We start from the raw sequence: 136,690 nt of genomic DNA, 5'->3' as shown, positions 1-136,690 counted from the left end.
TATTTAAAAAAACCACTATTAATTACTTATTTTTGTCTATGTAACGTATAATTCCCTGCTAAAACTATTGATTTCCTGTAGTTTTCATTCTTGTCAAAACACAGACTCCTGGAGGGTGAGCTATGAGCCATGAACATCCAAAAAACAACTTACTTTCAATATTTTACGTGAATCCAACTTGAAGCAATTAGATTAAGAATTACAGACAAAATTTTCTCCTTTCTTAACCAAATTTACAGTGTACAGTTAATGATATAATTCTACAACCATTTGAACAAGAATTATCTAAAATAAATTTGTCATGTTACAGAAAGAATTATGATACAATTATGGGCTCAGCAATTTCAGTTCGTCTGCACAATGCGAAGAGGTTTTACAATCCTTTATGAACCATCAGCTCTTTAGCCAGCTTCACTTCTTGCCATTCAACGGCCTAGCATTTATGAATGTCACTAGCTTGGTCAACTAGATTCACATTTTCATGAATGTCACAACCATTAGGTTCGACCATTTTAATGTTGTAGGAGTATGTTGGCCCCTATTCTTATAGGATCTATTCTATTCTTTATACATAGTTTTTATTGTTAATTAATGGACGGTTAGAACTTAGGTTTGTCACTATGATGTTATGTCCTAATTCTGGGAAAAGCTTTGCCCTTTGTTTTCTGCTACTCGACTTTCATTTTATAAAACTATTGTTTTTAGTCTACTATTTTTAATTGGAATTTGGAGCTTCAAGGGGTTAAATCCTGTCTTTGCTCTACTTTGTTTATGATTAACTTCATAGGGAGAACTCTGGTTATGGATTAATGTTACAACTCCACTCTTTAGCATAGATTAATTGTGCATTTCATTGCAAGGGAAAAGAGAATTGGAAGATGTCATGTTTATGGATGGCCCATCCTTCTATTCAGATATAAGTTTGTTTGTTTAGTACTCAATTTATTGTCATTACTTTCATGGCATGCTGAAATAGGGAAAAATGCTCACTTTTGACAAATAAATATCAACCTTTTGTTTTACAGGTTTGTGAGGTATGGTTTCTCTGAATGTTCAATTTCATCAGTACCAAAGAAGATGACGTAGCGGAAGACTAAGGTAACTAATCAAAGAGCAGGAAGAATAAGGTAACTAATCAAATAGCAGCGTCTTTGATTCTGCAAAGAGAAAAGTCTTCGTCTTCTACCCCAAAAAGATAAAACAAACCTGCATGCTAAAAGAAAGATAAAACTCCGTAGAGTATTTGAGAGAAAATTCTCTCATTTTATAACAATTCAACTGAGTGAGTTTTACATAATAAGCAAGCCTATTTATAGAAGAAAAATACTTGTAGAGAAAGTAATCATAATCCTAATAGTAATAGTAAACCTTTTTCTTGTAACAATAGTAAACCTTATTCTAGTAGTAAAAGTAAATCTAATCATAATAAGGAAACGAAATAAATAAAGCAAATCTAATCCTAGTAAGGAAAGAAAATAAAGTCATAATCATAAAAGGAAAGAAATAAGGCTTCTAGGGACCGCACATCAAAGGGACCTTCTAGAAATCTTCTAGGAACTTGCTAGGAATTCACGTGCTACATCAGTCTCCCCTTCTTGAAAAGAACTCGCCCTCGAGTTAGATTCCGACTCCTCTTGTGGAAAATATTCAAAAATGTCTGCCACGTTGAATGTTGGAGATATTGCCAAGTCCTTGGAAAGATCAACAACACATGCATTATCGTTAATCATTTTAAGTATTTTGCATGGACCGTATTTCTTATTCCTCAGCTTTCCAGAAACACCAGTCGGTAGTCGCCCCTTACGTAGATACACCATCACAAGATCTCCTTCTTGAAAAATCTTTGATCGCCGACCCTTCTCTGCTACCGTCTTGTACTTATCATAAGATTTTTCTAGATGCTGACGAACTCCCTCTTGGATAGCTTTCACTCGTTTTGCTAAATGCTTCGCTGCCACACTTGCTCCAAGTAACTTAGGTAAAGCTGCAAGATTTACTGCATGTCTCACAGTTCTCCCATAGACGACTTCGAACAGTGCCTTCCCAGTAGATCAATTCACCATGTTGTTGTAGGCAAACTCAGCCTGAGCTAAAGCCAGGTCCCGCTGCTTTGGTTTGTCGCCTGCAATATAACGAAGTAAATTACCTAGAGTTAGATTAACAATTTCTATCTGTCTGTCCATCTGCGGATGACTCGTGCTACTGAAGTTCAATACTGTATCGAACCGTCTCCATAGTGTTTGCCAAAAGTGAGACGAGAACTTGGTATCTCGATCGAAAGTGATAGACTTTGGGACTCCATGCAATCGAACCACCTCTCAAAAAAATAGATTGGCCACTTGAACAGCATCAGATGTTCTCTTGCAAGAAATAAAGTGAGCCATTTTGGAAAATCTATCAACAATTACCATTATAGAATCTGCTCCTCGTTGGGTTCTCTGGAGACCCAATACAAAATTCATAGATACATCTTCCCACGGTGCTTCCGGTATAAGTAGAGGCATGTATAATCTCGTATTTTGGGTTTGCCCCATGGCGACTTGACAAGTTTGACATTGTCATTACCTACTTCTTTCTTCAGTTGCAGCCAGTAATACCGCTCCTCCCCCAAAGCAATAGTCTTGTCTCTTCGTAGATGACCACCCAAACCTCCAGCATGTAATTCTCGGATTATTTGTTCCCGTAAGGAAGTCCTCGTAATGCACAACCGATTCCCACGAAATAAATACCCCTCCTGAATGTGTATCTCGGAAACTGGTTGCCCCGCCTTGCAATGCTTCCAGGTCTCACCAAAATCTTCATCTTCCTCATATAACTCCTTTAGGCACTCGAATCCAGTCACTTCAGCTTTCATGGTGATTAGCAGGGTAGCTCAGTGGCTTAAAGCATCAGCTACACGATTCAATTTTCCCGACTTATGCTTGAGAGAAAAAAGTGAACCGTTGGATATAAGAAACCCACCGAGCATGCATCCAATTCAGATTCTTTTGACCATTGATGAATTTTAATGGTTGATGGTCGGTATAGAATACAAACTCTCGTTGGATCAAGTAGCGCTCCCACACCTTAAGGGCTCTTAAGACAGCATAAAGCTCCAACTTATATGTTGACCACTTTTGTCTTGCTTCTCCGAGCTTTTCACTAAAAAATTTCACAGGCTTCCCTTCTTGAGATAATATAGCTCATATCCCCACGATTGATGCATCACACTCAACTTTAAACAGCTTGTCAAAGTCGGGCAAGGCAAGTACAGGTGCCGTGCATATTTTTTCTTTAACGATTGAGAAACTTCGCTTAGCTTCGTCACCCCAGTTGAATTTTATTTTCTTCATACACTCGGTGATTGGTGCTACAATATTGCTAAAATTCCGAACGAACCTTCTATAGAAAGTTGCTAACCCATGGAAACTTCTTACTTCTCCCACTGTCTTGGGCGTAGGTCATTCTCTGATGGCTCTCACATTCTCTTCATCCACTCTGATTCCATTGGCATTGACCACAAATCCGAGGAAGGCTAATTGATCCATCATGAAGCTACACTTCTTTAAGTTGATAAACAACTTATTTTCACAAAGGACCTCAAATACTTTCCTCACGTGATCCATGTGATTCACCGGGTTGCAACTATAGATAAGAATATCATCAAAATAGACAACGACAAAATTTCTGATAAAAGGTTTCAGTACCTGATTCATGAGTCACTTGAAAGTGATTGGTTCATTTGAAAGACCGAAAGGCATCACCATCCGCTCGCAAAGCCTCTCTTTAGTCTTGAACGCAGTTTTTCATTCATTTGTCGGTCGTATACGGATTTGGTGATATACACTCTTCAAGTCAATCCTCGAAAAAATCTTAGCCCCAGATAGCATATCAAACATGTCACTTATTCAGGGAATAGGAAATCGATACTTGATTGTGATCTTTTTTATTACTCGGCTATCCACGCACATTGCCAACTTCCATCTTTCTTTGGTACAAGTAGTGTTGGTACTACGCATGGACTTATCTCTCACAAGTGTCCCTTCTGAATTAACCCCTCTACCTCCTCTTGCAAAATAGCATTCTCCTTTAGGCTCATTCGATAATGTGACAAGTTCGGAAGACTTGCTCCTAACACTAAGTCAATATAGTGCTGGATATCTCTCATGGGTGGCAGTCCTTCGAGCATCTCTTTAGGCATGATGTCTTGGAATTCTTCTAACATCGATTGCATTATCTTGGGAACTTCTTGTGAGATGGAACACGGAGTTCCCTCGGTCACCAAAGCTACGATGTCTTAGGCTTCCTTAATTTCTTCTATAAATTCTGAACCAGTGGATAGGAGGACCGGCTCACCCTTGGAATGAATGGAATTTTCGACTTCTTGTAAGGGTCGAAATATTATCTTCCGACCATCCTGAAAAATAATGTAAACGTTAGCCCTTCCTTGTTATTGAACATCCACATCAAACTGCTAAGGTCTTCCCAAGATTAAGTGGCATGCGTCCATCTCCATTACATCATATAAAATAGAATTTGAGTAATGCTTACCGATTGAGTATGTGAAACGACACCTCTCGGTTACTAATGTCTCGGTTCCTCGTTTGATCCATCCGATCTTGTATGGGGCTGGGTGCTTCTCAATTTTCAAACCCAACTTCGATACCATCTCCTTAGACATTACATTCTCTTCACTACCACCATCAATAATTACATCACATACCCTTTGGTTGACTGTACAGCGAGTACGAAAAATCTTGTGCCTTTGAGATTGATCCTCTTGCCTTGAGGTCAAGAGTAAACATTGAATTACTAAGGATTGGGAAAGTGAGATTCCCTCATCAGCGTTAGCCAACTCCTCTTCCTTATACTCAAGTGTATCATCATCTCCATGTTGGGATCCTTCTTCTTTCACATAAAATTGTAATTGATAAAATATGCAGAGTCAATTTGTTTAATATATATAATAAAAATTGCATTATCTTTTTCTTTCGTATTTCCTTTTACTACGTACGCATAACCTTAGTTGTAAATATATGTATATGTTTCACATCCTATACCATAAAATGTGTACGTACAAGCACATCTAAAGCAAAAAAAATAATCATAAGACATCAATAAATCATAGAAATCACTTCATTATTCATATGTCATGAGTGTCACATCTTTAAAATGCAATGCAAAGTCTAAGGATGGTTTACACTACCTATACCATCAACTACATGTGAACCATCAACTTCTTGTCCTTCTTTTCTACTTCCAGCATTCACACTTCTGCCTTCTAATTCCTCCACAGATACAGATGCCCTCACAGGGAATAGCCCATCATTGTCCTGTCAACAGAGTTCCAAAGCGCAAGAGAATAAGATCATCGAACACATAATATATTTTGAAAATAATGTCACATATTCTTTGCTTACTTATTGTCGAACTCACTAAATAAGAGCAACAGAATTGTGAATCAAAATTGAGAGAAAGAAAAGACAACACATTTCAACGATCAGCAAGTCCTGTTTTACCTATTCTCCAATCTGTTTGAAAGTAATAGAAAAACACACGAGTCCAAACCAAAAAGAACCTTTTTTTTTTCCTTTTATCGATACATTACACTTGCACGCATTATGTGCTTAATGGTGGTCCTCCGATTATTGCAAGTTTCAGACAATTTAGAAATAGGTCACAAACATGCTATCAAAAACAGTAATCAATCAAGTTGCACTGGCTTTCCCTTTTGGCCTTAGCAAATGAAGCTTTTCATTCACATATTATGGCAGTCAAAGGATAATCGACGCTCTAATTGCTTATACCTTGGTGTGATCTTGAACAGCAGCCACTCCTGACCTCTGAGTATTACTTAAGACACGATGAACACTAGGTCCATTAGCCTTGCTCTTTGAACTTCCCACTTTCTTCATTCCTTGCACAGGGCTTCTCAGCGGTCCAGACACCTTCTTAAAAATCTCCCGGAGAAAAATTAAGTGAAGCATTTTACAAATGATAATCGAATGTAATAAAAACAACAATATATTAACACACATCCAATCTATTAATATACCAAGTAGTGAAAAGCAAAAACAAATAGAGAACGTAGGTGATTTTTGTGGAAACTATACACTATCAACTCAGACAACATTAGAGCAGAACAGAAGCTTATTTCCCCTACTAGTGATGCTAGTGCTGCCAATTTACTTTAAAGTGAATTTTCAATAGTTTGGGATGATAAAAAGTAAAATAATAAAATTACGTTACAAAAAGATAGTGGCCATGAGAGAGTTAAATTGGAAAGAAATAGAGTTTTTTTTTTTTTTTTTTTTTTGCGCCTAAGGATGCCTTTGCCCTGGTGACCCAGGAGGGGTTTGACATAAAATTGTATGATTTAATGCACGTTTTCTAGGCATGCAATGATCCTTTAATTAACATAAAATCCATTTCTCAACATGGCATTTGTTTCTCAAACAACAAAATATCCTAAACTGTGATCCAATAAAGGAATACGAAAATCCGACAAAATATCATAATCCTCTACCAAAATATAACAAAATACCCAGTAACTGTTCCATTCCATTAACTGTTCCCATCTCACAACCAAATCTGCAACAAGGCAATCTGCCATCTACTGTCTCCAAATTCTCATGCTAAATACACAATAATTCTCACAGCTCAAAAACCTCATAACAAGGTATAAATAAATAAATAAAGTTGTCATAAATTCAAGATATGCCAAAACATTCTAGAAAGACTCTGTGAATACTACGGCTTAGGATGCATTTGGTGGTGGCTGAAGTGGGGCTGCTGCTACCTCGTCAACAGTTTGAGTTTCCGCTGATGCATTGGATGCTTCATTTTTTTTCCTTTGCAGGGGCAGGTCCAGTTCTTTGCTCTTTTTCTCATTGCTCGTAATTACTCTCCTTATCTTGCCAATAAATTCAGTAATCTTGTTTTGCTCAAGTTGTTCCACCCCATTCATTGAAGTTATGACGGTAACTTCCATGTTCGCTCTCTCAATTTCACAAACCTAAATATAAAACACAAACAATTAGAAATGCTATGGTTCCAAAGATTAAAAAAAAAAAAATCTTATATTTAACACTCTTATGCCAATATACTTAAGAATGGGCTATAAGTGAAAGGTGGCAGCCACTCGAGAAATAAAAAATCTCATATTTAACACTCTTACCTCAATCAATGCACGGATTGCAAGCCTCACCAGTCCGTCCTTATAGTCCTCACTTCCAATATCTTTTGATAAATAGTACTCTTTATGGGCGCTAAGGAATTTATTCCTATCTTGAAATCCCTTCCCAATTGCCCAAGTGTTGCACTCTCGGACTCTCCTGCCGGTATCTACTGCGAACAACTTTGGTTCCGTAGTGTAGGGATCAATCCCGACAATTATAGCCCGTGAACACGGATGGGCTTCAGCAACTTTCCAAGCCACCAATTGTGGGCTAGTTGGAACTGGATACGGATGGCTATGTTTATAATTTTTGATTGCCTCTTGGACAGTATGTCCCACATCTCCTGCACAAGCGAGTCTAGCTCCTAGATGCTTGCGTAGAATTTTCGTTTTTAGGTTAGGAGCATCTCCCATGTCTTCAGGCTGGACTACAATATCTCCTGTATTGTTTAAATCAACTGTTTTGATAATGTTTGAAGCCAATCTGCAAAACATGATCAACAGAAAATATAAAAACAGCCACTATTTCTTGAGGTCCTCGAGAAAAGAAAAAAATAATCACAAAACATTAATTTTTCCATTAAATTATACACTTCCAACTTGTTTGTTTGAAACAATGTGAAACTTTTTTTTTATGACGAGGAACCCCTCCAAGGCAGGGCCACACACATTGTCAGGTAAACCTCAGACCCATGTAAAGCGCCCCCTCCACATGGATCGGGTAATACTCCAGTTTCGCCGGCAGGCTTGCCCCAAAGAATTGTTTGCACTCAAGGGGATTCGAACCTTAGACCTCATGGGAACCACCACAAAGACCAAGATCCTTATCTTGGTACCATTTATTGACAATCACGTTAATAGGAGAAAACCTTAACCCTAGCATGATTCTTTTTGTATTTTTTTTTTTATAAACCAATAATTCAAAAATAATTTATAGTTATAAATATTAAAGAACAAAAAAAAAAAAAAAAAAAAAATACTAGCAACGGCAAAACAGAGAGACGTACTTGTCTTCAGTCGAGACGGCAAGGACAACCATGTTGCTGCCCACAACTGCGACTGCTGAGTTTCTAGTCACAGCGGCGTCTACGTCTTCAACTTTGTCTACGTCTTCAACTTTGTCCACATCTTTATATTTTTTCAACACATGACATAATATACGATAATCTGCCTTCAATGCCATCTTCCACTCCCTTAGCGATGGGTCGTCAAACTGCTTGCATTCCTCGTCAATGTAATGAATCAAAGAGCGGTCCATTTTTTATTGAGCCTAGCTGCATGAATGAGATAAAACTATGAAAGAGCCTAAAAGAGTTTTGTGCACGGTTTACTATGAAATTAAATTTAATACTTCTCTACTTTTATTTTAAATAAGTAAACATTCATTTTTATGAGAGATATAAAAAGAGGGGATCATCACTATCATTAGTGATGCAGACAAACAAAGGGAGAAAACAAGGCCCACAAATAGCACATAGAGATATAAAAAGAACCGGAAATCCAAACTTTTTGGAACCCACTGTCTCCAACCTCTATTTAATCCCATCAGTGGCCGATCTGAACTCATCTATTTCCAACCCATCTATGATCTATCTCCAATTCCGAAACAATTAATCAGAGAGAGACAGATGCTAAACATTGACCAAATGTTTTTCCAAGTAATCAAAAATACACCTCTCCTTCATCTGAAAGTCTTACAGCCTAGCTTCCAAACAACAAATCTACAAATTAATGGATACAGAACCATACAACATATAAATGAAAGTGAAGGAGAACAAAATAAGAGAACAAATCTACCATTTATCTGAAAGTGAAGGATACAATACGTTTAAATCTGATGTTATCACTATGGTAATGACCCCATTTATTTGTGGTGAACCCAAAGACAGACTAAAGGCGGTTCTCAACAAAATCTAGATACAGAAAAGAATGGAGTAAGGACAACAAACTAAATCACGTCCACACAAACAAAAACGCAATCCATGGCCTATCGCTTACCGTCAATTACTCGTGACCGGCGTGACGCTTGAGGAAGAAAATGGCGGTGACCGGCGTGACTCGTGAGGAAGACGATGGGATCTGGATCCTCTCCAGTTGATGTTGAACGGAAAGCACCGTGCGATCACAGCTCATGAACCACCGTACGCCGCAAGCCCACAAGCACTGAACATCTTCGAGCCCACCGCCACTGTACACAGTCGAAGAACCACCACCGCCGACGAAGGGTAAGCTCTCTCTCTCTCTCTCTCTCTCTCTCTCTCTCTATTTTTCCTTTTTGGATTTTCTCTGGTAGTGCGGGCCAGACTAATTGTTCTATACATGCGCCATTACTCCGTCCCTCTTCCGTCTTTTTTCCACGTGTCATTCTTTTCTTGAAAGAAAAAAAAAAAAAAAAAAAAAAAAACCAATTACATGGATCAATTTAATAATTTTCCCGCATGCTACCATTTCATTTTTGCTTGAAATACTTGTATTGTGGCCGGTATTATAAACTTTTAGTTTCAGAAATTGTTGCCAACTTTTACGGACAGAGTATGCCTAATGTCATAATCGCTTGTCCTTTTGTTTTTACGAGAAAGAGTATGTCTAATGATTTTCTTCTTGTTACTATTCTCTCTGATTTTGTTGTTATTATTACATGAACTCGGTCTTAATTAAGAGAGTTTTAACAAATAGAACTAAAAGAGTGGTGCAAGAAAGGCGGTAATTGGCTTTCCATTTCAGTAATAACCAGAATTAGCATTTAATAATTTCAAGGGGTATAGAGAGGCGCTTGAATTTTTTGAGATATCTACAAAGCTTTAGGAGAAAGAAACAGCCTACTAATTTTTTCACTGTGATTCATGACAAAAGGCATTTAACTGTGGTTATGTGTTATTCCCTTGATTTGTAACGGAATTCTTCTAAATTCTAATTTATTGTTTGTTTATATTGCCTTTGTTTGGACACATAAATTCAAAAAATTTATGTTTTTCATCCTTTTGGTTCTCACAGCAGCTAGAGGGAGAATAATTGCATGGAAGAAGAGGCTTACGGCTGCTTGGCTTGTTGAGGCCTAACTGAACAAATTGGTAATTTTCACACTATATAAACTATGCTTTCTAAGTTTCTTTCATTTTTGTGGATATGATAATTTGTTGCTTAAAAATTTGGATGTCCTAGATATGGAATCATCTTAATTGACATATTGATCTTTTTGACTGTGATGATTGATCTTGATGTCCTGTGAATTCTTGGCTCATTTGTGGAAGGTATTAGATTTGATAGGAAAGACGTCAATCTTGTGGGCATTAGATGGTCGTCTCGCACACATGAAAGACAGCAGTGCCGTAATGGCTTTCTAAAGGGTCCCCTTAGTTGCTGCATGGAAGCAATGTTGGACCATTTCTTTCTCCCTGGCACATCCACTCAGCACCCCCCCCCCCCCCCAAAAAAAAAAAAAAAAACGTTCTAGGGCTTTATTATTTTCTTACAGAGTTGGTCACTAATTTAACTTTTTGAAATGCAGGTACCATCTGGCTGCATTTCAAAAACACCATTAGGTGTTTGAGACCATGAACCCTTATCCAACATTGTGTCTTTCTTGGTCAAAATTGGTAAATCATTTTTCTCCTTTCCCCGAATATGTTTAGTTGCATTAGCAGCATTATTTGTAACACCAATTACTTCACGTCGTGGATTCTTACAGCCATCATCACTCTGTACTGCAAATTGATCTCCACATTCATCACCAGAATGAGGCACTATATGATCGTCACTCTCACCAAAGTCATCCCACAAATTATCTTCAAGCTGCAACATCATGACCAAAATTTTAGCCACGATACTAGACACAATTCAGGAACTATGAGAAAATTTAAAACATATCCATCAGAATAAGAACCACAGAATTTAGATTTCTCCATTAGTAAATCATTGGTTAGATGCTCTGTTCTTGTTGTGCTGAAGAGTGGTGGACCTATCTGCATAACATTCACTTTAGGGTATAGTTGTACGGATTTGGAATGAATGTGGGTGGTTACACTGGGGCTGCTGGAGACTAAGTTTCTGATCTAATCATATATGGTAAACCAACTAATAACTCACGAGAGAAGCAAGAGTAACAAAGCATACTAGCAACAATATAAAGTACACAAAGTATAAATCACGAGAAGCAATTGGATGGTCTTTCCATTAAACTTGCATTTATGAATAACAAAACAAGAGGTATCTCACTCATCATTGAGGAAACACAATGAAAAAAAAATTCAGTGTATCACCCAATCAAATAAAATTCATGTCCTGGATTGTAATGTCTACCAGGTCATATATCCATTCCCTAAATTATTTTATGTTTTAGCTTTAGTAGTGAACTAGAGGCTTTCATATATCATTCTTAAACTCACGAGAGAAGCAAGAGTAACAAAGCATACTAGCAACAATATAAAGTATACAAAGTATAAATCACAAGAGAAGAAGAAGATAGATCCATGTCTTTTGAACAATGATCAACACACTAAAAGATAAAGTACATATTTTTATTCCTCTTATTTTTTCCTCTATCATACAGCTCATCCAAACATTCCTTTGATTCATAAGGTTTACAGTAATTATGTCAGCATGGAATATATAATTTTGAACTATCTGGCTTTTTATTTCCACTAAGCGTGCAATTCCCAAAATATCCTATCCCCATCATTTTCTCGAAGATAAACCAACAACAACAGCAGTTAATGAATATATATATAATAGTACCAATAGTAGTAAGATTATAATTGGCAATAACAATACAAACTGACGGAGTTAAAGTAATTGATGCAATACAAAGGCTGAGAGCCTGAGATGCCAAATTTGATGTAAGAGTTTCTGAACAACAACTTCTTTTAATTTAGGGTTTAAGAAGAGCTAGGATTGGGTTTTATGATGCTAAAGATGGGTAAAAGTTGGGAACAAGGTTTCTAACAGGGCAAGGCATAGGGCAGGGTTTGGATGTCAAACTAAAAGGAAACTCAAGAACCAAAAAAAGACAACAAAAAAACTATCACAACCACAAAACCAAGCACAATTCGGTTCACACATTTTGTCGAACACCCGACGAGCATCTTCAAGAACCCAAAAAAAAGACAACAAAAACAACAAAAATTTATCAATACAAAACCAAGCAGTGACCTGCCGTTGAGAGAGAGAGAGAGAAAAAACAAAACAAAACCCACAGTGGCCGACCGTGGAGAGAGAGAGAGAGATACCGTAGAGAGAGAATACGGTGGTTGGCTCGGCGCTCCCGGTCGGCGGTGGAACTGCTGTCGGTGGGTCCGCAACGAGATAAAAGGAAAGGTGAGAGAGGAACGAGCGAGAGAGAGAGAGAGAGAGACGTGGTCTGAGAGGGGAGGGCCGGACGGTGGTCTGAGAGGACCGGACGGTGTCGGCCGTTTGGTGGGGGAGCCGGAGTCGCCGGACGGTGGGGGAGGGCGGCCGTAGGTGGTCGGAGCCGGAAATGGGGAGAAATGGAGGGAAACTGAAAATTGGGGGGGGAAGCCGAAATGGGGGAGACGAAAGAAGGGAGTCGATCAGTTGTTTTCAACCTTTTTTTTTTTTTTTTCTTTTTTTTTTTTCTTTTTTTTTTTCTGGAAATGCTAACATCCTCCACTTATCCTCCCTTCATCACCCTCTTTTTCTTAAAAAATTAATTTTTATGTGTCATCAGAGACAACTTTTTAATAAAAATTAAATTTTTTATTATAAAAGGGTGATAAAAGAGGAATGAATGGAGGATGTGTAGAATGGCTCTTTTTTTAAAAAAAAAAAAAAAAGAAAAGACGAAAAAGAAAAAGCCACGTAAGAAACCGAACCGACGGAAGAGAGACGGGCGAAAGTCTAAGCCAACAATTTTAGATGAGGTTTTTTATATTTAATTTTATTTTTTATTTTTTATATTACATTTATAAATAAAATTTAATTTTTTTTGCTTTAAAGATATAACTTTATCATTTTGATAATAATAAATTTGTTAGAAATTCTTTTTTAGATTCAATTAATTTTTTTTTATTTTTTTTTTAATGTTTTTCATATTCCATGCATATTTTTAGGTAACATTTATAAAATAAAAATATTACACAAGAATACTTGAACCTAATTTATCAAAAATAACTTCATTTCATAACAAGATAATCTATCATAAAACATTCTGTTTATGAGTAATAACATACCTCTTTTACGGAGTTACCTCTTAATATTAATTTGCTAATTTAAGTTTTTATTAACAAAAATAATATAATATTAGTTTATAAAAACAAAAAATTAAGTGTAGCTATTAACGCAGCCACATATGATACTGAAACAAAAATACAATTTAATAAAAATAAAAATAAAAAACTCCTTTTTGAAATGATTGAATTCTTGCTAGCTGTGCCTGTATGCCTTATGTTTGGTTCAAATAAAATGTAGAATAATATTTTACTTTTTTCAAAAATAAATTATATTTTTAAAATTTTATCTTTCAAAGTCAAACCTCGTAATTCACACAATAAATTAAAGTAATATTCAAATTCAACACTCAAACGGACTTTCTTGCCAACTTTCTATTGTTTTCACTTTCCATCACTTTAGTCCACTTGACGCACGTCTTTGCACTGCTTGATGCTAGACTAGTACTGGAACATATATTCAAACTCAAACTCCAAAGGAGCACCTGCTTTCCTTATCTCTCTTTTTGTTCATCTTGTTTCTTCCTTTTACAAAAATGACGGCTTATAGTGTGGGAGATTTTTGAAAGGGGAGGCGGAGAGGCCCATTTTAGAGGGTTATTTTGGTAATTTAATGGAGAAATGTTAACTTGTGTGTTTGTGTTCTCTTATATATATATATATATATATATATATATATATATATATATATATATATATATATATATATATATATATATTTGTGTTCTCCGATTCTACCGATTGATTTTTTTCTATGTGAGAGTTATAGAGTCGTTTAATGGACAATTGTTTTATTTTTATTTTTACAAAATTATTGTGTTCCCAAGTAATAGTTGGTTTTTCTATGCGAGAGTTGTAGAGTCTGTAGATAAATAAATCACTTCTTTTTTTTTTGCAAAATCGTGTTTATGAGCCTTGACTATTGGTTTTCTAGAAATAAAGCACTTTTATTTTTGTTTTATTTTTTTTGACAATCGTCTGTGTATAATTGGGCCTTTTTTTTTTTTTTTTTGGTTCAACCCTTTCATCGCAAAAAAAAAATTGGGCCGTTTTGTATTTTTTTACTACCTTGTTCTTTTTTTATTTTTTATTTATACTAATATAAATCTTCTTATTGGGGCCTTCTTCCCTTGGGGCCTTAGGCGACCTCCTAAATAGCCTAAGGGTAGAGCCAGGCCTGGGCCCAATTCTGGCTTTTTCTTCCTTTTTCTTGTGTGTTTTTTTTTCTTTGCATTTTTCTTTTTGGGTTACTTCCTATTTTCCCTGTGCTTAGTCTAAATTGTTGTTTTTAACGGCAAAATGGAGCATCTAATATATTTTTCTGGAAAAAAGATTATCAAGTTTTAATGTTTTGTAATATAATATTTTTAGCGTTATTGAAACTCAGTTTAACCCATTTTAGCTTTAAATTTGTGTATTTGAAATGATTATTTGTTGGGTTGGGGTTGGGGTTGGTTTGGTGGATAGTTAATTTTTTTGCTTCCAGTTTTGAAGTGGAAACGATTTTCTTAATTTGTGTGTTTCTACTATACAAGAAGAATGCAACTTAAAATGAAACTAAATTATGGATATTATTTTCTGTTGTATTTTAAATTCTTGCAGGGATCTCAGGAATGAAGGAAGGAATTTGGTTGTTATGGGTTGATTTTTTTATTTTATTTTTTTATGATGGTGAATATTGTACCAATTTATTATTTATGTTAAGATGGTTTATTCCTTAAGGATTCTTTTGTACATGGGTTTTCGAGATTAAGCAATAAGCAGGGATCTTTTGGGCCAAGGTTAATTTAAAGAGAAATGATCCCTACACTCATTTCTCACAACAGCCCCACAACAATTTCATTTCTCCCTCCAACCGGATTTCACCCAAAACAAAAAGAAAACAAAACAAAACAAAAAATAATAATAAAATATTACCAGCCACGTCAGCTTGTTGTAGAGTTGTTGTGAGAAATGAGTGTAGGGATCATTTCTCTAATTTAAAATCTCTTGGCCTTTGTCAAAGGTTGGCAGTCTAGCCTCTTTTTTTTTTCTTTTTTTTTTTTGTAATAAATGCTTAGAGCATTCTTAGTGAAGTCGTCAAACAAATGAAATCACTAAAATCATATGATTTTGCTCAAAATCTCGTCTCCAACGAGCTTGTCACCTCTACAGTAAAATTGATGATTGTCAGAAACCCTAGTCTGAAAAGACAAGAGCAAAGTTAATCGTATGGTGTTATTTTGCATTTGTTAATTCCATTTTTCAGACCAAATTCACATGTTAGATTTCTTACATGGGTATGAAAACAGCAACCAAAAAAACCCGTTGATAATTGATCCTCTCAATGTATTAATGCGCAATTTTGTAAGATAAGTGGTTTTGTAGTCTTTTAAGATCTTCTAGCTCATGGGCCAACATAATCACACACTCACACACACGGATCTAGTAATACAATCATTTCAAACCAGCAAATCCAAAGCCAAGATTGTTATGAGTTAGTGCGAGATAGATCATCAACAACCTACCACACCACATGCACCAAACCAACCCCAACCCCAACCCAACAAATAATCATTTCAAATACATAAATCTAAAGCTAAAATGGGTTAAACTGAGTCTCAATAACGCTAAAAGTATGATATTACAAAACATTAAAACTTGGGAATCGTTTTTCCAGGAAAAATATATCAGATGCTCCATTTTGATGTTAAAAACAGCAATTTAGACTAAGCACAGAGAAAATAGGAAGTAACCCAAAAAGAAAAATGTAAAGAAAAAAAAAATGGAAGAAAAAGCCAAATCTGTGGCCACACTACCAGAAAAAATCCAAAAGGAAAAAGAGAGAGAGAGAGAGAGAGCTTAGTAGCTTACCCTTGGTCGGAAATATAAAAAATTGAAGAAAGTGGAAATATATGGAGTTGCAAATAGGGTGGGCAAAATATCCGACTATCACCAACCAACCTCCACCGAATCGACATCGACAACCTACCAACTCTACCGACTTATTTCAGTTCAATAGTCAGTATAGATTTTTATTTCGAAAGTAGATTCAATTCGGTAGTTGGTATATGTGTTTTTTTTTTGGTTAACCGAATCGAATCGACACTTTGGATAGAAACGAAGTCGCTTCGTTTGATCGTTTTGTTCTTCTTCTTTTTTTAATCAAAAAGATGTTTTATTAATAGACTTAACCGGCCGCCTTTTAAAAAACTTTATCGCTTTAACTGAAAATTTCGAAATTATAGGTTGTCGAAATGAAGTCGGTGAAATAATTGACTTTGTCAGTTTATCAAATCGAAAACTCACATAACTGAACCGACCGAACCGATATCTACCCCTAGTTACAAATATCTCCTTAAAGTTCAAAAGTAATTGAAAATTCCTTGTGATTTGAAAAAGTATAAATAGGCTTTTCAACTCAATTTTTGTTCCAATTTTGTACGGGGTTGAGTTTTTTTAGGGATGTTTTGGTCTTTTCTGCCTCTGATATTACTTTTTTACCCCTTTAAATCCTTTGACTTCAAAAAGAATATGGGCTTTTTCGTCTTTTAATTGTAAATTACAGTACTACCCTTTTGTTGTTAAAGCGGGGCCTTTTTATCTTTTCAATTTTTCCACTGCCTGCGCTTCGACCGTTTTGCCCTTGTTAGTTTTCATATGGATAAGATTTTGCCCTGGGCAAATCAATTTTTCCATCCTGTCTGACAGATTGAGGGGTACAGTCTGAACTTGGCTTTTCTTTCTAGTTCTTCATGTTATATTTGGTCATCATCTATGTTATGGGCATTAAAAACTATTAAACGGTATTCCCATGGCCCATGGGCACCATTTCTATAAGTTCTTATTTAAGTTTTGATATTCAAAGGTTAATATTTTCTTGTTTCACATTCTTTTTTTTTTTTTTTTATAAATGTATATATGTTATTATTTGCATAGGAGAAATATAAGGCGTATAATGCCTACAAAATGTAGTTGGGTATATTGAAACCACGACTTGATTTGATACTTGTAAACATGGTTCAGGCATGTGCTAACTTACATGATTTGGTAGATCTCTTGTAGTCATTTTTTTTGTACTTGAAGTATGTGTGACATGCTGTAGTGTAGTTAATGTTGGGTTAGGCTGTTGATGCTGGAAACATGGTTTAGAGATCCAGCATCTTGAGTAAAACTTACATGATTCGGCTGATCTCTCATAATCACTTTTTGTATTTGAATTTTGTTTAGATAAGCCCTATTTGACTAGGGGTTTATGCCATTGACGATGTATGGCTTGAATTATGTTGGTAGTGAAGACGTATGTTTGGGTTTGATTACCATGACCATGATTTTAGTATGAGAAATGCTATATACGACATTTTATCCCGCACCTATTTCACAATAGTAACGTGGTAGTTTTAAGCAACCTTTGGATTTTTTTTCTTAACAAGGATTAATTTAAGGGTTGGTTAGGATTGCCGCATTAGCATTGTGAGATAATTATAAAATAAAAATGTGATTTTTAGCGCTACTCTTTTAGTATTATGTAGTTGCTTTCAAAAGAGAAGTTACTTCGAATACAATAATTGCCACGTCAATTATTTCCCTTGGGCTATTTATGGGCGGACTTTGGTTGTTCTTTTTTGTGTATGTTCCCAATGTACTTAGAGGCGCCTTACGCTTTTTAATAAAATTTTCTTATAAAAAAAATTATTTCCCCTAGGCCATTGGTGGTCAAACAAATCTAGGGTAGCATTGAAACTTCTTCAATGCTAGAAAGAATATACATGTTCAAAAGAACTGACATTATTGATTTTTTTATTGGCATTTACAAATTATCATTTTTGTGGCCTCGGCAGCGATTCAATATTGTTAACAACTGACATTATTGATTTTATTTTTAATAGAATCTTTGTTTTGTATTCAATATGTTATTCGACAACGTTTCTATGAGACTGTCATCATGTCGAAGGATCACTCAGCAACATTAATTAACACAAAGAACCCAGCATTTACACCACAATATCAAACCCCAGAAATCAATTTACCCTTTAAAATACAAATTACACATTAAATATCAGAAAACCAACCTGAACAGAGCAAACCCCCCAAAAACAGGTTCAAGAAACCCACATCAAATACAGAGAACGGTATTAAACTAGCAAATCCAGAAGCTCAAAAAGCTAATTAGCATATACGTAACATCCCTTCTTCTTCTTTTTTCACACATTTCCAACGCCAACTGTGTTTGAAAAGAACAACATCCACCGCATCCATAGTGGAGAATTGAGATAGAAGCACAATAGGTAGTCTCCGATCTGAAAATGACATCTCCACGATAGATTCTGAAGTTTTTGGTTTAGGGATTAGCGGAGATGTTGCTGGAATTTCGGTTTGGCCTATATTTCCAGCTTGCACGGGTTCTGGAATTTGGATGTGGTTTGTGTCTTGAGCCGGATTTGTGGTTGGAATTATTTTTTGTTGTGTAGCTTCAGCCGGATCCGGTTCTGGAGTTATGATTTGTTTTGTATCTTCAATTGGATCTGGTATAGATTTTGGAGTGATTGTTTGTGTGGCTGCATCGTCTTCCTTTTCTTCATCTTCGTTCTTGAAGTTGTCGTGTTCTTCTACCTTCTCAAGAACCGAATATCTTGTGTGAAGAATTCGAACAAATTCGTCCCAAGTAGTCACACGTTTGCTCCATCTTATGTCTTGGAACCACTGTATCTCTCTAAGCTCATGCTCTGGAACTCTAGAGACCACTAGACAAAATCCATCAAATCCATTGTGCCTTTCACAGAGTCCATTGGCAAAGTGTACCTGCGTCGATCGGATCGGTTGCATCGCAGAAAAGAAAATTTCAAGATCAACAAAATCAGAACAATTTTCCTTGTAGATCTAGGGTTTTGATTCCACTTGTAGGGGTGTAAATCCGAGCCGGGTATAACCGGATCGGAACCGGATCCGGGCACTAACCGGGCCCGAAAAACCAGAAAACCGGTAACTGGGCAGGTACCTGGTTTTTTAAAACCGAGTACCCGGTCCTAGTCCCGGATTCTTGATTTCACAAGACCTGGTTATACCCGAGAACCTGGGACCGGGTCTTATACTTAATTAAATAAAAAAAAATAAAACAAAACCCCTTTTGCAGTTTTGCTTCGTTCCTGGCTCCCTGCACCATAAAATATTAAAAACTAAAAACCCTACCTTTCTTTTTTTTCTTTTGCGTAGTCCCTACGCCGCTCCACTGCTCCAGCCTCCAGCGCCAACTCCATTCTCCCCGGTTATCTTTAGCTTCCTTCTTTCTTTCATTTATCTTTCTTGTTTTCCTTTGTCCGACTGAGAAAGAGATTAGGAGTGACAGAGAGATTAAGACAGAGAGGAGATCGGGGAGGGAGATTGTGAACCCAAAAGGCAAAAGTGAGACTCGATCATCAACAGGTCGCCAGTTACCGGAGCAGATGACTCCGTGATGCCGGAGAAGACCCGTGACCCGTCGAACACGAGAAGAACCAAAGTAGACCCGATTCTTCAGTGGGTCAAGCCAATCGGTGATGAGTCGACTTCGGTGGAGCAAGGGTATGGGTTGTGACTTCCGGCGATTCATTCCGTGACCCGTTCAACACATTTTTTGGTGGATTTTCTGGGTAAATCCTCAAAATAGTAATCCTTGTAAAATAGTTGATTTGGTTTATTATTGTTGATTTATTTTGATAAAATCCCCTGTTTTTGCTTGGAGTAGCCGAATGGTCCAATGGAGTAATTGTGGTGTTTTGGTTCTCATGGATATGTTAGCCGTGTCTCCCAAACCATTTCCTGAACTAGTTGATCTTCACCACTTCCACCATTTTCTCCACTGTCAGGCTCAAGTCCACACCGTCAGGCGATTGGTTGTTTTTCATGGTCTTTTTCTTTTCTTTTTTGAAAAAAAAAACATTTACTGGTCCCCGGTTCCGATTCCGGTTACTGAAATTTAATAACCGGGGACCCCGGTTCCGGTTCCCGGTTTTGGCCAATAACCGAAAACCGGGACCGGATTTACACCCCTATCCACTTGTAACAAATTTATTATCTGTTTAGGAATTTAGGGTTTATATTTCAGAATTTGAAAAATTAAATGACTTCTAATTTAACAACTGTGTGTGAACAATGTGCAACAAAATATTAAATGTGTAAATTAAAGGAGACAAATATTTTGTTGACGAAGTGGAAACTCAATTAAGAGAAAAACCATTCCAAGGCAACCAAACCCAGGATATCCACTATTCAGAAGACAAGACTAGTTACAAAGTAGTAGCACTCACATACCCCTGATGCAGTGGTCGTACTATGCACTCTAATGTGTAGCCTAACACGAACGCCTACCAACCAGGTCTCCTACCTGAATGGGTCTTCAATGAAATCCTTTACCTTGGAGTCAACCCCTAAGATAAACTTGGGTTGAGAAATATATTATAATTATAATCAATCAAATCAATGATTTGATTGATTTATTTGTAGTAGATTTGATGGTAATCAAATCATATTGATTGATTACCATACTTATCTTCCCAAACCTCCTATAAATAGGACTTTATTGTATCTTGAAAACATCAAGAGAAATAAGAGTAAAATGTAGCCCTTTGGACTTTTATCCTGTGGACGTAAGTCATAGACCGAGCTACGTAAAATTTCGTCTCTATTTTATTTTGAGAGTAAGACTCATAGACTTTTACATGGTATCAGAGCAAGTTCCTTGGACGATGATGGGTATTTCCCTCCCGATATTGAACATGTGTTTGGCCAAATTAAAGTTGCCACAAGTGAAGGGGCGTGTTAAAAGTGTCTTACATCGCCAAGAGATACATGACCTAAGCACTTTATAAGCTACAGTATCCCCTCTTCTCTCAAGGCGTCTTTTGAGAGTAAGTAAGGCCCATAGACTTTTACATGTCACACCTCTAGTTATAGCATTCTAAAGAAATTACTATGGGAAAACTTCATTAATTCCTGATTTTCATCACTTTTGAAATATGGTACCTAAACTTTAAAAAGTTTCAATTTATGGTATTAATCTTTTAATTTTTTTTTTTTCAATTTCAACCATCCGCTAAAAATTTTCGTTAAATTCTATCAAAATTTTCAAAATGCCTATATGTTTTGTTTTTTAAAAAAATTATCAAAAATTCAAACATGAGTATTTTTGCAAATTTGTTAAATTTTTACTAACACCTAAATCCTTACAAAAAAAATTTCCTAAAAAAATGAGGGGTATTTTAGAAATTTTGTCAGGATTTAACAAAAAATTTTAATGGATGGTTGAAATTGAAAATTTTGAAAGATGGATACCCTAAATTGACACGTTTCAAAGTTTAGTACTTTATTTCAAAAGTGATAAAAAAAATTAGCGGTTATAAGTGAAGTTCTTCTAATTGTTATAAATTGAGAAAAAAATTACTGAAGATTTAATTGCAAAGATGATAATGGGTGAATTTTATTCTAGAAAAGAGCATCGTTAAGCATAATTCGAATGAGATGTTAAGGTTTTTTTTTTCTCTCTCTGATAAACAGATCATTTTTACCTCCTTTTTTGGCTTCTAGTTGTAAGTACAAGTGTAAAAGTCCAATAGGCCTTACTCATTTTTAAAAGACGCATTTAGAGAGGAGGAGTATCTATGACTTATAAAGTGCCTAGGTCAAGTATATCTAGGCGATGCAGGACACTTTAACACGCCCCCCCAGGTGTGGCGACTTTGGCCAAACACATGTTCAATCAATGAGAGGAAAATGCCCATCATCGCAAGGGACCCATTTTGATACCATGTAAAAGTTCAATGAGCCTTACTCACTCTCAAAAAACACCTTGAGAGAGGAGGGGTATCCATGACTTAAAAGTGTCTAAGTCAAGTATATCTAGCCGTTGTGGAACAGCATGATGAGTGTCAAATATTATATATTTGGACCCTTTAATTTGCATTTCTTAAGCCTTTAGCTTTGTTATTTTTTGATTTCTTGGTTAGTTTTGGTGTTTCTGTGTTTTGCAGGACTTTGAGACAAAATGCAGTATTTTCTGTGGGACTTGCAAAGAAATTGGAGAAGAAGTCGTTAGAGCCATTCAAAGCACGGGTGTTCGGGCTGACATGGCAACATCTTTGGAGAATCAAGTACCTGGAAGGCGCACAAGGGCTCAAGCACGATGTCGATCGATCGACCAAGATGGTCAATCGAGCGCATTATCGATCGATCAACCAAGATAGTTGATCGAGCGCATTGTCGCTCGAGCGACCAAAATAGTCAATCGAGCGACAATCAAGGTTGACGTGGTATGCACGAATTTCAATGCTCTAACGACTACTGGCAATTCTATTAGGGTTTTTTTTAGGGTTAGAAGTGGCATTTTGAAAATATGGCTATAAACCCTAGCATTCTTTTCTCCTATTAGGGTTTTGAGGGGTAGATGTGACATTTTGTAAATATTAAGTTTAACCTACTTTTCTGTTATAAATACTCTATGCTAGGCACCACTTAGATCATCATGTACATTGTACATACCAATTTCCTTCAGAGCACTTGTCTTAGCTCTTGTTTTTTCTTTTGTAAATTGTTACTTCGTTCAAATTTCTTTTAATTTAAAGTTATTTTATTTTTCATTCTTCATTATTTTCTTCGCTATTTTAATTCGTCGCTTTAATTTAATTTAAAGTTATTTAACTTTTCGCTCTTCTTATTTCTTCTTGCAATTTAATTTATTGTTGTCTTTTTATTTATCGTTATTTAGTTTCCGTTCTTCTTTCCTTTCTCATTATTTTAATTTATCGCTTTCTTTTTAAAGATATTTGTCCTTCTGTCCCTTCTTCGTTTTATCATTTTATGTTTTCATTTCAAGAGTACTTGGTGTTTTAGTCATGAGATGCTAAAATTCTCAACTAAGGTCGATGATAAAACCTCATCAATGATAACACCTATACTCTTAATTGTCATGATATTATTAGATTCAATGTTCTTATGTATATTCAAGTTCCATGTTGATTTATTGAATTATATTATTTAGATTGATAATTTTTATTGGATGTTTATTGTAATTCAACCGATGAATACATCGATTGATTTCTTTAAGATTGGGGTATCTATTGTGATTTCTGGATACAATAGATAATTTCGATTCTAAAGGGATAATCGTTGTGATTTGTTTGAGTTGAATTTTTCAAATATTTTCACTATTTGTTACTTAAAAATTTGAATATCGAGTTTCTTGAATTGAATTTATGAATAAAATACAAGAATAGAGTGTTTGATTTGATTTGGTGAATTTCAATACCTTAATGTTTTTCTTCTTTACATATTTTCTCTTTTTTCTTTTTCTTTATTTTTTTATTTTTTTATTTTGTTTCTTAGTCCTTAAAAGAAATAAAAAATCTTGACTCTAGGTTAAAATAAAGTTAAAATTTAAATAGAAATTAATTTTTCTTTCTTTACACACATTTTTCTGTGAATACGATTTTACATTTGTATGTATTATACTATACATATGATTCGTGCGCTTACGAGTATTATAATTCGCAACACTTTAACAAGTACATCATAATGGAGAAAATGGACAACGTAATTTTTGCTTTGGTTCATCAGTTGAAAGTAAGTAGATTTCTACCTGCATGTGTTTGAAAAACATGTACATAGATCAGAACAAGAACATCCTTTTCACAGTTATGCAGAAACTTTATTGGCACGTACCGTGCCTAGCTACCGATCGAATACAGACACGTATAGCCCACAAGAAGGTTTGACAAGCTTTTTCCCTCCCCCGGAGCGAAGCTACCTTCTGCTTTGGTTCATCAGTTGAAAGTAAGAAGATTTCTAGCTGTGTCTTAAAAACATATACATAGAGAACAAGAACATCCTTTTCACAGTTATGCAGACGTGCGTACCGAATATAGACACGTACGTATATCCCACAAGGTTTGACTAGCTTTTTTCCTCCCCCGGAGCTAACTTAAAGCTTCGTCGACATATACACGTACACAAGAATAATATAACACATATATCGATCCCCCGGCCCGTCCTTTGCACCATCCAAATTTGAATCAATAAAGCGAGTGGGATTCACCAAAAAAAATTTGTCGACATATAAGTTATAACTCTATAAAAATAATTATTATTGAGAGTGTAGCTCACGAAAAAGAATTTTGTTTAAAATTCTTATTTTAAGTTTCAAAATGTATTGAGCCCACATTGCCAATATTTATTCGTGGTTCGTTTATGATGACAAAACAACCAATTTCTAACGTAAACAAATCTTTAATATCTATCACGTTACTGTTTGTTATGAATTAGTATTAAAAATGGCGTGTAATTTAATTATTGAAGATTTAATTGTAAATATGATAATGGGTGAATTTTATTCTAAAAAAGACTATTGCTAAGCATAATTCAAATGAGATGTTAAGGTTTTTTTTTCTTTGGCCATGGGGTGGTTCGGCCACCCTCTTATTTTTTCTTTTTCTTTTTTCAATTTTTTTTTTGTTTTTAATATATATATTTGTTTTATTATTTTTAATTTTTTATTTAATTTTTAAAGATTTTTATTTTTTTTATATTGTGCCACGTGTTAACCCTCTAAGGTTGACACGAGACAAGATATTAAAATTTGAATGAAAAACTTAACAGAGATATCAAGTTGGTTTTTTTCTAAAACCTAGGTAACATCTGTAATAGAAATGAAAATTCATGTACTAAAAATGTATTTAACCCTTATTTTATAGAGAAACTAATGTGGGTGATTTTTAGAATTTTTTTTTTTTTAATATTTAGGAAAATGAATAATTGTCCTCAAGGGGTAGCTCAATCGGTTGGAGATTACGCCTTATCAAGCGGAGGTTACTAAAATCTCCCCTCCTCCTCGTGTGGACATGTAAAAAAAAAAAAAAAAAAGGAAAATGAACAACCTGTAGAGTATTTGCTACTAGTGCTCTAAGAGCATTCATGGTAGACTCACCAAACTAGTTGTTTGGCTTTTTGGTGAGCCAATTTGAAAAAAAAAAAAAAAAAAAAAAAAAAAAAAAAAAAAAAAAAACCTTTTAGCAGCCTCTTTACTTTAACCAGAATTTTTTGATGAGTGAAGAGTACTCATGAATTTCGATGAATACTATTCACTCATAAAATCTTTAAAATATTATAAACATTTGTCATTTCTCTCTCTTTTTTTTTTTTTCTTTCTTTTTTCTCATTTCTTTCAAACACCAATCAGCACGTACATCACCACTTTTTTCCTTTCTTTCTCTTATTTTCTTCTCCCAACTCTCACAAGTATTATATACCAATTTAATTAATCAAAGCATTATATCAACTAAATACTATCACTGTTAATAATATTTGAACTATTTATTAAAAATACAAAAAAAAAAATTAAAAAAATTTATATAACGTAGATTTTTGTTTTTCTAGAGAATACGATTAGAAAAAGAGAGATACAAAGAGATTGTGGGTAACGGTTATAAAAAATCTAAGAGTTTTATATCTCTATTTTTTAAATTTTTATCAAAACAAAAATATTAACAAATAACATAAACATATTAAAAAAAAATTAAATAGAGAAAAAATAAAAAAAAAAAATTTAAAAAGTATTATTTTAAATAAAATAATAATAATAAATAGTTAAAATAGTAAAACGATGTGCTTTAAAAAGGCAGCTCATTAGAATAAACAAAAATAATAATTATTTTTGATAAATTAAATTTGATGAGACGGTTAAAAATGCTCTTATAAGTTATAACCGAATGTCTCGAATGTTTATCCAAAAAGAAAGTGGAAAAACTGCCATGTAAAAAAAAATAAAAATAAAAAAATAGTGGAAAGACTGCCAGCAAAAAGAACAGAAAAGGAAAGGAAGTAAAGACTGGTCCGACAGCTTTGCTGCGCGCGGATTCTGAGAGATTTTGGGCTTTATTCTATACTGCGCGCGGATAATAGTTATGAACTCTTACTACTTTTATTTTTTTTAATTTTTTATTACACTTACAGTACTATGGCCAATAATGTATGTTTCAAGTCCGTAATCCAAGGTGAAAAGAAGTTGAGGCATTGAAAATCATTAGGATAAAACTAACAAAGTCGAATTAATCAAACTAAATTTTTTTTTTTTTAGACTTATTAGTTTCCAACAGGTATTTGACTCTTTGTCATTTGTGTAAACTCTAAAGCAAATTTTTCTAAAAAAAAAAAAAAAAAATTCAAGCTGCTTCAGATTTTTCTTTCCTCTTTACTAATTAACTATTTTTTTTTTTTTGAATTTTTTAATCAAACTCATCATTGCATGCAAACTGTAAAGTAAGTTATCTTTTTGTACGTTGCCATTCATTAATGCCGATGCGTACGGCTATACGAAGTTGAAAAGCAGGATTATACTAGGGGCGCCGTTTATGCTAGGCGCATTTTTCTTGTTAAGGGTGGATAGCAAAATGAAAAATACTGGAGATATTTAAATTTACACAAAAAAAAAAAAAAAAAAAAAAGTTTTCCAAAAGCATGAAACCGTATTAGAGGTTTCACATAAGCTTAATATTAAAATAAGTTAAAACAAAATTTTACTATATATACAAAAATATCTTTTTATTTCCTGTTGAACCCAACTCGCAGGAAAACCATCACACTGTCGGAAACTTTGCACACCGGCCGACCACGACTCCAATCCTGACCACCGAAAACCCAGCACCCTAGACAATCTTGAACTCGACCATGACCCCGATCACGCTTCTAGTGGAGGAAGAGCCAAATCCTAGCCAGTCGGTCGGGGAACGATCAGATCTCGACTAGCCGGGATCTAGTCGTTAGCCGGGATCTAGTCGTTCGTGGCTGGATGATGCCACTGGCCATGATGGGAGAAATCACGGAGCAAGCCGGAAACTCCAAACTAGATGTCCGGCCACAAAGCAAGGTGGTCTTGAAATAATGGTTTTTGCTAAAAGGGTATTTTTGTCTTTAAGTATGATGTCATATCAGTTTGTAAACTTCTCTTTGTAAAAATTTAAATACCCCTAGCATTTCTCCAGCAAAATGGTGAAGGCAATAAAAAATGCTAGGGGTACTTAAAGTTTTAGAAAGAAAAGTTTACAAATTGACATGGAGCCTTATTTGAGGCTCCATATCAGCTTAATATTAAAATAAGTTAAAACAAATTTTAGTACATGGAGACAAAAATACCCTTCCGTCTTTGGTTAAACCCTTGGCCGGCCGTTCTCCCCTCTCAACGGCCATTCGTCTCTCCCGGGGTCCAAGTTGCCGACATCTAGAAATCTGCCCAGATTCGGCCTTCTCGAACCCATATCCGGCCGAGAATCGATTGTCCATTCCCGTACCTAGTTCCCACCGAGCGTCGAGCGTCCCTTCCCGAACCCAGATCTGCCCAGAAACCCACCCTTGTCGCCGTTCCCTTGCTTCATCCTCGCCGGTAGTTCTTCGCTCTCGTCGCTGAATCTGGGTTCAACCGGATCTACTAGTCGAGCTTCCACTAGGTTGGTCCGGCCGAACACTGAAACCCACGCATCGACCGGATTTGCTATCTACCGGATCTCCCTCTCCTTCTCGACCATCTGGGTATCGACCAGGTCTTCTTGTTCAGCCATGACTGGAGGCTGGGATGTAGACTTCTGTTGGGGCGAGTGAAATGCATTTTTGTCTTTATATAAGACACTTCAGTTTGTGAAAGTCCTTTTGTAAAACTTTAAATATCACTGACATTTTTTTTTTTTAAAGGCAAATAACAAAAGTGGCTTATACCCCCTCCCCACATCCAATTTCTTATACAGTGGCGTAGCATTACTACGTCAGGTTTTTTTGGGGGCGACAAACACACCACTTTACTTACTTCTTTGCCATCTCCCTGCCCGCCCCCCCCCCCCCTCACTGTGCCCCAGAAGGATAGGCCTGTTTTAGCTCGTTTCCAAAGGTAAGCGGTTCAGTCTCTCTCTTTCTCTCAGTGCTCTAACATGGACGACTGCCGCATTAAAACCACAGGTCCACAGGCGCCTCCAACGCAAACGCCAGCGCCGGCTCCTTCGCCTTCGTCGTCATCTCTGCGTCGCAAGCACTTGATCTCCACGTCGGTGGTGGTTCCCGGGAAGCTCGCCCTCCTCTCCAGCACCAAAACCGGAGGCCACTTGTTGCTCTTGTCTGCAGACTGACTGTCTCGCTTGGGCGGCGGACCGTTTGGGAGGCGCCTCTGGTTTTAATACGGCAGGGTGGTGTGTTTGTGGCGAAAAAAAAAAAAAAGAAAAAAAAATTCTGACGAACGTCAGGCTAGGTTAACACTTAGTTGAACCAATGCGAAAATGATCTTTTTATTTAATATTGTTATTACTTTTTTTTCAGTTATAATCTTACTGCTCTTGTACTTTTTTATTTATTAGACTGACACTCTTACTTTCCTGCTTCCTTCTATAATACCCAAAGGTCCGAATGAAGACTGCCCAGCAAAAAGAAAGGGGGAATATCCGAATGAAGACTGCCAGTGCTCAGCCCTAGCCACAAGCATGAACTTGTGATCGCTCTATACCTCGCCCATTTTTTATTTATTAGACTGACACTCTTACTTCCCTCCTTCCTTCTATAATACCCAAAGGTCCTAAAGAAGACTGCCGTGCAAAAAGAAAGGGGGAATATCCGAATGAAGACTGCTAGTGCCCAGCAAAGAGAACAAAAAAGCTAGGAAAGCCCTAGCTACAAGCATGAACTGGCGATCGCTCTATACCTCGCCCATTTTCTTCTTCTCGATCTACAGTCCTCTCTCTTTCTAGATCTGCACCTTCTCCTCTGCCCTCTCTCTCTCTCTCTCTTGATCTGCACCTTCTCCACTGTCCTCTCTCTCTCTCTCCCTAGATCTGCACCTTCTCCACTGCCCTCTCTCTCTCTCTAGATCTGCACCTTCTCCACTGTCCTCTCTTCCTGCACGACACCGATTTTTCTTCTCCATTACTGAGCGACGTCACTGTGAGTTTAAGCAATAACGAAAATGCATCCAGTTTCTCGTTCTATGAAAGGTAAACTTTCTTTTCCTCCCTCGGTGTGACAAAACGTTATTAGGGCACTAACAAAAATGCATCCATGATGACCAGTTTTGTTATTGGAAATTTTTTGTGTCTATATACTGTACGTCTGGATTCCTTTTAGATAAGAAAAAAAAAATAGTATTTGAACCAACCTGGTTCAGGATTTGACATGGTTTGGCTTTCGTACTTTTTCATGAATACTGTGAGCAGCATGACCGATTTCGCTTCCATGTTTTAGCATCTGCAATTTATTCTTTGTCCTCATAATACAAGAAAATAGATCGATGTTATACAGTCTGCACCTCCATTTATAATCCATTTAACACCCGTGACCCAACGGATAGGAGGCTTCTAAACAACTTTTTATGGGGTAAGATAAAGTAGTATGTTGCATTTCTCATTTTGATAGGATGCACAACTTAATAACCCAACTAGGGCCTTGACTCTTTTCTAGAGGACATATATAAGACTCAAAAGTTGTTGGTATAATCCAAATTAGCGTTGGTGTTTTTTAAATACAGATCCCAAAAACATGATTAACAAAAAAAAAAAAATAAATAAAGTATAGAATCAGGTAGACAAAAATTAGTATAATTTGGAAAATTCAGATTAAAAGTAAAGTGGAATTCAAGTTAACTAAGAAATTAAAAGGTCTTTAAAATATATTCTTACATTCAGGAACTAAAATAGACAAACAAGACAAATCATATATTGATAGAACACATTCGCGATTTGTTGAATGGAATGGTGGTAAACAGTACTGCATAGTTCTGAGTCTTCTAAAGCATTGAGCCTTAGAACTTTCATTCCGTATGCTAATTGCTAAAAACATGATGTAGTGTTGTTTTGTCTGCTGGTTTTCCAGTGTGTAATGTTTGAGTTTCTAGCTTTGCTGTTGCAGACTTGCAGCTAGCTAGTTGTGTTTCATTTTGGAACTTTTGATTCCAGTGTTTTACTGGAGAGTTGTTTTGTGGTGTTTGGTTTGTAAGGCTTTAATTCATTAGGAAAAAAAAACATGATTCCATCAATATGTATATATATATATATATATATATATATATATATATATATAGATAGAAACACAAACAAGCATTTATAGGAACGGTATCCATCTGCCACCAACAAATCTAATTCAAATTATCATTGAATTCTTTGGAAGCATTATTTGATGGACATAAATTTCTTACAAACTGGTTTGTATGAAATTTCTTACAACCCACGTATAAAAAAGACAAAAATCCTTTAAACATGTGAAAAACATGTATTTTTTTTTATTAATGCTATTAGAAAAAATATGTAAGAAGTACATGCTATTTAAATAACACGTGTTTCTCATATGTAAAAAGACACATGTCAATCTTATACGTGGATTGTAAAATATTTCCTACAAACCGATTTTTTGAAAATTTATGTCTTTATTTGACGCACCTTAATTTGAACCTTCCATACACTTTTTTTTTTTTTTTCCTAATTAATGGCCGTCTTTGCATAAGTTGCCCTTTATTTCTGTTCTAAATTATGTTTATCATGTTTTAGTTTTAGTTTGGCCTTGCAACAATGATTTTCTGACCCTGCCATTGCCTCGGTGTGACAAAACATTGCTAGGGCATTAACAAAAATGCATCCACCATGACTTGTACGGATTTTGTTTTTGGAATTGTTTTTTTGTCTATACATATATTTTTTTCTCTTAGATTTTGAAATATTTTTAATTTAATGCAACATTATCTTATACAAAAATAAAAAAATAGACTATACATTATCTTATACAAAAATAAAAAAATAGACTATTTGATGATGGAGTTTTAGTTATATACTCAGTGATATATGCAATTTTAGTTAGGTAATTTGATGATCTCAATATACTATATATTCTTAATTAATTAATTAATAGTCGTTAATCTTAATTTGGTTGCTCAGGAAAAGCTGGGACCAGTTCCACTGCCGCTTCAGAAGATACTGTACGTAAAATATCTCATCAGACTATTATATATATATATATATTTGACCTTAAACTTGATCTTAAGATTTAAAATCTAATTAATTCATTTTCTTCTATTGCTTACAACCGTGCATGTAATATGTGAATTAAATACATGCAGCTGGAATATTCAAAAGTACTTGTAGCTTTGGAAGGCTTTTGGAAGAGCTGGCCCAGATATGATGAGGTGGCACGTGAAATTCGAGAAACTCTAGATAATTGTCCCCACAAAATGCCTGAAGTACTCAAGGAATTGATGTCAAAGGAAGATTCAGGATTAACATCGCTTATGGATGAGTACATGGCAAAACTTCCAAACAAACTGGTATATATATATATATGGTATTTCGCTTTATAGTTTTTTTTTTTTTTTTATTTTTATTTTTTATACATATTTTCTTTTTATTGTCTTTATATAATATTTAAGCTTTATCTCTTCCTAGGATCAGAAGTATGGGTACAACAAGGAAGAGGAAAAAAAGCTTTGGCAAGAAAATTTTCTAAAAGACGTCAAGGAGTATAGGCCCGATATTTATTCGTGGTTTGTATACGACGACAACACAACCAATGCCCAGCGTAAGCAAATCTTTATCTTCTATTGTGTTACCGTTCATTATGAATTAGAATTAGAAGAGAGGTGTGACTTGGTGTGGTCTTATATAGAAGAGATAATTAAAGAGTAAGAGTGTCAGTCTAATCACGACCATGATATTTCCTAGAGAATAGCTTTTAAATTTGGAAGACTAATTAAATTCACGTACCTACTCATATCTCACATATTATGTAGCTTCATTTGGATATATATGGCTTGTACTTGATATTAATTGACTATTATTGTTGAGAACGTATTATATATGTTTAACTTCATTTTATATTTTTAATGTGTGTCTGTCTGTGCATGCAGAACATCTTCCATTTTATTTATCTATTCTAACACTTGCAAATTAAAACAGAGTAATTAATAGTGAACCTCATCAAATGCATCTAGCTAGTAATCACTTGACAAATCTCAGAATCATAAATTGTAATTACTAGCTACTGTAAATATTTATCGTTATTTTAGTGATGAGAGTTCAGTGGTGCATGGTACGTAAGTGGAGTTTTTCCTTGTTTTATTGATTGTACGTATTGATTCCATTGTAACTTAATTTTGGAAGGGCTATTTTAAAATAATCGATAGATCAAACCAGCTAGGCTTTGGGAAATTCTCTTATAGATCTAAATATGGTTTCAATGTCTCTACTCTTTATCAAAACCAAAAAATTATTTAAAGGCGTACGCCCGCCCATCCGGAAAAGTGATAAGAGTATGAATTTTTTTTGTATATTATATATGATCGAGTATTTTCTAGTCTGATTTATTTAATTTGTTATCAATTGGGACTTACAAATCAAATGGCCGGAGCCAAAACTTTATATCTTACGTACTAAAATAACATCTTAATTTGGTTAAATTCCAAAATTTTGCCTACATATATATGGTCATTTGTTTTGGATGGTATCAATTATGAGTACTAAATTTGAATTATTGAGTTGCCTAAAACCTATATAAAAGTTTGGATTGCTTCACCCTCATCACCCACTTTTGAAGCTTTTTGAGCAGATCATGTGCTATTTCTTCTTCTTTTCTGCATTTATTTAATTTTGTTTTAGACCAGTACTGTTTGAGTCTGGGGAGTGAGGACTGAGAGTGGTGTGTCAGGAAATACTTGGGAACCGATGCATTTTGTTGTTTTCCAAATTTTTACTGCAATGCAGAAAGATTTGGTTTAATCATTAATTTGAAGCAATCTGGGGGGTTTATGCAAAGCTACTGAGCCAGAGACCTTTGCTTTAATGGCTCTTGGCTCTGTCCCTTGCACCAAATTTGCATGGACTGTGGAAAGCCTGCTAATCTGCTATCCTCAAAATAGGGTGGTGCAAGCTGGACCCCAGAGTCGTATCACTTCACATTCTTGACCTTTTACTTTCACAGCAACTACTATTGGAGAGTCCCTCAAAAAAAAAAAAAAAAAACTACTATTGGAGAGTTGTGGCACATGGAACATGTAGATACCAGATAGCAAGTATTATTCGAAAGTTGGTTTAACGGTTGCAAATCGTGTTATTCGAAACAAAAATAATAATAATTAATTAATTAATGATTTTGAGACGTCATTTATAAAAAGATGTAGTTAAATATTTAGTAAAATCATGGTTCGACTTTTAAAATCGTGCATTTTTAAAAATCCACGACTTGATTTCAAAATGTTAGATTTCTTCACGTTCTCAAACCAATTCCCGTTTGAGATGCTTTTTGTAAGTTTGATTAAAAAATACACCTTCACAAGATGAAACTCACTGCTTATTGTGTATGCGCATTCGGCCTTGCGATTCTCTCCATTTGTTTCGGTGTAAAATGGTTTCCGTCGTAAAATAATTTTAGGGAAGTCATTTTTCAGAAAAATATTTTCCGTCGAAATCATTTTTCTGTGTTTGGCGCGTACGGAAAATTACAAATATTTTTTATATTTTAATTTAATCATATTAATTTAAAAAAATTAAATTTTATTCACAAAATAAAAAATATTAATATAAAATAATATAAAAATATTTTTTTAAATTTGGCATATACAAATTCCGGCAAAAGTCACCGGAATCCGGCCATTTTCGCTGGATCCCGGCAAACTTTGCCGGAATCCGGCACAAAACGGCAGGATCCGGCGACATCTGCCGGATGTTGTCGGATTCCGGCTTAATTTGTCGAATTCCAGCATCGACCGGAGTCGGAATCTGACTTGTCGAAATTTGGCAATAGTCAACTGCTTGAACGTAAAGGTCGACTGCATTGTTTAAAAAAGAATCGACTGTATCTACCATCCACGGAAAATGATTTACGCTTTTAAAAAGCGTAAATCATTTTCCGAAATTTATTAAGCATTTTTTGTCAAACGGAAATTATTTTTCGGTTGACCATTATTTCCGCCCCTATCAAACACCGAAAAATATACGTACCTTTTGCCTGTTATAAATGCTTTTAGATGCTGAACTAAAACAACGCACGACATACTTATGCCTGGTGGACTCAGCTATACGTACCAAAGGTTTCTCTTTCAAATATTCCTTGTCTGAAAATTTATGTTATATCCAAGGATAAGTATGATCACAACCTAATCATATATCAAATGCCAAAGCTATATAGTGGCAAAGATTGTTCCATAAATGGCCATTCGGGGAGTGACTTGCCCCACGTTCTCTCATGGCAGTAGAACGTCCGAGTGGTGCGGAATAAATTGAAAGATGTGCTCTAAATTAATACTTTTTAAAGTTTGAGAATATAATTATTAAAGTAGTGAAAAATCAGAGATAGTAAGTGAAATTTTTCATAAAACAATTAGACAATATGTTTTCCATATTTTAGTGCTTGCAATTTTGTAATCTTATATTATGATTTGTCACATGTACGTTTTTGTTCAGCTAGCGTAGATCTTGATCAATTAATTAATCTAAGCCATGAGAAGCAATTAATTAAATGGAGGCCATTGATATGTCTTTATAATTTGCATTGTGGCTCTCCATATAATTCCATCTCTCGATCTCCTTGTCCCGAGAAAAATAAATAAATAAAATTGGCTCAGCTCGATCGGGACACTAGTGGATCAGTTTGAGCCAAGCTGAACATGGTTAGTGACTTAGTGTCCTAGCTAGCCAGACGAGTTTGAATAAACTTACTCAACAATTGTTCATTCGAAATATCACAGAACAGGGATGCACTAATGGGGAAGCATCTTTCAGTTCTCTTGCTGGGAAACTATTTGTGCTAGTGGGTGCTGGAGGTGCAGGAAGAGCCTTAGCATTTGGTGCCAAAAGTAGAGGAGCTCGGATGCTTATTTTTGACATTGATTTTGGTATATTAACCATAACTCTAAACTCCAGGATGCTAAACAAATAGTTTTTTTCTTCTATACTACTATGATTGTCATTTCTTCCGATGAGTAGCTCGATCAACTAGAAATCACGCCTCATAGAGTGGAGGTCATTAGTTCGAATCTCATTTATTTCTTTCATCTGCGTAACTGCAGCACAGTAATTGGTACCGAACAAGCTGATTGTGTATTGCTTCTGAACCCACTATCCTAATTCTTATCGTTTGTCCAAAAGACAGAGCAAAGTCTCTTGCTTGTGCTGTATCTGGTGAAGCTCGGCCTTTCGAAGATATAGTTAACTTCCAGCCAAATAAAGGAGCAATCCTTGCAAATGCAACACCTTTGGGAATGCATCCAAATACATATCGAGTTCCTGTATCTGAGGTCAATACTCTATCCCTTCTAGAACAAGTTGAACAACATCCCGGTTTTGGTTTTCGTCATAATTAAAATTAGGGTTAAATACCTTTTTGGTACCTGAGTTTTGCAAACTTTATTTTTTGGTACCTGAGTTTCAATTCGCATCACAGATGGTACCTCAATTTTGAGAAAAGACTGAATTGATACTTCAGTTAAGTTTTCCGTCAAAAACAAATTTCTTCCTCCTCCTTTTCTCGGTTTCTTTTCGCCTTATTTTTCTTTCTCTTTATTTTCCTTTCTCTGCAACTTGGGAGCTCTAATTGCTGTGTTCAGCCCTTCTCCTCCATGCACGCACCTGATCTTTGACTCTCTGCTCCTCCCCACGTTGGATCTCCATGGTTTGGTTACTTTTTGCTATGGTGATCTTCAAAAATGGTTGCAAATGGTTTTGTGGTCTCCTTTGGACACTGGGCTTGTGCCTTTCGCTGATGACTCTGATCATCCAACCTCTATCAATGCTTTTCTTGTTTTTGCGCTTCTCCTTCAGATGTGCTACGGTAGTAAACTCATAGCGGAGTTTCAAGACGCGTTGAGGGGCCGGTTGTGGTTCGTGTCCCTTCTATTGCCTTAAACCGCCATCTAGGATAGCCAATTTTGTTGGCATATGTGTTAAGAATTTATAGGTCATGTCATTTATTCGACACAAACCCTTTTATGTTATGCTTTACTGCACTAATATGGTTGTATTGGGGCTTATTGTTTGATTGTCCAGCCCTTTTATGTCTTCTTCTTCTTCTTCTTCTTCTTCTTTTTTTCTTTTTTCTTTTTTTTTTTTTGTGTGTGTAAATTCTCCTCCCCTTTTCTCCTGTTTGTTTGCTTAGGAAAAATAAAATAAAATTGGGAGGTTCTAAATGAGGGTTCTGTATGTTAAATCATGAAACATGGTCAAAAGTTTTCCTTGCACATAGCAAAGAATATATATATATATATATATATATATATATATATATATATATATATATATATATATATTCTCCTGCTCGCAGCTGCTCCTGCTCCTCCAACGCCAACGACTACTGATTGTGTCAGCCATTCCTTTATTATTGCTATTGATATATATAGTGGAATTCATTCCAGTCATTCCCTCCTACACCCTATAATTCATGTAATTAATAATTTGACTTCAGGGTTGTAACTCATTTACTTCCAACAATGGGATTTATTTCTTCTATTGGAATTGGAACTGAAATTCTTGGTTGCCTCAACTTCCTCATATATATATATACATATATAAGGCCCACATGATCACAACCAGGCGTGTGTATATATATATAGAGTGTGGAGATGTGCAATTGTATGAGCAATCTATTTTGCAATCTTTAACCTGCTTTGCCATGTAAAACATGGGCATACATTGTCGTCGAGAGATATAAATTCGTTCGGCAAGGACTCCATTTTGCGCATATTCAAACACTAAACTTAGAATTGAAGTCTCGAGACAGCATCCTAGCTACCAGCTTTAGAATATTTTTGTGAGCGCTAGCTAATCTTTGTAGAAATACCTATAGGCTATATCCATTAGAGCCGAGTCCTTGTCACATGAATTAACCACGATCATTATACATCTTAATGGAAAGTATTCGTCCTTCAAAAGAACCCTTGTACATTTGAATCCCCGAGTCTTCATGTAGAATACGGCAATGATCAAAGTTATTGGTTGCCAAGATGACCTGTTGATAAGAGAAGGTTCGGATGGGAATAGGCCGCCTGCCATTACATGAGGCAACCGGCTTCTCCAATACAAGCCCTCCATTCTCTAGAAATGCTCTCTTTCTCTTCCTATCTTTTCCGGCCATGATCTACAAGAGCAGCACCAATATTCAGCTTCTTCGGTAGTTGTCTCCCCGCTATATGCAGGGCTTGGAAGTGGCCAAACTTTAATCCCATTTCCCCTAGCCGTTCACAAAAGTAAAGCTTGATTTCGTCCAAAGTAAGCGAAGCCGCCTTTGTCAATGCCGTTTGTTAGCCATTATTTGGACTTTTCGGCGATTCATTGGGCAACAAAACATATTCTACGCTTAAGGTCTCTGTTTCCACTCTGCTCGTCTTATTAGACGCAACTTTCTCAATTCTCGCTGATTCGTAAAAGCTAGGACCCAAAACGCGACTTTCTCATGAATCTAAATTGAGCGATTGATTAGCGCTCATCAATTCAAAGAAATTGCTAACATCTGAATTCATAGCCCATTTAGTGCTGGGAATAGTATAGTTGAAGCCATACCCATCTTGCCCAGCACTTATGATCCAGCCCACATGCAGTAGAAAACCCCACATGTGCGTGGCCCAGCACACGTGCTCCATCAACCTATTTTTTGTTTTTCTATTTAAAGCACCCCACATAACTTTCCTATTCTTTCTCTAAATCTTTTTATTTTTTAAACTATTTCTTTGTTCTTTCATTTTTTCCTTCATCGCCAAGAGGTCATTGAGGGCACCAACGTACAAACATAACCAAATCATTTGAATAAATGACGAGATCAGAGGATATAATTAGCTCAATCAATTAATGTTCTGAAAACCGAAATACCATCATATATCATATTATCATATGATTCATACATAACTACACTACTTATTCCTGAAAATTTAGAGAGTTAGAGTGCATTTGTAATTGAGATTTCGTAAACAAAAAGTGCGATTTTAAATTAAATCGCAGAAAATGAACCGTTTGGGAATTACTTTTTTAAAAAATTATGATTTGAAAACACAAAAAAAAATTACTTTTTTGAATCGCAGGCAAAGAAGTACTTTTTTGAAAACACAGCATTTTAAAAGCTAGCATGCGATTTTAAATTCCAAATTCCGATTTTGCCAAACATTTAACTGTGTTTTTAAAAATCATTTTTTTCAAATCGCACATTTTAAAACCGTTATCTTTAAGTCGCACTTTTTGAAATCGCAAACCCAAACAGACCCTTTTTATTGAATTCAGTTAATATTTATTTTCCCTTTTTCATTTCTTCAGTATTTTCAACATCCAAACAAACTATGGAAAGTAAAAAAATAAAAGCTTCCAACTTCAAGATATTTAAAAATAAAAAAGACACAGATGGTTGAAAATTATAAAACAGAATCAACCCAAAACTATTGATAGCCAGATTCAATTCAGAATGATAATATATAGAGTGTACACAGAGATTTCAAGCAAAACGAGACTCAAAATCAAGCATATAATCAAGTACAAAAATACATAAAATTAACCCATAATCGATAATTGATGGGTTACCAAGGAACTTGGATGACAGACCATGTGAGAAAAGTAATCAAGCGACGAACCTCTCGATCCGCCTGGGTTTGTTTGTAACATCAACCATAGTCGGCCTTTTTTCCGGATCATAATCTACGCTTATGATGGCAAGCTGCAATACGGCTTGCAATTGCTGCTGCACGTTGGCTCCTCCTTCCTCTACCAGGATTGCGGGATCCATAATCTAATTCAAATTCATAGCACGATTTCTCAAGTAATCTAGTAAGTTCAAAAGATCTAATAAAACTCTACCGAAGCTAAAGACATAAGTTTTCTTCGTTACCTTGCTCATGGCGAAATAGATGGGGCATACGTACCCGATAGTGAACTCCTGTAGCTCAACTTTTACGTCAATTTCACCCTTGGGGATTGACATGGTCGAAAGTTAAAAATCACACAATTTGGGAACATCATGTCGGTCTTAGAAGATATTTCGCGATTTTATATGCCTATGGATAATGGGTTTAGAGAATGCAGTGTGGAGATATGCAATTGCATGAGCAATCTGCCTTGCAATCTTTAGCCTGCTTTGCCACGCCATAGGCTCATGATGTTGTGGTCGAGCTCCGTCGGAATCAAAGGCAAAAATTCGATCGCTAAGGGTTCCATTCTCAGCGAATTCATAGACCAATGTGGGAATTTGAATCTCGAGACAGCACCCAATCAGCTTTATAACATTCTTGTGAGCGCTCGCCTTTGCAAAAACAGCTATGTCGGTGAAGGCCATGTCCGGCACTGCAGCGTCTTCTTTATACTCCTTGATGAAAATAGTTCAGTCATCAAAAGAACCCTTACACCAATTATACAACATTTCATTGTTTACAAGAAGGCGAGGATCAAAGCCATTCGTTGCTCGGCTAAGCTCTTGATAGGAGAAGGTGCGGATTGGAATTGGCCTGCCATTACATGCTCCAACTAACTCGTCTAGTACTTTGCTTCCATTATCTAGAAACGCTCTTTTTCTCTCTCTTTTTTCCGTCATTCTTTACAAAAATCCTCGCTTTTTGACCTCCATCTCCCCACCACTGATTGAATTAATGTGCACGTAATTCATCGACACTAAGTGGGGCGTTCCTCATCATTGCTATTTGTCTTCTAGTAATAAAAGAGAGATAGAAAGGTGACTAGTTATTAAACTAGTTTGTCTTTCAGAAACAAACTTGCCACTGTGACAAATATTCTGAACATGTTTTTGGCTCTGTTTACGTTCAAGATGGGACCAATTTGGATCGCATAATAGAGGTAACTATCTATACAAAGACAAAAGGAATTGTTGTTGTGGTCCTGTGGACTGTGTTGCATTATCTTTTACGCTTTATCGTCGTGAATGAGCATAAACACGCTTATATGCATCCACACATAAACATATAAACATTTTCATTTAAATTGTGCTAACCCTTGCAGTCAGTTAAATCTTTTACCTCTTCATTTGGTAATATGAATCAGATTTCAGGTGCAATAGTCAAAGTGCAAGATCCTCGTCCTGGTGAAAGAGAAGGGAGGGTCGTTATTTCAGGGCCTTCATCCAATCTGCAGGGAAAACACCATATCATTAGTCTCATCTCATTTAATCATCAAGTGATTGACTGACAGCTAGGTTGTGTTGCTCGATCACTTTAGTTGTCCTTTAGGAGTAGCTGGTATCCGTGCATTAATTTCTCATACTTACATGCAGATTCTACTTGAAAGCTCTTATGGAAGAGAATCTGAGCAAAAAAGGAAATTAAGGGCGTCATTCACTCACCTCTCACAAATCAACTGAGAAAGAAAACTCCGGCCCGGAATTTTGTCGATCACCTACTGAGCTAGCGGAGCAAGGATAATTTCTTCCTTTTACGGTGGTGACTTCCACGTTAATAATAATCACAGTTAATACGAACCATGTAATTACGGGATTATGTCTCTCAATTTTCTTGTATAAATATCCTATCATGTAATCTACGTGATCAATCATCAAGAAAATATACAATTTGTATGAAGTTTTTCTTTCCTTGTTTACCTTCGTCGTTTTCTCTAGTTTTTAACTTGGTATTAGCTAGATACGTACAACTCTGAAGGTTCACTCTATTTCGAGAGTATTCTGTCCTACCTACTGCAAATAAAGAGTCCTGCCACCTTGGAGTGGTCGAGACCAACCCCTCCGAACATATTTGGGGTAACTGAACCAATCCTATTCATTTGGGGTGATTTCGATCGCTTTTATTTGACCAAAGAAGGTGGCTCGGCCACTCTCATTTCAATTTTATTTATTTTTTATTTTTTTATATATATTATAAGTTATATGTGTCATAATTTGATTGGTATTGACATGACATTAACGGTTTCCATACAAAATTAGACTGAAAGTTGTGTATAAAGCTCTACGTGTTAATTTTATTTTATTTTTGCATATGACGGTGAGTTCTCATAATATTTTTATATTTCATAGAACTTAATTGCAGATTAGTGTGACACGTAGATTGATTTTGAATTTTTTTATATTTATTTTATGAAAATTTTTACCTTAAAATCATATTATTATTATTTCTCCTTCCCCTACCCGAAACCACAAAACCGTAATATATATACCGTATACGACATTCAAAACAGTGCTCTTTCAGTTTCTTCCTCCCAGACGCGGATGCAACGCAGTCCGCACTCTATAGCCGTTTGTTTCCCCATGCTCTTGAATGGGTACACGGGCTCTTCTGTCCAAATCAATGTAAGCAGACTAAGCCAACTTAACCACCTCCACCTCAAAGCTTTTACGTGCTTTGGTCAAAACTCCTTTGGCGCCTCTTTCAACAGCACAGGCCTCACCGAGGCCTCACAGTCTTACTCATCTCTGATTCAAGTTATTCAACTATGTACGGAGGAGAGGTCCTCAACAGACGTGGGGAAAATCCAGACCCGCATAATCAAATCTGGTTTTTACCTAAATGTAGGCAATAAGCTTATGGATGCGTACGTTAAGTGCGGTAGTGTCGAGGATGCTCGTCAAGTATTCGATGAATTGCCTAATAAGCACATAGTTACGTGGAACTCAATGATTTCTTCTTACACTAGCCATTTAAAGGAGTAAAGATGCTATTGGGCTTTATGAGAGGATGGCTTTGGAGGGAGTTTTACCCGATGAGTACACGTTCTCCAGTGTCCTCAAGGCTTTTTCTGATCTGGGTCTTGTACTTGAAGGCCGGAGAGCTCATGGGTTGTCCGTGGTTTTGGGTTTGGAGGTTTTGAATGTGTTTGTTGGCAGTGCTCTTGTTGATATGTATGCTAAGTCTGGTAAATTGAGAGATGCAAGGCTTGTGATGGACCTCGTTGCGGAGAAAGACGTGGTTTTATTTACAGCTTTAATTGTTGGTTACAACCAGCACGGTGAAGAGGGTGAAGCTCTCCAGGTCTTTGGAAAAATGATCAATGAAGGAATTAAGGCTAATGAGTTTACTACTGCAAGCATCTTGATCAGTTGCGGGAATTTAAAGGATTCAAGAAATGGGAAGTTGGTTCATGGTCTAGCGATCAAATCCGGCTTCGAATCTGCTGTTGCCTCTTAGACTTCACTTCTTACTATGTATTCCAGATGTGGCTTGATAATTGATTCTTTAAAGGTTTTTAAACGCTTTTCTAATCCGAACCAGGTGACTTGGACATCTCTTATGGTGGGTCTCGCTCAAAAATAATGGCGGAGAGGGCATTGCTTTGACAAAATTCAGACAAATGATTCGCAGTTCAATAATCCCTAATTCTTTCACTTTATCTACTGCCCTTCAGGCATGCTCAAAGCTTGCAAAGCTTGAGGAAGGAAGACAAATCCATGACATAGCCACGAAATTAAATTTGGATAGAGATAAGTATGTAAGCGTCGCCCTCATTGACTTGAATGGTAAGTGTGGAAAGGAAATACAGAAATGGCAAGGTCTGTTTTTGATGCGTTGATTGAATTTGACGTGGTATCCGTTAATTCCATGATCTGTAGTAATGCCAAAAATGGTTTTGCATATGAAGCGCTTGAACTACTCAACACAATGAAGGATTTGGGACTTGAGCCCAATGACGTCACGTTTTTGAATGTTCAATTAGCGTGCAACAATTCTGGGTTAGTTGAAGAAGGCTGCCGAATCTTTGCCACCATCGGGGACAATGAAAATATTGAATTGTCCAGAGATCACTATGCTAGCATGGTCGATTTGCTGGGACGTTCTGGGAGACTTGAAGAGGCTGAAATGTTAATAGAACTCATAAAAGATCGATCCGGATGTGGTCCTATGGAGAATACTTTTAAATGGTTGTAAGATTCATGGAGCAGTGGACATGGCAGAAAGAGTTGTAAATAGAGCCCTGGAGTTTGCTCCAGAGGACGAGAGGACTCATGCCCTGCTGTCGAAGCATTATGCTTCCTGTGGAAATTGGAACCAGTTTATTGAGGTGAAAAGTGCAATGAAGGAGATGAAATTGAAGAAAATTTCTGCAATGAGTTCGGTTGATATTGATAAGGATGTTCATACTTCCAAAGCTGAAGATTGGTCTCACCAAAGAGGTAAAAAGATTAGAAGAACTAATTGAGAAGGTAAAAAAATAAGGGTTTTATTCCTGATGCAGATTTGTGTTGTAGGACTTGGATGAGGAGGAGATGTTTTTTGTGTCATGACAGTTAGATGCTATCCATGGCAATTTCGCTTCATGGTATTGGAATCCTCAAGAACTAAGTTTTGAAGATTCTCACACTTGGCCAATTAGATTCCTCATCTGAAGTAGTCGGTTGATGAATTGCTAGAGATGCGGAGAGATTTCATCGTTTCCAAGATGGGCTTTGTTCCTAGTGAGATTATTGGTGAATCCTGTTGATGCGATTTTTAGCTTGGTGACGTGACAGCCTTCGATTCGTCCCTTCATATATAACCTGCAACAAAGCAAAGACCCGCCGGGGGTTGGCCGGCGGAGCGTCCTCCGACACCCAAGTTAGTTGGAAGTGTGAGAAAGAGAAAATGATCATTTATTTAGATGGAATGCCTCTTAAATGATGTGTATATATAGGCTCCATATATATATATATATATGGAGCCCTTTGAGAAAGTGTGCATGCGTGGAATGTGGCATGGTCATCTAGCATTTGTCCGCACATGGCAGATAAGTCCAAAATTGTCTTTTGCCCCGATATGGACTTACAAACATATGGAAATTGATATGATAACTGAACCATGCATTATTAAAAAAAAAAAACAACTCCTGGCAGCCATTAACTGAACCATGATATTAAACTATTGATTTCCTGTAGTTTTCATTCTTGTCAAAACACAGACTCCTGGAGGGTGAGCTATGAGCCATGAACATCCAAAAAACAACTTATTTTCAATATTTTATGTGAATCCAACTTGAAGCAATTATATAAAGAATTACAGACAAAATTTTCTCCTTTCTTAACCAAATTTACAGTGTACAGTTAATGATATAATTCTACAACCATTTGAACAAGAATTATCTAAAATAAATTTGTCATGTTACAGAAAGAATTATGATACAATTATGAGCTCAGAAATTTCAGTTCCACTGCACAATTCGAAGAGGTTTTACAATCCTTTATGAACCATCAGCTCTTTAGCCAGCTTCACTTCTTGCCATTCAACGGCCTAGCATTTATGAATGTCACTAGCTTGGTCAACTAGATTCACATTTTCATGAATGTCACAACCATTAGGTTCGACCATTTTAATGTTGTAGGAGTATGTTGGCCCCTATTCTTATAGGATCTATTCTATTCTTTATACATAGTTTTTATTGTTAATTAATGGACGGTTAGAACTTAGGTTTGTCACTATGATGTTATGTCCTAATTCTGGGAAAAGCTTTGCCCTCTGTTTTCTGCTACTCGACTTTCATTTTATAAAACTATTGTTTTTAGTCTACTATTTTTAATTGGAATTTGGAGCTTCAAGGGGTTAAATCCTGTCTTTGCTCTACTTTGTTTATGATTAACTTCATAGGGAGAACTCTGGTTATGGATTAATGTTACAACTCCACTCTTTAGCATAGATTAATTGTGCATTTCATTGCAAGGGAAAAGAGAATTGGAAGATGTCATGTTTATGGGTGATTCAGATATAAGTTTGTTTGTTTAGTACTCAATTTATTGTCATTACTTTCATGGCATGCTGAAAAAGGGAAAAATGCTCACTTTTGACAAATAAATATCAACCTTTTGTTTTACAGGTTTGTGAGGTATGGTTTCTCTGAATGTTCAATTTCATCAGTACCAGAGAAGATGACGTAGCGGAAGACTAAGGTAACTAATCAAAGAGCAGGAAGACTAAGGTAACTAATCAAATAGCAGCGTCTTTGATTCTGCAAAGAGAAGCGTCTTTGTATTCTACCCAAAAAAGATAAAACAAGCTTGCAGGCTAAAAGAAAGATAAAACTCCGTAAAGTATTTGAGAGAGAATTCTCTGATTTTATAACAATTCAACTGAGTGAGTTTTACATAAGCAAGCCTATTTATAGAAGAGAAATACTTGTAGAAAAAGTAATCTTAATCCTAATAGTAATAATAGCAAACCTTATTCTAGTAGTAAAAGTAAATCTAATCATAATAAGGAAACGAAATAAATAAAGCAAATCTAATCCTAGTAAGGAAAGAAAATAAAGTCATAATCATAAAAGGAAAGAAATAAAGCTTCTAGGAACCGCACATCAAAGGGACCTTCTAGGAATTCACGTGCTACATCAGTCTCCCCTTCTTGAAAAGAACTTGCCCTCGAGTTAGATTCCGACTCCTCTTGTGGAAAATATTCAAAAATGTCTGCCACGTTGAATGATTGATATATTGCCAAGTCCTTGGAAAGATCAACGACATATGCATTATCGTTAATCTTTTTAAGTATTTTGCATGGACCGTACTTCTTATTCCTCAGCTTTCCAGAAACACCTGCCCAAGTCAGCTCTCTCTCTCTCTCTCTCTCTCTCTCTCTCTCTCTCTCTCTCTCTCTCTCTCTCTCTCTCTCTCTCTCTCTACTATATGTAGTGTATGTACACGTTTATGTCTTTGTGTATCTATGTGGGTGTGTGTGTTTTGGTTTAGATTGGTTATGTTTGCTTTGAAATTATTGATATGTTGAGTGAATTTTATTGGGTTTGCTGGATTGAATTTTGGTGACTATTCGTTTTGGTGGAAAATAGTTCCTAGATGGATTTTTCTAGTGTGCTTGAATTGGAAGTTTTTAATCAAAAAAGTTATACTCAGAGAAATAAATCCTCGAGTGTTGCATCAGTGTGGGTGTGTATAGAGGGAGTTAAACTGAGAAAGAAAATTTCACTCAAACCTAAATTTTGAGTGTATGAGGTTCTTATGATTTTCTTTTTGGAAAACTTTGCCTAGAAAGTTGTTGGCAAAACAAAGAAAGCATTTTAAGGTAAATTGCTCTAAACATTGTCTGCCAATATGTTGCTTTGCTCTCATTTAATTTTCATGTTAAGTGTTTATCAAGTCAAGTTGACAATAAGTGCGATTTTAAATCAAATCGTAGAACATAAATCGTTTGGGAGCTGTGTTTTTGTGTGTTCTAATTTGCTATTGAATGATTCTTCTGGTTTCTTTTATATTCTTGCTTATTTTCCGAAAATGATAACATCTTATGGTCAAATTAGGTGGAAAGATCAGTTTCGTACAATGAGCATAGGCCAAGAAGGCCTCCACTGGACTTGCCTTCGCTGCTTCTCCATGGGAGGATTGTTTACATTGGCATGCCTGTAAGTGCTTGAATCTAACATTTATTGAATTGTTTCTCCTCACCATCTTCAAATAGCAGTTCAGTTCATTTATTGGAGAAACAAATCGTTGGGGTTGGACTAAGGTTATAAATTCTAATATCAAATATGTTATTGGGTGCAAAAAGACCAAAGTGAGTCTCTCACGGAGTGGTAGGTAGAATGAATTTGAGTGCCATCTTTGTTATAACATGTCCCTCGGGATTCCAAAAGGAACTACAGATCCCTACTTTTCACATATGAAAATTTATGTGAGTAAATATACTAAAAACACAAACAAATGCATTAGATTTCTCGGTACCTATATGAAAGGATTCATAATTTTAAGGGGAGGCAGTAAGCTTGTGACTCTTGTAAGTTGTAGCTTAACAAGGGTGAGAGAAACTACCTTTGCTTGCATTTTAAGAAACTGAAAAAACAGTCTTAACCTTTTATTGATCAAGCCATCCAAACACTTTCAGCAAGCAACAATGTGGGGCATAAGTATTTCAGGTGTATTGGTTTCATGCTTATAGGTTGAATATCATGACAGTCAATTTCTTCAGTGTCAGCTGAGGATTCTTCGGAGTTTGCTTTCGAGAATTATTATGTGAATCACATTCCTTTAGAGGCTCTCGTTTGTCATTGTTATTCATCAACACAGGGTCTCCTGTACTTAGACACATATGACTGCAGGATGGAGATGGAAAAGATTGCATATGTTTCATCCTTCCCCCTACACCTGTTAGATTCAATATGGAAATAGTTCTTGACAACTATCAATCTATCATCCATATTCTTTTGTTTGCTTCACAAACATGTTTGTACAGTGAATTCTGTTCCCTTTCAATTCCATTTAACCATTGCAGCATCGTTTTGTGCAATATGTAGGTGCAATTAAAAGCAATGTATGTACTCTTTTGAAGTGATAATTGTTTCTCAACATGTTTCAACAATCACAGCATCAATATACCTGCATTCTTATCCTTCATATGCTTAGTATTACACATTTTTTATTCTTCCAATCTGTGCAACAAATTAACTATTTGCATCTCTCAGTTGGTGCCAGCTGTTTCAGAGCTCATTGTTGCAGAATTGATGTACCTGCAGTGGATGGATACCAAAGAACCAATATATCTTTATATAAATTCTACAGGAACAACTCGTGATGATGGTGAAACAGTAAGCTTCATGTTGATTTACATTATATGACACATATGAAATGTTATATGTTTAATTTCCTTTTGCAATGGATTAGGCATTGTGTCTATCATACTGGGTAGCTTTCGGGTGGGGAATAGTTTGATTAATATTGTCTAATATGTATTAAATCTGTTCATTTTGAGGCAATCTTGCTTTCAATATGGGTTTCTTCACTTTTAGATAGTCCAATTTGTTATTGGTGCCAATTTGAGGTTTAGATGGGTACCAATCCTTTTTCTTCTTTTTTTTAATTATTAATAAAAAGTAATAACAGTGGATTACCAAATAAAAAATTATATTTGATATATAAAGCTACAGTATATGTTAAAGATGATACAATATTTGCCCCTTTTTTTTGTACTGATATGGAATCCACTTGAAATTGGAATTCCTGTTATATGTTCACATTGCTTAAATAAACTTTATGCTCTTTTTGTATATTATTGTTGTAAACTACTTTCTAATGCATCTTCTTTCTCTCTTTATTTATTATTATTTTTCAATCCCTTAATTTCATGGAGTTAAATTCCTTATCATTCAGGTTGGGATGGAGACAGAGGGTCTTGCAACTATGATGCAATGATGATGCATCATAGTTGCAAGACCCTCTGGCAGCTTTTGGATTCCGCGACATCCGACAGTTTTTCCGACAGGTTCAACATCGCGCCGGCGACAATTGCGCCACGCGCCACCGTCTGTAGTTCTTCCTTTTTCTTTTGTATTTGGGGTTTGATTTGTATTTTGGGTTTGCTTTTCAGATGTAATTCAGGCTTTTTTGTATTTTTGGGTCCGTATTTCTATTGGGTTTGGGTGCTTTTGGGCAGATTTGGGTGAATGTTGGGGAGCTTTTTTGGTTTTTTGGGCTTTGGGTTTTTTGTGATTCTGAGTATTGTGGGCGCTGCATGCGGGTTTTAGGGTTGGTTTTTATGGGTTTGTTTGAGTTTTTCTATTTATGGGTTAGCTTTGGTTGTTCCTATGTATACTCCCGGTATACTTAGGAGCGCCTTACGCTTATTTATAAAGTTTTCTTACTTATCAAAAATAAAAAATGAGGTGAGCTTCTTTTCAAAATTCTCCCATATCTCCGGTTTATGCTTGACGTTGTTGATGGTGATTGTGGTAGTGTGTGCATTGGCGTGACTGTTGAATTGATGAAGAACCATAATATGGAAAGTTGAGATGATCAGCCGCATCCATCTTACATGAAAAAACCAAAGGTGAACCAAAAGAAATTTGGAAACTCATCGAGAGTGTTTGTGATATGAGTAGTTTAATTAGTAATGTATTTGAGTCAGTTTTACACAAGTTGGTCTAATGTACGTGGTCGGATTAAAATAAGTGAGTTGGCAACAACATGGGTTTCTGAATTTGTTTCTGCTATGGATTCCCTCGTTAATACAATTAGCGTAAGTAGTGAATCCAACCATCAAAGCTTAATTAGCTTGAATCATTTGCAAAAATCTGCAACTTGCAGTCCCAAAGAGCAAGTTGACAATTGAAAAATCAAAATTACCCTTTTATTAATTAGTAAAAAAATACTATTTTTAAAAAATATTTTTAAAAAAAAAATTAGAAAAAAAAAAAAAGAGAGAAAAAAAAAAAAAAAAAAGTCTTAGGATATATGCAAAATCATTATTTGTAGATGATCGAAATTACAAATTGCTCGTAGTAGAATAAAAAATAATTCATATGTTTTCGGGATAGGCCAAAATAACAATTTAATCTCTGCAGTCAAATTTTATTAGAACACTCGACGCATTCCATTAATACGCCACATGTTATCACTAATGGAATGATGGCACGTGTCTTTTTTTTTTTTATTTAAAAAATGAATAAATTAAATATATAAAAATTAAAAACTTAACAAATTAATTTTTGGAATAAATGCATAATCAATCTATGTGGTTGAGTAAAATTACAAAGTACTTCTTGCGATATAAAAATTAATTTAGATGTCTTCGGAGTAGGCCAAAATAACAATTTAATCCCTTTAGTGCGTCATATATTCACCAATAAAATTATGACATTAGTTACTCTTTTAAAAAATAAAAACAAAAAAATAACATGTTAACATATTAGAAATATAATATATATATATAATACTTAAAAAATTATTAAAAAACAAATGAAAAAAACAATGGGGTGGCACCCAGAGGTGGCCGACGCCACCTTAGGTGGCTCACAAGCCACCCCAAATGGAGCCAAGGGTGGCAGACGGCCACGGCCACCCCAATCAGCTGGGGCTGACTCACGGCCCACCCCTGGGCTAATCCAATCTTAAATGCCCCCTACCCACTAAGAAAACCTCACACACCCAAAAAAATTTCTCATCCAGAAAAGGATTCATAAACTCGTTAACTATTCTTATTTCTTTATTCTTTCTCAAGAATTATTTATCCAGTAGACTAAGACTTAAAATAGAATTATAACTTTTTTTGAATTTATTAGATTAGTTTGTATAATTTCAAATTACGAATAGAAGTAAATGGCATTTTAAAAAAGAAACTCCACATTTATGTTTGAAGAGGGTTTGTAGCGGGATGCAGCCTGGATTGTTCACAAAGTTTAAGAGTGTGGAAGGCTGGAATATTGATTACAGATCACGTGGATTATGTAAAATGAGATAACAACCGGATCATCTGTCAGCTGATCAATCAATATTTCATAAATAATTCACTAACATGTTCAATTCCACGAGTTATGGATTAAGTGCATTAAAGCAAGTAAAGAACGCTCAAAATAAAGAACCAGGCAGAGCTTGGAACCTCAGACAGAACCAAAACAACAAATCTGGACTCACCCACGAATAAGACCTTCTATATTACCAATCCAACAGTTGGAATAATTCAAGATCTCTAATTTAAGAAACAAAATTGTTAAAAGCATCAGTTTAAACAAGAAGCAGCATCACAGAGGCAAGACAGCAAACAAAAAAGGAAAGCTCCAAATCAGAACAAGGTAAATGAAGTTCTTAACAACTAATCTGATTTAAACTTATCAGTCTTCCTCCTCTCCTTCGTTCTCGGCAATGTTGAAGTACCTAAGTTCATAGACATTTCTATCTTTGTTGGAAGCTATCACACGGAGCCAATCCCGCACATTGTGTTTCTTCAGGTACTTTTTGGTCAGGTACTTCAGATACCTGAACAGACAAGGAGACAGAACAGAACGTTAAACTATAAAGAAACATAAAATTAAATTGCAATCCGGAGAACAGATGTTACAACTGACAGCAGTGGACACAATAATATATAAGACAATATAGAAGAATCTTTGATAACAACAAATATCGAGCAAATTGTCAACTGCTCAAACAAAGACCGCATCCTAATGAAAACTCCAAGATGACAGTACACATGACTATTCAAATACAGGCCAAAGGCACAATAATACACAAGCAAGCTCCCAGATGAATTAAATAAAAATTAAGTTTGATGTATATTAGCTCGTCACAGCTACTCAAAAGGATTGCATCCCATGCTGTTTAAAGGAAACAGTTAGCAAAACACACTTACTTATCAAGTTCATTCAGTGCCAAGCAAACCAAATTGGTTAAATTGAACAATCCAGGGGGAATGCATTTCGCTATCCAGGAGCACCTTGTGCAAACCTTTGTCTCAGGTGAATAATTCAACGGGGAGGGGAATAAAAAAAAACGTCACTAGTGTTTCCAGACCCTCTAAACGATTTGCTATTTTGCAACACAAGAAAAAAGATTTAACTTATCTAATCAAAGTAAACGCAAACAAATAAGTCTGCTTTCCGTTATTTATACCAGCAGGGACAGTCCATCGCTTTATGCACTTCACCTAAGCCTTAACCCCAAATACTTGGGGGTGGGCTACATTCATTTCCTTGCACTATTACAGAGGGATACACAAAAATTACCACCTTAATGGCAACTCTTCACATTTCTAAATCCAAATAATATTGAGCAAAATGTAAAAAGCCTACAATTTACCTAAGAGATGCAAGAAACAATCACCAAGATAACAGGTATTATTCCATGTCAATCTTGCAAACAAAAATTTACACAAATGGCAATGCCAATTACAAATCACCAAACTATTAACTCAGTATCACTAAATTCATAAATTTTATAACGAACAAACCATATAAGTGTACAAATTTTAGATACCAAACAATACCATACCATTAGCCCCAAACACAACAATTAAGAAAATCAATTAGTGAATTATACATCAACACAGATTAGATATTCAAACAAAACAAAATTACCGCTTCGAGAAGTTACTATCAGAAGTAACAGTGATCTTGTTCTTCTCACGGGTGACAGCAACAATGTCACCAAGAGCACCAGCCTTGCCTCCAACCTTGATCCTGTCCTGGAGAAACTTCTCCAGAGATGCAATGTCCATGATCTTATCCTCCACTGGCTTTGCACAGTCGATGGTAAATGTCACTCCCTTCTTCTTCCCCTTGGGACCTGGTGCACTCCCTCGACTCATTTCTGATTATTCTCTGCAATCCACGCAAAAGAATAAAAATGCTCATCAAATTACTGGGTATGAGTCACTGAAAAACAAATCAGCGTAGACGTTCCATAAATTCTTGAGTACCCCTCACAACTAATGCAAAAGAATATAGAATTGTCATTAACATTATGGGTATTAAGCCAACAAGCAATCCTCCCACATTCTAAAACACGCAAAAAACATAATCCATCAACCCGTAGGTACATACCCCTCTGATTAGTTCTCAGTTATCCACACAAATAAATAACATGCTTTTGAAACACATCACATAAATGCAAACCGCATACGTCCATATATACATGCAGACAAATGAATATACATTTTGCTTATTATATCCAAGCAAAGGAGTCAATTAAAATCAAACTGCGAGAACTCGCGCATAGAGCACAAAATATGCGCATACATACATACGTGGGAGTGTAACACTCGGGAGTCTAAACAGCAAAGCAAATACACATAACCAACTAGTGGGCAAACACGTATTACAGGCACACAGAGATAGTCACATCTTGTCCCTGTTTGATTGCTGAGAAAATCTGGGAAAAGAAGCGAGCCCCAAGTACTGAATTTGGTATTTCCGTTAGTTCCATTGCGAGACAATGAAGATCTCAAACCATACATCAACTGTTACAACCATTTGGCATATCTAAGTACCAAAAACAACACAAACAAAGAAAAAAAACAGAATTTCCTAATTTCCCAGAACCAAAAAAAAAAAAACATAAACCATAAGATCCTAGGTTATTTATTCCTTCTATTCATTTCCCATAAACCAAACATATCATTCCTAACTTTCCATCGTTTTCTCAGAAAACAAACAGAGAGAGAGAGAGAGAAAGAGGTACCGTGTGACAAGGTTGGAGCTGCGCGGCGAGAGAAAAGGGAATAGAACGCGAGAGAGTGGTGGAGGCTAGGGTTTTGGCTTTTAAGGACTGCTTTGCTAAATGGGTTTTTTTGGGTACCTTAGAGCATTTTTAACTATTTGCAACTTTAGACTAAAATAGCTAAGTAAAGCTCAAAAATCTCCTCCATCCGACTATTTCTCCTCCATCCGACTATGGGAAAATGATTTACGGGAGAAGTTTTTCCATCCCCCAACCGGCATTTTTTATTAAAAATTAATTTTTTAATAAAAAGTAAGTTTTGATGTGACATCAAGCTTACTTTTTGATAAAAAAAAATATATATTTTTTAATGAAAAGTGCCAGGTGGGAGATGATTTCCCGTCCCCTGTGAATCATGCCTCCCGATTATGTATTCCAAATGCAAAATAGATTTGTCTTGGATTTGTGAATAGCGTTAGAGCATTCCTATCCGATTATGTATATCTCAATCTAAATAGCTAACCAAAACTTACTTTATTTAGTTTAGCTAGTGAGTTTTAAAAGGCATCATTCATCCGATTATCTAATTATTTTTTATTATTATTAAAATAAGCATTTTTACAATTAAATATTCTTTTAATTGTAAAAGAAGACAAAAGGTGAAAGAAAAACAATAAAATAATTCTATTCACAAATGAAAGAGAAATCTATTCTAGCTTTTGTTTAGATAATCCAAGAGGGTGGGTTTTTGAGGTTTTTGTTATCTATTTTAGCCTAAAGGTGAAAATAGATTATCGGATGGGAATGCTCTAACATTCACAAAATGTATGTTTTTTTTTTCTAGTATTGCTTTTGGGCCTCTCTCATTCTCTCTATTTACCTTCTTTTCCTTTTCTATATTTTGTTTTCCTTCTTTTTTTAACGGTTGCTTGTGATTAAAATTAATTAGTAGTTATTTTTTACTTCTTCACAACAACAAAAAAAAACTAATTCGTATTGGCATTTACTGTTTTAGCAAATTTGCTCTTGATTTTGTGGGTTTAAGAAGCCTTGGGTTGTTTCTAATTTTATGAGTCTCTAAATTTTTATTTGTTGATGAAATTTTAATAGATGACAGAATGGGTTTTGCAAATCTTGGGTTTGGATGGAAGATTTTGGATTTTCTTGTTTTTCTACTATTTTTTGCTGCACTTTATTCAAATTTGAGTAAATTGAAAACTTTTGTAAAGTTTTCTTTGTTAGAAAAAAAAAATCCATTCATCAATTTCAATTTGTTTTTGTAGAATCTGTTCATGATGCTGATACATGAATGGTTTTATTTTGTGTTTTTGGTGGAGATGAGTTTTTAATTAAAATGAATTTGCCATTTTAAAATTAACATAATGCGATAATATGAAATTTAAAATTATGATTGGATGTGTCTTTGCCATAAATATACTTGATGTTGGTATAAGGATATTATATTTATATTTATCATTGGCAAATACAACTGTTAAAAATATGACTGTTAGAAAAATGATATCGATCGTTTAAAAATTATTGCGTTAGAAAACGACTGTTGAAAAATATGACTGTTAGAAAAATGGTTGTTTGAGAAAAAATGACCGTTGAAATATTTGCGTTAGAAAAATGATCATTTTAACAAAACGACCATTGACAAATATGATCGTTTGAAAAAAATAAAAAAATAAAAGAAGAAGGACAATAAAAAATACGATAATGAAAAAATAATAAAGAGTTAAAAAATAAATAATTGGATGTATAGTGCCAGTGACGGAGGGAAGGGGGGCCGGTACGGGCCATGGCCCCCCCTCAACTCTTAAGAAGAAGAAAAAAATGAAGGTAAAATATATATATATATATATATATATAATTTTTTTTGTCTATTGGCCCCTAGCAAAAAAAAATTTTGACCCCTTGGCCCCTTCATTTTTATCATCTCTTCAACTGGTTTAATTTCATTTGGAATGATAGCTTAATTGTCTAAACTTTTTCTTTTAATATTTCACGGGTTGCACATGTTTTGCTCAAAGTAAATGAAATGAGTTTAATAAAGCAGTGTATTGGAAGAAGACATGTGTGGACTCGAGGAGTCACAAATTTGGCAAAGCTCGATTTCCTAAGGACATGTGGCAAAGATAACGTAAAATGGGGTTTAGAAAAGTCTAGAAGATATGCGTTTTATTTCTTTTGTGTTGCGTTTAGCAGAATGTGTTTTATGTAGAATATAGTGTGTTTTGTATAACTATTAGTGGGCTACTGTGTTTGTTAAAGTGGGTTGTTCTAACAAAATGAGCAAGAGAATATTAGCTTCAAGAGCCATGTCATACAGAGAAAGCCTTGCAAGAACGCCGAAAAGCACACAATTCATCAAACTGAAATTTATCAATTTAAGTACAGAAACTGACCCTTTTTTTCCCTGAATTTTTGGACAACGATTTTCTTTACTTTTTTTTTTTTTTTTCCAAAAAACTTTCTCTTCAATTTTGCTTATAGATTTTTAATTTGAAATGAATAATAAAAGTATAAAAACTGGGTTATGTTTAATTTACTTAAAATTTAGCTATAATATAAATTTATATTATGGAATATATGTTATATTGAATTTTGTTAAATAAAATACAGTATTACTGTGTTTTTTGGGAGTTCCTGGCTCACTCAAAACACAGGAATTGATAGGTCGGCTGTTTCAAGCGAGCCAGGAACTCCCAAAAAACACAGTGAGACTGTATTTTACTTAACAAAATTCAACATCACATATATTCCATAATCCTTCCCTTAAATACACAATAAAGCTAGCAAACTCCCAATAGAAATGTAACTCTATTCTAGATAACATTATCCCATACATTCAGTTAGATAACCCTTTGTTATTCAAATAAAACTTTAAATGAAAACAACTACTATTACTCGTCTTTTCTCACTAGAATAGATAAGACTTTTATTCAAACTACTACTTCTATTTAGATTAGATAAGCTATTTAGATAAAGATGTAATCATTACATATTAGGATTACATCATTCCCTTCCATTAACCTTTCCGTTGTCCTCAAGGGAAAAACAAAGAAATTGTGTCCATATATATATATATATATATATATATATATATATATATATATATATATATATATATATATATATATATATATATATATATATATATATATATATATATATATATTTTTTCATTTTTCGAAGCCACACAAAAGCTCATCGTTGCTTTAACTTACTTGCACCACAGTAAAGAATAAACCCAAGGGCTGAATAGTGCAAATCTTCGTATAAGGGTGATGCTTTTATTTTATTTGTTGGTATTATGGGCTGAAGAGATGGCGACATGGGCTTATGACACTGCTTTCTGATCCGTTGGCTGCATGGGCTAAGGAGATTGTTGCAATGTGGACCCCTGCAGTGTCGTCGGCGTTGCTGGCTACGGTGACGTTTGGATCTGCCGCTGGGGTGGGCGGATTTGCGTTTGGTCGACAATGGTTTGGTTGAACGTCGACTTGGATGGATCTTTGTTGCTTCACCAACTCTTTTCTTCCTCTTTTTTGTGATGGTGCCAGTCGGTGTGGTAGGCGTTATGGGCAATGATTGGCTTGCTGGAAGCGGCCGAGCGGGGCATGGTGGAGAAAAACTTTCAATTTTTCTCATATGCTTCTCCATCTTTTTGTTGGCATTTTCATTTCACACGAGAAATTCTGATCTCATATTTTCTATCTTTGCTCGGTCCTCTTCATTCCAGAAAAATTGGGAAGACATGGTGATGGTGTGGATCGGAAAACTCTTGTTATTTGATTTTCTTATGTTGTCTAATATTTGATTTCTTTTGAGGGAAACAGGTCCTCTTGGGTAAACAAACTTCTTGCTATTCAAGAGGAAAACACCTAGCTCTAATACCAATTAATACAAAACACAGGAATTGATAAGTTGGCTGATTCAAGTGAGCTAGGAATTCAAAAAAAACACAATGAGACTGTATTTACTTAACAAAATTCAACATAACATATATTCCATAATCATTCATTTAAATACACAATAAGGCTAGCAAACTCCCCATAAGAGTGTAACTCTATTATAGATATAATTATCTTATACATTCAATTAGATAACCTATTGCTATTCAAATAGAACTTTAAATGAAAATAATTACTATTACTCGTACTCTCACTAGAAGAGGCAAGACTCTTATTCAAACTACTACTTATATTTAGACTAGATAAGCTATTTAGATAAATATGTAATCTTTACAGATTAAGATTACATCACACTCTCACTTCCCCACATTTATAGGTGGCTTTTAAAATTATTATTAAATTAGTGTTAAATTTTTATTGGATTTTAATCGAATGACAGTTTTAAAAGCCACATAAAAAAATGAATGTGAAAAAGTGAGAGAATGTGTAGCCAGACACCTATATATATATATATATATATATATATATATATATATATATATATTGTTAATTCTATTAGAAGTTTGAGGGGAAGAATTTCAGAAGTTCAAAGGGGTAATTGTAACTAACATATAATTGTGGTAATAATATCAATTTGTTATTTTCTTACTTTTTATGCTTTTGTTATCATTTGACAGGATGTTATCACCCAATCATGATGACTGGGTATGTATTAAAGCAAAGCTCCAAACCCAATGGAGAAGAGTATGAGGATTTAACTTAAAGCTATGAAAAAAATAGTCAGGCTCTCTAGCCTTGGAGATCCAAACGAGTACCTAATTTGAAGCTGCTGTAAATCTTACCCCGTAAATGCACTAATTTAACACATGTATTGCTAGTTGATTTGACCGTTTTGGAGCATGACTCTCCCTCGCAGGTATAGTATAGAGTTACTTTTTTCAGTTTTATGTGTTTGAATTCTTATTCATAATTCAAAATTTTAACTAGTTTTTGCATGTCGAATGGCAACACATTTGAACATGATAATTGGAAATTCCCCGAAGAATTAAAGGGTGAATTCACTTTATTCGAGCTGAGTTGAGTATTGAATGTTTAAATTTCACTCGTTTAATTTTATTTTAAACACAAGTTGAGTTCGAATTTATCACCGAGTTAGATATTTTATTAAAGCTTGACTCGTTTAATTTTATTTCGAACATAAATCGAGCTCGATTTTATCGCTATCTGCTCAATTAACTTATTCATTTATTATATAAAGTAAATATCATGATTGTTTGTCTTTCTGTAAATCTATACTAATAATTAATTAATTAATAAAGTATTGTTAAAATTTTATTATTTACGTTAATTAAATAAATTAACTTGAATCTTGAATAATATAATTTCGAGTTTATATGTATGTATATAAATTCGTTATGCACATACACAAATTACATGCTTGCATACACACACATACTCACAAACCTCACATACACACTCATGTACATACAAATTTATAAAACTAAACTCACAACAATAATTCAAGTTATATATATCATATTACTTAAGATGTTCTTATTACAAAATGAAAATAATACGAAAAAAAAAAAAATTTGTAAAAATAAAGTTATATGAGTTTATACAAGCTTATCCAAGTCGAGCCGAGTTTATATGATTATATCTCGTTTAATATTCAAATATATTATTGTGTTCATGAACGGCTCATTTATTATTTGAATCAAAACCGAATCAAGTTAAACCGAACTGAGCCAAGCCAAATTTACGAGCAGTTGGGCTCATCTTACACCTCTAGGTGAAAGTATTAAAGAGTAAAAGTGTAACAAAGCTGGGTCAATACTTCATTATGGATATATATATATATATATATATATATATATGATCGCTTTTTCATTCCAAACACAAACGATTACAAAACAATACAACCATATCAAACAACACACAACCATACTGCCTAAAACACACAATCAAACAATACCCACACCACAAAGAACTATAATCACAAAGAACAACTACACGTTGAGTAGAAAATCCCAAACCAACCATATATAGCAGCATCCAAAAGCTTAATCTGTCGGTCCTCATCAGCCAAAACACTCAAAGTAATTATACCCTGTTTTCCACAAAGATTAACATCTCCAGAATTGTAACTGAATTTCCTCTTTCCCTTCCCCATGATCCTTGTACCAATCTCTCAACCAATATCTTGCAGAATTTGTTCCTCGATCAGATTTCATCCGATTACAAAATTTGATATTATTATGATGCTTCCATATATTATAAACTGTAGCACCCAAATTAACCTTTCTCTATAATCTCATCCCACCCAAAACAAATGGGGTTAACCTAGCACTTGAGCATTACCTCCCTAAATAGTCCTTTACTCCACCCACATTCAAAGAATAAATGTTCATTACATCCAATGGCCGGTATGATGGCAAAGTAAACACTTCATATCCCCTATCATTCCCCATTTCATCATCTTGTCACCAACCAACTTTAGGGTATTTCTCTCTAATAGCCTCTCAAGTATCCTTGCAAGAATATTTAAAATTCTTAGGAGGCAACCAATACGGTTTCCAAATATTTTAGATAAGGCTCCTTAAAAATGGCTCTTATTGAAAGAAAAATATAATATAAATAAAATTGAATAGAAATTTCCTACAACCCACATATAAGAGTGACATGTGTCATTTAAGCATGTAAAAATCACATGTATTTTTTTTATTAATAATTTAAAAAAAACATATAAGAAACACATGCTATTAAAACAACACGTGATTCTCATATGCGAAGGGACACATGTCACTCTTATATGTGGGTTGTAGGAAATTTATGTCCAAGAAAATTAAAGTGGAATAATAAAATAGAGACAAGAGATTTTACGTGATTCGGTCTATGACCTACATCTACAGGATAAAGCCTAAAGGGCTACATTTTGCTTTTATTTATTGATATTTTCAAGATACATTAGACTCCTACTAATAAGATAATTTGAGTAGATAAGTATAGGAATAAAATCAATGTGATTTGATTACCATTAAATATGATTACAATCAAATCGATCAGATTTGATTATCTCAAATTTGATTTATAGGAGATAATAATAATTACAATAAATATTTGAAATGAAACCCCCTATCTTACTCTAATACTTATACCATCTGAAAATATAATACGTGTATATATTTGGAACTGAATTTTATATTTTTGTGTAATAAATCTACATGAGCCAGATTTATTAATAATTGCATTAGATCGATCAGAGTAGTAAATACTTACAATCAGAGAAGTAATTCAAAATAATATTACTATCCAAGGAAATAAATTTGTTTCGAATTTGCTCTAAGAATGGCAAGTGATAAGAACATTTCAAGCCAATATCAAAAAAATTTGAAAATTCTAGCATTTCTCAATATCAAATATCTTCTACAGTTTATGATTTGTAGATTGGATAGTATTAAATTTAATTAATTAAATGATTACTAATTTTTATTAACCTAAGTTTTTGGTATAAAAGATAATTTAAAATTATATTAAGGTCATGAGTTTGAATATTAATTTTATTATTTATATCACTCTCGGTTGTCCCGAGTTGGCTGGAGAGTTTTTTTTTTTTTTTTTGACATGTCCACACAAGAGGGTGGGAGGGGGAATCAAACTAGTGACCTCCGCTTTATAAGGCGTGGTCCCAACCAATTGAGCTACTCCTTGAAGAGTATTAAAGTTAATTAAATTAATAAATTCTTTTAATTTTACAAAACAACCACCTTGACTTTATTGTTAAAGTATTAAATCTATTTAAATAATTAAAATTTGTTTCTTAATTTAAAAAATACAACATAATTCTATAGTGATTAATCGCAAGCTCAATGATTATTTTAAAGAGTAATTATAGAAGTCCTTCGTGTGTCACTTTTGTGTCCCTCTAAAAATGATGTGCCTTTTAAAATCATCATTTGATCAAAATTCAATAGTGATCAATAACAAGCTCAATGGTGATTTTAAAAGCCCCCTCATTTTTTCATGGACAAAAGATTAACTTCTGACATTACTCCCCTATGTTATGCAACCATGAACCATCCTTGATATTGTTGATTTATTTTTATTGGCTACATTTTGGTCGATAAAAACGCTTCCATATCAGGAACTTCCATTTCAGAGACTGTTATTATAGGGGCAGTGTAAATCTAGAAGTTTTATTGCATAATATATTTTCCATTATGGAAATGGCTGAATAAGAAAGTATCTGCACAAAATAATCACTGAGAATGCAATATTCTGAAGACTTCAAGATTTTGAAGACTTTAAAGCTTAGAAAGCCGATTTTCCCTTCAGCCCGTCCGGACATCCAAATGCCAGAGTCCTAACACTCGACACCGAGAGCAAAAGTCTTATGAAGGTCCGAACGGCTTAGCGAGCGCGAGCCACAGAGAGCAAAAGTCTTATAAAGGTCTGGATGGCCCAGCAGACGCGAGCTATAGAGAGCACTTGTCTACATGAAGGTCCAAACGCAAATGCAATGACTGCAGACGTTGGAAGTACTTTATGCAACTGTCTGGGCGCTAGGGTTGCAGGTCTAGACACGCTTATGTTTTTGCCTGAAGTTTTAGTTGCAAGTCCGGACACCAAAGATCAAGTCTGGACGCCGCCTAGAGAAATCCGAGTTTATATAAAATTAGGTTTTCCACAGCCTATTTAAAGGGGCTCTTAGACTGCTGTTTTGTAAGAAATTCAGTGTAGAATTTTGAGTGTGCTAAGATATGATGTTTGGGCAGAGATTGTAATATTTGCTAACTCGTTTAGAGTTTTGTGTGTGATTTGATCAACCATTGAAGTCTATCTTAGGGAGAAGTTCTAAACTAAAAGAGTCCATTAAAGAACCTTTCAGACAGGTTGTCTGGTTAGGAGGCGTTCACGTATAGGTACGTGTCAGAATTCAAGATACAACTACTATAATGGGATTTGTGAGTACGACTATCTTGTTACTAACTATTTCTTCTGAGTAGTGAATTTCCTGGGTTTGGCTGCCCCGGAGTGGTTTTTCTCTTTGTTTAAAAAGTTTACACTTCGTTGCCAAAATATCTGTATTATTTATTTTCCACTTTATATTTTGGTTGCATGTTTGATTGATTACACGCACACACATTAGGAGTCATAATTATTTTTCATATATTATAGGGAGGGAATCTCCACGTCAATAGCAAACTATTGACGGGAGTCCTTGCAACCCTAGAGGCCAGGGCACTAGTAAGAGTGACGACCTATATAAGGAGGCAAGGGTCATCCTCTAGGTATGCAAATTGATTCTACCCTACTTTACTCTCCACCTACTTTCACTAGCTTGAATGTCGGATCCCACCAACAAACCCCTCTACCTCTCTTGTTTTTCTTGTCTCGCTCGTATATTTTCTCTCAAGTGGGCTGCGTGGGCTATTGTGTTAAAAACGTGACTAGAAATGAACACCTCCTAAATAGTTGTTTATAGTAACCCATCAACTATGAAGACACATATAATTAGAGCTAAGCATGGGGCGGCAGGGGGTGGCGGGGATCCACGGGTATGCAGGGATCCCCATAGGTATGGTTCTACAGCAAAAACTGGCCAAAAAAGTGAAAACAGCACCCACATGATTATGCATACCATCATTTGAACACATTCCAAGAAGAAAAACTCAACCACATGAGCTAGAATTCTAATGCACTATTACTAGAAATTTAAGTAAGATATATGCATTTTAGAGGGAACACATAAGAAGATCTGCATGTTCCTTAAACTAGAGGCACAAAACCCACATGATGGAGATGAAGCCTACAAACGCTTCATACAGCTCCAACGATTGGCATTTACAGTCGAACTGTAATCCGAGCAGGTGTAGTTTTTGAATTGAGATGTTATTGTTGGCGCAACCAATGGTGAATGAGTTGAAGTTAGGTTAGAAAGTAAGAAAGTTAGGAAGTTTTAAGTGTTTTTTTTTTTTTTTTAATATAATTTGCGGGGCGAGGATTCGAGAATTTTCAAGGGCCCTCCCCACAACCCACACCGCACCGTGTGGGGGGCCCAAAAGGGTGCGGTTTTTATGCTAGAAGGGGCGGGGAGGGACAGGACAGGTATTGTGGGGATTTGCTCACTCCTACATATAATGAATAACATCTAGCTTTAATTTGTTCACTTCACTGTTGTTTGTTTCGTTCAACCCCACATTATTCCTCTTCCATCTCGCTGCTCACTCCCCTACCGATGTGACACATCATTGCAATCTCCGACCTCTTTGCTTCTCAACGCCTCTCTCTGTGCACCTGTCTGCCACCCACACAGCACAGCGTTGGTGTTTACCCCTGTTGTTGTTGTTGTTGAGTTTTTTTTTTTTTTTTTGTTGTAATTATGTTGTGGTTTCTTTGTTGTTGCTTTTTGGTGGATTTTATCTCCCTAATCTTAAATGGTTTGATCCTGTTGACGAGACTCTTGTATCCGGAGGTAGTTCTTGCTTGTCGAAATATCCTATTTAGTGTTTAGAAGTGCCTCTCCTCCAACAACCTCCTCCCGATGGTTGTTGATGGTTTTTAGTGGGAGTTTAGAAATGGTTGAGGGACATTTCAAGTTTTGTGCCCCTTGGCTTACTCTTACTGGTTTTTGCGGCTCTTACATAGGATCAAGTCGTTTATGATCTAATTGGGGTCATTTATGGACCCATTTTATATTTATATTATTATTTTCGTCACTACTTATTCTATTTGTATATGTTGTTGGAAAGGTTCTTCCCATATTGTTTTTTCTTTTCTTCTTCTTCTTCCTTTTTCTTTCCTTTTTTTTTTTTTTTTTTTTAATAAAAAAAAAAAAAGGTAAGCAACACTATTGTTTGTGATTTATGGAAATTATTATGGATAATACAAAGCTTTTCCCCAGCCCACCCCCGACATCTATAACTGATATAGGTTACTGTAATTTTCTTACAAATTCATGTGACAGTTCATATTTTATGAAATGAGTGACACATGAATTGTTATGCGGCGGTCTATATTTTAGTCGTTGGCATGATAAGTGTCACATAGTAGTCCACATTTTAGTGATTAATGCAATAAGTATCATATGGACTATCATGTAATAAGTTTATAAATATCTTGTAGTAAAAGTTATAAAGTAATGATATAATTCACCCCTATTTATCATGCCTATGTCACATTGATTGGCATTATGTCTTGGGATAATTGCATCGTTGGTCCCTGTGGTATACCATAATTATTTTTTAATCCCTATGGTTTAAAAAGTTCATGAGAGGTCCTCGTGATATGCAATAATTACAAATCGATCCCTAGCGTTAAATTCTGTTAACATTTTTAACAGATTCCGTCAAATGCCACGTCAGCGCCACGTGTCGCCAATAAGATGGCGACATGTGTCCACCGTAATAAAAAAATATATAAATTTATTAAAAAATAAATAAAAATACTTATTTTTTTAAAAAAAAAAAATCAAAAAAAAAAGCTGAAGGGGTGGCTGGGCCACCCCCGGCCACTGTGGTGGCTGCACGCCACCCCAGGTGGCCTCTGGGGGTGACGCGCGGCCACCCCCAGTGGCTAGGGGTGGCCATCGGGCCAACCCCAATGGCCTGGGGGTGGCCGCGCGCCACCCCATGTGGCCTCTGGGGGTGGCGCCAGGCCACCCCCTTTTCCCATTTTTGTTTTTTATTTTTTTTTTGAATTTTTATTTTTTTTAAAAAAAATAAGTATTTTTTTAATAAATTTATATTATTTTATTAAAATTGGACATGTCAGCGCCACGTGCTACCAATAAGATGACGACACGTGGCGCTAACGTGGCATTGGACGGAATCTGTTAAAAATTTTAACAGAATTTGACGTCAGGGATCGATTTGTAATTATTGCATATCACAAGGACCTCCCATGAACTTTTTAAACCATAAGGAATGAAAAATAATTATGGTATACCATAGGGACTAACGGTGCAATTATCCCTTATGTCTTTTAAGTATGTTATATTTTTTTTTAAGTGGTTGCCATTATAAGCCATGTAAAACACGCTATGTCAATCGGTCTAACATAAATATGAAAAATAAGAGTGAAGAATAATATTATTCAAAATTAATATCCAACAACCCTCTTAATTTATTTACAGCAGACTACAATTATTAACAAATTCTCATGCGCGAACAATTTGGACTAGATAATGTTGCACCTTAGAATTTACACTTTTAGGAGTTGATAATATCTTGAGTTGTATACTATTGATTCATGAGAAATGTTACACTTACAACCATTCTCTACTATCATTTACTTACACCCTGACGTGGTATTACCATATTAGATTTTGGCTAAAAAAAAAAGCTTTATGAAATTGACGCTTTCTTAAGCCAAAATCATGTTGTTTGTTGTCCTTCTTGGGCCAGACGTTACGTCTCTGCTAAATAACGTGACTCAGCATTGCATAGGACATATCTTTTTAAATCTCTTCAGATAAAAAATTTCGTATCTCTATTATCTCCATATCTCAAGCTAAAACCAAACAAAGCTTTTCAAATCCTTTTCAAATCCCCAATATCACAAAAAAAAAAATAGCAACTCAAGCCAAAACAATCAAACCTCTAAAAATGTCACCGATGCCACATCAGGGTGTAAGCAAATGAATGTGGGGAACGGGTGTAAGCCTAGTATTTCTCTTGATTTATTATTCAAAATAATATAATCATCCTATTTTATTACTGTCTTTTTTATAGCTTAACATAATTATTTATTCCAAACATACCAACAATTAGGGATAATAATTATTTTTTGTTAGGTAATTAGGGATAATAAGTTAACAATGCAACATTTTAACATCATGACCTGATTTCCCGCCATCGTTTGGCCAAAAAGGGAACCTATTTCCCGCCACCGCCACGAAAACGACACCGTTAAGCCTCAAAAACAATTAAAAGAACTGTTCGAAACATACCCCATCTAAACGACACCGTCTTAGCCCAATGCCCTTGCCCCCAACAAACCTTATCTCGCTCTGCCACGACAAACAATAAACTCCCCATAATAGCCCTATAAAAACTTGCAATGACGAGACAAAAAGACACTTATCATACATCATTATGATAAACTCCTTGGCCTTTTCCGTAACGCCGCCAAAATCCCGAATCCAGTTTTCCCAGAGGGGCACTCAAACAACGGTCTTGTTCCCTCCTATAAATAGCCCTTTCACTTCTAGAGCCCTCGAAATCAAACTCTCATGTCTCTCTACCACTCTTTCTATTCTCTCTTTCTCTCTCTCGCGCGCGCGATCTCCCTCTCCATTATAGAACCCTAATTCTAATACCATTAATCATATATATTATTCTTAGCCATAGAACTTGAACTTCAGCCCTAATTGGGCTCGGAGATCGAGGTTTTTATCCGAAGGTTGTTTTGAGGCTTCAGTATCGAGGATAAGAAATGTAAGTTTTCTGCTTCGATTTCTTTGATTCTTGTGGTTTCTGGAGAGTTCTAAAGTTTGTGAAACCCTAATTGAGTCATTAATTTGGGTGGTTTGTGGAATAAAAAGAAATCGGTACGGGGCGGTTGGTTTTTGTTTTGTACGAAACCCTAACCCTAGCTTCGTTTTTTTTCTCTATTTATGATTGTTGGAAGTCTCAAAGCACGAACTTCAACTCTAATCCGGCTTCGAATTTCAAGTCCTGGATTCGAAGATTGTTGAAGCTTCATTGTGAAGTTCGAATTAGCGTGAGTTTTTCTTCGATTTCTTCGATTCTAGTGGCTTTTATAGTTTTTTTGGAGGTCGGCGAAACCCTAACTCAAGATCTTATTTCCATTTTTTTCCAAGTAGATTCAAGAAACGACTATTATTTCAATGTTTTTCGAAATCCCAACTCTAGCTTTATTTTCTATTTAAAGATTGCTCCAATACCCCTAGCGCACGAGTATGAACCCTAGTTAACCTTGCAATCTTGGGGTTTTCCTCCTGAATGTCGGGAAAATGTTAGTTTTCTAGCTTCTTTTTGCAGGGGTTTTCTTGTGTTTGGATGTCGTTACATGCTAACGTTGCTTCTAATTCGAGTTTTATGTAATTGAATATTTAAAGTGGCCGACTCTTAAATTAATGGTTCTGAAACTGAGACGTTGGATTTTTCAGTTTGGAGTATGTTGGTACATGTTTTCTCTCCCTTAAGATTAAAAGGTATAGGTTCTTCAGTGTAATTGCCTTTTTTTTTTTTTTGGTGCAGAATAGTTGCAGATCCAATACATTTCCAATGGCTGATCATCGGAATGGTATTGGTCAGCCTTCTAATGGAAAGGCTAGTGGAGCAGGAAATACTTATTCAATTGATCTAGATAAATTTACTATGCGATTGAAGTCTCTGTACGCGCATTGGAATGAGAAAAAAGTTGATTTGTGGAGCTCCTCCGATGTCCTTGCTGTTGCAACACCACCTCCTTCTGATGATCTGCGGTACCTGAAGTCCTCAGCATTGAACATCTGGTTGCTGGGTTATGAGTTCCCGGAGACTATAATGGTTTTCTCTAAGAAACAAATCCATTTTTTGTGTAGCCAGAAGAAGGCCTCTCTACTTGAAGTTGTTAAGAGATCTGCCAGTGAGGCTGTGGGTGTAGATGTTGTGATGCACGTGAAGGCGAAGAGTGATGATGGAAGTGCACTAATGGATGCTATATTCCGTACTATCCATGCTGAATCAAAAGTGGATGGCCATGAGATCCCTGTGGTTGGGTATATTGCTAGAGAGGCTCCTGAAGGAAAACTTTTGGAGACGTGGGCAGAGAAACTACAGAAGGCAAATTTCCAGCTTGGTGATATAACCAGTGGATTGTCTGATTTGTTTGCTGTAAAGGACAAGGATGAGATCATGTGTGTCAAGAAAGCTTCTTACTTGTCTGCTCACGTGATAAAGAAAATTGTAGTACCAAAGCTGGAGAATGTAATTGATGAGGAAAAGAAAGTCACCCATTCCTCATTGATGGATGAGACGGAGAAGGCCATACTGGAACCCACTAGAGCTGGTGTGAAGCTGAAGGCAGAGAATGTTGATATTTGCTACCCTCCAATTTTTCAGAGCGGAGGGGAATTTGATCTCAGACCTAGTGCTGCCAGCAATGATGAGTTGTTGTACTATGACTCTGCCAGTGTAATCATATGTGCCATTGGATCCCGATATAACAGTTACTGCTCAAACGTTGCAAGAACTTTCTTGATTGATGCCACCCCCCTTCAGAGCAAGGCTTATGAGGTTCTTCTTAAGGCCCACGAGGCTGCCATCAGTGCATTGAAGCCTGGGAACAAGGTCAGTGCTGCATATCAAGCAGCCCTTTCTGTGGTTGAGGCGGATGCTCCTGAGTTAGTTGCAAATTTGGCAAAATCTGCTGGGACAGGAATTGGTCTTGAATTTCGTGAGTCAGGGTTAAATCTTAATGCCAAAAATGACCGGGTGGTGAAAGCAGGCATGGTCTTTAATGTGTCTCTTGGTTTTCAGAACTTGCAGGCCCAAACCAAGAACACAAAGAACCAGAATTTTTCCCTGCTTCTTGCTGATACAGTTGTCGTCACTGATGAAAAGACAGAGGTGGCGACTTTAGCTAGCTCTAAAGCTGTTAAGGATGTGGCTTACTCTTTCAATGAGGACGAGGAAGAAGAAGAAAAGCCAAAAGGTAAAGCTGAGGCAAATGGCACTGAGGCCTTCATGTCAAAGACAACACTCAGGTCAGATAATCATGAGATCTCGAAGGAGGAACTCCGAAGGCAGCATCAGGCAGAACTCGCTCGACAGAAAAATGAAGAAACTGCCCGACGGCTTGCTGGTGGTGGAACTGGGGCTGGGGACAATCGCTCTGCTGTTAAGACTTCGGCAGAAGTGATCGCCTATAAGAATGTGAATGATCTCCCTCCTCCAAGAGATTTAATGATTCAGGTTGACCAGAAGAATGAAGCTGTTCTTTTGCCTATTTATGGAAGTATGGTCCCTTTTCATGTGGCTACCATAAGGACAATTAGTAGCCAGCAGGATACCAACCGAAATTGTTATATCAGAATAATCTTTAATGTCCCTGGGACACCTTTCAATCCTCACGACGCAAATTCATTGAAATTCCCAGGGGCTATATATCTGAAAGAGGTTTCATTCCGCTCCAAGGACCCAAGGCACAGTAGCGAAGTGGTACAGCAGATCAAAACACTTAGACGGCATTTTGTGTCCAGGGAATCTGAGAGAGCAGAGAGAGCAACCTTGGTTACTCAGGAGAAACTTCAACTAGCTGGTAACAGATTTAAGCCAATTCGGTTACATGACCTTTGGATTCGTCCTGTTTTTGGTGGTCGTGGAAGGAAGATACCTGGTACGCTTGAAGCTCATGTGAATGGGTTACGTTTTTCAACCACTAGGCAAGAGGAGCGTGTGGATGTTATGTATGCGAACGTCAAGCATGCGTTTTTCCAGCCTGCCGAGAATGAGATGATCACTCTTCTTCACTTCCATTTGCACAACCACATAATGGTGGGGAACAAGAAAACCAAGGATGTACAGTTTTATGTTGAGGTGATGGATGTGGTCCAGACCTTGGGAGGTGGAAAGAGATCTGCTTATGACCCAGATGAGATTGAAGAAGAGCAACGGGAGAGGGACAGGAAGAATAAAATTAACATGAATTTTCAAAGCTTTGTGAATCGGGTGAATGATCTTTGGGGGCAGCCTCAATTTAGTGGCCTCGATCTTGAGTTTGATCAGCCTCTGAGAGAGCTTGGCTTCCATGGTGTGCCCTATAAATCGTCGGCATTTATTGTCCCAAGTTCTACTTGCCTTGTTGAACTTGTAGAGACTCCTTTTCTTGTTGTCAGTCTAAGCGAGATTGAGATTGTGAATCTGGAGAGAGTTGGCCTTGGACAGAAGAACTTTGACCTGACAATTGTATTCAAGGATTTTAAAAGGGATGTTCTTCGGATTGATTCCATTCCTTCCACATCGCTCGATGGCATTAAGGAGTGGCTTGATACAACAGACATCAAGTATTATGAGAGCAGGCTGAATCTACAGTGGCGTCAGATACTGAAGACAATCACTGATGACCCTCAGAGCTTCATAGACGAAGGGGGTTGGGAATTTTTGAATTTGGAAGCTACTGATTCAGAATCTGAGCTATCGGAGGAATCAGACAAGGGTTATGAGCCATCAGATGTAGAGCCTGAATCAGAGTCGGAGGATGATGTTTCTGACAGTGAGTCGCTGGTGGAGTCTGACGAAGAGGAGGAGGAGGATTCAGAAGAAGACTCGGAGGAAGAGAAAGGGAAGACGTGGGAAGAATTGGAGAGGGAAGCAAGCAATGCAGACAAAGAGAAAGGGGATGATTCAGACAGCGAGGAGGAGAGGAAGAGAAGGAAGACAAAGGTGTTTGGAAAGTCTCGAGCTGGCCCTAGTAGCAATATCCCCAAGAGGGCCAAGTTGAGATAGATGTGATAGGGAAATCTTGTTTCTTAGTCATTATGTTTTTGTGGTTTAACATCCAGCAGCTGCCATTGCTGCAAAAATGTAGTTTTCTGACTCTAGCTTGGAATTGTTATTGCTTATCAGTTCATTTTGAGAATGTCTTTGTTATTGGCACTAAATAGCTTGTCTAGAAACCAAGATCTTTTCTTGTAAATTGGTTAATCTCTTTGTTAGGAGTAAAATTCTCTCTTTTGGTTGTTGTGTTTGTTCTGCTATTCGTTTTTGCCTTTTTATTCAGACGTCTGAACTTGTCCACCACCTCTCTCGGGTATGCAGAATCTGCTACTACTGCATTTATTGCCGAAAATGTGATCCCAAAAATTTTCAAAGCACGCTTTTTGGCCCCATGTTGTCTACATGCTGGTTTGTTACTTTTATGTCCTGAAAAGGTCCTGAGTTCTCAATCGTCTTTTCTGGTAAGATTACTCAATGAAGCTCTGTATATGGTTATAATATACCTCTTACCTGATTTCTGCTTGCTGATGTTAATGACGGTCTTTCCTACAATGCTTTGTAGGATAAATGCTTCGTCTTTGTATCATATTTAGAATTGTATCGATGTATTTTTGGACAGGGTAATTCATCTCCTACTGTTTGAATTAACCTATTCATTGATGTAGACATGTAGTCGCTTCTTATAATTAATTAATTAATTAATTATATGCATATTGAAAGCTACTGAGAATGAAAAGCATCATGGATGATTTTGAATAGCAAAAGCAAGCAATCCATGTATTTCCAAATAACAAACAGTGTCGTCATTGTTTTTAAGCGAACATGTTACAGCAAATAAGCATGCATGAACCTATTATTATAAATGATATAGCCAAAGCAAATGCTCTTTCTTGTCCTGCGTGAACATATGCATGGATTTTCATAATTTTGAATGTGTATTGTGCGTTAATGCTGATGTTTGTGAGATTTTTTTTCCCACCTTTTAATGAATAATAGTGCAGATTAAATTCATGGAAGTGATAGCAATGTCACTTTCTCAATGTTTTTTCATGTAACGGGTTTAGTAAACCTATAAAGCAAATTTTAATATAACATATTTCAGTATCTCCCAAGTGGTGGTCAATTAAGGAATAATAATTGCTGGTAGTGTACTAGTGCAATTTGAGGAAATGCCTGTGATTTGAACAAGCATGTGCTTTCCTTTTTCGTTCTTGTTTCCCTATCTTTTTGAGGCCACATTTGTACTTTCCATTTGCTAATATTGAAAGTTACTTTTTTTTAGCTGATATGCATGTCATCCTCAACTATTAGAGGGGTGGCATTGGCAGTGTCACTGACTGTTGCAGTGGAAAAAGCTTTCAGAACAGGATAGACGAGTTTTCCTGCCCCAGATGGAGGCAAAGCCGCAAAGAGCAAAGAAGGCAAAGTTCTTAAGAGGTTGTAACGCAGCTTTCAGTCATTTTACTCCTGCAGAAGAATGATCGTGATATGAAAATCTGAGCGGTACAACATCAAATCTGTTTCTTTTGGATACTTAAAGTAAACTTTACATTATGCTTTCCACGGTGTCACATCGACTTAAAATAAAAGTTTGTTAATACACTTTATATTGAGCTCAACAACTTGAAGAGGAATGAACAATTTCCATGGCCTGTTCTAAATGGTGTTAATTTATAATATGTATTCTGCGGTATATTTTGGCCCAAACTTCTGACTTGTTACTCCTGTTTGTGATAAGCGTTTAGGGACGTTGACTATGGCTTTTGCTAGAAAGCTGCTAAATAGCAGAGGGAAAAGGTGCTTTTCTTTCGACTAGATAGAAGTTAGAAAGAAAGGGACTAGTGGTGAAGTGTCTCTATGAGTTGTCCTATTATAGGGTATCCATATGATAAGGGGTCCTCTTTGAGCTGTCCTTTGGTGAGGTGTCCACATTCCTGAATATTGTATTTGTCCCTATATATATCAATGAATTGTGAGGGCCAGAAATGAAGTTACCAAGCCTCTTTTTTTTTGTGAAATACATTAATTTTAACATGGTATCAGAGCCTGTGAATTTATAAAGAAAAAAAAAAAGTCTACCCCCAACTTTGCTATTTTCTTCTTTGTTATCTTTCTCCCCGTATGCAACAGTGTGGAGGTCGATGATCATGCCGCCTCCATCGACTTGATCAATATGGCAGTCAGTGGCTGAGTGATGGATGAAAAGAAAAGAAAAAAAAAACGTTGTTCGGCTTTTGTGGTGGTCACCAATGGTTTTCTTGCGGTCGTGGTTTCTTGTGTGGAGTTTTTGAGTTGTTTTTTTTTCGTCTTTGGTGTCGTCTGTGGTGGTTGGCCATGTCTGAAGTATCTATGGTGGTTGCAGTGGTAGTTGGTAATTGATTATGGTTGTCATCATTGTGGAGGTCTGTTGGCGTCGTGGTTCTCGATTGTCTCTGTTCTTGTTTGTGTGTTGGTTGTTCCAAGTCTCGTTGCCATTGGCGATTCTCCTGTCTTTCAAAGGAAAAAAGTCTGGTTGTTGGCGTATGTTATTCCTATTCCCCCCTCCCCTAGGTTTGCATACATGTTGTAATCAAAGTTGAAAAGCATAAAGAATGTAACTGTGCATTGAATTTTCAGCCACAACGTTTGCTTCCCTTTTGATTTCTATCTCATGGTTTCCAGCTTTATTCTAACTCTCTTTTGTTTGTTGCATTATATTTTAGCCAAAAAAAATTGAAGTGCAAAAGTCCACTGGAAAGGTGGTAGTTCTATGACAGATTCATAGCAGTAGCAGGCACTTGAGGTCAAAATGAACTTATTTGATTAAGCAGGAAAAGTGACTTTTTTATTGGTTTAAATACATTCCGTTGCTCTGCTTTCCTTATAAACAGATCAAGGGAGGGTGGATGCAGATACTAACAGCAGCGAGCCTGTGCATATGTTGCATCTAGCTTTCATGTCTAGTACAAGTATAATAAAATTCTGCCTTCTTTCCTTTGTCTGTTTCGCATTTTCTTTTTCGGCCAAAAATCTTCTAAGCCATTTGCATACTTTTCAGAATGTCATCCAGTCGAGAATTAGCAATCAGTGTTTTCATTCATGCAGCTGATTGAATTCCTTTCAGGCTCGTGGTTGGATACAAAACTGCGAGCGGTAATGGCGTCATCTTTTCCTTTTTATCTTCGCATGAAATAGTATTTGCTTCTATAGATGAGTTCACAACGAGCTTTAAGCCTTTAATTAGGGGCGACAATTTTTACAATTTTTTACATGATGTGAGAACTCGTCGATATGAACTTAACATGAAAGTATCTGGTTAGAATTAAAGGGTTTAACACTTGTTTAATTAAATGTAATTAAATGAATCGAGTTAGAGTTGACTTATATAGTCTTATATTCATACTTTGATACGATCCGAAGCCGACAAACAATAATGGCTGACAATTATTGACACGGCCCGCGAACCTGACCTAAATTTAACACGAAATTAACTAGTTAGAATTGAAAAATCTTGCCCATTTAATTAGATGAGTCTGGTTATAATTGATTTCTAAGTCTTATGCCATGTCTCGTGATTTATAAGTCTTATACCATGTCTCGCAACAACTCGAACCTGACATATAAACATGAATAGCTACCCTTAGCAAGGCTTGGAAAACTCAGCAATTTGATATAAGCATATCCCAAGCATCTGAACCTGCACTCTCCTGCTTAATACCTGGCTACAAGTTCTATTTATCCCAGAAGTAAAAGGGAGATTATTGGTTCTGCAGGCGAAATTGGAGGCCGATCAAGATTGAAGTGTATTCAATTAAGATACAGCCAGTGACGCAAGTATAACATTTTAATAATATTTTAATGCCCTCTATTTTACAAGCAGGAAGTTATTAACTTAAACAAGTTTGTTCAACACACAATGAAAAGAAGAAGAAACTAGAACCTTTTTAAAACGTTAAAGACGAAAGTGTCTCCTACACAAAGTTCCACAACATCTACTGCTGGTGCTGATACTGGTTATAGCTTAAAAAAGGGAAAGAGAAAGTCTCTCCAGTTTCCCACCAAGATTTCTTTCCATAAGGCTGTCATCAAAGACCTTGCATTCACCTTAATTTTGCCCTCTTGGGAAGGCTGCCACTAGGAGTCCTCTTGTTGGGTGGTGGTGCCCGAGCCTTTCCAAAAGCCTTCATCTTCCTTCTTGTCCTCTCTTCCTCACTGTCCGAGTCATCCCTTTTCTCCCTATCTGCATTGCTTGCTTCCCTCTCCAACTCTTCCCATGTCTTTCCTTTATCCTCCTCCGAATCTTCTTCAGAGTCTTCTTCCTCATCATCCTCAGACTCAACCAGCGACGCACTGACATCATCCTCATCTTCCGAACCCGTGTCAGACTGTACATCTGAAGGCTCATATCCTTGGTCTGACTCCGAGTTCTCAGAATCTGAATCACTGACCTCCATATTTAAAAATTCCCATCCACCATCCTCTATGAACTTCTCTGGATCATCAGTAATAGTTTTCAATATAGGCCGCCAGTTGAGATTCAATCTGCTTTCATAATACTTGAGGTCAGTCGTGTCTAGCCACTCCTTGATGCCATCTAGTGATGTTGAAGGTATAGAATCAATTCGAAAGACATCCCGCTTGAAGTCCTTGAACACAATAGTCATATCAAAATTCTTCTGTCCAAGACCAACTCTCTCCAGGTTAACAATCTCAATCTCATTTAGAGTTATTACCACAAACGGTGTCTCTACCAGCTCAACCAGGCAGCTTGAAGTGGGGACGATGAAGGCCGATGCTTTGTGGGGTACCCCATGAAAGCCAAGCTCTCTCAATGGCTGATCAAACTCAAGGTCAAGAACTTTGAATTGGGGTTGACCCCACAGATCATGTACTCGGTTCACAAAGTTCTGAAAGTCCATATTAATTTTGTTTTTTCGATCCCTCTCACGGTTCTCTTCCTCGATCTCATCCGGATCATAGGCAGATCTCTTTCCACCACCGAGTGTCTGGACCACATCCATCACCTCAACATAAAATTGCAGATCCTTGGTCTTCTTGTTTCCTACCATAATATGATTATGCAGATGAAAGTGTATCACAGTGATCATTTCCTTCTCTGCGGGCTGCAAAAATGCATGTTTGATGTTTCTGTACATAACGTCCACACGTTCATCAGGCCTTGAAGTAGAATACCGGAACCCGTTTGTGTGGGCTTCTAGTGAACCAGGCAGCTTTCTTCCACGACCACCAAATGCAGGACGAATCCATAGATCGGACAATCTTATGGGTTTGAATTTGGCTCCTGCAAGTTGCAGCTTTTCCTGAGTAACTAAAGTGGCCCTCTCAGCTCTTTCAGACTCCCTGGAGGCAACCTGTCGGCGAAGGGTTTTGATCAGCTGGACTGCTTCGCTGATATGCCTTATGTCTTTGGAGCGAAATGAAACTTCCTTCAGATAAACTGACCCTTGAAATTTAATGGAGCTTGCATCATGAGGACTAAAAGCGGTGCCAGGTACGTTGAAGATTATACGGATGTAGCAATTTCGGTTACTGTCCTGCTGGCTGGACACAGTCTTCACTGTGGCTACATGGAAAGGAACCATGGTTCCATAAATTGGCAATAGGATGGCTTCATTCTTCTGATCAATTTGAATCATCAAATCTCTTGGAGGGGGCAGATCATTGACATTCTTGTATGCAATCAAATCACCTACTGTCTTCCCTGCACCACGATTATCTGTTGCCGCAGAACCCCCCCCAGCAAGCCTCCTAGCAGTTTCTTCATTTTTCTGGCGGGCAAGTTCTGCCTGGTGCTGCCGTCGTAGCTCCTCCTTTGACATCTCCTGGTTGTCTGACCTGAGTGTCGCCTTAGATAAGGCAGTCCTGCCACCTTTCGCCTCAGCTTTGATTTTTGGCCGTTCATCTTCTTCTTCATCATCCTCATTGAATGAGTAAGCTACATCCTTCACAGCTTTAGAACTTGATACAGTCACTACTTCTGGGACCTCTTCACCAACTATGACTGTATCAGCTAGCAACACCGAGAATTTCTGGGTCTTTGGGTTCTTGGTCTCTGCCTGCAAGTTATGAAATCCAAGTGACACATTGAAAACCATGCCTGGTCTTAAAACGCGATCATTCTTGGCATTAAGACTGAGCCCCGACTCACGAAACTCAAGGCCAATTCCGGTTCCTGCAGTTTTGGTCAAGTTTGCAGCGAATTCAGGAGCATCCTTCTCAACTACTAAGACCGCAGCCTGATACGCAGCACTAACCTTGTTCCCAGATTTCAAACTACTGATCGCTGCTTCTTGTGCCTTAAGGAGAACCTCATAAGCCTTGCTCTGCGTGACACTGGCATCAATCAGAAAAGTTCTAGCAACATTTGAGCAGTAGCTGTTGTATCGAGACCCAATTGCACATATAATAACACTAGTAGAATCATAGTAAAGGTTGTCATCATTGCTTGAAGCACTCGGTTTCAGATCAAAATCTCCTCCACTCTGAAAAATTGGAGGGTAACAAATATCAACGTTCTCTGCCTTCAGCTTGACCTTGATTCTTGCAGGTTCCAATATGGCCTTCTCTGTGTCATCCATTAATGAAGAATGCGAAACCTTCTTTTCCTCATCAATAATTTTTTCAAGCTTTGGGACCACGAAACTTCTCATCACTGATGAAGTCAAGAATGCAGCTTTCTTTACGTTTGTAACCTCAGTGTTGTCTTTGACAGCAAACAAATTTGAGAACCCGTTTGTTACATCGCTTAACTTGAAATTAGCATTCTTCAACTTTTCAGCCCATGTCTCCAAAAGCTTTCCTTCAGGAGCCTCTCTTGCTATCTGTCCAACAATAGGAGCATCATTACTGGAGTTCGACTGAGCATTGACAGCATGAAGTATACTATCCATTAGTCCAGCTCCATCATCATTTTTGGCCTTCACATGCATCACGACTTCAACACCCAAAGCATCTTTGGCTGAATTTTTCACAACATCAAGGAGAGAGGCCTTTTTCTGGCTACACAAGAAATGGATCTGCTTCTTCATGAAGACCATAATTGTTTCCGGGAATTCATAACCGACCAGCCAGATGTTGAGAGCCGAGGATTTCAGGTATCGTAAATCCTCCGAAGTTGGAGGCGTTGCTATAGCCAAAGCATCTGAAGCACCCCATAAATCACCATTATATTCATTCCAATGTGAATATAACATTTTTAACCGCTTAGTGAAGTTTTCCAGATTGATGGCATATGGATTGGTGGCCGCTGATGCCTTGCCAGTTGCATTTTTTACATTGCCATTCCGATGTTCGGCCATTAAGAACAGTTCAGATATAGATTTCGAATTCTTGACAGGTCAGCCAGTAGAGTACTCTGATCAGCATAAACTGTAAGAAATAACAAATATTTATCAGTTTGCTCCCTTTTCTCCATATACTGCAAGGTCGACCTGAAAACTTATGCTAATTAGCTTCATGCCATATATCGTATCAAATACAACAAATGGCACATAACATCATCAGCAAGAATGAGTACTTCAATTTGCTGTCTTTGAGAACTCTTTCTATGGAACCTATTTGGAAACTAAAGTGAAGCAGTAATCAGAAATTCTATCACATTAACTCTCCTTTTGGTTTATAAGAAATATTAAGAATAGAAAACCATATTTCGAATATCATATCTTCTTCAAATTCCTGAAGAATGAACAAGTCACCCCCACAAAAGTAATCATCGTTTTCTTAAAGTTTCTTAAGGAAAAACAACTCAACCACCAGCAAAGTGTCAAATATAGAACATTTTAATCAAGTTTTTTTTTTTTCCCTCTACAATCACAAACTTAAACACTCACATTTTAGTTTGCGGCCCTTCCCGCAATTCTCAGGAAATATATATATAGAGAGAGAGAGAAGAAGAAGAAGAAGAAAGTTGGAACTTACGCTTGTTTGACTGCTTTGCAGTAAGAGCTATGCATGTAGATGTACTTTTAATGGTAAAAACTGCGTGATAATTAAGGAAACACTACGAAACTAATTACTTTTCTATAAAGATTAAAAAATATACTCGCATTAGTTGGAGCGTTTCTGTTCTAAATTATAAATCCGGATAAAATTTCAGATTGAAGAGATCTCAACTTTGGCAGGAAAAAAAATGCAAAATCGCGTAAAGATCGGCAAACTAACTCACAATTAATTCTTCAAATTTCCAAATGAAGCTCCTGATCCTCCATATCTAATACCAAAGGAAAAGAAACACAATCATGAAGCTGATCGTAGGCTTTAAATCAATAAAACCTGATAAAAACTAGCAAAACCCAGATACAGAATTGACTGAATTTCACATAGAGACTACTTTTTTGTTGAAGAATCCGCGTGCGATCGTCGATCCATCAAGAGAATTTGCGGTCAACTGGGTCTCTGAAACTGATCAAAAAAGTGAAAATTAATGCTAATTCTGGATTTTGGAGCATGGGTTTGGATCAAAGTGATTGGTCAGGATTGGACAGTGAGAGAAATTGAAAAAAATAAAAATTAAAAATTAATGAAAATTGGACAAGGAAATCTAATCCAGGAAGTTGAAGGGGGAAGTTTTGGAAATGGGTATATTCATATGGCGGATGTGCAGTGACTTGGTTTAGACTTTAGACAAAATTAATTGTTTTCCTTTTCTTATTTTCTTGGATAAAACTTCCCGTTATGTCAAGTTGTCAACCAATAATGACTTAATGGCCTAAAATTCCTGGGAGTGGACGACATTTTTGGGTTCTGCTAAAATTAATAAAACAAAATTAAACAATAAAATGCTAATTGTTGTTAGTAGCTACTGCACCAAAAAAAAAAAAAAAAAAAAAAAAAAAAAAAAAAAAAAAAAGCAGCGAGGTATTTCAGTATAAAATTTAAAATTTTTCCATATAAACTTTGGTTCACCATAAGGTATCTCTTGTTTAGCATATAGACAAATATTATCATATTTTGCATAGCTTTATGCTCGTAATTTTTGATAAATAATTCATACCGTTCTCGTGATAGTTTATCCTACTGTTTATAGCAATCAATTTAATGAATTGCATTAAGATTCGCTCCATGGTAACTGATATGGAGAGGAGTTATATTACTGTTTAAATTAGATTTTACATATTTAATAGCTTATATGGTATTACACGATGAATATGTTGATATATCTAAAAAAAAATGTTGATATCATTAAAATTTTTTAAATAACTTGACACCAGATATAGCATTAAATGCAACAAAAACAAAATACCGAGTATAAAATTAATCATTTCCGTTTCAACTTAAAACGGAGATAATCATATTCTAACTTTCAAAACAACAAAGAAAAAAGAGAACTTTGGATTCTTATTAGTGACTTCTTTATGATTGTATACTTGTCTTGTGTCTTTAACATTTGTTATTTAATGTTCATGTATACAAAAAACCAAGTCACCAACTCAGGACTTTTGATACCAATGGGCCTTGGAAGGGAATGCCCTTCAAAAAGCTCAGTTGAGGTCCAGCGGTACGGAGGACCAAGCCTGGGCCCAAGCCCTGATAGAGGTCAGGGAATGGCTCGACGGCCAGGTCCACACCAAGTTCGAGACTAAATGACACACCCTGGTCTATATGAGACACACCATAGTCAATCTTCTCTTCCATCCGGTCAGGTAACGGCCTCTCATGCCATAAACCACCCCTATATTCTCTCAACGAGAAGTTTAGTTGGGGCTTGGGGGCTTTCTGAAGCCCTAGGCGAGAAAGGGCGTGAACACCAACTTATATATAGAGGGTGTGACTCTTCTATTAGGTATGCAATCCAACCCTCCCTTAGAGTGTGTTTCACACTCCAATTTTGCAGATCAAAAATGCGATTTTAAACTAAATCGCATAAAATGTATAGTTGAAGTGCGTTTTCAACTCGCATGTAAGGATGTGCGTTTTTAAAAATGCACAATTTTAAAGGTTAAACTGCATTTTAAAGGCCAAATTGCAGTTTTATCAAACGCTTAACTGTATTTTCAAATCGTACGTTTTGAAATCGTAAGCCTAAACAGACTCTTAGTCAATTTCTATCCAAATACCCATTTACTTTATTTTTATTGATTTGAGCGTCGAAGTGCCCATGATCCTTTGAGACTGGTGGCCGGGTGGCCCTCTAACAACCTCTCCCTTATTTTGGAGGAAGAGCTTCATCGCCGGCCCAACCGGTTGCAAATATGTGTTAACATTATTGATTATTACCTTATGGTGGTCTACATTCATAAATCAAACTTTAAATGTTGTCTTTCATTTTTTATTTTTTATTTTCTTAATGCAATCGAAGAAGTCAGAATCATATTTTCCAGTGCTTAATTTATCAAATGGGAGAATAAAAGAAAATAGAGTACACGAGCATTTTGGGACCACCAAGTTTATCGCTTATTTTATTTTTGTAAACAAACAATGAAAATTATTGTTATTTTCATTCTTTTCTTCAATTTTATTTTTTATTTTTTATTGTTTTCATTGGCTATGAAGAGAAGGAACAATTAAATCTAACAGATGATATATACCTGATATATTAAAAAAAAAAAAAAAACCCCAAAACTCATATTTTCTATAAAAATAAATTAAAAAAATAATTGAATTTATATTAATAAATGAAATTTAATTAAATACTAAAAGGACAGAAATTTCCTACAAATTGATTTGTAGAAAATTTCATACAACTCACATAAATGAGTGACATGTGTCTTTTAAACATATGTGGTTTGTATGAAATTTCCTATAAATCAGTTTGTAGGAAATCTCTGTCCATACTAAAATACATAGAGTCGATAATATTCGATTGTTATAGAAAGAATTTGATTATTATAGAAAGAATTTGTATGAAATTCTTATTTTGATTTTTTTTTTTAAAAAAATATATGTAATTTGGAAGAATGACAAAAAAATGGCTTAATTGTAATAAAATGATAGTTTGATGTATCAAAGTGTCACATTTGCGTGAAACTCTTTTTTTTTTTTAAATAAAAATAAAAAAATTATAGTGGGGAAATTAATTAAGACAAAGTATTACCTTATAAGATAATGTTCTAATCAGTAGGGAAATTCCAATGAAACCATAAAATCATATGCTTGATATACTTATGCTTTACACACTTTTCTATAATTATGATTTACCGGTATATATCATGAATAGCACACAAAATATTTCGGAATTATAGCAACCATCTTTAACACACTGTTTTTGCTCATAAGTCTAAAAAGGGAAAATTATATATATTTTTTATTTTAAAAAAAAATAAATAAATAAATATCATTTTATATGGATATTAAGCATATTTCTATTTGGAACATTTATATAATAATTCCTCCATTGAAATTATAGTTTCAACTGGTGGACCTAAAACCTTACGTTTAGAGCATTTACGATGGGTTATGCATTTTGAATTTTTATGTAATATGATTAATAAACTCTTTAAAAACACTTTCATCTTGCTCTCTAAACCAAAATGCATTTTGCATTTCATATACGGTGCTTACCCAAATGTAAAGAAGCATTGTAAATTAATGCATATTTTTTTTATGATTTTAAGTCCCACTTACTCTCTTTCTTTATTCATTCATCTCCCCCTCTTTCTAAGTATATGTTTGAAAAATAAAATAAAAGAAATAATATTTAACTTATATAAAGGAAAAAATAAATAACCCGACGTAAAATACATTTTATAAAGTCTTTAACTAATTTTATTTTTTGTTAATAAAAAAAGTAACTTTTTATTAACTATTTCAGATAGAAATATAAAGAATCTACTATATCTAGGCTCCAAGGCCGGTTCAATGCATTTTAAGGTTTAAGGTGACAAGGGTAAGTGGGTTTTTTTTTTTTTTTTTTTAATAAAATAAAAATTATAACATTTTTATTTAAAAATTAATTATCACTTTTTAGGATGCAAAATTGTTCTCTTTAAATTTTAATTGAAATTTTGGTTTCTCAATGCTCATCACAAGGCCCAAAAAACCTCTACCTACAGCTACAATGTAATTAGATATTATTATTATTTTCATTATTTCCATTATTTCTAAGAATATAACGTTAGTTAGAAAATTGATTTTATTTACTAATGTCTTTAATATTATTTGGTTATCTTATTTGATACTATCAATTTTTTAAGACTTAGTTTGAAAAATGAATGTTGGAGAATTAAATGATATTAATGCATTTTTAATTACTTATTACTATAACTAGGCCTTCAAATATTTTTTTTTTTTAAAAAAAATATATATATATATATATATATATTTCTCTCTAGATTAAATTTAACAAAGCTCTTATATAAAAAAAAAATAATAATAAAAATTAACAAAGCTAATTCTATATCTAGGCTCTCTAGATTATTGCAAAGTACCATCCTCGTAAAGAAGGGTATCACTTCGTGGCATTCCTGTTAAAACATTAATCAATTTTGTTTTTAGCAATATTCTTATTATGCAAGAATTTCCTCTAATATTTCAATTTGATCAATATTTAAAAGTGGTTTTGAACTTCCCTATTCAAGCCACGAGATAGGAATAACACTAGGCCCCATACCCAGTCGGCCAGTCAAAAACTAAATTACTCATTTAATATTAATTAGTTAGAAAAAAAAAAAATATATAATACGTTTGACTTTATGTAGTTTAATGACGGTATTTTTTGTTTCATGTGATTTATTTCGTATCGTAAATAGTATTTCGCTTATGGCTAAAGACGGAGATGGTACTTCCGTCCAAAAATTGAAAGAAGTTTATGTCAACACCACTAAAAATTTGACACGTGTCATATGCCTAATTAAAAATAAAAAAAAAAACTTTAAATAATAAGAACTTTAAAAAAATAAAAGCTTTATTTATTTCTAAAAAAAGAGGAGGAGTGATTGTTTTGAGGTGGCCGAACCACCTTCATGAGCTATGCCAAAGAGAAGGGAAAAAAAGAAGAAGAAAAAAGTTTAAAATTTGGCCATTGGGGGTGGCCGACTAGCCGAGGCACCCCATAGGTTCTTGAGGGTAGTTTCGGCCACCACCCCCATTTTCTCAGTGGGGGTGGCCAAACCACTCCCGAGGACTATGGGGTGGTTTAGTCACCCCCACTCCCCCAGACCGACTATAGGATTGCTGGAGCCACTCTTTTTTTTTTAAAAAACAAAAAATATATATATATTTTAAAAAGTTTTTAGTATTTTCAATTTTTTAATTAGATACAAGACACATGTCAGCTTCTTAAAGGTATTGACGTAGATTTTCATTAATTTTTAGACAAAAATTTGAATGAAGATACCATCTCTATCTTTAACCATAAATAGATTACCATTTCCGAAACGAAATAATCCCCCTGGCAAAAAAAAAAAAAAGAATATGCAATTTAGTAGAGAAAAAGTGCGATTTTAAACCAAATCGCAGAAAATGAACCGTTTAAAAACTGTGTTTTTAAAAAATTACGATTTGAAAAAGCAAAAAAATGCTTATTCAAATAGCAAACAATTGAGTTTTTTTTTTTAAAATACAGAATTTTAAAAGGCTAATTTGTGACTTTAAATGCCAAATTATAATTTTATCAAATATTTAACTGCGTTTTTAATAATCACTTTTTTAAATCATACATTTTTAAATCACATTTTTTAAAATTACAAGCCCAAACGGACCTCCCCATGAGCAAAAGCGTTTTTAACCCAAAAATATAAGCTAAACCCAACTTCCCACGTTTGTATCCAACTCGATACAGCACGCACACTCTCGCGTCCTTGTTCCGGTGTCCGTCTCTTCTCCTCCAATCCGTCCCAGGTGTCAGGTGACTCTCTCTTCTCTAGCCGATCTCGATCTCGATCTCTTGCAAATCTCTCTATGCCTTCTTTCTCTGTGGGAGATCTGTCCACGTAAAAATTGCGCTTGTTTTTGTCTCTTTTGGTGCTCGAACTTAATTGCTGCCTGTCTATCTGTTTCCTAGTTTGGCAATTTAGAGCGAGAGTCAGGTTTTTTGCGCATTAAATTTAATGGGTATTCGTTGCCTCATTGATTTAATCAGATTCCAATCGTCAAATTTGGTTTGCTATGCGACTTGTTAAGGATTTGACCAGTTTGGTCAAGTGGGCATTGTGATTTTTGGTTTTAATGTTTGTTTGAACTGTATGTAAGTCTGTGGCTTCACTTGTTGTGGACTCTGGGGATTCTGAGGATCAGCTATTATGATCCAATTTGAGGTTTTGGATACTAAAAACAGTGTGTGGTATCACTTGTTACTCTATTTCTAAATATTTCCCATTATTTGGATGCTGCCATTATAACCCAATTTTGGATTTATTTTTATTTTTTTATGATGCTCTCTTAATGATGCTTATTGTTCAAAAGTATTGCACGATATTTGTAGATATACATGTGTGTGTGTGTGTGTGCAAGCAACCATGGATTTTGCTGGATGTGTATGGTAGAGTGGCTGGCAAAGGAGGCACCTGAGAATAGATGAGTTTGAGTCATAACATTTTCTGAAGATTGATTGTTGATGGATTCCATGCGTAATTGATTCTTTGAGTTTGACTTTAAATTGGCACTGCTTCTATAGTGATATTGCTACTTCTATCTTCTTTCCCTTTTCTTTTCTGGGAGGATATATCCATAAAATGGTGTCAGCTGTAATGCTGAAGATAAGTGTTGTGCGTCAGCCAGAGACTGGGCATTTCATTGTTCACTATCCAATACATTAATTGCTTAAGCTCTTGGTATTTTTTAAACAAATAGATTAAATTCTTATCCTTTCAGTAGTCACTAATGAGGTTGATTCATGGGTTCTACTCTACCTGTGTCAATTCTTTAATCTGTGGTTAGATGTGCTTTGCATTGTTATGGTTGTTCCTAATCTCGTGATATTTTGAATGTCTCGTTAAGGGTGACATAATGATTTTTTATTGCTTCTATATGAACCATCATGACTCTTGTGTTGCTTGCTGTCATTGGTTTAGGTCATGGTACTGTTGCTATAACGGAAAGACCAAGTGCTTATTGACAAAAACCCATGGGGACTGAAAATCGCGGTCGTCCTCAATTTCCTGCAAGACCTGCTGCTACGCCTTTTGCTGCTGCTCCTCCTCAGAATATGATGCCTTTTTCATCATCTGGTCCTGTGGTTGGATCAGAGGCCTCTGGTTTCAGACCTACTCCACCAGCTGCTCCGCATCCTACAGTGCCGTCATCCACGCCTGTGGTTGGATCACAGGCCTCTGGTTTTAGATCTCCCCCACTAGCTAGGTTTAATGATCCATCTGTGCCTCCACCAGCGTCAAATATCCCACCTCCTGTTGGACCGTACCAGCATTTTTCAGCATCAGCCTTTCCTTCAACAGCTCAAGCACCCCTTTCACGTGCCCCTCCTTTGGGACAACCACTAGGTCAACCTCCTGCTCCACCAGCTTCTCTTCGTCCGCAGTCTCAGATACCTTCAGTGCCAATGGGATCTCCACCTCAAAGTATAAATTTTGCATCGCCCAATGTGAATGTTCCATACTCTTCATCAGATTCAACATTTCCAGCTGCAAGGCCAAATTTTCAGTCATCATTTCCTGGATATGCCCGTATGCAGTCTAATGCAGATTCACAAGCCCCGCCTCTACAGTATCCTTTTCCTCCTCACCAAGGAGGTTATGCACCTGCCCCTCCGGCTTCTTCCTCCCCTTTTCTTACTCACCAAGGAGGTTATGCACCTGCCCCTCCGGTTTCTTCCTCCCCTTTTCTTGCTCACCAAGGAGGTTATGTTCCACCCACACCAGTGGCAGCACCAGCGGGTCTGCAGTCAAGGGACCAAATGCAGCATCTTGGCTCTGGACCTCCTATTGGTTCCATCCAAGGTTTGTTGGAAGACTTCAGCTCACTCTCTATTGGGTCTGTTCCTGGATCAATTGATCCAGGAATTGATCCTAAAGCACTGCCAAGGCCATTAGATGGCGATGTGGAACCGAAATTGTTCGCTGAGATGTATCCAATGAATTGTGATCCAAAATATCTTCGACTTACAACCAGTGCTATTCCGAATTCCCAGTCTTTGGCTTCAAGGTGGCATTTGCCTCTAGGAGCTGTTGTCTGTCCACTTGCGGAAGCTCCTGATGGGGTGAGTGTCTCTCTAAACTCAGGATGATAAAAAAGGGCCAACATTGGACATACTGTGATTATCCTTTTAATTGATTTTCTTATCTTCAGGAAGAAGTGCCAGTAGTTAATTTCGTTTCAACGGGCATTATTCGCTGTAGAAGATGTCGCACATATGTCAATCCTTTTGTGACATTTACAGATGCTGGGAGAAAGTGGCGCTGCAACATCTGTTCGTTACTAAATGATGGTAAATTTCAACTTATTTGCATCCCCTCATCCCCAAGGAAAAAGGAAAAAACCACAACAAAAAAAAGGGAAGTTGTTAATTTACTCATATGAAAATAAATGATGTGTTATTAGAGTGTTGGGGAGCTTAGAAATAAATTTTTTTGAGACTGGCATGTTGTAGCTTCTTCTGAGATTAAAACAGTGGCTGTGGTTATCTAATTTTTCTTGACTTTCATTTTCAGTTCCTGGCGAGTATTTTGCTCAGTTGGATGCCACTGGCAGAAGAATTGATTTGGATCAGCGACCTGAGCTTACAAAGGGTAGCGTGGAATTTGTTGCTCCTACTGAATACATGATGCGGCCCCCCATGCCTCCAGTATATTTTTTCCTCATTGACGTGTCTACATCTGCAGTCAGAAGTGGTATGATTCAGGTAAGCACTTCCAGTTATACGGCTGACACAGCAATAGAAATTTTAGGACTATTATATCTGATGCTATATTATCACATGTGTATGGGCTATGTATGTATTATTTGTGTGGACTATGCAGGTTATGCTAAGTTATAATGGTATATTGATGCATGTTTTTCGAATATCAAAGAAATATTGATTGTGGGTTACCTAGTTCATTTATTGCATTGTTATATATGACATATATTGTGGCTTAGTTTATGTTGCATGTTTTGTGCAAACTAATTATGAGTAGCCACATTAGTTCTTGCAGCCACGTGTTACCTCTCCTCCTTTAAATGAGGGGCATGTCTTGGGTCAACTCACGGGGGGGATGGGGGACGTCTTCCTCACATAGTCCAGCCTAGTATAGTTTTGGGCATTTTCTCTTACATGACATTGATACAGTAGGGCGCAGTTACCAATGATTGTGAAAATTCCCTTGTTTAGGTGATTTTTCATTTAATTTTTGTTGTTCTTTAGCAGATTATTCTTCAAATCATGTAAATAGAAAAAAATATTGGGCCTCTGTGTCGTTGTTTGGGTCTTGGCATTAGTAATAAATAGGGAATTTGTGTGTGTGCATAATTTAAATTTATGTTTACCTCTAACATTCTTGTGCAGGTTATGGCACAAACGATCAGATCTTGTTTGGATGAGCTGCCTGGCTACCCCAGAACACAAGTTGGATTTATAACTTTTGACAGTGCGATACATTTTTATAATCTGAAGGCATGCAATTTGTGTTACTACCAATTGATATAGCTTAATTCTTTTTTCTAATTCAGCCAAAATAGTTGCTGAATATTTTGTGGGTTTTTCATGTGCAGTCATCTTTGACACAGCCACAAATGATGGTTGTCTCAGATCTGGATGACATATTTTTACCATTGCCAGATGATCTCCTTGTCAATTTGTCTGAATCAAGAAGTGTTGTGGAAACATTCCTGGATAGCTTGCCCTCCTTGTTTCACGACAATGTGAATGTGGAATCTGCTTTTGGTCCTGCTCTTAAAGCAGCTTTCATGGTTTTGGTGAGTTAGTTTTACCCATGCATGCCACTTTAACTTTGCCCATTGATGAATTAATCTTATTTTCTTGATAATTTTTGTATTTCCAGAGTAATGTGGCCATCAAATTATTTCTTTATTACTCCCCAAAGTACTTTGGTTATTCAATCACTCTGAATTAACCCGTCTCTCTTTGCAGAGCCAACTTGGGGGGAAATTGCTAATTTTTCAAAACACATTGCCATCTCTTGGTGTTGGTCGCTTAAAATTGCGTGGAGACGACCTTCGTGTTTATGGTACAGATAAAGAACAAACGTTAAGACTTCCTGAAGATCCATTTTACAAGCAAATGGCTGCTGAATTAACTAAGTACCAGATAGCAGTGAATGTATATGCGTTCAGTGACAAGTACACTGATATAGCCTCTTTAGGTACATGCTTATGATTTCTGTTACTCTATGTTTCTGTTTAGGGTGACTTAAGTCAAAGTTGTATGGAAAATTTGAAGACCTTCTGTTGATAGTTCTTGACTCTTCGTTAAAACGTTATGAACCTCAAACATGTTTTCCAGTATATGTGATGAATTATGTTGTAAGTATGGTTCTAATATATATTTTGCATATAGCTATTACATTGAAAGCTTGCTTGTCTCTCATTCTCCACCTCTTGATATTTTTTAGAGGATATTTTGAGTTTGTGTATGCAGAACTTTTTCACAACCTTTTAATGTAGTGTGCCTGGCCTGCAACTGATACTGACAGGAAGTTTGATTGGTCTGCTAAAGAGTTCAACATTATAAACTTTCAGTTGATTATGTGAGCATTGGCTATTAGATTTGCTCCAAAATTTGTAACTTGAAGGAAAAAATTGACCTGTGGGTGTAGTTCTTAAATCAGATGCTTTACTATCAGATTTTTGCAATACTTGTTTTAAATATTTCCTTAATCTTCCTTCGTTTGGTGGGTCTTACTCAACCATTTTATGCAGAGGATGTACTGATAATACTACTTATGGACTCGAATTTTGGGTCTGAAATACAGATGCAGGATGGTTTATTTTGGTAATTTTTGGCATTAACTATGTAACATGGACCAATTATGTAATGATTCATATTTATTGATTTTAAAGTAAACTGTAATCTCTCAGTTGGTTTTTTCTTTTTCTTTCTACTATCTCTAGGCATCATTGCTAGTCTGTTTATTTGTATTTTTCTATGGTTTCCCATATCTCTACAAACTTCAATTCCTAGGCTGCAAAAGTTGACTTATGAGGTATAAACTTCCTTGGTATTTAAAATATTTGAGACATAATATTTATTATTATTTACTATCATTCGATGTAGGAACTCTGGCAAAATATACTGGAGGTCAGGTGTATTATTATCCAAGCTTCCAATCTGCCATTCATGGAGAAAAGTTGAGGCATGAGTTAACCAGAGACCTTACAAGGGAAACTGCCTGGGAAGCTGTCATGCGCATAAGATGTGGAAAAGGTCAATCTGTTCATGATGCTCCATGAACATCTTTATCCTATACATTCCACATGCATAAGTACATAGCCATAATACATACTTAAAAACTCACGCATCATTTGATGGATGCCCTAGTGAGAATGATAGGGCCTCATAACTCTATAATGATTTAAAGCTTTTAGTGGCTTGTGGAGCTATTAAAGGAGAATGATGAAGGGGAAAATTTTTTTTGAAATGATGTTTTCCTTCCTAAAAGAAGTGAATATATATATATATATATATATTTTCTAGCTTACATTCTTAGTTATGTTGTCTTAAAAAGTAAATACAGCAAAGATAAATCTATTCTGATGGTTTTGGTTAAAGTATAATATCATGCGATGTACATAGGGGGAGCTCCAATGGAACACTGCCTTATCATATATAACTTATGCATATGAGTTGATTGTCTTCTTTCTTAATCTGCTGATTATGCATGTTTGTACTTCTAGGGGTCCGCTTTACATCTTATCACGGGAACTTTATGCTAAGATCTACGGATCTAATGGCGCTTCCAGCTGTAGATTGTGATAAAGCATATGCAATGCAATTATCTCTTGAAGAGACGTTACTGACGACTCAGACAGTATATTTCCAAGTTGCCTTGCTGTATCCTTTTTGTTGGAAATGTTTGATATATATTCTGACGTACAAGGTGTTTCAATGTTTTATGAGTCATATAGCCAAAAAAGATTACCGATTTCTTTTTACATTAACCCTATTTCAATTTCTGAGGCCATTTTCTTATACAGTTTGATACAGCCGTACTTAGAAACTAGAAAAAGTGAACTCTGTTTGACAGTTATAGCCATTGAAATGACTAATTGATGGGCTCCCTTCACCCACTTATAATTTGCATAAGAGATCCTTTGAAACAAGAAAGTCATTGTAGCTCGATTTTTTCTGCAAACTATTACATTTGGTGATGCTTATGCTGATATTCATGTCCCTGGATATTCAGGGGATTGTTTTAGAATTATTCATTATAATCTTCCTTTATTCAGCAAACCTTGATGTTGGATGGTTTCCATGTTGTGATGATCACTTTCCTTGATATTTAAGAGACCTTTTAAGTCTAATTTTCTTCTGTTAGGCCTGAGAACAAATACCCATGTTGATTTTTGTTTATATGATCTTCTCCATTTCACTAAATTTGCTTTGAAACATTGTTTCTTGTTATGGGCTTTTTTGTTTTTATTTTTTCCAATGACTCACTTGACTTTCTAAATTGTGGGGAGTTCCATTGATTACTGTTGTTTTAGACATATTCATAAAGGTTTCTGGTTATCAAAATGTCTTTTAACAATGAATAGATATACTGCATCTTGTGGAGAAAGGCGTATTAGAGTACACACAGCGGCTGCGCCGGTGGTTGCAGATCTGGGAGAGATGTATCGTCAGGCTGATGCTGGTGCCATTGTTTCCTTGTTTAGCAGGCTAGGTACAGTTAAACTGGACCCTTATGCTGGTGATGTCATATGTTATTGTCGATCCCCCCACCCCCCTTAATTGTTTTTGTAATATTAATTGAAATAACTTGCAGCAATTGAGAAAACATTGTCACATAAGCTGGAAGATGCACGAAACTCTGTGCAACTAAGAATCGTCAAAGCCCTTAAAGATTATCGAAATCTCTATGCTGTGCAACATCGCTTGGGAGGCAGGATGATATATCCAGAGTCTCTGAAGTTCTTGCCTTTGTATGGATTAGCAATTTGTAGATCAACACCTCTCCGTGGAGGGTACGCTGATGCTTCACTTGATGAACGCTGTTCAGCAGGTTACACAATAATGACTCTACCAGTTAAGAAATTGTTGAAGCTTCTATATCCTAGCTTAATTCGACTTGATGAGTATCTTTTGAAGGTATGAATTACTGGACTCAAGTATGCATTCATGATATATTTAATGCGGAATTCCTCAGAATTGCTTCTGCTCATATTTGCAGGCATCTACTCAGGTTGATGACTTCCAAAACCTTGACAAAAGGTTACCGCTGGCTGCTGAGAACTTAGATCCCAGAGGTCTTTATTTATATGATGATGGATTACGGTTTGTCATATGGTTTGGTAGAGCTCTTTCACCCGATGTAGCTATGAATTTACTTGGGGCAGACTTTGCTGCAGAATTATCAAAGGTATGATGGATCCCCTCCAAAAAAAAAAGAAAAAAAAAAAGAGAGGCTTCTGATAGTACATCCAAAAAAAAAAAAAAAAAAAGATAAAAACGAAAAATAAAATGTACAACGATCTTTGTTGTTGTTTGTCATCTCCACCTGGAGGCTTGCAACATTTTCTTAGCAACTTCGATCCTCTTATATGTATGTATGAAGTCCTTGATTTAGATGAACCTTTTTTTCCCTTATGCTGTGGAGTTTGATTTCCCTATACATGTCCTCATGGGCTGTTTGGGAAATTCCTTTAGTGTTTTATCTTGGGTCCAATCTTACTGTCTTGTTTTTATGAAGTGTTCTAGTTTGTCAATCTTAATCAGCTTTTTCATGGTCTGAGGTCTCTTTGGCATTTAGGTAGAATTTTCAGATACATCTGAACCTTTATACAACAAAAAGCTTTTCTACCAACAATCAAATTCTGAATTGGTCACTTAGCCGTAATTGACTTCTTTGCTGCCTCCCTCCAAAGTTCTTTATTTACTTAAAATAAGATAGTCATTTTAGCACTTTCTGCGATTTGAATGACTTGGTTTTGTTCAATGCAGTACTGGTGCTTATTTTACTTAATTAGTGTAGATGTGGTTGCTATGCTCAACTATTTGTTTATGGTCCGTTTGGGTTTGCGATTTCAAAAAGTGCAATTTAAAACTAGCTATTATAAAACGTGCGATTTGTAAAAACCCAATTAAGCATTTTGTAAAATCGCAGTTTAAGTTTTAAAAATCTTGTTTTTAAAAACACACCCCCTTACAGAAAATTTGAAAATGCATATTTTTTATGTTTTCAAATTGTAATTTTTTAAAAATGCACTCCCAAATGATACATTTTCTGTAATTTGGTTTAAAAAGTCGTATTTTTAGTCTGCGAAATCGCAATGCCAAACACACCCTTAGTATATCGTTGAAAACATTTTACAATCTTCAGTGTTTCATGAAGTCTCTTAAACGCGTGCCTGATGAACTTTTTACCTAAAATCTTATTAAACTTACTTTTTCCTGCTACTTAATCAAGCTGTAATTGACTTCTTGAGATGCTGCTTTCTTTCTGTTTCTGAGAATCAGGTTACCCTTTATGAACATGATAATGAAATGTCGAGGAAGCTGATTAGGATACTTCAGAAATTTAGAGAAAGGGACCCTTCATATTACCCACTGTGTCATCTTGTAAGACAAGGCGAACAACCCAGAGAAGGCTTTCTTTTTCTTTCCAATCTTGTTGAGGACCAGATAGGGGGTACAAATGGTTATGCGGATTGGATTCTACAAATACACCGGCAAGTTCAGCAGAATGCATAATATAACAAGTTCAGAGAAATCTATGATACACAGGTAACTACTTCTAAAGTTGATTTTGGCATTTACTTTGGAGGTTGCTTTAGAATGCATCCAATACGCTCCACAGCTTAATTACAAGTTATATCTTCTTGCATGGTAGAATATTTTTTGCATAGTAGAACATACAACACAGTATGTTTGAGGTTAAAGTGCACTTTTTTTTCTTTTTTCTTTTTTAATTTTCTTTTTTTTTTTAGGGAGGGGGGTGGGGGGGCAACAAAAGGGGGATGACAATGGAAATTTAGGAACTATCATGTGACAAATTATTCTGAGTATTTTACATGATAAAAATTATAAACAGCTTATTCTGAACAATCTCTCTGTTTTTAAAGTACAATTTATTAGTGAAATGATTTTTGCCTTTTGATGTCGTATTTTACTTGAATTCTGCAGGAGCTTAACGGGCATGTTCTGTGCCTCATCTGTAAATTGATGGAACTTTTTGTTTAAAATCATGTTTGATGTGAATTCAGACAAGGGTTCCCCTCGAGAAGCATTGATGGTTTAGATGATGAACTTGTCACCATAAATATGGATCAATTTGTTTGTCCACTATAGGATGTAATATTTAGGGGAGATGTAGTTAGTGACAAAATCTTCTGCTGCTTGTTTTCAAATTGAGAAGGAAGAAAAGATAAAATTTTTGTATGCGATATCATGACTATTTTTTGGCAACTTTTTTTCCTAATTTGTGTTGTATTTTGATTTTTTTTCCTCTACATGCCATGATTGACTGGTAGAGGTTCTGCAACAGCTAGCTCACTAAATTGTTGGATTTTGTTCAGTTACCAGGATAATTTTTATTTTGATATTTAAAATTTTGAAGAAGCATTTATTCCCTTTTGCTATCTTTGGCTTTGCATGAATCCACTCATTGATGCATTATTGCATATCTTGGTGTTTTAGCTCAAAACTATTATATCAACTCAGGCAGTTGGGCAAAGAGTAATACTATTTAGTAGATTGTTATATGACTGACATACAATTGAAATGATGTGGCAGAAAAAATATCCATTGAATTTTTTTTTTTTTTTTGTGTTACCGTACTAATTCGAGAGTTGATTTTTACTGCCACATCATCAAGTTGTATGACAGTCTTATTGTAGTCTATTAAACAATATTATTTGTTGGGCAAATGCTTGAAATGACTCATTGGAGCTGATTATCAAGCCCAAGAAGCATATTGAGTGGCTTCTCTCCCCTTTAATTTCAAAATGGGTCCCTTTTCTGTCACTCAAGAACCTTGATAGAATCTTTGCTTTTGAAAAGGACAATTTCATTTCATCAACAAAAAGAACCGGTCACTGATCTTACCAAGTAATGTTATCTTAATTACTAATGTTTCAAGAGAGGAAAATCAATCTGGAATTTAATTAAATAAAATGTGATGTGGTAAGAATCATAAAGATATACTTAAGAAAACGGTTATAGTGACAATAGAAAGAAAATGAGGATAACATTGAGGCATTTTCAAAATTTTGACTAATGCTCCGTTTGTTTCGGCGTAAAATGATTTCTAGAAAATGATTTCGGTATTTTACGGTGTTTGGTAGGGGCAGTTGAATACCTGTTTGTTTGCAAGTTCCCGCGTTGATAATTTTCTCACCATGAAATGACAAATGTGATCATGATTGTGAAGTAATAAAATTACTTACTTTTTGACATGTTAATGTGCATTTTTCTAATATAAAACATTGAGGCGAATGGGAATGCTGCAAGCGAAGTTAGTAGTAGCGGCCTTTGATGGAAATTGGGTATGCTAACAAGATAACACTATAAAACTTAGCTCATGTCCAGCATTCAAGGGAACTAGAGAGATTAAGAGGAATATTTACAATAGTTGAGAGACCTCCCTTCTGTGGCGATGAGGCAGAAGCCTAGCAATGTCAGATTTTGTTGAAGCTCAAGTCTGAATATGAGAAATTTGAAGGACCAAAAGTATTATTCGAAAGAGGGCCATGATATCATGGATGTGCTGTAAAAGATCCATGATAGTGGTGGCTTGTGTAGCTCTCGCAAGCTATGGAGGCGTATGTGGTACACAAGATGGAACAGGGACCACGGGGGTAGAAGAGAGTAGACCAATGAATGTGGAGGAGAGACGTGTGGATGGATGAATGTAGATTTGACTTCTAAAACTCCAAACAAGAAGACAAAAGATAAAAGCAGCAAAAGATAAACACCAATCTAAGGAGGCTGGTGGGGGGACATCTGGTTGGGGAGGAGGATAATAGAGAATACTGGTATTTCTTCCCTCTTCCTTAGGTCTAAGCATAATGGAATTTTCTCTTAGATTGGTATTTTTTTGGGAGAGATGAAAGTGCCCTCAATTGGCTAAGGTTATTGAATAACTGGGTACTCCCCGAATTCCTGATCCATAAGCCATTTTAAGGTGTGGTTAGCCATAATTTAAAGGAAAATTAATAATAATAATAAATTGTTGAAATATAAACAAAACCTAACACCTATGGAGAATTATTAAGTGCTCGATTGACCAAAACTCAGACATGCCAGAGGAGCACCGCCAGTGTCATTAGGAACGTTGATCCTCCTACAACAGGCAAATTGAGGCCTTTCTTTCTTTCTTTTTCTTCTTCTTTTTTTTTTTTTTCTTTTTTTTTTTTTTTTTTTAATTAGGCTTCTTTTTTTTTGGGGGGGGGTTGGTGGACCTTGTTAAGTTTGACAGCTTATTTGTTTTTACCAGTCTTTCTCTTTGTTTTTTATTGTCTCCTGGCCCTACTTCCTTCCCTAATCATCACCTAATTTCCCTACTTCTTTGTTATTACCACCACTTCTGCAATATTAAAAATAATGTTGTTTAATGGACAGGTATACGATGATGTGGCATAAAAAAAAAAAAAGTAGTATGGTAATTGATTTTTAACACCACATTATCAACAATCGTATACCAATCTTCTTAATAGTATTACTCAGTCATTAAATAAAAAATATGATTCTATAATTAAACATTTTTTTGACGGCCGGAGTTTTTTTTTTTATAAAAAAAAAGTAGGTTAGCCTTTTTTGACATCAGTCTAATCATCACTTACATTTTTAAAAAATACATGTGAAAATTACATATTCTGTTAATTTTATAAAAAAAATACATGTGAAAACGACCCATTGTAAAGACGTACTTAAGTTTAATAGATTAAACCCAAATTTAATGAAAACTTTGTCTTTAATCATAACCCAATTTTATTTTAATATAATAATCAATGGCTATATTCTCATCTATGACATCTAACATGTATCCTCCTTTGGTTCGGCCTGCCTAATTTTCTATAACCATCATTGACTTTATATAAAGCATTGTCTGCTCCACATACAAGGGTAGTGTTGTAATTTCGCCATATGTGACATAATCTAAGGGATGGGCTTGGGCTTAGTCTTCAGTCTTTTACTCTTTAAGCGGCAAAAGGCGTTTGGGTATATTCGCATGTTCGAATAATGATTTGAACGCTCCCTTTTGACAACATAGGCGCCCATTGCGAAAAGACGATTTTAACCTCACACAAAAAAAAAAAAGCATTTTGTTATTTTTTTTCTTTCTAATTTATGGAATCATAACATGAAACTTCATATACTTTAATTGAGATTATTTAAATAATTAAATGTGGTCAGAACCCAAACAAAAAAAATTAAAAGATTATTATTTTAATGCACTAGTAGTTGGTCAATTCAATAAGTTTGAAATAGTATAACTATCAAAGAGATTACTTTTAAGCAATTCTTCAAATAAAAGCTACAAGAAACTTCTTATGCTTTTAAGCAATTGTATGAATAAAATTTGAAATGATCAAAATGAGAAGAGGTTTCTTGGTAAAGTTCTTGTAGATGTAATGTGGCCACAAATTTTGGCCAAAAAAATAAAAGAAAAGAAGAAATCAATGTATGAATTCAATACTGCCAAAAAATTTGGACGAAGCGGTTCATCTTTTTAAGTTGTGAGTGCAAAAATTTGCAATCCCACTAATCTTGAAGACCGACTAGCCGTCAAAATAGGCAAGCATGCTAAATCCTTGTTTTGTAAAGTATTATTATGTAAAGATTTGAATAGACTATTAATGCAATATTTATTGAATTTTTTTTTTTTAAGTGTTGGATTTGTTGAGCTATGTACCTTTTTATGATTAAAAAAAAATGCATTATGAGAGAAAAGTTCTATGTTAATAAGACTAACTAATGTAAAGTGCTTATTAAAATATTTGACAAAGAAACTCATCCATCTACTCTTGTAACCTACTCTTGTATTGATGATATTCCAGTTTACTATATAATATGAAAAATGAGCAATGCTATAACTTTGATATATTATGGAACTCTCATTATACCCTAAGATTACTAGATTAGGAGAAAAATCAAAACAAATAAAGGCTAAGGTTATTAATAGACAACTATCATAATTAAGGAATCATAGGTTAATTTGAGACATTTGGTGCCTCCAACCACTCTACAAATATAGTTTTTTTTTTTTTTTTTTGGGTCAAATAAATAACACAAATGAACTCTAAAAATACAATCTTGCCCTTTAAGACAAAGAATTAAAAAAGAAAGAGAAGTAAAAAAACAAAAAGAAGGTGATGAGTTCGTCACCCTTGCCTGTCCACAAGCGTGGTTGCGGGTGGGATGATCCTGTCATCCATGACCGAGTCATCTCCAAACACAAATGGTTTAAGAATTCCCTGAATTGTTATGGTTGGAAGATGACTCAACCATGGCTGGGTTGTGCCACCTACGACACTAACCCCTTTTTTTTGTTCCTCTCATTTTCATATATATATATATATATATATATATATATATATATATATATATATTTAATATGAGAGGCATAATTATATTTTTATAGTAATTTTATTATTATTATTATTTTTTTAATGAAAAAATTGACAGAAATTTATCAAATTTCAAATCTATCAAATTAAAAAATGGCATCTAAGTGAAAAGATGGAAAACATGAGAAATCCTAAAATGATTTCCCTCAATGTCTATGACTATAACTCAAAAGTTTCCATAATTTGGCATCCAAAGTGCATAGTTTTTTTTTTTTTTTTTTTTTTATTATTATTATTTTTTTTATATAGATAAAGTGCATAGTTTTTATTTATATACAAATGCCCCCCCCCCCCCCCCCCTATTATGGGAAAGTGGGCTGCCCGTTAACAAACTAGAGCTGCCAAAATCAATCACCTTTAGACATTTATTAAAATCCCCACCTTTTTAGAATTCTCAAAAAAAAAAAAAAAAACACAAATCTTGAAAAGCAAGTTTGAACGGTCAAAAAGAAGGCCAGACTTGTTATAAAGTTTTTCCATTTCCATTTAGTAATTTTTCTTTTTAAAAAATAATTTACTAGAAAAAAAAAAAGAAAAAAGAAAAAGAAAAACACCTAAGAATATATTATATTTTAGGGTTCTTCTTTGACTGTTACCAGCGCATTATAGCACACACCACAGAAAAAAGCAAAGCAATCTCTCTCTCCAACACACAAATCCTCAAGGGGAAAGGCAAAGCCCAGACACATCGAAGCCCCTGGATCTAAGCTTTTGAGTCTCCTAAACGTCGTTGTTCAGAGAGCTCGTTTTTTTTTTTTGATGCCTGGAAATTTCTGGTACAATCGGTATAGTTTTCTTCCTCCGATTCGCTTTCCTCAGAAATCCATTTTTTTTTTTCTTTTTCTTTTTTGATATATTTAATGATTTTTCTTTTTTGGTTCTGAGTTTTGTTTATTTTTGTTTTGATATTTAAGTTTTGCATTTTGGTTGGGTTTGCTGGGTTAGACTTTTGGTTGGTATGGATCTATTGGTCTTTATGAGCTCCTTTTTTTTTGGGTAATTTTGTTGAGTTTCTGATTAGGAATTTTGGGTTGGATTTGATGGCTTTGATTTTTAGATTCTTGAATTTTTATCTCGAATTATATATGGGTATTTATGAGGTCCGTTAGATTTTGCGTTTATTTGCTTCTATTTCTCCTGGTTTATTTGTGTTTATTCTGTATGGTAAATAAAGTATTCCTTTTTGGGTTCATCATATTGATCGCCAGATCTCTCTCTCTCTCTCTCTCTCTAAATTCCCATCTCTAATCTCTTATGCGAACTCAATTTTTTCTTTTCCCGTGTCAATGAAGGCAATTTTGTTTGATGGTTTTCTACAGCTTCAGTATCTTTTGTGGAAATAACAAGTTTTGAGTCATACTTTGATTATGTCAAGTATGTTGTTAGATTTTTCTGTTTGTGTTAAATGGTTCGTGTTTGGGGCAAAGAGATCCCTTTCTTTTGTGTTTGAAAGGGTTAGAACTAGAAATCTGGCGAAGGTTGAAACCTTTTTTTTTTTAAAAGAAAAAATTTGTTTTAGAGCGGGGACAGAAACTTTAGGTTGTGAAACTATGGATATTTGTGTGATATTCAGCTCATTGTTTGAGTAATTCTTGTATGGTTGGCTAGTTTGATAGGTTCTAGGCCTCATTCTGTTTCTTTTTGTTTAACATGATGATGCATTGCCTGTGGATGATGGTGGATGGATAAAGATGCATCGTTTGATGTTGTTCAAAGTACAGTTCTATGGCTGAATTTGTTTGTGGCTTTTGATTTGGACAGGTAAATGATTGGTTTATCAAGGTGAAAATATAACGAGATAAGCAAAAATTTAAACCAATGGCTTCAGTGGGCGTAGCACCTACTTCTGGTTTGAGAGAGCCCAGTGGCCATACTGTAGGTGTTGATCGGTTGCCTGAGGAGATGAATGACATGAAAATCAGGGATGACAAAGTAAGTACAGCATTGGTTTGGCATTTCTCTTTATTCTCATTGTTCTTCCTCTTTTTCTAGCGATTATTTTATTTATGAATTTTATCCATTAGTTACTCATAGGATTCACTAATTTTGTAGGAAATGGAAGCCACAATTGTTGATGGTAATGGGACAGAGACGGGTCATATAATTGTGACAACTATTGGTGGTAGAAATGGCCAGCCGAAGCAGGTATGGCTTTGGCTTACAAGTTATTCTTCAAAATTTCTTTTAAACGAGCATATCTGTTATTTTGAATAAAAAAATCAGAATGAATGATCAGAATTGTTTTTGTATCAATTTCATTTTTTCTGCTATCATGCATGCTCTATGAGCCATCAACTAAAGGTGGTTCAGGATTATTGCAAACATCAATAATTGTAAAATTTGTCTTGTTTGTTATCTGTATGTCTTGATTTAAATAAATGGTTTAACTAGTTGGCTTTTAAGATATGAACGGGGACTTCAATTGATGTGGAAACTTTATTTCTTTCTTTCTCATTTCTGATATGTTTATATTTTTCTTTTAAATCTGTTCGTTTGCAGACCATAAGCTACATGGCTGAGCGTGTTGTTGGACATGGATCATTTGGAGTTGTTTTCCAAGTGAGGATTTAATGCCATTTAAATTATACATGACTGCAACATTTCTTACGTTAGCCTCTTTTTAGTTAGTCTGAATTGTTCATAATGCTATATACTGGTTTTCTGTGTTTATGTAGGCCAAGTGTTTAGAGACTGGTGAAACTGTGGCTATAAAGAAGGTTCTTCAGGACAAGAGGTATAAGAATCGAGAGTTACAAACCATGCGCCTTCTTGACCACCCAAATGTTGTCTCGTTGAAGCATTGTTTTTTTTCAACAACTGAAAAGGATGAGCTTTACCTTAATCTTGTACTTGAGTATGTCCCTGAAACTGTTCATCGTGTGATCAAACACTACAACAAATTGAACCAAAGGATGCCGACGATATATGTGAAACTTTATACATATCAGGTATGGTTACTTGACATGTGCAGGTTTCATGGTTCAATCGATTGTTTTAGCTCTTGCTGATATTTTACTTATTCTTTGTCTTGCAGATTTTTAGGGCATTGTCATACATTCATCGCTGCATTGGAGTGTGTCACAGGGACATTAAACCTCAAAATCTTTTGGTACGTTTGCTAACATATTTTGCATGTCTATTTGAGATATATGGTTGTTAGCTTCAACTTATTCCAAGTAAAAATATATTGCTTTTGTGCAGGTGAATCCACATACCCACCAGGTTAAATTATGTGACTTTGGAAGTGCGAAAGTCTTGGTATGCTTATGTTTTTGTTATTCATGTTGTCTTTCTTCAACTTGTAGTTGCCTCCACTTTGATTGGAATGACTGATCTTTATTTTCTTTGATGCTTGACAGGTGAAAGGGGAGCCAAACATTTCTTACATCTGCTCTAGGTATTATCGAGCACCAGAGCTTATATTTGGAGCTACTGAGTATACTACAGCTATTGACATCTGGTCTGCTGGCTGTGTTCTTGCTGAGCTAATGCTTGGACAGGTAGGTGATTATGCATTCAACCTCCTTTGAACTTCTGGATATGTAATTTATGTATGAAGCTTAGAATAAGATTTTCATTCTTGCAGCCCCTGTTTCCTGGTGAGAGTGGAGTCGACCAGCTTGTTGAGATAATCAAGGTAACTGTAATATCGTGAACTTTTCAGTAATACTGTAATATTGTAAAATCCTTTTTACCACTAATTGCATATATGTGTCATTCTGTTCTTATTTTTGAGAACAGAAAAAGGGGGTTTTCCTTATTGTTATGTCATAGATTTAGATGATCCTCATCAATTCTGGGATTGTTTTGTGACATTTTTTTTAAAGTAGAATCTAGCGGATATTGAAATTTAAGTCTCTCAGTAAACTTCTTTCACTGGGCTGACGATGACCCAGAAGATGCACTAGCTTGTAGCCTCTTAGACTGAGCACAGTGGTTAGTCCCCTCTCACTGTATCTAATATGATTTTTTCTTTGTTGTAGATTTTGGGCACTCCGACGAGGGAGGAAATCAAATGCATGAACCCTAACTATACGGAGTTCAAGTTTCCCCAGATTAAAGCTCATCCATGGCACAAGGTATTTGGAATGGAAATTTCATTATCCCATACATTTGTTTTTATCAGCATCCCTCACACTAATATCATCTGTTCATCCTGTTTAATTAGATATTCCACAAGCGTATGCCTCCAGAAGCTGTTGATCTGGTTTCGAGACTACTACAATATTCCCCCAACCTACGATGCTCAGCCGTGAGTATATTAAATCTCAATTTTCCAATATCTTATTCAACTATTTTTCCTTCAATCTTGCTTACCCTTGGCAACATTCCTCGTTAGGCTATGTATGATATTTATGATGTGTCGAACATAGGAACCTTTTAGGTAATTTTTCACGATAGTTGTATGACAGATCCCATGTTCTCCTTTATTAAAGGATTGGTGGGTCTGGAAAGAGAATAAATGACAGTCTACCAAATATTTTGACTATACTGTCACCGGTCTGACATAGGGTTTATCATTTGTAGAGTAGGTTGCCATTATTCACCTAATATAATAGCAGGCAGCATCATTTGTACTTTATGGAGAAAAGAGGTGTCGAGTCAAAGATTAATAAATTTTCCATTAGACTGAGAGCCAGTCTGACATGTGTATCAAGAGTAATGGACTGTGCAAATAGTATCTTCCAAGGTGTTTGTCAGGCGTATTCCCGTTTGAAACTTGGCTTGCCGCTCATCTCGATAGCACGTCTTTTTTCTTCTTCTTTTTATTATTATTATTTTTCGGGGTGGGGGGGCTCATCTTGTTACCATGTCTTCACATTGGTACTGTATATCACATCAACTCAAACTAATCTTACCATGACCCGCTTACAAGGGTCAGCTCTAAGGATCCATTTTCCAAGTATCTGGGGTTGGCTACACATTGGCCTTAAATGTTTTTGTTGCCCAACAATCAGAAGTGTTTTTTGTCTAATTCTGTTTTCATGTTTCTCTGTTTGTGAGATTTGGATTTTCTAATTATGTTTCAATTGCAATGCAGCTGGATGCCTTGATCCATCCCTTCTTTGATGATCTTCGTGATCCAAACACTCGCTTGCCAAATGGACGTTTCCTTCCACCGTTATTTAACTTTAAATCTCATGGTATGACTTCATTTATAAACCTTTAAATTACTTTATAAACTTACATTTCCATGCAAAAGCCTTCACCAACTGTTATTGATGTTGCCACTTGCTGCTGCTGTTTGTCAACTAGAATTGAAGGGGGTGCCGGTTGAGATTTTGGTGAAATTGATCCCAGAGCATGCAAGAAAGCAATGTCCCTTTCTTGGTTTGTAATTTGATATGATATGAAATGTAACAAACTCGCAAAGTGTTTTCCCCAAAAGGAAGCTATGTGTTCCACCCCTATTTGCGCTATTTGTTCGCCTTTCTTCGATGTATCTTTTGTTGTATTATCTTGATTTGTAAAAGCAGATTTAGAGATATTCTACTTATTTGCCCAAACCTCAATGGGTGTTCTGATTACCCCTCTGTTGTTCCTGTATCACAGCTCTGCTCGTAACCTCGCATAGAAGACAAACATCAACACTATCTAAATGTTTTTATTCATCTCTGTATTGGTATTTGTAGCAGACAATATCAGCATATCTCTAGTAGTTTCTCTATCTGTATTTGGATTTCAATCTTAGTTTAGGATTCCGGCAGTCATATATAAATGTTTGTTGTTTCTCCAATAAGAATTAAGAACACCCTCCTCGTGGTAGTTTGCTAGTCAGTTTCACAAAATAGAAAATTGTTCGTAGAAAAAGGTGTGCTGTCCCAAATGCTTAAAGGTGTGGTCAACAAAACGGCACAGTTTCTTTTGTTTTTGTTTTATGTTGTTGTTTGAATAATACAGAGTCTATAATGGGGGTACCGTTCAATAATTGAATTGATGGTTGAAATTGTCAAAAAGTAAATAAATCACGTTTGGCCCACCTGGCAGGAAGTTTTGTTCCTGTTCTTACATTGTGGCGTATGACTGATTTTATGGTCAATGGTCGCCGTCCTTTTCTGGACCAAAGTACCAACAAACGTTCCATGGAAGACTAGACTCATTTTTCTGATGGCAATTAACCAAAAGGGTGTTGACTGTATCGAACGTTTGTGGAAAATCATGTCTCTGTTTAGGACAAGGATTTCTGCAATTGGTTTGAATTGTGTGATTTGAGTTGTTCAATGTAGAGGAGGGTTGCGGGGCCTACATCTTGGGCGGTTCCGAGTGTAGTCCCTGTGGTTGAAAGTTGAAACCACCTTTTGACAAGGAGAAGTTTCTTCCTCATTTTCCTTCTTTTTGCCAAGGAAAAACGTTCTCCCAATATTTTGATATGGTTAATTTATCAATGGGGGTTATAATGTCTCCCTTAAAATAACAAAAATACATTGTATTGTCAAAGCATATATGAAGTTTAAGAATCAAAGTTACAGTTGAAGACTTTCACCTAGTTACAGTTAAAGACAGTTACAATTGAGTCTATCAACTAGTCATAGTTGAATACTATTATCTAATTGTAGTTGAAGTCTATTTGTATTATTTAATTCTTCTATAAATAATAGCTTGTTACATTGTAAATAAGAGCTCTTTTTGGGCTTTATCCTGTGAAGTTCGTGAACGTAGGTTACCAAGTAATTTTTTGTTTATTTATTTATTATTTCGCATTATACAATCTTTCATTTAGGAAAAAAAATAAAACACAAAAATTACATGACTTTTTTTGGGTAGCAATTTTTTTATTTTTTTTATTTTTTTTGGCTTTTTTGGAATTTTTTATTTTATGAAGGGTAATGTTGTCATTTCTATTATTGAAGGGTCATTACAAATCTAATGGTAGATTAATAGGATACAATCGTTGCAAATTGGTTTGACATTTGACAAAGCCCTTACAAGTTCGATTTGATACAAATTTAAACCACTAATTTAGTAATTTTCTCTAATTTTAAAAAAAAGTATGTCCTCCTCCGTCTTTTCACTATTTCACTTCCTTTCACTTTTCCATCGTTCGTACTAATTGTACCAAACGGACCCAGGTAATTAACGTCGTGAGGCATAAAAACGCAGTCGTTTAGGAGACAGTAGGAAACCGATGTACCGTATATAATAGTCGTCGTTTAAGAGATAGGTAGTAAAACGACGTGGGATAGGTGGGAAAAAGACATGTCGTAAAGATTTCAATAATAACGACGTGACGTATAGTTCGGTCAAGACTCGAGACTCAATAAACAAGTCGAGAGCGAGAGCGAGAGAGAGAGTGTGTGTGTGCGCCATTGGGGAAGTACTACTTCGACAAGCAATTCCAAGACACCCTATGTGGTCGGAGATGCCATCTTGAAGGTCTCCACCATCTTAGAGACAAAGCTCTCTGATTCACTTTCTCACCAACCAAACATCAATATATTGCGACCCTTTATATATGATGCCCAGTTGCTTTTGATTGAAGATGAGAATTTGAGCGTATTTTCTTTGATTACTGAGAGTTTATTGCAAAATGAATAATGGGTTGGAGGCAGAGTTTACGTTTGCTTTTTGGCTTGGAAATTTTATTGTGTTCACTTTGATTATTCGAGTAGTATTACTTATAAAAAAAAAAAAAAAAAAAAAAAAAAAAAAATTTATTCGGGTAGTATTAGTTGATACTGAACAATGGATTGAAGGAAGTTTTTGCATTAGCTTTTGGTATGGAAACATGTTAGCCTAGGATTAACATGTTATTTTCTTATTTTTTACTTTTTGGGCATGATGGGGGTGAAGGTTTTGCCAGTATGAGAATTCTTGCAAATACTTAAATCTCAAGAAAAAACTACCGGATATGAATGCCCAAGTTATGTCAGGTGAAGTTTATTCCATTTATTTTATTCTCTATTTTTGGACTGCAGTTCTTTTTTTCTATTTATTTTATGGGTGGAACTAAACCTGATCAGTACTTCATCTTTTTTGTGTGTGTTAATAATGACATGTATGTTTAATTTTGAGATACCTATTATATATGTAAACTTTCCAACATTCAGTGACAAGCTTGTCGTATCCTAGCAAATCAACAAATTGGAGGAGGCACTAGACATCATACCCATGTTTTTTTTGTGTCCCTTTAAAATTGACGTGGTTTTTAAAATCATAATTTGGTTAAAATTCAATAGTAATCTATCATAAATTAAATGGTAATTTTAAAAGTCACGTCAATTTTAGAGGGACATGAGCATGACTTCTAGAATTACTCCTATAAGATACATGTTTGTTTAGACTCGAGGGAGTGTTAGTTGATAGTTAGGGCTTTTGATAAGTTGGATAAATTAATTATCGCGTTTGTCGTTGGTAGTCTTATGTGGTATAACAATCATATATTAGGCTTATTGCTTTTCAACACCTTATATGTATTGCGATTGAAAATTTACAAGGGTACATTTTTACTATATTCCCTTTGTGGATTGGAGATAGGTCTGCTACTTCATTTGGCCACCTTTATTGTTTTGCTAGTTATATAAATCCTTCTGTGTTTCCTAGAACTTATATTCGCTGCTGTTGATATGGTTTCATTTTATATTGAAATAAATTATGCGGCTTGGGTACATTATTCTATACTGGAAAAAAAGTGTTCCCCTTTGGGAATGTCATTTGTTGCTTGTGTGAACTTTTTTAATCCAGTGGTTACCTCTAGGCTGCTTGGTGTACTATTAAAGTGCTTCTAGAGAATCAAGTGCCACTCAATTCGATGTGATAATTTGGAAAAGGGGAAAAGGTACAGTTGTAAGTGAATGCATCACATTGCTCAACTTATGGGTGTAAGTAGGAAGGGATGCTATGAGTATTATACATTATAGCTGAATGTATTTTGTATGGTTTGGATTCAAGGCTTTCTTTTGGTTAACTGTTGTGCACTTTTACTCTATAGATGCTTTATTTGCACTGTTTGCTTGTTTTGCCTTGCTCAAACACTTCCCATCTTTGCTTCTTGAGGTCCATATGAATATGATGTGTATGATCACTCTATAAGTGTGGGGGCGAGTTATGCTTCATCACGACAAAGAAGACAAAGGCGAGGCTGGCAAACAGCATGCACATTGTGGACAAAATGAGTATGTCTCTATCTATACTCTCATGGCTCAGGTTTCTCAAAGTAGCCAACCTATCCCAGACATAAGAATCATCTGGCAATCGCGGGCACCTGCACTCTGATCCACACCCTTTTGTATTACAGTAGAAACTAATTGAGGTCATTGCATTCATTGCATACTGGAATGGGTTACTCCAGTACATCCATCTGTAGATCTTAATGTCAGATAGCACTACCACTACACCAGAAGCTGAAACCCAAAATGATGTCAAAATTGACACAGCAAATGCAGCTAGTGTTGGCATTGGTGCTAGGAAAGTGATCATCATTCCAAAATAAGTTAGGCATAGTGTAAACAGGAAGAGCACCGTCCAGTACGCCATGAACTCTGAAGGGGATTGCGTCCCAATACCTGCCATGCCATTCCCAATTCCTAGAAATGCAAGTGTTGCTATCAAAAGGTAAGGAATCTCACCCACTGCCCATGATAGCGGATAAAATATTGGCAGATACATTCCAGCCCTTTTTTCTCTGAAGTAGACCAGCCTGTCTGTACCAATCTGGGGTACGACGTTGTTTGCGGAGATCACTCCTATGAGAATAAGTTGCATGTATATGTATAGTGTATGTGAGGTAGCACCATATATGTCATTGTATTCGATCTGAAAATAGAGGGAGCCCATCAGGAGAGCAATCATCACGCACCCTGTAAGCCTACCGTATGTATATTGCACATTCCTCCATAAGAATCGTTGTGTTCTTAGAAGTACCAAAATGGCTTGCCTTGAATATGGAGCTGGGTAAGTAGAAGATAAATAATTTCTTCTTCTCTTCTTGTTCATCTTCTTTATGCTGCAAATCTCTTCATTATTAATCTTTTGCAAAGAGTTGGCCTGGTAGATTTCTGAAAAATTTAGGAGAGGAATGATGCTCGTTTTTATTCCTAGGCCAAGAGCCCCCATAATAAATCTAACTGGGCTCTCTCTTCTGGAATAATGAGGAGCATTCAGGATTGATTTGAAATAATCTAGCAAGTTGTTGCAGTTAGATCCCACTGGACCGAAATATGCTTGATGCCCTTCCCGTGTTAGAATGAGAGCCAGGTCAAAGAATGAGAGTGTGCGTGCACTAGGGTGTGTTAGAGTGGCAACAATGATGCGACCTGAATTTGACACTTGAGAGAGAATATTGAGGATTGTCAAAGTTCCTGTAGTATTAAGGCCAGAGATTGGTTCTTCAAGAAGGAGAATACTTGGGTTAGCAGCCAGCTCAACTGCAATGGTTATCTTTTTGGCTATTTCAAACATTTTTCCAGTGGCATCACAAAGAGAACCTACGAGTTCATTGGAGTAGGGCAGTAGACCAAGTTGGTTGAGGACCAACTCAACATGAATGCGGCGGCTTTTGGGGCTAATCTCTTGGCTAAGACGTAGTGCAGCACTGAATTGAAGGGATTCCCGGACAGAGAGGTAAGGTTGGTGGGCATCAAGCTTTTCAACATAGCCTATTAGTTTGGAAAAAGTAGCGCCTGTCCCCAAACCATTAGCCTGGAGGTTGCCGTTGAGACTTCCACTTACAGGTACTCTTCCAGCCAGGCATTTTAGGAGTGTGACTTTGCTTGTTTTATTACCACCTAATAAGGCTAGCATGGTCTTGGGTCTTGCATAGCCAGTTATGCTGTTGAAAACTGGTGTGCTTTCTTTAGTTTCCCTGTCATACCTGACACATGAATAAAGTGTGAAGAATTATCTCATTGGGATCAAGCCTCAAATCTTATAGAAAACAAGCAAGGCTTTCCCCTTCTATTTGTTATCAGGCTACTGTTATTAGTGTCATTGTTTCTTCTTCTTCTTGTATTCTAAATTTTCATAGTGTTTTATAACCACTCCAGGTAATAATAATAATAAATGTATTGTTATTAGTATTCTTGGGACAATTTAGACATTAGGACAAAAATGGTTAGATTTGGAGTGGGGAACAAACCTTGTGAATGATAAATCCTCGAATAGTAGAGTTACTTGCTTCAACGGAATGTCTAAACCGTGCCTTTCTAGGTCAATTCGGAACTCGTCAATCCATTTCTCGACACCTCCATTGTCTTTTATTCTGTCATTGTATGAACTTAAATATGGTTTCTCAAGATGTGGAGAAGCACCAAAATTATTAGAATGTTCATTGTTGCTATTGTATGACTGAAATTCAGAGTCTTTATCTTCCTTATAATTTCTAATTATAGAGGTCTTTTTGAGATGGGGCAGCGATTGACTCATCCCCATGAACTCTAACTTCTTTAGCCCCAGTAATATTAACAAGTTGACAATTACTGTCCACCCTAGGATAATGGCATAAGGTAGCCATGATATCTTAGCATCTTGAGAAAGCTCATAGAAAACTAGGTAGGCTTTTCCAACTGTCATTGATGGGAAGTTGTCACAAAAAGGAAGTTGGCCAAGGTATTTGGAACAAGGGTCTGTGTAACCCTTATAAAATTGGATCCTGCAAAATGAGACGTTAGCCCAATGAATAGGGTTCATGTAAGTGAGCCACTTCCAGTAAGTTGGAATGTTGGATGGATAGATCACAAAGCCACTGAAGAGTAGGAAGACTGAGACAAGTAGACCTGCAAGAAGTACATGAAAGTAACATTGTGAGTTTTGTACTTGATGCAGATGTAGTGCAACCTGAAGCAAGATTGACTTAAAAGTATGAAGTATGAGGTGCTCTTTATCCATATGAGATTGATGAGTGTTACAGTAACATATTGTGAGGGAGCATGGCTATTGAAACTGAGAATTCAAAGGGAACATACAATGTGTATTTTCAAAGATTCTAAGGATACATTAATCTACCAGATATCTATCTATTCATACAACTGTCTAACAACACTTGCAATGCACAATGGATGATGTGGGACAATAGGATGGCCTTCTGTTTAGAGATCTAAGTAGCGAGCTGTTAATACTCTTGGACAGCAAAAAACACATAATCTTCTAAATGCAAGTCAGACTTAACCAAGATTATATTCACTCAAATTCACTTTATTCCATTAATGTATATCTTTCCTGGAAGTTATAATAGTATCAGAGAAGCAGAAGTACCTGCTAAAGCATTCCCAACTTCTGGAACTGAAGAGATAGCACTGATCAAGAAGAAGACTGATGAACCAAAGTATGCAACGAAGAATAAGAGAATTAGATATTCAAAGAATGGCTCCCTATCTCTTGCTGTTGATAGCCCAGCTAAAAAGTAAACACAGAGACTATATGCCAGAGCCTGCAAGAATCACTGTATGCCTGAGTTATTTGATAACAATGGCTATTTGTATAGGGGATAAGTGATTGAGAAGATTACTTCTATGAGGGTCTGTGGGAGATTGACGATGGAATGTGCAACAACATATGAAGAAGCTCTGAAGAATCTCTGGGCCCTATGCTTGTAAAAGATTGGCCTTTGTAGCATGTAGATGGGAAGCTGTACAAGATTTAGGAGCAAAATGCTCATGGTGGATACAAACCCAAGGGCCCTTATTGAATTCATTTTTTGTTGGTTGTATTGACCACCAAGTTTGTATAAAAGGGTTCCTGCAAACATTCCTAGCACAATTGCCTGCAAAGTTTACAATGGATTAGTGTTTTACTAAGTATGGCATACTTAATGAAACAAAGTTATGGGTTTTCTGGTTATGTAGACATGGCTTTTCTAGACTATCAATAACCTGAAATTTTGACATGTCAGATAATTTTCATGATCTTAATGAGCTGGGAAAGGTATGAAGATATGGTAGTATTGACCTGGAATAGCCTTAATTTGATTATGGCGTGAAGCCTTTTGGTGATCTTGATTTGCCTGTAGGTCAGAGTCTTGGTGGAATGCCACCATGTTTGTACAAAGGGCCTTTGGAACTGCTTCCACTGAGCTTGGTACTCATCCTCCTAAATAACAGATAACCACTGTAAGTACAGATCATGCAGTCGATCTTTTGTTTCTCACTTTGGTTTCAAGGCCTGCATTTTTTTTTATTACTTTTGAAAAGCAATAAACTGATCATCTTGTTAGTTCTCTGTTCTTTGTTGGTTTGAACCAGTTTGTATGTACCTTCTCTTTGTAGCGCTCAACTTGGAAACGAATGTGACCTTGTGCCTGCTTCAATACAGAGTATGCATGTGAGGCACGTTTGTGCTGAATTTTTTGGGGTCCCACTGATAGGTATAGCATTTCTTCATTGTTCATAGACATTGCTGTGATCATGTCCCCAACCTGAACTCTTGCCGTGCTCTCAATACCCCCTGAGTGCCCTACTTTGGTAGAGAGCTTGGACACCACCAATTCTGCAATCATGTAACCAATAATTAATTGTTGGAAGAAGCTGCTTCAGTTACCAATTCTTGAACAGTTTCCAGTTGTATGTTTCAGAGCTTACTCTGACAGGTTACTGATATTCTCATGGAATGATTTGTTTACCTGGCTCTCTTCTTGGCTGTATATCAACCGCACAATGGGATGGCGTATTAAGGGACATTCCAAGCCCATGCTCACTTTCCACCCAGTAGGTGTGCTTCGCATCATCTCCGTTAACAATTCTCATTATATCCTTGTATTGATCTGAAGCCCTGTAGCACTCTACTAGCTCTTCTAGTGTCAAGGGAGTTGCTCCTGGTACCATATACTGAGAACCATCTCCAGCTACAATATCTTCAAGAAACTCACTGGACTCCACATATGATGGCTTTACATACCTGAATAATTATCAAGTGTTGTTGCTTTTCAATGTTATGTTGAATGCAATTACTTATGAAAAAGTGTGTGCACATATTAGCTTATTGTTTTGGATGCAACTATTACTATAACATTGTATACTAACCCAAGTTTGGCAAAGTAAGGAATGGCATCTTGACGAAGGCCTTGGAAAAAGACTTGCCCATAACTAAGCAATATGATTCTATCAAACAGATCAAACACTTCCTGAGAAAGTCGAGTTAGTGACATGATTGCAGAAGATTGCTGAATCCTGCTAATGGTTCTTATGGTGTCCACTAGGTCATATGTAGCTGCAAGATCAGACCCAGAAAATGGTTGGTCATAAATCATAACAGAGTATGTTCCAAGTGCTAACTCAGCTGTTGTAAGTTTCTGGCGATCAATGTCGGATGTTTCCTCTCCCACAAGCTTGTTTTCTATCTGCTTCAAGTTTAAGATTTCTAACACATATTCCAAAAATGGATCCTGTCCCTCCACAAGTGCATGTGCAAAGAATTTTCACATCTGAGGAGTGAAGTTCTCTGGCCGAAGCCCTTGAGTGCAATCCCTTGCAAACTCAAGTGTCTCTCGAACTGTTAAAAATGGAATGTGTCTGCAATTTTACAAGTAAAAGTAAGTGAATTTGCTAATCTATATAATCTTGATTTCATTATCATATTGATGTAGATTTATATGCACATTAGTAGGGATCTATGTTAGTGTGTTACTACATTCACAGAGCCCAAAGATTTCCAATCATAGGCATCTGAAAATTATGGAGTCAAATGAGTTCTCCACAAGTTTATTCATGGTTGCTCTGACAAATTATTTAAGTTTGTCTTGTTTAGTTAATACTTGTTGTTGAAATGCCAGTATAATATGCATGTTCTGGTAATTGGGTCAATGTGTGCTTACATATTTAGCTGGTTGCTGATATATGCAATGAGTCTACTAAGATAAATATCAGAGGCATTTTTGTCGTTGTACATGACAAGACCTTCCAGGGTTGAGTCGCTATTTCCATCGATTCTCCCTGCCAGAATTTCCAGGAGAGTGCTCTTACCGCTGCCTGTAAGATTTAATTAATGGATTATTTCAATAGTGAAGGAGTGTCTAATCATGTAAGAAATGTTGTACTGCAACTCTGCAAGTAAAAAGAAGAAAAAAGGAAACACTGTGGCACCATGAAATCAAGCTAATATTCATTGGAAATTTTATTGTGGGAAACTTAAAGAACTTCAAATAATCGTTTTTTTGGGATTCATAAGATTTTTCTTGCCCTATTTTCTTCTGAGTAATTAGGATATGATATATGTTAAAGCAAGTAGAACTGCAGTGAAAATTATAGTTTTGGAGTATATAAACACATTAAATATTACCTTTGAAACGAATATGTAGTAAATTGTAGTTTTGGATTATTGTTTGTTTGTGAGTAGAAAAGTTGTGTATATTATTAGCTGTGGGAAGTTTAAGGATTCAATTACAAAGAGATATAACAAGAATTTCATTCCTATAATGAATATATAGTGTTGTTGACTGCTTAAATTACCATTTATCTTAAAAGCTTAAGTTAATATGAAATTGTGGACGTAAGCTCTAAATTAATATTCTAACACTTCATTTCACGTGTATCCAACACGTATAATATTTAATTGAAATGGAAGGTGAATGACAGAGACAAAGTTTGAATTCAAAATTTCTATTGTGATATCATATTAAATCACTACTTATCCTAAAAGCAAACGGTAGACTTATCTTCAAATTTTATTTTTTTTTGTCCTAATTATTTCATTTTAAAAAGTACTTGTGTCACTACCTGGAGGCCCTAGTAGGAGGGTCATAGACCCAGGCATGATGTACCCATCCACTCCACTCAGAATCTGCAACCATTTTGAATTCTTTCTTTGAAGAAGATTCTTCAAAGGCCCAACAAAACAGTCCACCAGTTTGTTTCCAAATGTCTCATATCCATTGTTGGAGATCTCAATCTTCCTTGTGTACTTTATGCCTGAAAACCTGACTACCTGCAAAAAAAAAATAAAAAAATGCCAATATTCCCATTGAAGCCATATATATCATATATAACTGGTTCATACTTTTTGATGTATCTAGTCTTTCTTCTGGGCCAGGTTTATGGATATAGTCGACCCTTGAAAAGGATAGATGTATTTAAAAAAAAAAAAAAAAAAAAAAAGATAGAAGAAAAGAAAAGAAAAGAAAAGGATAGATGGTCGGCAAACCAATGTAATATTCACTAAACTTTAGTTTAATGTATAATCAAATGCAAACAAAGTTCAAATAGATATAGCAACTATCTCAATCAGAAACTAATTAAAAAGATGCTCCGGCCAAGCCATAGCAAATAATATCTCATTTGCCGTGGGATGACTTCATGTTTATTTATACATATATATTTGTTATAATATTAAGACTGACAATTTTTTATATGTCCCGCGAACCCGACACGAACCTAACAAGTTAGGGTTAAAGGATTTGACCTGTTTAATTAAATGGGTCGTGTAAAGTTAACATATATATACAATCTTATATCATGTTTCAATATGACTGGAACTTGATGCGTGAACACGAATTTCTAACCCTAATATTAAGGATAATTAAGCTACCTGCTGCGGAATTGGGGGAGTGATTTTTGCCATGTCACGTAGATAACTAACAAAACCATCCCTCAGCATGTACTCCATCCCCAAGAGCTCCTCTCTCTTCTTCCTAACCCCATCAACTGCTTCTGCTTCTTCCTCTGGCTCTTCAATCTCAGTACCCTCTCTTTCAAATGCCTTGCCAACCTCATCTTGCAGCCCGTGCCTTTTCAAGCTCTTGTACATCCTCAGTGCGACATGCCTAGCCGTCTCCGGCGAGGCATTCTCTAACTTATGTCGAACCTCGGGCGATACCCCACCAAAGGTTTCAGGCATCTCGGCCGGAGTTGTTGGTGTCACGGGTGTCAACGGCGTCGTCGTGCCTGGAACTCCCAATATTATAGTGCCATCACTTTTCATAGAGTATTGCTCACTGTAGATTGAAGATGGTCTAGGAGAATGCATCCCGCTAAGCTCAATATCATCACAAACCAACCACGTGAAATCTGAAGAAGTACTCAAAGAATTGTTTGCCATTTTCTTTTGAAGCTTAGAGAATTTGGAGGAGGATATGCTTGTCGGTGATTAAGAGACTGTACTGTTATATATATATATATATATAGGCAGTGCTATCATGGTTTATATGTAGACCATGTCGACCTTCCTAAAAAAAAAAACATGCTGCTTTTAAATTATTCATTCATTCAATACGTAACTCATGTGGTTAGGGAGAAAAAGTAAACCAGAAGTAGCTAGGTCAATTCTGAAAGGGGGACTGTGAAACGCCACGTGGAGTAAGGAAGATCTAATAAGGACAAGGATAAGTGGACAGGCAACAATTATCTCATATGGTGGTTAATTAGGCTGCATTTTCCCTGTTATGATCGATAAATATTATATAATCAACATAGTGTAAGCATGTATATGAATTAAATCTAAGGTTTTAGTCTCTGTTTTGAATACTTTCTGTGTGATAAAGTATTGTATTAACTTACTAATCTAATATTCTAATACTTAACTCCAGCTATTTGGTTTAATTAATTATAAACATGCATTTGAGTTCACATGGTTAAAATTGCTTTGACATAATTAGGGGGTGTAGCATTAATATATAATTGGGCGTGGCATTACTTTGACAAGGTAAACCTACGGTCGTTAAAATATTGCGAAGGTTCATATACCGATCTGACGGTCAGAATTATAAATTTACACTAGAGTAGCATTTGTAATTTAGGGTGGGCAACCAAGCAAATCTTGTAACTTTTGATTAATTTTTAGGGTTAAATGCCTTTAACCCTCGTGTGGTAAGGCATAATATCAGACGGCTACTTCGATTTTAAAAAGTATCGTAAGTAGTACGTACTTGTCTTGAGCCTAAAAATGAAGATTGTTTTTCTGTCCAATATTTTAACAACATGCCACGTCAAATCAAAAAGCAACCGACACATGTCTCATATACCTTATTAATATTATTTACATGAAAAAAATAAAAAAAATTATATATATATATATATATATATATATATATATATATATATATATATATATATATATATATATATATATATATAGGGTAGCTATGGCCAGCCACCCCAGCCACCTTAAGGGTGGCTCGTCAAACAACCCCAAGGGGGCACTTCCCACTGCTGGGGGTGGCTATTGGTGGGCGTGCCCCCTTGGGGTATCTTCTTCTTCTTCTTTCTTTTTTTCTTTTTTCTTTATTTTCCTTTTTTTTTTTTTTTTTTATAAAAAAAAAATTTAATTTTAAATAATATTAATAAGCCATATAGTATAGATGTTATTAGAGTTGTATTCGAGCTGAGCCAAGTATTGAATGTTTAAATTTGGCTCATTTAATTTTATTTTGAATACAAGTCGAACTTGAACTTATCATTGAACTAAATATTTTGTTAAAGCTTGGCTCATTTAATTTTATTTCGAACACGCATTGAGCTCGAGCTTATTACGAACTTCTCAATTAACTTATTCATTTCTTATATGAAGTAAATATCATGATTGTTTATCTTTTACTTGTAAATCCACACTATTCATTAGTTAATTAATTTTTGATAAAATTTTATCATTTAAGTTAATTAAATAAATTGACTCTTTCATCTTAACTAATTTAATTTTGAGTTTATATGTATGTATATAAATTTATCATGCACATGCACATACACAAACACGCGCGCACACACACATATCCATATATACATACTTACAAACACATTCATGTGTATATATACATACTTACAAACACATTCATGTACACATAAATATCTAAAACTAAACTCACAACAACAATAATTCAAGTTATATCTATCATATTATGAAGATAATTTCCTTTTACTTAAGATGTTCTTATTACAAAATTAAAGTAATAGCAATTTTTTTTTTCAATTTTTTTTTTTTAAAAAAATGAAGTTATATGAGTTTATACAAGCTTAACTAAACCGAGCCGAATTTATATGAATATGTCTCGTTTAATATTCGAACATATTATTGTGTTCATGAACAACTTATTTATTATTCGAATTGGAACCAAATTAAGTTTAGAGTGTGTTTGGGATTGCGATTTCGTAGAGAAAAAGTGTGATTTTAAACCAAATCGCAGAAAATGAACCGTTTGAAAACTTCGTTTTAAGAAAATTGCGATTTGAAAACACAGAAAAATGCTTATTCAAATCGCAGGCAATTGAGTATTTTTTTGAAAACTCAATATTTTAAAAAACTAACTTGGGATTTTAAAGGACAAACTGCGATTTTGCCAAACGCTTAACTGCGTTTTTAAAAATCACTTTTTAAAATCGCACATTTTAAAATCGATATTTTTGAAATCGCAAACCCAAATGGACCCTTAATCGAACCAAGTTCACGAGTAGTTGAGCTCATTTTACACCCATAGATGTCACGTTTTGAAAGGCACTGACGGGGTCACCATAGATTTTACAGGTAGAACATGGGCGAAAGTACCATCTCCGTTTATTTATTTATTTCTAATTGAATAAGAACAATGGTTACAAGGAAAGATCATTTTCATTTCTGATCCAACAGAAAGAAAAAATTAGCGATCTTAATAATGAAAAAGGGGTAAGCTCTCCAACAGTAGACTAAAACCAAATTAAAACAACACTGAGATAATAAAAAAGTTTAGAAAATAGGTTAAACAAATTATCATGTCCTGTCAATGGGCTGCATAAAGCAGTTTGAATGTATACAAGTACCACTTCCAATACATTTTGAAATTAAACTAAATATTTAATGATGGACCTTATCACAAATACCAAAAAAAAGTAATTAACCCTAATTTTTAAGTGGGTAATGTATACGCCTATGCGAAAGACGAGTAATTCTATAAATTCCTTTTACATCTCTTTAATAATAATGTGATTTTTAAAATTATCTTTAAACTTATGATTAATCATTATTAATTTTGACCAAATAATAATTCTAAAAACAATCTTATTTTGAGATGTACACAAACCAAACAAAGACCCATGCTTAGGATTCGAGGCCCAGCCCATGCATAGGATTCGAGGGATCCTAATCCCATAAAAGACAATTATGTCGTGTTTAATGATACGTGGTAAAAAAGATATGTCGTTCGGATTCCGGCAATAAACGACGTGACGTATAGTACTGTCAAGACTCATCAAATTGTGAGAGTGAGAGTGAGAGAGAGAGAGAGAGAGAGAATGCCGTTGGGGAAGTACTACTGCGACTACTGCGACAAGCAGTTCCAAGACACCGCATATGCTCGGAAACGCCATCTCCAGGGTCTCCACCACCTTAGAGCCAAGGCTCTCTGGTTCGATTCGCTCAAGCTCCAAGGTCTCCGTTTTTTTATTTTTGTTCCTTTTCTTTTCCTCTGCTATCTTACCAACCAAACATCAATATATTCCGACCCTTTATATATGATGCTAAGTTGTTTTTGATTGCAGATGTGAACCAGGCTTATACCGAGGGATTTGGAAAAGGGGTCTGCAACCGGTTTGTCAAGACGGTATCGTCTTCAAAATCTCTATCGAATTGCAATTTTCTTTGATTACCCAAGTTGTTTTATTTGATATTGAATATTGCTTGAACTTGAAGTATGAAATTGGAATATCTTTTGCGTTTCCTTTGATCACTCGTGTAATTTTATTGGGTAATGGGTAATGACTAATGACTAATGGGCTGGAGGCAGAGATTTAACTTAGCTTTTGGTTTGGAAATTTGAGCGTATTTTGTTGGGAAAAATTAAATTTAGGCGTTAGGTTTTCATTGTTAAAGGATAGAAATCCTTTGTGATAAATGTTGATTTGTATTCCCTAAATCAAGGCATTTAGATGATTTGATTATCGTAAATTAATGGATTTGTTAACTCTAATCTAAGGGATAAGTTTGTATTTGAAATTATTCAAATCACATGTAAAGCTTTATAAATAGAGCCTTGTACTCAGATCAAATATTAAGGAAAGATGTAGCCTGCAAGACTTTAAGCCTTTAACTTGTGGATGTAGGTCATAGGTCAAACCACCTTAATCTCCGAGTCTTCCTCTCTTTCCGTTATCTGTTTATTTTATTATCAGATTCTATATGGTATCAGAGCTATAGGCTAACGCCAATTTTTTCGATTTTGTGGAATTTCAATTTTATATTATTTTTATTTTTCTTTTAGCTTCTCATCGTTTTGTCTCTGATCTTCACATATATCAGAGAACAAAATGGTCTATGAGAGTCCACTTTTTTTTGGGGGGGCCCTACTGTGATTCAGTCTCCTCTTGCTTCTATTGCAAAAGGAAGAAAAAAAAAAGGTTAGTTGTTTGTGTGGTGATGCAAGGCGTGAGGAAAAAAAAAAAATTTAGTTGTTTGTGACTTTGTGTGGTGATGCGGCATGAGGAAAAACAAAAAAAGTTTGTGTTTCAAGGAGTGAAAAAAAAAATGAAAGAAGAAGAAACCAAAAGAAAAGAAAAAACCTGATGACAAAAAAAGAAGAAGAAGTCCAAGAGGCATATGTGTGGCCATGTAGCCCATTTCAGGCTCATAGTTAGCCCAGTTCCGGCCAAAAGAAGTCGATGTCCAAATTTCGGCCAAAGTAGCCGATGCTGGCCAAAAATTCATGTGATTTCAATTTCAACAATTAGGTTCTTGGGTTTTTCTTTGATTTCAAATAGGTCTCTCCGTCAACTTATTGTCAAATTAATTAACAGTATGTCACATCAAACCAATTAATTAATGTCACGTGGCTCTCGTTCGGCACGTCATGTGCCACGTGGCACAATTAATTTAAATTACAAAAATATCCTAAATAAGAAATTAAAAAAAAATTATTCTATTGCTATTGGTCCTAAATTGTCCTCTATCATTAGGCATGGTGAGTGGTACTGGCCTAATGCCCAGTCTGATAGCTTGGTGGAGATTCAAAGTTGTTTGCATGAAGTTGGAATTGGAGATGTAGATGTTCCTGTCTGGAAATCCAGAAATGGTATATTCTCATGTTCTGAAACTTGGGGCAGTTTAAGGGTGAAATATCCAACTGTGGATTGGTACAATACAGTCTGGTTCCCTTTAGCAATTCCGAGGCACTCCTTCATTCTTTGGTTGGCTTTTAGAGATGCTCTAACCACCAAGGAAAAGATGTGCATGTGGGGCTTTAATGGCTCTAGTGCTGTTTGTTCTGTCATGGTTGTTTGGAGAACAAAGAGCACCTTTTCTTTAGGTGTAGCTTCAGCCGTAGAATTTGGCGCGCTCTTATGCATATTTGCTGTGTTGTTAACCTTCCAGTTGATTGGGATAGTGTTGTGAGTTGGTTTCAAGAGGAAGTTTGTGGGAAAAGCTTATTTTCTGTTATTTGTAAGCTTCGCTTTGGGGCTACTGTGTATCACATATGGAGACATAGGAATGATCTCCTTCATGGAAACATTCCTCGGTCTGAAGAAGGCATTATTGCTCAGATTAAGTGGCAGGTGCGGGCTAGACTCTTGGCTAAAGGGCCAGTGAAGATTGTGGGGAGAAATCTTGGGATTGTTCATTCCTGGAATCTGCAGAATTTGATTCGGCAGTGACTGGTTTTGGCTACTGCTTCTGTAGTGCAGATTGTTTTCTGCTTGATGCAGTTTGAGTTTTTGTGTAGCTTGTGATTCATTTTGTTGTAGATTGCTTTGTTTAGTTGGTTAGCTTCTTGTTGTTCTTTTCGGGGGGCTTGTCCCTGATTAGAATTTTGAATCCAGTTTTTTACTGGAGTGAATTGACTCTTGGTGTTTGGTTATAAAGGTTTTAATTCACCCAAAAAAAATTAAAAAAAAAATTAAATACATGGGTTCCTAAATGGTTGTTTGGTTCCTTTACTTAAGCTATTTTTAGATTAATGAAGAGATTGTTGATTATTGTTGAACCAAAAAAGTGGAGGCTGGCTCCCTCGAGGAAGCCCTCTTCTCATTTTGTTTCCCTTGTTTCTTTCTAATTTAGCAGAGGCGTTACAAAGGAGGATTTTGCATTAGCTTTTTGTATGGGAATATTTTGGCTTGGATTAACTTGTTCTTTTCTTATTTATTTACTTTATTGGGCATGATGGGGTGAAGGGGTTTTGCCAGTATGGAGATTCTTGCAAATATTTTCATCCGAAGAACAACTTACCAAATGTGAATGCTCAAGGTGTATCAGGTAAATTTTGTCCCTACTCCATTCTTCTTTCTTTAATTCCTTTCTCTTAGTTTTGGACTGCCTACTTTCTAATTTCCTGTTATATTATGGGCTAAACCAAACCTGATTGGCTGATTAGTACTTCAACTTTTGTGTGTTATGAAGCTCTTATTTCTAAAAAGGGCTTAGCATAATTTGAAACAATATATGGATTAATGATGGCATTTATGTTTAATTTTGGGAAACGAGATATCTAACTTTTCCAACATTCACCAACAGGCCTCGTGGATAACAATCAGTCACCAAGTACCCCAGGAAATCAATTATTTGGAGGAGGCACTTTGTCCGGTAACTATAGATTACATGTTTGTTTAGACTTGGACTGTTTGTTGATAGTTGCAGTTTTGTTATGATAATTTGGATGAATTAGATTTTTTTGTTGTTAGTAATTTTATGTGGTATGGAAACTATATAAGGCTTACTGCTTTTCAGTCTCTTAGGCATGGGGCTTTGTTCTTGAATATCACTATTGTAGTCAATAGTATAGCATGTGTGTATCAGATGATATTCTCTATTAGCTGTGATAGCATTGATATATATGTTTTATGTTGAACTAATTTTTTAATTCTTGTAGCTCTATTTTCTATGTTTATACCTAATGCTTACTTTTTCTCGTTGTGATTCTCAGGGGATGTGTTACTAGATAGTATTGGAATGTCGTGGGGCAATCTACCTCCATCACTAAAGCCTCCTCCAGAAGGTGGATATCAGCCTCTTCCCTTTGTGGATTGGGGATAGGTTACTTTGCTTGTCCCCCTTTATTATTGTGCCAGTAATGTGAATCCTTCTATGTTTTCTAGCACCTTAATTTGATGTTGTTGGTATTGTTACATTGTACATTGAGATACATCATGCAGCTTGTGTATATTATTCTTGAATGGAACATGCTGCTTATTTTATCATCTTTTAAGGAAAAAGAAGTATTCTCCTTTGGGCATGTCATTCGTTGCTTGAGTAATTTTTTTCGGATCCAGTGGATTGCCTATGACTTGGTTTAGGCTACTTCCTGCACCTTTTTCATTGAAGTGCTTCCAGCGAATTTGCATATTTTATTCTTTGCAGTGCCAGGCAATTAGATATGGTAATTTGGAGAAGGAAAAAAAGGTACATTTGTATATGAATAAATTAGTGTGCTATGAACGTGATAATTCAGGCTGCAGAAATTATAGTTATACATGGTCGTATTCTGCATAATTTCGATTGAAGGCTTCCTTTTGGTTAACTCTTGTTGACTTTTACCCTATGGATGCTTCTTTGCTCTGTTTCCTTGCTTTGTCTTGCTCCTTAAACACTTCCCAATTTTGCTTCTAAGAGGTCCATGTAATGTATGTTATCACTCTATACGTGAGGGGGAGAGTTGTGCTTCATCACCACAAAGAAGACACAGGCAAGGCTGGCAAACATCATGCACATTGCAGACAAAATTAGTATGTCTGTATCTATCCTCTCATGGCTCAAGCTTCTCAAAGTAGCCAACCTATCCCACACATAAGAACCATCTGGGAATCGTGGGCACCTACACTCTGCTCCACACCCCTTTGTATCACAGTAGAAACTGATTGAGGTCATTGCATGCATTGCATACTGGAATGGGTTGCTCCAATACATCCATTTGTAGAACTCTATGTTAGAGAGCACGACCACTATACCAGAAGCTGAAATCCACATTGACGAGAAAATTGACACGGCAAATGCAGCTATTGTTGGCATTGGTGCTAGGAAAGTGATCATCATTCCAAAATAGGTTAGGCATAGTGTGAACAGCAAAAGCACCGTCCAGTATGTCATGAATTCTAAAGGGGATTGTGTCCCAATACCTGCCATGCCATTCCCAATTCCTACAACTGCAAGTATTGCTATGAAAAAGTAAGGAATCTCACCCACAGCCCATGATAGTGGATAAAGTATTGGAAGATACATCCCAGCCCGTTTTTCTCGGAAGTAGACCAACCTATCTGTGCCAATCTGGGTTATGACATTGTTTGCTGAGATCACTCCTATGAGCATAACTTGCATGTATATGTATAGTGTACGTGAGGTAGCACCATATATGTCCTTGTATTCAATCTGAAAATAGAGGGAGCCCATCAGGAGACCAAGCATCACGCACCCTGTAAGCCTACCGTACGTATATCGAACATTCCTCCAAAAGAATCGTTGTGTTCTTAGCAGTACCAAAATGGCTTGCCGTGAATATGGAGCTGGATAAGTAGAAGATAGATAATCTCGTCCTCTATCCTCAATTGTCTTCTTTATGCTGCAAATCACTTCATTATTAATTTCTTGCAAAGAGCTGGCCTGGTAGATTTCTGAAAATTTTTCATGAGTGCCCCTCTTTTTTATTCCTAGGCCAAGAGCATCCATGATAAATCTAGCTGTAGTCTCTTTTCCTGAATAATGAGGGGCCTTTGGGATTGATTGGAAATAATCTAGTAAGGATTTGCAGTTAGATCCCACCGGACCGAAATACACTTGATGCCCTTCCCCTGTTAGAATAAGAGCCAGGTCAAAGAATGATAGTGTGCGTGCACTAGGGTGTGTTAGAGTGGCAATAATGATGCGACCTGAATTTGACACTTGAGAGAGAATATGGAGTATGGTCAACATTCCTGTAGTATCAAGGCCAGAAATTGGTTCTTCAAGGAGGAGAATACTTGGGTTAGCAGCCAGCTCAACTGCAATGGTTAACTTTTTGGCTAGTTCAAATGTTTTTCCAGTGGCATCACGAAGAGAACCTACGAGTTCATTGGAGTAGGGTAGTAGACCAAGTTGGTTGAGGACCAACTCAACATGAATGCGGCGGCTTGTGGGGCTAATCTCTTGGCTAAGACGTAGTGCAGCACTGAATTGAAGGGATTCCCGGACAGAGAGGTAAGGTTGGTGGACATCCAGCTCCTCAACATAGCCTATTACTCTGGAGAAGGCAGCACCTATACGCAAACCATTTGCCTGGAGGTTACCGCTTACAGGTACCCTCCCTGCCAGGCATTTTAGGAGTGCGCCCATACTTGTTTTATTACCACCTAATAAGGCTAGCATGGTCTTGGGTCTTGCATAGCCTGTGATGTTGTTGAAGACTGTTGTCCTTTCTTTCCTGCCCTCATCATACCTGATGCATGAATAAATTGTGAAGAAGTATCTCATTATGATCAAACCTCCAATCTTATTTACAAACAATGGGGGATTTTTCCCCCTGTACTTATATGGCTATTGTTATTACTGTCTCTCTTTTTTTCCTTTTTAATGTTCTTTTTATCATGTTGCAAGTTTTCGTAGGGCCATTATAACAACTCCAGGTAATTGTATAATAGTTGTTTGGGGAAAATTTGGGGACTGGGAAACCAAGTTAGGCTGGGAGTGGGGAACAAACCTTGTGAGTGACAAATCCTCGAATAGTAGAGTCACATCCTTTGATGGAATGTCTAACCCAGCCCTCTCCAGGTCAATTGGGAACTCCTCAGTCCATTTCTTGATGCTGCCATTTTCTTTTGTTATGTTACAGGGTGAACTTAAATGTTGTGTCCTAGAATAACTAAAATCCCCAGAATTATAAGAATGTTTATTGTTGCTGTTGAATGAATGAAATTCACATTTGCTGTCTTCCTTATAATTACTAATTATAGCGGTCTTTTTGAGTTGGGGCAGTGATTGGCTCATCCCCATGAATTCTATTTTCTTAAGTCCCAGTAATGTTAATATTAAGGTAATTGCTGTCCACCCCATTAGAATGGCATAAGGTAGCCATGGCATCTTAACATCTTGAGAGAGCTCGTAGAAGACCAGGTAGGCTTTTCCAACTGTCATTGATGGGAATTTGTCACAAAAAGAAAGTTGGCCAACGTAGTTGGAACATAGGTCTCTGTAACCCTCATGAAATTGGATCCTGCAAAATGAGACATTAGCCCAATGAAGAGGGTTCACGTAGGTGAGCCACTTCCAGTAGGTTGGGATGTTGGATGGATAGATTGCAAAGCCACTGAAGAGTAGGAAGACTGAGATAAGTAGACCTGCAAGAAGTACGTGAAACTAACATTGAGTTTTGCACTTGCTGCAGTAGTAGCAACCAGAAGCAACATTGACTTAAAAAAGAAGTATGAAGTGCTCTTTATCTATGTGAGATTCATGAAATTGTTATAATAACATATTATGAGGGAGCATTTCAATTGATACTGAGAATTACAAAGGGAACCTATGATTTGGATGTTCAAATGGTAAATTCTAAGGATACCTCAGTGTACCAGATAGCTGCCTATTCATACAACTGGTCTCAGAACACCTGCAATGCACATGCATGATGTGGTACAATAGGACCTTCCATTTAGAAATCCAAATAGTCTGGTGTTAATACTCTTGAATCACAAAAAAACATGCTGTCTTTTAAACCAGTATTATACTCCAATTCGTTTTTATTCCCCTCAAAGGTAAATCATTCTTGGAAGTTATCATAGTACAGAGAAGCAGAAGTACCTGCTAAAGCACTCCCAATTTCTGGAAAAGAAGCGACAGCACTGATCAAGAAGAAGACTGAGGAACCGAAATATGCAACTAAGAATAAGAGAAATAGATACTCAAAGAATGGTCCCCTGTTTCCTGCTGTTGATAGCCCAGCTAGAAAGTAAACACAGAGAGTATATGCCAGAGCCTGCAAGAATCACTGTTTGCCTAAGTTATTTGACATCAATGCTTATTTCTATAGGGGAAAAGTGATTGAGAAGAATACTTCTAGAAGGGTCTGTGGGAGATTGACTATGGAATGAGCGACAATGTATGAAGAAGGTCTGAAGAATCTCTGGGACCTGTGCTTGTAAAAAATTGGCCTTTGTAGCATGCAGAGGGGAAGCTGTACTTGATTCAAGAGCAGAATGCTCATGGTGGATACAAACCCAAGGGACCTTACTGAATTCATTTGCTGTTGGTCATACTGACCACCAAGTTTGTAGAACAGTGTTCCCGCAAATATTCCCAGAACAATTGCCTGTAAAGTTCAAAAGGGTGATTGGTGTTGGCATCACATTCTTAATGAAACAAAGATTAGGGTTTTCCTTCCAGATTAGTTCTATAGACATGGCTTTTCTAGATGGAAAATAACTTGGAATTTTGACATGTCAGCTGATTCTTATGATCCGCATGAGCAGGGAAAGCTGCAGAGATATGTTAGTATTGAAGGTTCCCTGCAGAGATATGTTAGTATTGACCTGCAATAGCCTTAATTTGATTATAGCTTGAAGCCTTTTGGTGATCTTGATTTGCCTGTAGGTCAGAGTCTTGGTTGAATGCCACCATGTCTGTACAAAGGGCCTTTGGAACTGCTTCCACTGAGCTTGGTACTCTTCATCCTAAATAACAGATAAACCATGTAAGTACAAATCAAACAATCTTATCTTTTTTGTTTCTCACATTGGATTCAGTGCCTGCATTACTTTGTTGCTCATCATCCTAAATAATAGATAAACACTTTGTAAATACAAATCAGACAGTCTTGTCTTTTGTTTCTCACATGCAATTTTTATCCAAAAAAACCAATAAGCTCGTCATCCTCTAGCTCTTTGTTCTTCCTTGTTGGTATGAAAGGTTTTTATGTACCTTCTCTCTGTTGCGCTCAACTTGGAGATGAACATGAGCTCGTGCCTGCTTCAACACAGAGTATGCATGTGAGGCACGTTTGTGCTGAATCTTTTGGGGTCCAATTGATAGGTATAGCATTTCTTCATTGCTCACAGAAATTGCTGTGATCATGTCCCCAATCTGAACTCTTCCCGTGCTCTCAATCCCCCCTGGTTTCCCTACTTTTGTAGAGAGCTTGGACACCATCAATGCTGCAAAATGTGAGCAATTATTAATTGTTGGAGAAAGCTACTTCAGTTAAGAATTCTTGAACCATTTCCAGCTGTATATACAGAGCTTATTCTGACAGGTTATGGATATTCTTATGGAATGATTTGTTTACCAGTCTCTCTTCTCTGCTGTGCATCGACCGTGCAATGGTCTTTGGATGGCGTTTTAAGCGACAACCCGATCCCAGGCTCGCTTTCCACCCAGTAGGTGTGCTTTGCGTAGTCTCCATTAACAACTCTCATTACATCTTTGTAGTGGTCTGAAGCCCTATAGCACTCTAGTAGCTCTTCTAGTGTCAAGAGAGTTGCTCCTGGAGCAATATACCGCAAACTATCTCCCGCTACAATGTCTTCAAGAAATTCATTGGACTCCACATGCGATGGCTTAATGTACCTGAATATTTAACAAGTGTTGCTGCCTTTCAATGGTGTCTTGAAGGTTGTTATTTATGAAGAAGTTTATATACTGACCCGAGTTTCGCAAAGTAAGGAATGGCATCTTGGCGAGGGCCTTGGAAAAGAACATGCCCATCACTGAGTAATATAATTCTATCGAAAAGATCAAACACTTCCTGAGAGAGTCGGGTCAGTGACATGATTGCAGAAGATTGCTGAATCCTGCAAATGGTTCTTATGGTGTCCACAAGGTCATATGTAGCTGCTAGATCAGACCCGGAAAATGGTTGGTCATAAATCATGACAGAGAATGTTCCAAGCGCTAACTCAGCTGTTGTGAGCTTCTGGCGATCAATGTCAGATATTGCCTCTCCAACGAGCTTGTTTTCTATCTGCTTCAAGTTTAAGATTTCTAACACATATTCTAGAAATGGATCCTGTCCCTCCACAAGAGCATGTGCAAAGAATTTTCTCATCTCTGGAGTGAAGTTCTCTGGCCGAAGCCGTTGAGTGCAGTCTCTAGCAAACTCAAGTGTCTCTCGAACTGTTAAAAATGGAAGGTGTCTGCATTTTTACGAGAGAAAGGGAATAAGCTAACCTCTAATATTTAATTTCCTTATCATGTTGATTGTAAATTTGTGTGCCCATAAGTAGGGATCGATGTTATTACATTCAGTTAGATCTCATGAATTATTTGGCCAGTCATTTTAATTAAATTTTTAGTAATACTAGTTGTTAACCTTTTATCAAATCAGTACATAAGGTTTAAGATTGATCAAATTACTCTTTTAAGTTATGCTCCGTTATCAAATCGCTTCCCATTGATAGCATGTGTGGGTGGGGGGAGCCCTCCCACACCCTCACTAGCAGAGGGGACCTGGGTAGGTCATGACCCACGCCTTCTACCAGCTTGAATGGGTGCGTTGCCCACCCACCAACACGGGAGAAGGGTGAGGTTGCTCCACTTCCTACTAGTGGAGGGCGTGAGTTGCAGCCCACTTACACACACCGCCCGTGGGTGGGGCGACCCCTGCCTCCTCTATCAACAGGTGGAGGTGTGGTGGGGCAACCCCACCCCCTCCTCTTTTGGTGGGTGAGAGGGCGGTTGATGGCTACCACTCATATGGACCTCTACAATATATTTTTTTCATATTAAAATGCCCATGTAGTATGATAGATATGTGCTCGTTTCTATAATTGGGTTATTGTGTACTTACCTATTAAGCTGGTTGCTAATATATGCAATGAGTCTACTAAGACAAATATGGGAGGCATATTTGTCGTTGTACATGACAACACCCTCCAGGGTTGAGTTTTTATTTCTGTTGGCTCTCCCTGCCAGAATTTCTAGAAGAGTGCTTTTACCGCTGCCTGTAAGATTTAATTAATGGGATTATTTTGATAGCAAATGAATGTCCAATAATATAAGAACAGTTGTACATCCAGTGAATAAAGATAGAAGAAAATAATGTACCACCATGAATTCAAGCAAATATGCATTAGAAAAAATGAAAAAAAAAATAAATAAATAAATAAAGCAAAATTTTAGACAAAAAATCTGAAAAAAAAAATGAAAAACAAAAATACTGAAGAAAGAAAAGGTCATTCTTGAGAATTTTTAGCTCTTTTTTTTTTTTCATTTTTTTCTATTTTTATTTATTTTTCATTTATTATTATTATTATTTTGCTTTTTTGTTTTTCCTGGATTCTTTTATCTCATGAAAGGGTATTTTGTCATTTGGGCGCGAAAATGGGACATTGTAACCCCTTTAGGCCTTTAGTAGTTAAACAAAATACAAAATACGTTACAAAAATTAAAAGTTTGGGGAGTATTACAAATTTAATGGTAGTTGGGGAAGGTAAAATGTTGTTTTCTCAAAAGAATACATATGATGAGATTATGATCTCAATTTTGTACATTTTGGTGTCCTGTTCACCACATAGTCTTAATTTCTTTTAGTATTTCGATTTCATGGCTCATAATTTTGGTTCTTAATTATGAAACTGACCTGGAGGCCCTAGTAGGAGGGTCATAGATCCAGGCATGATATACCCATCCACTCCCCTCAGAATCTGCATCCATTTTGATTTCTTTCTTTGAAGAAGAGTCTTCAGGGGCCCAACAAAACAGGCCACTAGTTTTTTTCCAAATGTTTCATATCCATTGTTGGAGATCTCAAACTTCCTTGTGAACTTTATGCCTGAAAACCTGACTACCTGCAAAAGAAAAAGTATGCCAATATTCCCATTGAAGCTTACATTATAACTGGGCACAGATGTATTTAGGTTAAGTTTATCGCATTAAGGATTAGAGTTTAACATTAGTGGGTGGCTTGGTGGCTCCACCCCTCTAATTGGAGTGGCTCGTAGCCGCCCCTTAAAAGAGGGAGTGACTCTATCCCCTCTGACCGAAGAGGAGGTGACTTCACCCGTTAAGTCGTACGTGGGTAGTTAGGCTAGGTCACCTAGCTTGGCACTTTTTTAGTTTTTTTTTTTTTTTAGGGACATAATTGTATTCTTACCGTTATTTTTATTATCTATTTGACAAAAAGACTGGCAAGTGTCTTAAACTTAGAATGAGCCTAAATTGTATTCTTACCATTTGGATTTGTATGTGAGTTCCTCATATGTGTCCCACATATTTAATAATGATTTTCAAAAGTGGGAGAACACTCTTAAAAAATAGGATCTCCAAGATAAAATGAGCAAAAATACAAGAAGTCCTAGCTTGATTTCCCTCAATTAAAAATAACTAAACCCCACACAAAAGTTATATTTTGGATGAGTTTCAAATTTATCATCTCTTTTCGACTAAAATCTCTTAGCATTCATCTCATATATACCGAGGGGCGGAACCACCCCTAGTCTTGTGGGGTTTCGGGCCACCAAAAAATTTTAGGATTGTCACAAAAATTTCATTGTTTATTCTAAAATTTAGGTATTTTTATGAAATGGAACCCTCAAAATTTATGTTTTTTCCCAAAAAAATTATTTTTTTAAGTTTTGCCCGCCCTCTCTTAAAATTCTAGTTCCGACCCTATATAATATAATTATATATCACTATATCAAGACCATTGGTAGAATGCCATATATCACAATATCAAGACCGTTGGTATATAATATATATTATGAAGTTCTTGGTGAATTTTAACATTTTATATTTTGGTTGAGAGCAGGGGTTTGAAAAGGATATGGGTTTAATTCCATTATCATAAGAGTAATGATATTTACACAACACACTTTGGAATCCATATGGTATATTTGATGTGGAATCCAATGAATAAATGTAACTCATATAATCCTGTTTAGACTTTCAAGGATATGCATGTCCCGTGTCTTTTGAATAATTCTATACGTCATATCCATGTTACTCTTGTATCCCTTTAAAAATGATATGATTTTTAAAATTACTATTTGATTTATGATAGATCATTGTTAGATTTTGATCAAATGGTGATTTTAAAAATCACATCAGTTTTGGAGGGACGCAAGAATGATAAAAAAATGACGTCTAGAATTACTCGTGTCTTTTACACCGTATGTCAACCCTTAGATGCATTTTACCATTTTGTCCCATCTAAGGTTGCATTCTTCATTAACTTATCTTGTTTCACTCTCTAGTATATTGAAGTAGCTGATTTATTTTTATCTTCCCTTTAATAGTTTTTAATTGGCCGATCATTTTTATTCTTTATTTATTTATTTTTTATTTTTTTTAAAAAACAATTATGAGACCAAGAGCTATAGATCAAGAAAAGTAAAAAGCAAAAAACCAAAGAAACAAATAGATCAAACTAACACAGGCTACAATCTTTTAGTTGAAGTAATTGTTGAAAAGAAACAGCCTGAAAAAAGAAACTGTTAGGGTTTGAATGCATACGGGTTAATAGCTAATTAGATTGACCATCTTTGTAATCTTCTATACTATATGATTATTATAATTAATTTTGTTTGATGTCTTCTATCTAATTGTGGGCAAGAAACATTACTCTTTGTCATATTCTTTTGTTTTTAGTAGTTTTTCATATCAGTTACTTAAAAGAAAAAACAAAAGAAAAGTCACTTAAAATATACTACGTCAACTAACATGAAATGGGTGTGATAAATAGATGTAAATAGTATCGTTACTCTTGTTAGAAACATACTTTCCCTAGCCAATAAAGTGCTGACAATTTTAATAGTGCAAAGCTCACATAATCCTCTACCGAGTGCACAGGCTAGAATAATCATCAAAAGAAACTGGCTTAAAATTTTCTCAATGTCGGATATTATTTAGGGCCCGTTTGAGTTTGCGATTTCAAAATGTGTGATTTAAAAGTAGCAATTTTAAAATGTGCGATTTAAAAAATTGATTTTTAAAAACGCAGTTAAGCGTTTGGTAAATCGCAGTTTGACATTTAAAATCGCAAGTTTTAGCCTTTAAAATTCTGTGTTTTCAAAAAAGTACCACTTTGCCTGTGATTTGAAAAAAACAACTTCTGCCTTTTCAAATTACAATTTTTAAAAAATACAATTTCCAAACGATTCATTTTTTGTGATTTAATTTAAAATCGCAATTTATACTTACAAAATTCCAATCTCAAACACAACCTTTTAGGCCTACAAAAATAAGGACATATAGTTAAGCTACCTGCTGAGGAACTGGGGGTGTGATTCTTGCCATGTCACGAAGATAACTAACAAAACCATCCCTCAGAATGTACTCCATCCCCAAGAGCTCCTCATTCTTCTTCCCATCCCCATCGACTTCCTCTCCCTTTACCTCTTCAATCTCAGCAGCCTCTCTTCCAAATGCCTTGCCAGCCTCATCTCGGAGCCAATGCCTTTTCAAGCTCTCGTAGATCCTTAGTGCAGCATGCCTAGTCGTCGCCGGATATACATTCTCTATCTTATATTGATTTTCCGGTGATAACACATCAAAAGTTTCAGACATGTTAGTTGGAGTTGTCGCCGGTGCCACCGGGGCCGTAGTGCTTGCATTCTCTATCTCATATTGAATCTCCGGTGATAACCCACATGAGATTTCAGGCATCTTGGTTGGAGTTGTCGTCGAAGTTGCTGGGGACGTCATAGTTCTTACATTCTCTATCTGATATTGAATCTCCGGTGATAACCCAGTAGAAGTTTCAGACATCTTGACTGGAGTTGTTGTTGGTGTCACCGGAGCTGTAGTGTATGCACTTTCTATTTGATATTGAATTTCCGGTGAAAACCCACCAGAAATATCAGGCATCTTAACTAGAGTTGTCGGTGTCACCGGAGCTGTAGTATATACATTTTCTATTTGATATTGAATTTCCGGCGAAAACCCACCAGAAATATCAGACATCTTAACTGGAGTTATCAGATAATGCTATCAATTTTCGTAAAATGTTCACTATAAATTGAAGATGATTTAGGAGATCGATTGCTTTCAACTAAGCTCAATATCATCACGAAGGGTCACCATGTGAAGTTTGGCAAACTCCAAAGATTGTCTGTCATTTTCTTTTGTACAGTAGAGGCATCTCAGTTTAGAGAATTCCTAGAGGAGGAAGCAAATTTTGTACTCTTGAAATGATATTTTACTTAGTACGTTTAATTTTAATAACTTTTTACTAAAACGCTTTGGTCAATGGGATATTTATCTCAATTAATGAGATATTTCAAGTCTTTTTGAATAAATCAGAGGATTATGAATTTTATCTTGAGGAGTAATGTTCACATGCACAATGTTACATGTGATCATCCAGTATATCGAGATTTTAATCGTAAAAGATCTCACTTTTAAATGTATCAAAGTTATTACCTCTACTCCACATCCGAGTTCACATTATTTTCATGATTAATTGAGAGTCAATACTTATAAGTAATTGGGAGTTCAAGTTATATATTCATATTGACCGTAGTTATTATAAAATAACAACTTAACTTAACAACTTAACAACTCACATGATCTACCCAGTGCATTGTCACCACATCAACAAAAAAAAAATTAAAACACCCCCAAAAAAAATAAAAAAAATAAAAAGAATTGAAAGAATTTGTTTGAGTACCATATCCCTGCCTACTTTATACGAGAAAACTTAACTTACCATTCTTAATTTTTCATCATTTTTACAGTTATATATATTCTTAAACTTTAAAACGTGTCAATTTAATGTATCAATATTTCAAATTGTTTTGAATCGTTCCCCCTTGTTCACACTGTGTCTTTCATTTTCCAAATGATAAACACTTCTCACAATAAATTCATCGTTAGAAGCAACTGATCCTTTTGATGGTAGAGACTTAACAGAAATTGATAAATAATCGAAGCCTCATCCTCATGAAAAATCTCCTTAATTAGTACTGGATTCCACCGTATTGTTATGTCATTTGGAGTTATTTTAGGCCAAATGTTAACACATTAAACAATTGATTTTAATTTGACATTATTTATACCTTCATCCATTTATTATAGCATTTAGTTAACTTCTTTTATTATTTTATTTTTTGCTGTCTTTCTTAGCTAACTGCTCTAGTTGACCTTATAACTTTGCTTTGGGCACGTCGGTGGGCTTCAACTTTGCCAAGGCCTGAACACCAATTTTTTTTCCTAAGCAATTTAAGGGAAAGGGGAGGAGAATAATAATAAGGAATAACTTCATATAAGGGTATCGAAATATACGACTTTTTGATAAAATGGTACTGAACTATCAAATGTCTTAAACTAGTATATCCAAGTTTTCAAACGTCTCACTTAAGGGTACTCCGTTAAGATTTGCTGTTAAATCTTACCAAAATTTTTAAAATACTCCTAATTTTTTTACAAGAAAAAAGAAAATACTAAGATTTAGATGTTGGTCAGAATTTATCAGAATTTGCAAAAATAATCATGCCAAAATCTTTGAAAAATTTTATAATTTTTTTTTTTAAAAAAAAAAAACACGGGCATTTTAGGAATTTTGGCAAGATTTAATAACAAATTCTAACGGAGTACTTTTAAATGAGACATTTAAAAATTTAGATACACCAATTTGATACGTTTGATAATTTAATACCATTTTTTTCAAAACAGCTTATAGTGCACTATCTTTTTGTGAAGTTATCGGTAATAATAAATATAAGGCAAAAGCGGTTCACCGGAATCTAAGACTTTCGGTCTAAAAATGGCCGGCCAGTAGTACTGCAGGTTGGATCTTACGGTGAGTCCAAAAATATTATGGTCATCTTGATGCTTTGGGTATTTTAAGTGGAGTTAGTGGTCAATTTAAATAAATTCAAACTTTTATTATCCATTAAAAATTCGGGTCACTAAGAAATGCCTTAAAATAATAAAATGTGACTGTAATTGATGGCTAGCTGTAGAAATAGTTAAAATATGCTGTAGTTGTTTCGAAATTGGATATATATATATATATATATAGAGTAATACTACACATCATCCCCTTGTCCTCCTTTTATCCTCCCAAATTTGATGTGGCTCTTAAAATCACCATTGAATTTATGATAGATTATTATTGAATTTTGATCCAATGGTGATTTTAAGAGCCACATCAATTTTGGGAGGATAAAAGGTGGACAAGAGGATGATGTGTAGCATTACTCATATATATATATATATCATATAGCCGCTATTTTAGCAATTAAAAAAAAATGAGAAATATTATACTTGCAACTATTTTATAATTTTTGACACATATTAGAAGGCCATAAGAGACACATTAGTGAATAAAAAAATAATTTTAATATCTTTTAAAAAATACAAACGACTCCAAACACACCTAGAAGGGGGATTGAATAGATATATGTCAATAAAACTGTTATTTAAATATAAAAACAACCACAAACAAACAATTACCAAAATATAAAAAATAATAAAGCAATTGACACGGATATTTGGTGACGAAGTGAAAACCCTTTGAACTCAAAGAGAAAACCCACTCCAGAATAGTCAAACCAGGAAATCAATCCAATAACTAATAAGAATCCGCAAATTACAAGATGTTAATACTTACAAAACCTTTGCAGTCGTCACACTCTTGTATTATAACAAATGATCAACTTGCCTACTTCTTTCCCAGAACCTCTAGAGAGTTCTTCTTTTTAATCTTCTTAACCGGAACTCCAGTTGCCCTCAATTGTTGAAGATTGATGATTGAACCAAAACTCTAAAAGAGATATAACATTAACAATCTATGTCTAAAATCCTCTCTTAGCACACAGAATTTTAGAGTAGAATTCTTAAATAACTACTGCCTAGAAACCTATTTAAATAAGCTTCAGAAATCCTAATACAAGTCAATAACGGATTTCTAAGCGGCGGTGTCCTGACAGGGTACTAACGTGTCCAAACACATTAAAACTGAGGATCTTTTTGTAAGATCTATTTGGACATGATTACCATTTGTCTAGACACAAAGAAAAACGAACCCCTAAGAAGTCATGTTCGGACACGGCTTCTGGCTGTCCTGACACAAATGGCTGCTTGAGTCTTTTATCAACTCGATCTTCATATTGTTGATATGTCTACTTTTAGCAGAATCTTCATACTAAGCTCGCATATCCCCCTTAAAGTACTACTCAATATATTGTTAATGTTCCACCCAAATTACCAATTATGTCAATGTCTCCCTTCAAACTACCAAAACATGTCAATGTCACCCCTAAGACCGACAAAAAGACAAAAATGATCATAATTTTTTTCCAATAAGATAAAATTGTTCTTATAAATTCGAAAAAATAAAATTAAAACAAAAAAAGTAAAAAAATAACTTTTTAAAAAACAAATTAAAAAAATAAAGGAAAAACGAAAAAAAAAAAATCAAAACAAAAAATTAAAAAAACAAAAAAGAACGATTTTGTTTAAAGTAGAAAAAATAAAATAAAATCTTCCAGTAGCTTTTCAACGGAGTACAGAGTGTAAAGAAACAAATGGCATGAGAGAAAGTTGAAATTTTTAAATGGAAGATTCAGACATATACATGTTAGTAATTTCTATATTTATTAATGTCAATTCATGCTATTACTTTAAAGCAATATTTATTAACTTTTTGCAAGATTCAGACATGTGTCTCTCCCTTGTCAAAAGTATTAGGTTCTTTTCTTTTTCTTTTTCTTTTTTTTTTTTAAAAATAGAATATAATAATAATACTTCTATTCAGAATAGAAAAATCCAAAAACTTTGAACTTCTGGTCTTGCTGCAGTTTTTGATCGCTGGAATGATGGTTAGTGTTCGGCACGTAGCTCTCACGTGCCAGGTTTTATTGTCTTTCTGAGGCGCGCGTGAGGGCTACGTTC

The 136,690-nt window shown here is 35.8% G+C and overlaps 10 protein-coding genes and 1 pseudogene across 15 annotated transcripts; 5 read left to right on the top strand and 6 right to left on the bottom strand.

The window, feature by feature from the left end:
* Nucleotides 1-6,489: 6,489 nt before the first annotated feature.
* Nucleotides 6,490-9,420, bottom strand: LOC133851984 (uncharacterized). 2 transcript variants are annotated; one of them, XM_062288625.1, is made up of 4 exons: nt 9,155-9,420; nt 8,164-8,430; nt 7,157-7,640; nt 6,490-6,994 (listed from the first exon to the last, which is right to left on the bottom strand). In XM_062288625.1, exons 2-4 carry the CDS (start codon nt 8,412-8,414, stop codon nt 6,737-6,739), a joined length of 993 nt encoding a protein of 330 aa, XP_062144609.1. In that variant the 5' UTR covers nt 8,415-8,430; nt 9,155-9,420; the 3' UTR covers nt 6,490-6,736. The 2 variants fall into 2 exon arrangements, with proteins under 2 accessions (XP_062144609.1, XP_062144610.1); XM_062288626.1 differs by having other exon boundaries at nt 8,164-8,426.
* A 32,060-nt stretch (nt 9,421-41,480) lies between these two features.
* Nucleotides 41,481-48,361, top strand: LOC133851265 (pentatricopeptide repeat-containing protein At5g65570-like; annotated as a pseudogene).
* Nucleotides 48,362-50,588: 2,227 nt separating this feature from the next.
* LOC133852397 (large ribosomal subunit protein eL22y) lies at nt 50,589-53,291 on the bottom strand. Its single transcript, XM_062289149.1, has 3 exons — nt 53,134-53,291; nt 52,032-52,274; nt 50,589-50,934 (listed from the first exon to the last, which is right to left on the bottom strand). The coding sequence occupies exons 2-3, from the start codon at nt 52,259-52,261 to the stop codon at nt 50,790-50,792; spliced, it is 375 nt and encodes a 124-aa protein (XP_062145133.1). The 5' UTR covers nt 52,262-52,274; nt 53,134-53,291; the 3' UTR covers nt 50,589-50,789.
* Nucleotides 53,292-66,250: 12,959 nt separating this feature from the next.
* On the top strand, nt 66,251-70,734 carry LOC133851212 (FACT complex subunit SPT16). Of its 2 annotated transcripts, XM_062287542.1 has the most exons (3): nt 66,251-66,466; nt 66,660-66,752; nt 67,253-70,734. In XM_062287542.1, the coding sequence occupies exon 3, from the start codon at nt 67,280-67,282 to the stop codon at nt 70,481-70,483; it is 3,204 nt and encodes a 1,067-aa protein (XP_062143526.1). In that variant the 5' UTR covers nt 66,251-66,466; nt 66,660-66,752; nt 67,253-67,279; the 3' UTR covers nt 70,484-70,734. The 2 variants fall into 2 exon arrangements, with proteins under 2 accessions (XP_062143526.1, XP_062143525.1); XM_062287541.1 differs by lacking the exon at nt 66,660-66,752.
* Nucleotides 70,735-74,279: 3,545 nt separating this feature from the next.
* On the bottom strand, nt 74,280-79,093 carry LOC133851044 (FACT complex subunit SPT16-like). 2 transcript variants are annotated; one of them, XM_062287341.1, is made up of 3 exons: nt 78,793-79,093; nt 78,639-78,683; nt 74,280-77,842 (listed from the first exon to the last, which is right to left on the bottom strand). In XM_062287341.1, the coding sequence occupies exon 3, from the start codon at nt 77,770-77,772 to the stop codon at nt 74,554-74,556; it is 3,219 nt and encodes a 1,072-aa protein (XP_062143325.1). In that variant the 5' UTR covers nt 77,773-77,842; nt 78,639-78,683; nt 78,793-79,093; the 3' UTR covers nt 74,280-74,553. The 2 variants fall into 2 exon arrangements, with proteins under 2 accessions (XP_062143325.1, XP_062143324.1); XM_062287340.1 differs by having other exon boundaries at nt 78,804-79,093.
* Nucleotides 79,094-84,128: 5,035 nt separating this feature from the next.
* Nucleotides 84,129-94,062, top strand: LOC133851371 (protein transport protein SEC24 A). Its single transcript, XM_062287769.1, has 14 exons — nt 84,129-84,257; nt 85,423-86,564; nt 86,654-86,792; nt 87,016-87,206; nt 87,849-87,956; nt 88,055-88,258; nt 88,434-88,665; nt 89,577-89,726; nt 90,197-90,353; nt 91,058-91,185; nt 91,288-91,610; nt 91,693-91,881; nt 92,979-93,245; nt 93,645-94,062. Exons 2-13 carry the CDS (start codon nt 85,476-85,478, stop codon nt 93,210-93,212), a joined length of 3,144 nt encoding a protein of 1,047 aa, XP_062143753.1. The 5' UTR covers nt 84,129-84,257; nt 85,423-85,475; the 3' UTR covers nt 93,213-93,245; nt 93,645-94,062.
* A 4,618-nt stretch (nt 94,063-98,680) lies between these two features.
* LOC133851373 (shaggy-related protein kinase alpha) lies at nt 98,681-103,759 on the top strand. The gene is made up of 13 exons (XM_062287771.1): nt 98,681-98,874; nt 99,851-100,021; nt 100,142-100,234; nt 100,589-100,648; nt 100,765-101,037; nt 101,124-101,198; nt 101,291-101,347; nt 101,449-101,589; nt 101,676-101,726; nt 102,073-102,168; nt 102,258-102,341; nt 103,131-103,233; nt 103,346-103,759. Exons 2-13 carry the CDS (start codon nt 99,908-99,910, stop codon nt 103,426-103,428), a joined length of 1,230 nt encoding a protein of 409 aa, XP_062143755.1. The 5' UTR covers nt 98,681-98,874; nt 99,851-99,907; the 3' UTR covers nt 103,429-103,759.
* Nucleotides 103,760-106,966: 3,207 nt separating this feature from the next.
* LOC133851372 (pleiotropic drug resistance protein TUR2-like) lies at nt 106,967-109,792 on the bottom strand. Its single transcript, XM_062287770.1, has 2 exons — nt 109,164-109,792; nt 106,967-108,899 (listed from the first exon to the last, which is right to left on the bottom strand). The coding sequence occupies exons 1-2, from the start codon at nt 109,712-109,714 to the stop codon at nt 107,114-107,116; spliced, it is 2,337 nt and encodes a 778-aa protein (XP_062143754.1). The 5' UTR covers nt 109,715-109,792; the 3' UTR covers nt 106,967-107,113.
* A 1,119-nt stretch (nt 109,793-110,911) lies between these two features.
* Nucleotides 110,912-115,072, bottom strand: LOC133852676 (pleiotropic drug resistance protein 1-like). The gene is made up of 8 exons (XM_062289440.1): nt 114,542-115,072; nt 113,734-113,941; nt 112,833-112,986; nt 112,512-112,530; nt 112,042-112,358; nt 111,642-111,916; nt 111,276-111,508; nt 110,912-111,112 (listed from the first exon to the last, which is right to left on the bottom strand). The coding sequence occupies exons 1-8, from the start codon at nt 115,049-115,051 to the stop codon at nt 110,912-110,914; spliced, it is 1,917 nt and encodes a 638-aa protein (XP_062145424.1). The 5' UTR covers nt 115,052-115,072.
* Nucleotides 115,073-118,159: 3,087 nt separating this feature from the next.
* On the top strand, nt 118,160-122,135 carry LOC133851324 (zinc finger CCCH domain-containing protein 3). 2 transcript variants are annotated; one of them, XM_062287680.1, is made up of 5 exons: nt 118,160-118,345; nt 118,456-118,517; nt 121,090-121,159; nt 121,418-121,486; nt 121,827-122,135. In XM_062287680.1, the coding sequence occupies exons 1-5, from the start codon at nt 118,210-118,212 to the stop codon at nt 121,934-121,936; spliced, it is 447 nt and encodes a 148-aa protein (XP_062143664.1). In that variant the 5' UTR covers nt 118,160-118,209; the 3' UTR covers nt 121,937-122,135. The 2 variants fall into 2 exon arrangements, with proteins under 2 accessions (XP_062143664.1, XP_062143663.1); XM_062287679.1 differs by having other exon boundaries at nt 118,169-118,345; nt 121,078-121,159.
* A 125-nt stretch (nt 122,136-122,260) lies between these two features.
* On the bottom strand, nt 122,261-132,790 carry LOC133851323 (pleiotropic drug resistance protein 1-like). Of its 2 annotated transcripts, XM_062287676.1 has the most exons (11): nt 132,059-132,790; nt 129,438-129,645; nt 128,646-128,799; nt 127,504-127,992; nt 127,146-127,426; nt 126,782-127,014; nt 126,394-126,534; nt 125,919-126,173; nt 125,666-125,840; nt 124,569-125,205; nt 122,261-124,307 (listed from the first exon to the last, which is right to left on the bottom strand). In XM_062287676.1, exons 1-11 carry the CDS (start codon nt 132,755-132,757, stop codon nt 122,537-122,539), a joined length of 5,043 nt encoding a protein of 1,680 aa, XP_062143660.1. In that variant the 5' UTR covers nt 132,758-132,790; the 3' UTR covers nt 122,261-122,536. The 2 variants fall into 2 exon arrangements, with proteins under 2 accessions (XP_062143660.1, XP_062143662.1); XM_062287678.1 differs by lacking the exons at nt 128,646-128,799; nt 132,059-132,790 and having other exon boundaries at nt 129,438-129,644.
* Nucleotides 132,791-136,690: the final 3,900 nt, after the last annotated feature.

This window comes from Alnus glutinosa, chromosome 12 (genome assembly GCF_958979055.1).
Source record: "Alnus glutinosa chromosome 12, dhAlnGlut1.1, whole genome shotgun sequence".
NCBI classification, from domain to species: Eukaryota; Viridiplantae; Streptophyta; class Magnoliopsida; order Fagales; family Betulaceae; genus Alnus; species Alnus glutinosa.
This window is presented reverse-complemented; position numbering and strand designations above follow the sequence as displayed.

What these genes read in the sequence shown, in the direction of transcription:
- LOC133851984 (XM_062288625.1), bottom strand. Translation starts at nt 8,414, where the DNA reads ATGGACCGCTCTTTGATTCATTACATTGACGAGGAATGCAAGCAGTTT. An exon ending in GCCGTCTCGACTGAAGACAA is followed by an intron (nt 7,641 to 8,163) that starts GTACGTCTCTCT and finishes CATGTTTTGCAG; the next exon opens with ATTGGCTTCAAACATTATCA. An exon ending in CAATCCGTGCATTGATTGAG is followed by an intron (nt 6,995 to 7,156) that starts GTAAGAGTGTTA and finishes TTTTATATTTAG; the next exon opens with GTTTGTGAAATTGAGAGAGC.
- LOC133852397 (XM_062289149.1), bottom strand. Translation starts at nt 52,261, where the DNA reads ATGAGTCGAGGGAGTGCACCAGGTCCCAAGGGGAAGAAGAAGGGAGTG. An exon ending in GATAGTAACTTCTCGAAGCG is followed by an intron (nt 50,935 to 52,031) that starts GTAATTTTGTTT and finishes TTGTCTGTTCAG; the next exon opens with GTATCTGAAGTACCTGACCA.
- LOC133851212 (XM_062287541.1), top strand. Translation starts at nt 67,280, where the DNA reads ATGGCTGATCATCGGAATGGTATTGGTCAGCCTTCTAATGGAAAGGCT.
- LOC133851044 (XM_062287341.1), bottom strand. Translation starts at nt 77,772, where the DNA reads ATGGCCGAACATCGGAATGGCAATGTAAAAAATGCAACTGGCAAGGCA.
- LOC133851371 (XM_062287769.1), top strand. Translation starts at nt 85,476, where the DNA reads ATGGGGACTGAAAATCGCGGTCGTCCTCAATTTCCTGCAAGACCTGCT. An exon ending in TTGCGGAAGCTCCTGATGGG is followed by an intron (nt 86,565 to 86,653) that starts GTGAGTGTCTCT and finishes TCTTATCTTCAG; the next exon opens with GAAGAAGTGCCAGTAGTTAA. An exon ending in TACATTTTTATAATCTGAAG is followed by an intron (nt 87,957 to 88,054) that starts GCATGCAATTTG and finishes TTTCATGTGCAG; the next exon opens with TCATCTTTGACACAGCCACA.
- LOC133851373 (XM_062287771.1), top strand. Translation starts at nt 99,908, where the DNA reads ATGGCTTCAGTGGGCGTAGCACCTACTTCTGGTTTGAGAGAGCCCAGT. An exon ending in TTGGAAGTGCGAAAGTCTTG is followed by an intron (nt 101,348 to 101,448) that starts GTATGCTTATGT and finishes GATGCTTGACAG; the next exon opens with GTGAAAGGGGAGCCAAACAT. An exon ending in CTGAGCTAATGCTTGGACAG is followed by an intron (nt 101,590 to 101,675) that starts GTAGGTGATTAT and finishes TCATTCTTGCAG; the next exon opens with CCCCTGTTTCCTGGTGAGAG.
- LOC133851372 (XM_062287770.1), bottom strand. Translation starts at nt 109,714, where the DNA reads ATGAACCCTATTCATTGGGCTAACGTCTCATTTTGCAGGATCCAATTT. An exon ending in GAGGATTTATCATTCACAAG is followed by an intron (nt 108,900 to 109,163) that starts GTTTGTTCCCCA and finishes TTCATGTGTCAG; the next exon opens with GTATGACAGGGAAACTAAAG.
- LOC133852676 (XM_062289440.1), bottom strand. Translation starts at nt 115,051, where the DNA reads ATGGCAAACAATTCTTTGAGTACTTCTTCAGATTTCACGTGGTTGGTT. An exon ending in CCTCCTACTAGGGCCTCCAG is followed by an intron (nt 112,987 to 113,733) that starts GTAGTGACACAA and finishes TAAATCTTACAG; the next exon opens with GCAGCGGTAAGAGCACTCTC. An exon ending in CCTTACTTTGCCAAACTTGG is followed by an intron (nt 111,917 to 112,041) that starts GTTAGTATACAA and finishes ATAATTATTCAG; the next exon opens with GTATGTAAAGCCATCATATG.
- LOC133851324 (XM_062287679.1), top strand. Translation starts at nt 118,210, where the DNA reads ATGCCGTTGGGGAAGTACTACTGCGACTACTGCGACAAGCAGTTCCAA. An exon ending in GCAACCGGTTTGTCAAGACG is followed by an intron (nt 118,518 to 121,077) that starts GTATCGTCTTCA and finishes GATGGGGTGAAG; the next exon opens with GGGTTTTGCCAGTATGGAGA. An exon ending in GAATGCTCAAGGTGTATCAG is followed by an intron (nt 121,160 to 121,417) that starts GTAAATTTTGTC and finishes ATTCACCAACAG; the next exon opens with GCCTCGTGGATAACAATCAG.
- LOC133851323 (XM_062287676.1), bottom strand. Translation starts at nt 132,757, where the DNA reads ATGTCTGATATTTCTGGTGGGTTTTCGCCGGAAATTCAATATCAAATA. An exon ending in CACCCCCAGTTCCTCAGCAG is followed by an intron (nt 129,646 to 132,058) that starts GTAGCTTAACTA and finishes TTTCTTTTGCAG; the next exon opens with GTAGTCAGGTTTTCAGGCAT. An exon ending in CCTTACTTTGCGAAACTCGG is followed by an intron (nt 127,427 to 127,503) that starts GTCAGTATATAA and finishes TTAAATATTCAG; the next exon opens with GTACATTAAGCCATCGCATG.